A 143,084-nucleotide genomic window follows, 5' to 3' on the forward strand; every position below is an offset into this window, starting at 1 on the left:
TAATAAGACTCGAGGGGGTGTGGAATATGGCTAATATACCACAGCTAAGGGCTGTTCTTAGGCAAGACGCAACCCTGGATACAGCCCTTAGCCATTGTATATTGGCCATAAACCAACGTAATTAGAAGAGTAAAAATAAATGTTAAACCCTTGGTATAAGGTTTGTTATAACCTGGGTGGTTCGAGCCCTGAATGCTGATTGGCTGACAGCCGTGGTATATCAGACCGTATACCACCGGTATGACAAAACAAATATTTGAACTGCTCTAACTATGTTGGTAACCAGTTTATAATTGCAATAAGACACATCTGGGGTTTGTAGTATATGGCCAATATACCACGGCTAAGGGCTGTATCCAGGCCCACCGTGTTGCATTGTGCAAAAGAACATGTCTTAGCAGTTAAGCCTTATTGCTTAAATATACCACGGATTTCAGCCAATCAGCATTCAGGGATCGAACCACCCCAGTTTATAATATATATTTAATAATATTTATGTTTCATAATGTTTACTTAGGTTTCTTTCTTGTTAAATGTTAATAAAGTATAATAAATGTCATGAAAAATTATGTAATTGAAACATACCCAAACCACATGAGTCGTGACAATGTCGGGGGACTAGTTTGGTATTTATGCATTTTCAATTAATGAAATAATCCATTCCGTTTTCAACTAAATGTAATTATGTTTCTCGAGTCAAATTTCAACATTTGCATGATTGGAACTAAATTCACCTGGTGGAAAATATGTGGCCACTGTGGAGCGCGTGCATAATTATTAATCTCACCTGCCCAGTTGTTGACACCACTGAGGTATAATAACTGTTGACACGATGGATATATGCCATATTTTCACCTGATACACGGCCATGTAAACGTTTATTTGAAAAGGAATGTAGGCCTATTGTTTATACGTAAAAACCAGTTGAGACAACGCTGCAGAGTGCCGAGGTGAGTTCGGGCTACTGCATTTTCTTTCATAGGCCTATATTTTCTTCATGGGCATTTTCCGTCTGAAATTGTTCATGAAGAGTATGCAATGAGTCAGTGTATTCATTCTGCCAGTTGCTAAACTAGTTTCTATTGGACAAATTCAGTTATGTCCCGTTTCGTTTCGTTTGCTTCCGTTCAAGAAACGTTTTGAAACAGAATCGGCGGAATTAATACGCCCCTACACGAAGGGTTTAAATTATATAGCCGATTGACTGAATAAAAATAGTTAGGTTGGCTGTTAGCCTAATTTATACAGATACGACTGATTTAAATTCGATTAGGCCTACACGGGTGGCTGTTCCTAGGTGTCACTAAAAAACAGGTTTTTACCTTTAACTAACTAGATCAGTTAAAATCAAATTATTATGTCCATTAGGCCTACCCCGGCCAACGCTGGTCCAATTGCGCACCGCCCTATGGGACTCCCAATTACAGCTGGATGTGATACAGCCTGGATTTGAACCAGGGATTGTAGTGACGCCTCTTGTACTGAGATGCAGTGCCTTAGACTGCTGTGCCACTTGTACAATAGTCCTAAACAGTGCCAGTGTTGGTTAGAGGGGCCCATATTGAAGTATTATGTTACTGCAGTAGGCCTAAAAAGGAAGCATTTTTATTTGTCATTCAAGCTCCATGGACTGAAGAGCTGGAGAGCTGGAGGGTTTGGAAAATGTTCAGCAACCAGTCCAGAGAGGGTCATATGCCTCTCCTCTCAGGAATGCCTCCTGGGCCCAGTTTTTTTTAAATTATTTTGTTTGTAAGATAGGATTAAATGAATAAAAAAATAATGGATTAATCATTGTCTTGAATGGAGACCCGCCTTCTATTCATTCTATTTTTTTGCATTTAATCCTTTCTGATAGCCGAACTCCGGATAGATAACCTTTAAAAAAGTTTGCCCTGAAGTCAGAGAGACATTTGATCAGAGCATGGGGAGTTCCATCACCATAAGGAGGAAGAAGTGAGTCTATTTATAGTCGACTTTCCATCCTACCCTCAACGTTTAAAATGGGCCATTCTCCTCTGGGAACAGAATTATGCGGTAATGAGCATCACTGTAATAGCAGTCTCTTGGCTGAGTGGGATCCTTTGCCTGGTCTGTGTGATTGTCATCTCTCCTTTTGTGTGAGGTTAATAATTTGATGTAATCATTGACTAGAGTATGTCTACATACTATTGGTCTGCATGTGTACATGCCTGGGAGCATGTCATGTGTATGTGTTGGTGTTAGTTTCATCATGTGTTTATGGGTAGAATGGAAAGAGCTGTTATGCCCTTGTGTGACCAGCAAGGGTCAGTGTAGTTCCACTGTGGGGCGCTGTTTACCCCTGGTTGTTCCTATCAGCTCTCAAGGGTGACCTCATGGCTAAATCTCCCCTGTGATGCCAACTCCTGCCCAGACCAAGCAATTCCAAATGGTTTTGTGTTCTCTTTGTAGCAGACCCACATGATACTGCCCTAAGCCTTGCATTTACCACTGGAGCCCACACTGAGTTATAAATGGGGTACAGAGCCTGTGTGTGTCTGTTACCAAGAAAGGCCACATACTTGTTAGGTGAAGGCAGTCACCTAACACTAGGCCTAAGTAAGGACACATTTTTTTCTTCATGAAATCTGTCTGGTGTGAATCATTCAAGTCTTTCACGTTATTAGAAGACAATGTGCGTAGTAGGTGTGCAGGACATATGTAGAGATTCAACTAAATTAGTTGCAGGGTTTCTTTATGAAGGGCTTTACTGTCCCAGTTCAATAGGATAGCCTGAAAGGCTGCAGACAGAGATGTTGTTTCAGATACAATAAACAGTCATCTGTGGTCTTTTGTGTTCAATGGACAGGGGCAGCACTGCGCTGATATTGGCCACATCTGGGTATGTTGTTGATACAGTGAATGATAACAAACAAATTAAGTGTTGGGGAAATGGGATCCTGGTGTTGACTGGTTATGTTAAGTCTCAGCAGGAGCCTGGGACTGCCCACAATAAGAAGCCCTCATTGTGTGTTTTATAAAAGCTCAAAGATGACCTCTCCTTTTAAGTCCCAACAGCTTTAAGCCTTGTTGACCGAATCGTCACAGCCTCTCTAGAGACCACTGCCTGATTTATCACTCACCCGACGTGCTAAAAGGTTAATTAGCCTCCTAGCAACCGCACCAATCTCAAAATTCTCTATCAAACCCTCTTTCCATGTCGGATATGTCAAGGTTCATGACAGCTTTCTATCTATAGGCCATATAACCACCGCCCAGGCAGCTCTCCAGTATTTATTGGCCCTGCAGGCAGGCCTACTAACTTGGACAGCATCCCTCGAGGATTACACAGATCTGACACTTGGCATAAAGTCTATATAAGCTTGTCTTCTCAATCTTTTTATGTGCAGCGAACCCACAAAGTCACTCAAATAGCTCTTGGTATAGGCCTAACGAATGTGACTGAATCATCAGGAACTATCAGATTAAACTCACGCCCGAAATGTCTCACTGGCTTTTATGCCCTATTTACCACGGTTCCTAACTGACCAGTCTCCTCCCTCATTGCCTTATTTTGTTCCCTACTGTTTGCATTCCGGAACCCTGACTGATGCGTAGGGTTGCAAAATTCCTAGAACGTTCAATAAATTCCCCGGTTTTCCAGAAATCCTGGTTGGAGGGTTCCAGATTACGGTCTGTCTCTTGGAATCCTCCAACCTGGATTCTGGGAAAACCAGGGAATGTATTGAAACTTCCAGAATTTTGGCAAACCTACAGTTTTTTTGCCACACACACACAATGTCCACCTCATTCAGGGTTGATAGCCTGGGCAATGGTGGCACAATATGTTGTATTCCCAATGTGCTGTTTATTTTGATACTGTATAGGCAACGGATGGTCCAAGAGCCTCTGTCTGCCTTCTATATATTACAATAATGAATTAAGCCACAGTTGAAATGTTCTGTCCCAATTCTGTTTTTTGAACGTGCATACATGTATTACTCCTAAAAGTGTATCTATTTCGCAAACAGTGTGTTGTCTGTACAGGTTTTGACATGGTATTTTAGAGTTCCAGGATAGTAGCGTATGTACCCCTATCAGATTACATCACACCTGTACAGCAAGACATTTGTTGCCAGCCCTGAGGGGCCAGTGTGAAATTCAAAGTATACTGGCGGCTGGCCAGTTATGTATGTCATAGTGATAACCTCAGCATCCTTTCATCTGACAACCTTCAGGAAATCATTAGAAACCAATCATTTGGATCCACCACTGTTTGGATGAGGAATTAGAGCCTTTAGAATAAGAACCACACCTCTGCCAGAGTCTCCCCACCCAGCACCACACCGAATCCCTGGGAGAGTAGCCTATAGAGCTGGCATAGAGGCCAGTGAGGACAGCGATGCTGGGGGCAGGATGGAGCTGTACTGTCAGCTAGAGAGAGGAGGGGCCTGCTGCCCTGCTATATAAAGACAGGAAGCCCGACTCTTCTAGATGTGTCACTGTGCCGCCTCTCCCCAATTGAGATTCCCATACTGTCCCACACTGTGCCCTCCTCATCTCTTCCCATCACTCTGGTCTGAGGGTCCCAGAGAGTTTCCCTGGTGGTTGCCCATCTTTATCTCTCCCTCTGGACTGAGGGCTCCCACGTCCCACCTGGCCTCCCGTACAATCACGCTGGTCTGAAGGCACCTACCTACCTGCAGCTTTTCATTCGTTGATGCTTTTCTTGGGACCCGGCTCAAGATGCCAGAGCCCACAAAGAAAGGTAGGAGTGCCCCTGTTCTTGTCACTAAGTGTAAAGAAAGGATTTCAGCAAACTGTACTGTACAAGCTGTCCTGAAGCAACGCTGCATCTAGGATCCTGCTTGTTTAACGTATTAACAACAACTGATAACTGGGACTGATAATTGTAATGCACATGTTCTTTTACATTCATGTTGTAGTTACTGGTTGATTTTTCTCTACTGGCATATACTATGAGGAAAAGTTCCATTAACCCTTAATTCCCTTTTCTTGTGTAAATAAGGGCAAAATATAGATTTTTCATGGTTTATTTTGGTGTTTGTTTTATTCGTTTGTTGGCCTTATTGACTAGCTATTTAGCACTAGACAAAATAAGTTCTCCAGACTCTACTTTGAGAGTTCCCAGGAGTTTGCTCACGGTAATTTAGAAAGTGTCTTTGGCGACAACAGTATTGTATTTATGCTCGGATGTTTCAACCTCATTTGTAGAGATGGAGATTCAGGAGGTTTATTAAAAAAACTGTTGTTGCTGCTGTTGGCATGATGGACAGTGGTCTCATGGTGATTAGGAGCCCACTGGAGGGAGATGTGATGAGCCCTGTTGGGAGAATGTTGATGATCCCTGATGCTTGACGCTGTGCCGAGCTGGACACCAGTAAAAAAGACCCCTGAAGGGTGACGCAGTCTGGATGGACTCTTGGGATCGTATTGGGATGAAGATGCCTTCCGGATGATGGATACATTCTGTCCTCGATCTTGCTGATGACTGATGAATAGATGGCAGGGTGGATGACATGTTATTGTGCAGCAGAAGCCAAACAAGATTCCACAAACCCATCCCCCATATTCAACTCCATATTCATCTCACTCCTCCTTTCTATGGCAGAGCCCTCAATAGCATATTGCTGCTTGTCTGCATAGAGCTAATTACTCTGTGTTCATCTTTTCTGTAATGCTGCTATGCTAGTACTTCTTCTCCATTAGTTCAGGTCTTTGGGAACTTTAGTAAGATATGCCCATGTACAGGAACAGAACAGCATATTCATCGCTTGGACACCACCACAACGGAGGGAATAAAACGTTTTATTATAAACCGTTTACCTTCTGGTGGACTGTAGCTTTATCTGCAGCAGTATTTGCGCATCAGACTCTCTCAGACTCTCTTCTCTCCACACATACATCCAAGCCACTCTACCTGTGTATTCTCTCTCCTGCAGGACAATGGGGCTTATAGGCTGGAATGAGAGGGCTTTGCAAGATTGCGTTCATGGAAGTTATTCAATAAATATGGTGGCAATACATTTGAGGACTAGACCAGTTATGCAGCAACCGGTCCAATCCACCTTTTGGCATCTTTACAGTCAGCTGTGAGCACAAAAACATACCATTCACTTTACTGGCCTCAATCAGATTTCAGTACCAGTTTATTGTTTGCCCGTGTTGCTTTGATAGGGCTCTCGATAAATGTCAACATCTCAATGTGGTGTAGCAGAGGCTGGGTGAGCTAGGAGAAGTTTAACATCTACAACGTCGCTTTGGGGTGAGGTAGCATGAGACTGTTGGACAGCTTAGCTTCCTGTTGTACACGTATAACACACACTTTACTATAAAGTGGGTTTTATTAGTACAGGAGAGATGCCTGCAGAACGTTTATCCACTATAATAAACATTCATCATCCCGTCTGAGACAAACACACAGGGGAAGGGGAGGCAGTTGCATGCCAGTCCACCGCAACCGCCTTCCATAAATAGCTGCTCTGTTGCAGAAGACTAGATAAACGACTGTGAAAAAAAGTATTGTTGTTATAAATGTCTCTGAACAGCTGAATAGGAAGAGGCTGCTGGATGTGGTGTTGGTTTAGACTGCAGACCCAAGTCTTTAAAAAGCAGGATGAGAGATGACGGACTGACTGGCTGGCTGGCTTGCTGAGTGACCCTTGGAGCTCCTGGGACCTGGATTCCTTGGTCCCTGAAATAGTTCATAATGAGCGGACTTTTAATCCTCTCTCGCTCGCTGTCTCTCGCTCTCTCTCTATTGCGCTAACATTCCCCACTCAACACCCGCCATTGTCACACCATCATTTTAGATGATGATTCACTCAGGCCACTCCCACTCTCACCCAAAGTCAAAAGACCAGCATCATCCACTACACTGCCTGCTCTCAGCAACAGTCTTGGGTTTCAGTGGGAAGAAAGCCCACATCCTCACCTCGATATATTTACAACCGCTCAGCCCCCATCATTCTCCCTGCTCCGTTACCTCAGACAGCATGGTCTTCGTTTTCCGAATTCCACTCCACATAAATCAAGCCTTTAGGTAAACAACACAGGGAGACCCTGTCGGCTGTTAATCTTCAAACCACAGCCCCACATCCACACTGAGGTCGTCAGCAGTTCCTTTCTGTGGCCTCTTCACTTCTAGCAGCACTCATTCTCAGCGTTCCTAGGAATCAAGAGTGTCATTCTACAACGAACAGACACTTTCCCTTATGTAGGACCACCGGTCCGACTGACACACAATAGTCACAAAGAAGGGGTGTTGATAAAAGGTGTGCATTCAAAAGTTCTGGGGGTCTATATTAAGAAGAGACGGCAGCTTGGCTCTCGTTGGGGTCACCATGAGCCCATCTGTCTGCACAGCAACAGGGGTGACAGCTGAAGATACCTGCAGCGTGGTCAGCTGCACTGGGGAGTTCACTGAGGTGAAACAAAACCTTTCTCTGCGGTCATGATCTCCGCGAGGAGACCAAGAATGCCTCCCTGTAGTGCACATTGATGCGTGTGTTTGTGAGACCCTATAGGATTCTGATGTGATGAACCAACATCACGTTTTTGGTGAGGTGTGACAATGTCTAAATTTGAACTGGAGTGTCTGATGGGAATCACAAAAGATTGGCTGGACATTATGGTTCTAATAGGGATTTAGGAATGAGATATGGATGGGAGTTACTGTATATTATAAAGAGGAAATTGGCAAAGGCAATAGAGGGGAGAGGACAGAGAAGTCACAATGGGGCATGGCAGACTGTCTTAGAGAGAGAGAGAGATGCTTCAATGGTCCTAGGACTTTGGACAGGAATGGCACAGTAATGCACAGTATTCCTCCGGATCATTAACAAAGGACCCGTCGTGCCTGCCACAGGGAAGGGTGGCAAGGCTGGCATCCCTATGGAATTCACAGGCTGTTGTGCCAGGCCCAGTGCTCATCAATGAGTGCCACTCTCTGTGGAAATGGACAGGCGAGCAACAGAGCTGTGCAAGTACACTGTCATCACCTTCCAAAAATCCCCCTACACCCGCTCTTTTTCCTCTCCTTCCCTTAGTCACTCAGTGGCCATGTCCGATATCTGGCTTGCCTACTACTTGTTTAAACTGCATACTGTGTACTAATTGTACCACACCCTCTTTAGCACGCACTGTTTGGTAAACAGTATGCAGTATGCCATGGCCGAAATGTACTATTTTTCGTCCGTTCAAGACAACTGGGAATGCGGAAACTAAATAAGCTCTGACTGGGAAAAATCGTAACATCGGTGATCTTCAGATCAAAGAAGTCGGAGCTCAAAGTTGATGCCAGAATTTCTGACTTGTAATTCCGAGTTGCACGACTGTTCAAAAATGTTTTTCCCAATCGTAGCAGGTTTTTTTCAAATAAAATAAAATCAAATTGATTTATATAGCCCTTCGTACATCAGCTGATATCTCAAAGTGCTGTACAGAAACCCAGCCTAAAACCCCAAACAGCAAGCAATGCAGGTGTAGAAGGAACCAGGCTATGTGGGGTGGCCAGTCCTCTTCTGGCTGTGCCGGGTGGAGATTATAACAGAACATGGCCAAGATGTTCAAATGTTCATAAATGACCAGCATGGTCGAATAATAATAAGGCAGAACAGTTGAAACTGGAGCAGCAGCACGGTCAGGTGGACTGGGGACAGCAAGGAGTCATCATGTCAGGTAGTCCTGGGGCATGGTCCTAGGGCTCAGGTCCTCCGAGAGAGAGAAAGAAAGAGAGAAGGAGAGAATTAGAGAACGCACACTTAGATTCACACAGGACACCGAATAGGACAGGAGAAGTACTCCAGATATAACAAACTGACCCTAGCCCCCCGACACATAAACTACTGCAGCATAAATACTGGAGGCTGAGACAGGAGGGGTCAGGAGACACTGTGGCCCCATCCGAGGACACCCCCGGACAGGGCCAAACAGGAAGGATATAACCCCACCCACTTTGCCAAAGCACAGCCCCCACACCACCAGAGGGATATCTTCAACCACCAACCTACCATCCTGAGACAAGGCTGAGTATAGCCCACAAAGATCTCCGCCATGGCACAACCCAAGGGGGGCGCCAACCCAGACAGGATGACCACATCAGTGAATCAACCCACTCAGGTGACGCACCCCTTCCAGGGACGGCATGAGAGAGGCCCAGTAAGCCAGTGACTCAGCCCCTGTAATAGGGTTAGAGGCAGAGAATCCAAGTGGAAAGAGGGGAACCGGCCAGGCAGAGACAGCAAGGGCGGTTCGTTGCTCCAGAGCCTTTCAGTTCACCTTCCCACTCCTGGGCCAGACTACACTCAATCATATGACCCACTGAAGAGATGAGTCTTCAGTAAATACTTAAAGGTTGAGACCGAGTTTGCGTCTCTGACATGGGTAGGCAGACCGTTCCATAAAAATGGAGCTCTATAGGAGAAAGCCCTGCCTCCAGCTGTTTGCTTAGAAATTCTAGGGACAATTAGGAGGCCTGCGTCTTGTGACCGTAGCGTACGTGTAGGTATGTACGGCAGGACCAAATCAGAGAGATAGGTAGGAGCAAGGCCATGTAATGCTTTGTCGGTTAGCAGTAAAACCTTAATCAGCCCTTGCTTTGACAGGAAGCCAGTGTAGAGAGGCTAGCACTGGAGTAATATGATCAAAGTTTTTGGTTCTAGTCAGGATTCTAGCAGCCGTATTTAGCACTAACTGAAGTTTATTTAGTGCTTTATCCGGGTAGCCGGAAAGTAGAGCATTGCAGTAGTCTAACCTAGAAGTGACAAAAGCATGGATTAATTTTTCTGCATCATTTTTGGACAGAAAGTTTCTGATTTTTGCAATGTTACGTAGATGGAAAAAAGCTGTCCTTGAAATGGTCTTGATATGTTCTTCAAAAGAGAGATCAGGGTCCAGAGTAACGCCGAGGTCCTTCACAGTTTTATTTGAGACGACTGTACAACCATTAAGATTAATTGTCAGATTCAACAGAAGATCTCTTTGTTTCTTGGGACCTAGAACAAGCATCTCTGTTTTGTCCGAGTTTAAAAGTAGAACGTTTGCAGCCATCCACTTCCTTATGTCTGAAACACATGCTTCTAGCAAGGGCAATTTTGGGGCTTCACCATGTTTCATTGAAATGTACAGCTGTGTGTCATCCGCATAGCAGTGAAAGTTAACATTATGTTTTCGAATAACATCCCCAAGAGGTAAAATATATAGTGAAAACAATAGTGGTCCTAAAACGGAGCCTTGAGGAACACCGAAATTTACAGTTGATTTGTCAGAGGACAAACCATTCACAGAGACAAACTGATATCTTTCCGACAGATAAGATCTAAACCAGGCCAGAACTTGTCCGTGTAGACCAATTTGGGTTTCCAATCTCTCCAAAAGAATGTGGTGATCGATGGTATCAAAAGCAGCACTAAGGTCAAGGAGCACGAGGACAGATGCCATTAAAATGTAATTTACCACCTTCACAAGTGCCGTCTCAGTGCTATGATGGGGTCTAAAACCAGACTGAAGCATTTCGTATACATTGTTTGTCTTCAGGAAGGCGCAACAGCCTTTTCTAAAATTTTTGAGAGGAATGGAAGATTCGATATAGGCCGATAGTTTTTAAAAATATTTTCTGGGTCAAGGTTTGGCTTTTTCAAGAGAGGCTTTATTACTGCCACTTTTAGTGAGTTTGGTACACATCCAGTGGATAGAGAGCCGTTTATTATGTTCAACATAGGAGGGCCAAGCACAGGAAGCAGCTCTTTCAGTAGTTTAGTTGGAATAGGGTCCAGTATGCAGCTTGAAGGTTTAGAGGCCATGATTATTTTCATCATTGTGTCAAGAGATATAGTACTAAAACACTTGAGTGTCTCTCTTGATCCTCGGTCCTGGCAGAGTTGTGCAGACTCAGGACAACTGAGCTTTGAAGGAATACGCAGATTTAAAGAGGAGTCTGTAATTTGCTTTCTAATAATCATAATCTTTTCCTCAAAGAAGTTCATGAATTTATCACTGCTAAAGTGAAAGTCATCCTCTCTTGGGGAATGCTGCTTTTTAGTTAGCTTTGCGACAGTATCAAAAAGGAATTTCGGATTGTTCTTATTTTCCTCAATTAAATTAGAAAAATAGGATGATCGAGCAGTAGTGAGGGCTCTTCGGTACTGCACAGTACTGTCTTTCCAAGCTAGTCAGAAGACTGACAGTTTGGTGTGGCGCCATTTCCGCTCCAATTTTCTGGAAGCTTGCTTCAGAGCTCAGGTATTTTCTGTGTACCAGGGAGCTAGTTTCTTATGAGAAATGTTTTTAGTTTTTAGGGGTGCAACTGCATCTAGGGTATTGTGCAAGGTTAAATTGAGTTCCTCAGTTAGGTGGTTAACTGATTTTTGTCCTCTGGTGTCCTTGGGTAGACAGAGGGAATCTGGAAGGACATCAAGGAATCTTTTTGTTGTCTGTGAATTTATAGCACGACTTTTGATGTTCGTTGGTTGGGGTCTGAGCAGATTATTTGTTGCAATTGCAAACGTAATAAAATGGTGGTCCGATTAGTCCAGGATTATGAGGAAAAACATTAAGATCCACTACATTTATTCCATGGGACAAAACTAGGTCCAGCGTATGACTGTGACAGTGAGTGGGTCCAGAGACATGTTGGACAAAACCCACTGAGTCGATGATGGCTCCGAAAGCCCTTTGGAGTGGGTCTGTGGACTTTTCCACGTGAATATTAAAGTCACCAAAGATTAGAATATTATCTGCTATGACTACAAGGTCCGATAGGAATTGAGGGAACTCAGTGAGGAACACTGTATATGGCCCAGGAGGCCTGTAAACAGTAGCTATAAAAAGTGATTGAGTCGGCTGCATAGATTTCATGACTAGAAGCTCAAAAGACGAAAACGTCTTTTTTTTTTTTTTGTAAATTGAAATTTGCTATCGTAAATGTTAGCAACACCTCCGCCTTTGCGGGATGCACGGGGGATATGGTCACTAGTGTAGCCAGGAGGTGAGGCCTCATTTAGCACAGTAAATTCATCAGGCTTAAGCCATGTTTCAGTCAGGCCAGTCACATCAAGATTATGATCAGTGATTAGTTCATTGACTATAATTACCTTTGAAGTAAGGGATCTAACATTAATTTGCCCTATTTTGAGATGTGAGGCATCATGATCTCTTTCAATAGTGACAGGAATGGAGGTGGTCTTTATCCTAGTGAGATGGCTAAAGCGAACACCGCCATGTTTAGTTTTGCCCAACCTAGGTCGAGGCACAGACACGGTCTCAAAGGTGATAGCTGAGCTGACTACACTGACTGTGCTAGTGGCAGACTCCACTATGCTGGCAGGCTGGCTAACAGCCTGCTGCCTGCTGCCTGGCCTGCACCCTATGTCATTGTGGAGCTAGAGGAGTTAGAGTCCTGTCTATGTTGGTAGATAAGATGAGAGCACCCCTCCAGCTAGGATGGAGTCCGTCACTCCTCGGCAGGTCAGGCTTGGTCCTGTTTGTGGGTGAGTCCCAGAAAGAGGGCCAATTATCTACAAATTCTATCTTTTGGGAGGGGCATAAAACAGTTTTCAACCAGCGATTGAGTTGTGAGACTCTGCTGTAGAGCTCATCACTCCCCCTAACTGGGAGGGGGCCAGAGACAATTACTCGATGCCAACACATCTTTCTAGCTGATTTACACGCAGAAGCTATGTTGCGCTTGGTGATCTCTGACTGTTTCATCCTAACATCGTTGGTGCCGACGTGGATAACAATATCTCTATACTCTCTACATTCGCCAGTTTTAGCTTTAGCCAGCACCATCTTCAGATTACCCTTAACATCGGTAGTCCTGCCCCCTGGTAAACAGTGTATGATCGCTGGATGATTCGGTTTAAGTCTAATACTGCGGGTAATGGAGTCGCCAATGACTAGAGTTTTCAATTTGTCAGAGCTAATGGTGGGAAGCTTCGGTGTCTCAGACCCCGTAACGGGAGGAGTAGAGACCAGAGAAGACTCGGCCTCTGACTCCGACTCGCTGCTTAACCTGTTGCGACGAGCAATCCCGTATCCTGGATCCTATTTATAGCCTCAAGCTCATTACCATAACGCAACGTTAACTATTCATGAAAATCGCAAATGAAATAAATATATTTGCTCTCAAGCTTAGCCTTTTGTTAACAACACTGTCATCTCAGATTTTCAAAATATGCTTTTGAACCTTAGCTAAACAAGCATTTGTGTAAGAGTATTGATAGCCTAGCATAGCATTAAGCCTAGCATTCAGCATGCAACATTTTCACAAAAACAAGAAAAGCATTCAAATAAAATAATTTACCTTTGAAGAACTTGAGATGTTTTCAATGAGGAGACTCTCAGTTAGATAGCAAATGTTCAGTTTTTCCAAAAAGATTATTTGTGTAGGAGAATTCGCTCCGTTTTGTTCATCACGTTTGTGTAAGAAAAAAACAGAAAATTAAGTCATTACAACGCAAACTTTTTTCCAAATTAACTCCATAATATCGACAGAAACATGGCAAACATTGTTTAGAATCAATCCTCAAGGTGTTTTTCACATATCTATCGACGATAAATCATTCGTGGCAGTTTGGTTTCTCTTCTGAAGAAAATGGAATGCGCATGGACCTGGAGATTACGCAATAATTTTGACGGAGGACACAGGGCGGACACCTGGTAAATGTAGTCTCTTATGGTCAATCTTCCAATGATATGCCTACAAATACGTCACAATGCTGCAGACACATTGGGGAAACGACAGAAAGTGCAGGCTCATTCCTGCCGCATTCACAGCCATATAAGGAGACATTGGAACACAGGGCATTCAAAATCTGGACCATTTCCTGTATGAAGTTTCATCTTGGTTTCGCCTGTAGCATTAGTTCTGGGGCACTCACAGATAATATCTTTGCCGTTTTGGAAACGTTAGACTTTTTTCTTTCCAAAGCTGTCAATTACATGCATAGTCGAGCATCTTTTCGTGACAAAATATCTTGTTTAAAACGGGAACGTTTTTTTATCCTAAAATTAAAAGAGCGCCCCCAACCTCGAAGAAGTTAATGGGGAAAACCGGTTGAAAGTTTCTGTCTGCTGAATGAGCGACACCGGTTGAGCGTTCCTACAGCATTTCCTTCCAGAAACCCGCTGTCTTGAATGCATCGTCAGATACGTCTCCACATGAACTAGAAAGGATTGTCTGTAGACCCACCCAGTGATTTTTCTGTGTTGTTGTTTTGGGCTTACGTTAGCTAAAAAGTTAGCATTTGGAACAATGTATTTGGAGTAAACTTTTAGTGTACCGTAGGCCTATGCATGTATTAATGGGAGTGTCACCTGAAGCTTGAAAGTAATGAGAGATGCAGTAGAGGAATGCAGTGCTGAGGCAGATGGCTCCTAATAAGGACGACTGGCTACTACTCGGGAACTGTGTGTGATGAGATTTCTGGCACACAGAGCGACTGAGGCATCACCCAAGTGGGTGCTATACATTGTGAAGGAGAATTCCAGTAGCTACCCGACTCCCAGAGCAGCCCACAACAAGATCGTTACAGACTATCTTCATCAACCATGTCCCTGACCTCCTTCCTCTGATCAAGTCATGAACTTTCCCTCCATCGTTGAAGGATACATGCACTTGGCCTCTATTGGTTGACCTAGCCAACTATAGCTAGGCTACTCATGATGATGTATGTATTAGTTGACCTAGCCAACTATAGCTAGGCTAATCATGAGGATGTATTGGTTGACCAGCCAACTATAGCTAGGCCACTCATGATGATGTATTGGTTGACCTAGCCAACTATAGCTAGGCTACTCATGATGATGTATTGGTTGACCTAGCCAACTGTAGCTAGGCAACTCATGATGTATTGCTTCTTTGTGTTTTACTTTGTAAGCACTTTGAGATTATGAAAAGCGCTATTGAAATGTAATCAATTATTATACTAAAGATGGTTTATTTAGTTTAATAGAGCAAAAACCTCTGACGAAGGCAGAGAGGCCGACACGTAAGCTTCAATTAAAAAAAAGTGCTATTAGCGAGAGCAGTGTGCGGGTTTCTTTTTTCATCATAAACAACAGTGAAACTAGTGAGAGCATTGTGCCGGTTTCTTTTTTCATCATAAACAGCCGTGATACTAGTGAGAGCAGTGTGCGGGTTTCTCTTTTCTTTCAACTTATTGAATTGTTACCATGCACCTGGAACTTTTAACTCCTGAAAAATATGGAAAAAGATAGCTTCGGGCATTTAACATATTACATGTAAAAGCCTGTAAAATGTATTATGCCAATTGCAGTATATTTCTCTGGAATACTTGCACTTAATATGTATATCTTCACATTTACAGTACATGAATGTGCCAGTGACGCATAGGAAATAGATGGGAACATGTTGTTGCGGACACGACATTCGGGTATTCAGATACAGCCACTCTCATAGTTCCTTTTGTCAATTACTAAGACTCCACCATTTGAACCATCCTATCTACTTTGTGTGACGCAAGTACCCCCCCCCACACACACACACACACACACAAAAAGTCTGTGTTTTCTTGTACTGTATGCAAATGTGAGTGGTATAAGCGTGGTTATCAGGCTCAAAGTAGAAATCTGTTATTTTTGATGCCAAAGTCCCTGTGGGCTTGATATCACTCTTGGTGAAAGTGTTCTTCTTGTAGCCTCTATCTGTCACTGTCTGCTGGAGTCTCCATGTCTGTGTTTGCCTGTTACTATGTAATCCATCCTCAGTCTACCAGGCTAATGTGACGATTGGGTGGAATTCCCTTTCCTCCAGTTTGCATATTGACACACAACATCAGAATGGGACTTTGAAACTTGCATTAACTTTCAATAGGAAGAGGAAAGAGGAAGAACCACTGTGTTGTGCAAGAGTGGATATTTTCTGGTAATAATATAATAATAATATATGCCATTTAGCAGACGCTTTTATCCAAAGCGACTTACAGTCATGTGTGCATACATTCTACGTATGGGTGGTCCCGGGAATCGAACCCACTACCCTGGCGTTACAAGCGCCATGCTCTACCAACTGAGCTACAGAAGAACTAGACGGGAACACACGTGACTCTGTTTCACTAGCCCATTAATAACATACAAGGAAAATGTTTAAACCCGATAGGCTAGGGCGTACCAAGGGATGTATAGAGACGTTGATCCACTGAGGCCTAGCTTTAGGTCCATTAATAGGTTAAGATTGTAGTGTCCAAATAGGTCCAGATCAGTCCAGACAGTGCAGAGTTCAAACAACGTGTGTCAATTGGTACCTTTTATAATCAGTTACTACTATATAGTGTCCAGACACAAGGTGCTGTGCACCACAGGGATGATGTGGCTCACTGGGGACAATAGACATAGGCTTATAGCAGTAGCATCCTAGTCATGATACTATACATTAAACTGTGTAGCAGGTGTTGTGTCTTTACTCTCATTAACTGAAGACTTTTAGTTTTTATCAAAGATTCTCTGTAATTAGTTATTAGGCAATCAACTGATTAATCACATAACTAATTAACTAGGAAGTCAGGGCACCAAGGAAAAATATTCAGATTACAAAGTTATAATTTCCTAAAAATAACTTTTCAGATATTTTATCTGATCAATTAGTCTTCGAATTAATTCACTATTTACTTTACCTCACGTTTGTCTCATTCCAAACGCCGTAAATTGTTGGTTATCTGCACAAACCCAGTCTTCACTATGAGTCACCCATACATCAATTGTCTTAAATCATTTATTTATTACAAACTAAGTAATTCACAGAAATGCATAAACAGACAAACAAACAAGGTAAATGTAATGATCGGAAAATGTGGGCTAAACCGGCATGGCGGCTCGTCAGACAAAAAGGGGAAGTGGGGGTCGACTAAGAAGTCACGACAGAGTGATAATTATAACAATTGAAATGCTAATCCTTTACACATGAACGCTCACTCATTTGGGAACAATTGCAATCGATATGTATATTTACGCTCAGTGTGTTGTCTTGATCGCTGGTGAAAAGTTAATTTCTTTTGTAGAATTGTCCGTCTCTCCCTCTCTCTCTCGGTTGTGGTTAGAGGGGATTGTTCAGAGTGACATTCGTTATAGAAAGGTTGTTTCTGTGGTTGTCGTTCTTCGCGTTCAATGATGCCAAATTCCTAGCTGCAGCCTAGTAATCAATATCAAAGACTTGTTCTTATTCTGGCGGTATTGATAGTCTGAGTTTAACCACGTGGTATGGTTAAAAGATTCAGCAATGGTCTACAACCTTTGTTCCCCTCCTAATGGAGAAAAACATGGTCTGCAACCTTTAGCCATCTCGTAATTGAGGTAAGCTCGGTCTGCTGATCATTTCTCAAAGTTGGGTTTTATTCGGAATGGCAGAAAAGGGGCTGTCCCAGGAGGCCTGACCCTAACTGGGCTCAGGGGCGGTCCTCTGATTTAGTTCAAATCAAAAGGGAATTGTATTTTTCTTCATTAAACAGTCCACAATCATATTACACAATTTATACAAACAGTATCATACTCACTCATTCATCTGATACAACAATTAGATGTAAACCTCATATCTGAGGCTATTATATAAACAGCATTATTGTAATGTGGCCACACCGTCTGGATTCTTCACCGATCTTTTATACTTTCTCCGGAACATGAAATGTGTTCATACCTCAAGTTCTGTGAGGTGGAAGGATTTCATTTGTCCTCTAAGAAAGTTTACCCTCTCTCTACTATGTGGCCATGTGGCAGGGTCTTCTCAGGAATTTACGACCTCTGACCACAACAGCCTAGTTGAAGGAGGCAGGGAGAGGGGGATGGGCTTGCTCTTCCCAAAGAGGCCAACGTCATGACACAGGTATATATCGGACCTTCTCAATACTTTCAGAAAAACGGTCACATGCTACTCTGATTTGTCCACTTACAGTATCAACATTTTGATAGTCGCTTTGGCTCGCAACAAATTAACTAGATCAAAAATGCCCCCTTTTGAATTGTTCTCTTTTGTCTCTGTTTTGCAGATGAGATGTCCAATGGTGAGAAAGGTCAGTAAAGGGTGATGCCCAACAATGTTCTTTCACCTCACACAGCACTGGCTTTGATCAGAGAAGTTTGTATGAGAGAATTATTATGGGATACTTTGGTTATGTCAGGCAGGAGAGAATGTATCCCATATTACGTTGGCAGTTTTGCTCTATTGGATGGTGGAAACCATGTTTGTGCAACATGTGAAGGCACATTAAGGTACTACTGAGGCTGCATGTAATGTGACCATTCCACCTTCGACTTCAGTGTGAATGTGGAAACACGGTCGCTGGTAAAAGTGTAAATGTGAAGGGTCTACATGTCCTTGGCAATATAACTGTTGTACTACTGTGGCTCAGTGGTGACGACCGAGTGGTCAGAATCTACACATTCCCCCTAGCGGACCGGCTGATCCAGGCCTGTTGATTCAGCTGATGCTCCTGCCCCCCCATGTGACCAGGTCGCTGGCATGTTATTGGCTGCCTGCCGACACCAGGCTTTGACCTTGGGAGCAGTGTCTTGGGCCTGTGGCTTCGTACAGTGGAGGGAATAACTCTGCTCACACACAGGTTTAGACCAAATGTATTCCTGGCCGGGCACTGATTTCATTTTATGTACTTCTATGAAAGTATTCAATTGTGATTGTGCCATAAATATTGCAATTTACATAAAGATGAATTCTGAATAAACCTGTCTTACGGTAAGTGAAGGACACATTTGAACCCTGTAATATATTTCATGCATCAACTTTGGGGTGGCAGGTAGCCTAGTGGTTAGAGTGTTGGGCCAATAACCCATGGGTTGCTGGATTGAATCCCCAAGCTGACAAATATTTTGTTCTGCCCATGAACAAGGCAGTTAACCCACTGTTTCCCGGTAGGCCTTCATTGTAAATAAGAATTTGTTCTTAACTGACTTACCTAGTTAAATAAAGGTTACATTTCAAATAAAATGTCAATAAATTCCCTCATGGTCAAGCACCAAAACAATGAATCTGATTCCAGGCAAATGGCTGTAAAAATAAATCTACGTTCAGAAAATATCCCACTTGATATTGTGCATGCGTATACACAAACGAATACAGTGGATTTACTGTACGTGTCCCATTCTGTGTGTGACTGAATGGAAAATGGCAAGTGAGGTTGAGCATACAGTGAGTAAGTCTGCCCATTGGTGTGAGAGTGAGTATGTTAAAGGATAGATGTGGAGGCTTTGCGCTATTAAATGCAGCTCTTCCATCCCTGCTATATTTGTCACATACTCAGAGAGTGTTGCCCCAGACAGTAGTGAGGTGCCAATGCCCACACCTGAGATATCCCTCGAGGTCTCACCTCCACCCCCAGGTGGGTAACCATGCACTGGTGTCATGCCCCTCTTTTCTCTCCTTCCAACACGCGTGTTTGTTGTTGTGTGTCCACCGTTCTTGTTTTTCTTCTTTCAATGGGATTTCTCAACTGTTCCCTCGACGACACACACAAACAACGCATTTAAGTCAAAATAGTCTACATGCGATCCAAATAAGTCAACTTCCTGATAAACAGCCCATATGATGCACATCATTCCGTAGTTGCACTGTTGTACTGCTGCTACTGTAACACAGTCCCGTGCTCTGCGTTGCTGTGATGCTCTGTCCCCATTACTGGCTTGTGCTTTCTCTACCAAGTACGTCACCGTTGTGTGTGTGTGTCTGTATGAGGTACTGAAGTATTGTTTTGGAATATGGAGTCATCCACAGGAAGTACATTCAGTGTGAATGAGGAAGTATAGCTTTAATTTTTACATTCAGCAGTTAGCCGTCATTAGACTTCTAATAGATTCCGCTGACATTGTCACGTTCAAATTTCTGGAAACTGTTATGATTGGCTATATGAAAATAGTTTTTTTTTAGCTTGTGGTACATTGTAACAAAGTCTTGTTCAAACTTGCTGAATAAGTAAAACTATACTTCCTTGAAGCCTCCAGGACTAGCTATAGATATGCAATGACCAGATTGGTAACATCCCTCAATTTTACTAGGTAGTTGGCAAAGATAACATTTTATCATTTCTATCAATTTTGATTGCCTGTCAAGCATTCAGACGTGACTGTCAATGGAACGACCCATTCTGGTTGCTGGCTATCTATGCTCATCCATGTCCAGCCAGCACCTCATATGTGTTTAGAGAGGCTGCTAGTGCTTTTGCTCAAGGCTTGCTGCTCCAGCCTGGCACTGTTATCTGCTGTACAGAACAACCGGTAGAGACTGAGGGGAAGGATCCACAGCCCATAGAGGTGATTAAGCCTGTACAGCCAGAACCAGTAGAGAATGGGTCTAAAGAACCAGAACCAGAGGCGGTTGTGGTCGGGGCTAAAGAGCAAGTCGAGTCTGTGAACTCTGAAGTAAAGGAGGCCCCGTCCCCTTGCTCACCCCCACCGCCTGGTAAGTCAAATTCACTCAGTCTCAAGCCATTCACAGTAAAAGTGCATGCTGTTTACTATAACTAAAGCTATAACTGAAGTCCCAGAGTTTTTCCTGATCAGGTCATGTGGTTAGGAAAAACTCCATGCCCTACTCATAAATAGCAACAAGAGCTTCCGTTCAATCGTCCCACTCAAACCATTGATTGAAGCAGTTTGACTCCAGTCTGTAATAGAGTCAGATCCATAGTTCTGGTCTTTACTAAAGCCTTTTATTTTCTCCCAATAGATCATCATATGGGCCAAAGTTCCATTCAAATCAGGCAATGGACTGATAGAGTCTGTATGAATCAGGGTTTTATTTGGATTGAAGAGCTGTTTGTAATGACAGACAGAGACACCTTTTGCCTCTTTGACCCAATGCTGCTATGACCCAATGTGATGAATTTCATTGGCATTTACACTACAACAAACATACATTGGTTCATGCTTTGCTTTCTGCAGATTGTCGACTAGTGCATTTTTTTCCCATAATTCTTCTAAGGCGAAAGTGCCCCCAAAGTCGTGTCTGATAGCTTTGTCATGGTCAAACAGCACATATAGGCTACATGTAAATGCAGCGTGTCTGCTGTGTGCATGGTTCAGTACAACAACTTTACGGCACATACAGCTGGAGTTAGCAGTTTGTTTGTATTAGAAATTGATGACTGAAAGAAACTTAGTGCTGTGTGAGTGGAGGAGATGGACGGTAACTTTAATCTATGAGAGCCTTGTCCCAATTTAGCAACCGTGAAGGAGGAAGCAGAGCCAGTTGTTACGGAGGTTACACAACCGCCAGAGCCTTTTGTTACAGTGGTTACCCCACCACCACCCCCACCTCAAGATCCTGTTGTTACAGTGGTTACCCCACCACCACCCCCACCTCCCCCGCAAGAGCCTGTTGTTACAGTGGTTACCCCACCACCACCCCCACCTCCAGAACCAGTTGTTACGGTGCAGGTTACCCCACCCCCACCTCCAGCAGGTCTGGAAGAGTGTGTGTCTGTGCAAATGCACGAACATGTGTATGTGCATATGCAAGAACGTGTGTGTATATACAGTGGGGCAAAAAAGTATTTAGTCAGCCACCAATTGTGCAAGTTATCCCACTTAAAAAGATGAGAGGCCTGTAATTTTCATCATAGGTACACTTCAACTATGACAGACAAAATGAGAAAAAAAAATCCAGAAAATCACATTGTAGGATTTTTAATGAATTTATTTGCAAATTATGGTGGAAAATAAGTATTTGGTCACCTACAAACAAGCAAGATTTCTGGCTCTCACAGACCTGTAACTTCTTCTTTAAGAGGCTCCTCTGTCCTCCACTCGTTACCTGTATTAATGGCACCTGTTTGAACTTGTTATCAGTATAAAAGACACCTGTCCACAACCTCAAACAGTCACACTCCAAACTCCACTATAGCCAAGACCAAAGAGCTGTCAAAGGACACCAGAAACAAAATTGTAGACCTGCACCAGGCTGGGAAGACTGAATCTGCAATAGGTAAGCAGCTTGGTTTGAAGAAATCAACTGTGGGAGCAATTATTAGGAAATGGAAGACATACAAGACCACTAATAATCTCCCTCGATCTGGGGCTACACGCAAGATCTCACCCCGTGGGGTCAAATGATCACAAGAACGGTGAGCAAAAATCACAGAACTACACGGGGGGACCTAGTGAATGACCTGCAGAGAGCTGGGACCAAAGTAACAAAGCCTACCATCAGTAACACACTACGCCGCCAGGGATTCAAATCCTGCAGTACCAGATGTGTCCCCCTGCTTAAGCCAGTACATGTCCAGGCCCGTCTGAAGTTTGCTAGAGAGCATTTGGATGATCCAGAAGAAGATTGGGAGAATGTCATATGGTCAGATGAAACCAAAATATAACTTTTTGGTAAAAACTCAACTCGTCGTGTTTGGAGGACAAAGAATGCTGAGTTGCATCCAAAGAACACCATACCTACTGTGAAGCATGGGGGTGGAAACATCATGCTTTGGGGCTGTTTTTCTGCAAAGGGACCAAGACGACTGATCCGTGTAAAGGAAAGAATGAATGGGGCCATGTATCGTGAGATTTTGAGTGACAACCTCCTTTCATCAGCAGGGGCATTGAAAATGAAAAGTGGCTGGGTCTTTCAGCATGACAATGATCCCAAACACACCGCCGGGGCAATGAAGGAGTGGCTTCGTGAGAAGCATTTCAAGGTCCTGGAGTGGCCTAGCCAGTCTCCAGATCTCAACCCCATAGAAAATCTTTTGAGGGAGTTGAAAGTCCGTGTTGCCCAGCAACAGCCCCAAAACATCACTGCTCTAGAGGAGATCTGCATGGAGGAATGGGCCAAAATGCCAGCAACAGTGTGTGAAAAACTTGTGAAGACTTACAGAAAACGTTGACCTCTGTCATTGCCAACAAAGGGTATATAACAAAGTATTGAGAAACTTTTGTCATTGACCAAGTACTTATTTTCCACCATAATTTGTAAATAAATTCATTAAAAGTCCTACAATTGATTTCCTGGATTTTTTTCTCATTTTGTCTGTCATAGTTGAAGTGTACCTATGATGAAAATTACAGGCCTCTCATCTTTTTAAGTGGGAGAACTTGCACAATTGGTGGCTGACTAAATACTTGTTTGCCCCACTGTAGGTAGACTATGTTTATGTGCGCATGCACAAACGTGTTGGTGTGTGTGTGTTTTATTGTGTGTGTGTGTGTGTTTTCTGTGTCTATTCTTCTCAGTACAGTTTACAGACAGTTTATAGCTGAGGGTCTAGGATTCATAGTGAGGCTATACTGTAGCAACAAGCACAGTGCTGTTGACGGTCACAGCAGAAGCAGCTGATTTAGATGTATGGAAGGTTATAGCTCTCCGATAGTTGTCACTCATCACTCAGCATTGCTCCAGAGCCTTTTTACCACAACAAAGGTCCAGTTTCATATGTCGCTTCTGTTTTACTCAAACCTCACCCCCACTTGAACGCTCTCTCTATGACACCCTTATTTTTGAGAAATAGCACCCCTTGTGTGGACATCCAGTATTATCGTTTACACTGGTATTCTACAAAACCGGTATGAAAATCTGGATACTGCCCAACGCTACTCTCTATAATGTCTCTGGAGGGGAAGCTGAGCTCAGTTACTCTTGATCGACAACAAGCAGAGGGTTTCTCAAGTAACAGGGCTTTTCTTGGATAGTTAGGTCTTTAATCTTTCATAACCCTTGTGGACATTCTTGTGTTCTTCTGGCCGCTGCTTGTCAACTTCAATCTCTCTCTTCTTCTCACAGTGCTTCTCACTTGCGCTTCCAGCTTTCCTAAACCAAGCTTGTGGTGTTACGCATAATTCCTTTATCTTACGTACACGTGTGATCTCTCACATCACCGTCCACTCCCATCTCATAGACACTGGTGTGATCTCTCACAGGACACGCTTCGATCTCACGATCAACACGTTTATGGTCTCGTACACTTCATCTATCCATTTCAAAGACATGCATATGTGGTGGTGTTGTGTCGTGTCGGTCCCATGTTTTGTCTTGTCTTGCATGCTTTGTCTTGTGGCTTGTCTTGTTGGCCTGCCTTGCCGGTGATGAACTTGGAGCTTTTAATAGGTGGGTCTGTGTCAATCACACCTTTATTGCAGATAAAGATGACGCTACAACCAACACCCCATCACCACCGCCCCCACCAGGTTGGTAACCATGACAAACCATCCTCATTTCTCCCCCCTTTCCCATTTTGTCAAGTCGGTTACCATGGAGACTCCACTATAGGACAGTGCTCCCATCAACACCCCAAAAGTACATTTTGCAGGAGTCAGTTACTGTGGGGAAGAGTCTAACCATAGAGAACACTATGGCTAGATGGTGGATGGGTCTCTTACCTGTCTTTTAAAGACCTGGTTTTTCTCAGACCTTTGGAATATATTCCTGATATGCATTTAATACTTGCTCATGCCAAATGGTTAGCATATTGCTGGTTAGAATATTCAGGATCATCTCCTAAACTATTGCAATATATGTTTGTGCATATCACATACGTATGTTGTTTACATGCATGCCAATTCAAAAATGGCAAAGCATAATTCCTACAAGCACACAAACCTTTATTTATTATAATTTTTAAAGAAAGGTATGGATGTGAAGATCACATCTGATATGCACACCTTGACTTTTTCTACATTTGTTGTCTTACCCCCTGAATGTAAAATGGTATACATGGTATGGTATGTATGGTATAAATGGTATACACACAATGATGTCAAAGTGGAGATGTTTTTTGGAATGTTTACAAAAAAAGGGAAAGCTGAAACGTCTTGAGTCAATAAGTATTCAACGCTTTGTTATGGCCCAAATAAGTTCAGGAGTAAAAATGTGCTGAATAAGTTACATAATAAGTTGCAGTGAGTCACTCTGTGTGTAATGATAGTGTTTTGCAAGATTTTTGAATGACTACTCCATCTCTGTACTCCACATACAATTATCTACAAGGTCCCTCAGTCGAGCAGTGAATTTCAAACACAGATTCAAGCACAAAGACCAGGGACGTTTTCCAATGCCTCGCAAAGAAGGACACCTATTGATAGATGGGTAAAAAAAGAAAAGACATTGAATATCCTTTTGAGCATGGGAAGTTACTAATTACACTTTGGATGTGTATCAATAGTACAACCCGTCAGTACAAAGATCCAGGCGTCCTTCCTAACTCAGTTGCCAGAGAGGAAGGATTCTGCTCAACGATTTCACCATGAGGCCAATGGTGACTTTAAAGCAGTTACAGAGTTGAATGGCTGTGATAGGAAAAAACAGAGGATGGATTGACAACATTGTACCGTAACTGCTGGACTATTAAGCGCACCTGAATATAAACCGCACCCACTGAATTATTTAAAAGTATGTATTTTGTACATAAATAAGCCGCACATGTCTATAAGCCGCAGGTGACTACCGGTACATTGAAACAAATGAACTTTACACAGCCTTTAAACGATACACGGCTTGTAACAAAAATAAATAGGCTTTAACGAAACAAGGCTTGTAACAAATATAAATAGGCTTTAACGAAACAAGGCTTGTAACAAATATAAATAGGCTTTAACGAAACACGGCTTGTAACAAAAATAAATAGGCTTTAACGAAACACGGCTTGTAACAAAAATAAATGGGCTTTAACGAAACATGGCTTGTAACAAAAATAAATAGGCTTTAACGAAACACGGCTTGTAACAAAAATAAATAGGCTTTAACGAAACACGGATTGTAACAAACATTAAACAGTAGCCTACCGAGAAAGTCAATGGTCACTATCTTCCTCCTCCTGTGCACTGAAACCACTGAAGTCATCTCCTTCGGTGTCGGAGTTGAATAGCCTCAGAATTGCTTCATCCGATGTTGGATCGCTGCCCTCTTCAACACGCAGCAGTCCAGCCTTTCGAAACCCGTTGATGATAGTGGATGTTTTTGACAATGCTCCATGCTGTCAGCAGCTCTATTTCCTTTTCCAACAGCCAGATCGATCGCCTTCAACTTGAAAGCTGCATCATATGCATTTCTCCGTGCCTTTGCCATGAGGGTGACAAAATGACTACCGTAATCAGAATGATGGGAAGTTTGAGCACGCTCGATTTACATCACATTATGTGACGGTGCTCAGTTTTTTGGCGGCATGAATCTTGTGAAAGCGGGAAAAATCCATAAATTAGCCGCGTCATTGTATAAACCGCGAGGTTCAACGCGTGGGAAAAAAGTATGGGCTTATAGTCCGGAAATTACGGTAGTTACTCCACAATACTAACATAAATTACAGAGTGAAAAGAAGGAAGCCTGTACATAATAAAACAATTAAGTAAAACTGCAAACAATGTGGCAAATAAATTAACTTAATGTTCTGAATACAAAGTATTATATTTTGGGAAAATCCAACAGAACACATCACTGAAAACCACTCTTCATATTTTCAAGCATGGTTGTGGCTGCATCATGTTATGTGTATGTTTGTCATCGACAAGGACTAGGGAGTTATTTTAGGATAAAAAGAAACGGAGTAGAGCTAAGCACAGGCAAAATCCTAGATGGAAAACCTGGTTCAGTCGGCTTTCCAACAGATACTGGGATACAAATGCACCTTTCAGCAGGATAATAACCTAAAACACAAGGACAAACACACTGGAGTTGCTTACCAAGATGACATTGAATGTTTTCACTTTATCATTATGAGGTATTGTGTGTAAATGGGTGAAAAAATAATTTAATCCATTTTGAATTCAGGCTGTAAACCAACTAAATGTGCAATAAGTCAAGGGGTGTGAATACTTTCTGGAGGCTTGGAATATACACACATAAGATCCATTCATGCCACTCATGCTCATCATGTATACTGTATGTATATTATATGTTATGTATATATGATGATATTATACATGTTTTGGTTTGTTCAAGACCTCAACTATGTTGATACCATACCGGTTCTCTTGTCTTGAATTGTCTTATGTATTCATATTTAATTAATTGGAGATTGTTGGTAAGAGTAATTGGAAGTTTCATTTCATACTTTTTTCCAATTACAAGGCCATTAAGGACAATTTGTCATACTTTATTTTGTCAATCATCACAACGGGTCAATAGCAATATTCTTCACCAGAGTCAAATAAATTGACTAGATAAAAACACAAATTAATTTCAGTAATACTATGCTTTCTTTCACAGAGGATGCCAATACAGTCAAGAAACTCTCTATTGAGCTGCCTAGTAAGATCTCTCTGTTAATCCTACAACTATAGCTCTGACCAAACTAGTCGTTTTGATCAGAATGTTACAACTGTCTGGATGTAGGAAACATGTTCGGAAACATGTATATTTCTAGAAGGTGTTTTGTGTGATTTTTGAAGTTAATTATTTTTCCAACTTTAAGAGGTCAGATTGTCAACGGTGAAACATGTTGCAAAAACATCAATTGATTTTTATGAAAAAGGAATGATAAGAATTTAAGGATTTTAAGAGTCTCCTTTTTTGATATTTTCTGTCTGGCACAGGAATGTTATACATATTTTATGTGAACACATTTGGAATTCTGATCGTAATACAATGATACAGTTTGTATAAAACTTTATTTTACAAAATACAAAGGCATGAAAGAAGATTCAAAACTGATTCTCCTCACTGGTGAAACCTAACAATATACAACAATGTACATAGTTACAGCTTTTGATTGGCAGCTTGCATCATTATGTCAGAATTCGTCAGGGCTCAGCTTGCTTACTGTTAGATGTCTTGTATTGCTTGCTGGTCCTGAATGTTTGTGTGTGCTTGCTTCTGTGGACTTTACAGTACTATTTCTTATAATATGCTGTAAATTTCTCTCTGTCTTTGTTCAGATGATAGCGTCCATGTGTCAGCCATGGGGAGAAAAGACTCAGGTAATACTATGTAACAAAAGCCGTAATAACCATCCTATTAGAAGTGACGTTTTCAATAGCAGAGCTCCAGAATAGCAGTATTCTCTCTGGAGCAAGCCCACTCACGAACAGTGTTAGTCTATTAGCTGGCTCTTTTCATTTTCCCCGCATAGCTGGTCCAATGGAACCTGGCTTGGCATACTTTTCAAAGCTCAGGTTCATTTGGACTCATTTGGATGTTCTGCTCCATGAAAAATACTGGTTTCCTAAAATGTCATAGTTCAACTCCCATGTTCCCCTCCAAGGCTTGTAGGAAGCTATGGGGCTTTTGGACGTCAACATCTTTTTCAAACATGGGAAAATTAATGACATTTCACGTAAGTAAGAAGTCAATTCAATGAATTAAGTGACCTAGTTGAGTTTTAGTCTTTGAGTCAGGGATGAAGTAAAGTGGGAGAGGGTAGCTGGGTCTTTACAGTAGGTAGCGAGGGGTGGGGCTGAAGGGACTCCCTATGTAGGTCTGTCTATAGCAGTTTCATCACATGTTGAGCATGGCGACTGCTGGCATGAGTCCTATTCCACTTAGTCCTCTGAGATCTCAAAGAAGACCGGAGCATCTAGAAATTGAAGAATGTATCAATCGATACACTTTTGCACACGGTAAAGGAGTCTCTTCCGATATGGTAATCATTCAAAACCCGTAACGCTTTTCCCAGTACAGCTATTTGTTCTATGTTCCATGTTCTTATGCTTTCCATGTTGCAAAATGTTATGCTTTCCATGTTGCAGCTGCCATGAACAGCTGAGGAACAGTATGAATGTATTTCTGTCTATCTACCTTGGGAAGTATATAACTTTCAGATGAATACAGAGAAGTGTGGTGACGGATTGTTGAAGCCATTGAGTACGAGGAGTGTGTTGGTCTGTTGGTGTTGAGTCTTTGTGTGATGGTGTGTGTCTGTCTCTCCTGATCGACCAGTGTGGTCTCTGGGAGAGGGACAGGCTCCAGAGGACCTTGACAAGCCCGTAGACACCCCACCGCTGTCCAGCCTGCTCATAGAAAGACCCCAGGGCGGATCCATCACTGTGGGTGAGTGCCTGCAGAGTGAGCTCTCCTCTCACAGCTGCTGTAGACCAGAGATGATATACTCGTAGAGATCTTTTAAAACCCTTACATGTATTATATTTGTACTGGCCAAGGTCTTTTAGATTTGGCTGTCTCCCTTGTTAAATTAGCCTCTTCTCTCTGCCTATCTCTCACTGCCTTTCTCTATGCTTCTGTCTCCCTCTATCTCTCTCTCTGCCTCCATCTCTTTCTCACTCTCTTTCTCGCTCTTGCAATTGTATTTATTCTCTCCAAGAGAAGGGACCTCTGGTAACCATGTGTAGGACATCTTTTCACCTCAAAGGCTATTCCCACCATGGACATGCTGTGTTTTACATGTTCACAAGGTGGAGACATCTCCTTTGTTGCCAAGGTGGAGGCCCAAGACCTGCTCCGTAAACCCACCATCAAGTGGTTCAAAGGGAAATGGATGGACCTGGCCAGCAAGACCGGAAAGCACTTGCAACTGAAAGAAACCTTTGACCGACGCACCAAGGTAGACAACCTCCCATGTATCGCTCTATGTACTGTATGTTAACACACACACACATTGGTCCCCTAGCTGTCCTTCCAATACCTATGTATCTCCCCGCAGATTCACACATTTGAGATGCATATCATCAAGGCCAAAGACAACTATGCTGGAAACTACAGGTGTGAGGTCACCTACAAGGACAAATTTGACAGCTGTTCCTTTGACCTGGAAGTGAAAGGTTTGTTGCACTGTTTGAGTCTCCGTCGTACAGCAAAGAACACACACTGAAACACGAGCAGTAATATACTGTGTTATTGTTTTGCATTATTGTCTTTCAGAACTGGAACAGTCACAGAGTGTTGATATTCGATCAGCCTTCAAAAGAAGGTAATGAGAGCAACACAATCTGACCACGTTATTTCGGTTTTCAGAGTCAACAACAGAGTGGTATTTTTACAGTTAGTGGTTAGATTGAGCATTTGAATAATGAGTATCCTTTTTTTCTCATAATGATAAATATGACAAAAGTAACATTAAACACAAACTTCACTGGTTTCGAGCAAGATTCATTACACATGGCAAATAAACCTGAAAATGTACATCTGAGCATCAGATACGTGGGTGGGACATTGTGGCTCAGTAGGAAAACCATGGCTCTTATCACAAACCAACATGAGAGCATAATGTCTGAAACATAATGACCATGAAATCGGATGTGATTAACCTTTATTAAGGTAATTACCAATCAACGTGTTGAACAGCACAAAGGCCAATGCTTGCATTTGAAACTCCCTCCCAACAATGTGTCTGAAAGCAACGCAAAACATCCCAGCCCCATAGCATTATCCCAACGTAGCTGCTCAGTGATGCCCCTGCAACACAGCAGAAACATTGTGGAAATGTTGTCATATGCTGGCTGGGATTGCTCTCAATACTCCTTACACAAACCAGTTCGTTAGAAGCATTTAATTGGAAATGAATCGAAGGGTTTTTGTGTAAGCCACCAATCATGTGTTAGTCTGAACCTAATGCATTTGATTGAAGTCAGTAGCCACTGCTTTGCGTTGTTCTTTTAGCATTGTTTATCTAGTTGCCTGTTACTGTTTCTACTCTGATTAAATCTCCATTAATCTCTTCTTGTTAACAACAGCAGTGAAGGACACGAGGATGCAGGGGATCTTGACTTTAGTGGTCTTCTTAAACATAGGTGAGAGTCACTGTCCGTCCTCAAGGGGACAGTCTTATTTTTTTATTTTTTTTACTATACCCTTGTTTTGGGTGTTGACCTCTTTTCTTTTGCCCCAGCAACCACCATTGAATCTTTTACTCTTCCAAATTGCTTTCTTATTTTGTTACATGATCATATGTGCATTACAATATAGCATAATATATTAAAGTGTATTAAATATAAAATATGAAATATAATATAGTACAGTATATTAGTTAGTACATAGGTGAAGTAACATTGACTGTAAGAGTACATCCTTTCATTAATATTAGGTTTTACAGTGAATCACATACAAAGTTACTATCTAGCACACTATCTACTCTCACATATTGATAACTGTATTTTTGAGTTTCTTTTTTCATTTGTAAATACAAATCTACATTTTTTTCTTGGTTCAAACATCAAGACAACAGCATGTTTTTTCAATGTACTGCCAGTACAATAGACCTAGACAGACCGTGACACATCACTGAGGTCAAATTACACATTTATTTGGGCTTGTCTCTTCTTCTTCCCTACACATTCAGAAACCAAAGGTTAGTAGAGAGAATAACCTAGGTAATTAAACGATTAGACCTTACTGCGGGGTAAGTACTATAATCCTGTAGCGTCCCCAGCATGGAATGTAGTTCTAGGATCTGGAACAAGCAAGAGTGTTGGCCTACTGTAGTACGGTAACACTTCATTTACAGCCAACATTCTCAAATGCTCCATTAACAATCAGTAAGGATGGAAATGGACTTTGCGTCATAACGTCTCTCTGCTGTTTGGGATGACAACTTTTTTGATCAACAGTAGGGGTCAGTAATACTGTGTTTATGAGGCAAAGGGACTCCCATTTTGGATCATTAATGATCTGCTAGTGGACCATTTATAAATGATGCTGTGAAATAGTGTTATCACTACATTGTCATTTTATTTCAACTTAGAAATACAAGACACATATTACAATGTTTATTTCAGTCTACAAAGTAATTGCCTGAAAATAAACAAGAAGAGAGATGCATAAGAATGAAATAATAATTCCATGCTTTTTTACCTCCAAAGCTTTCCGACATTTGGGAAAATGTCCATGAAAGAACGGCCTGATTGAATGATCTTTATTTCGCTGCCTAATGGATCTACTCACGCCCAGGGCAACATGCTTATTAACCTGGATCTCACAGATCTAACATCCCCTATGGACGCCTAGCCTTCCATCTCTAACACGGTCAGAGCGTCTCTGAAGTGGTGATGAGTGAACATACTGAGACACAAGGCAAAGGGATGGGCAATGTGAATAGAAAGAGAAGGAATGTAGACTTTATCAGCAGTACATCTTGGAGTAAGAGCTCCCTATATTCCTGCATGCAGCACCTAGATCAGTAATTGTTTCATTCTGTTTACCCCCCTTCCCCAAGGAACAAAAGTAGCCTAATAGCATTTATCCGTTTATGACCTTTTTTGTTATTCATTAATACAGCACTGGTTAAAATGTATTTTCTCTTGCAAAATCTCACCCTAAAGGCAAGTAACAATGTCCAGACTAAAAGAACTCGACACTGGTCAAAACCCCTTCCTGAAACATATTCAACTCCCTTGTAATAATCTGATCCCTCTACTTTCCTCAGCAGTAAAACCCTTCCTATAGGATATAATACATATAATAGACTAGCCACCCCCTCTCCCCCGTAACACCTCATCCTCTCCTCCGTAACACCTCATCCTCTCCCCCTGTAACGCCTCATCCTCTCCCCCTGTAACGCCTCATCCTCTCCCCCGTAACACCTCATCCTCTCCCCCGTAACACCTCATCCTCTCCCCCTGTAACGCCTCATCCTCTCCCCCGTAACACCTCATCCTCTCCTCCGTAACACCTCATCCTCTCCTCCGTAACACCTCATCCTCTCCCCCTGTAACGCCTCATCCTCTCCCCCTGTAACGCCTCATCCTCTCCCCCCCCGTACACCTCATCCTCTCCTCCGTAACACCTCATCCTCTCCCCCTGTAACGCCTCATCCTCTCCCCTGTAACGCCTCATCCTCTCCCCCGTAACACCTCATCCTCTCCCCCTGTAACGCCTCATCCTCTCCCCCTGTAACGCCTCATCCTCTCCCCCTGTAACGCCTCATCCTCTCCCCCTGTAACACCTCATCCTCTCCCCCTGTAACACCTCATCCTCTCCCCGTAACACCTCATCCTCTCCCCCTGTAACGCCTCATCCTCTCCCCCTGTAACACCTCATCCTCTCCCCCTGTAACGCCTCATCCTCTCCCCCTGTAACACCTCATCCTCTCCCCCTGTAACACCTCATCCTCTCCCCGTAACACCTCATCCTCTCCCCCTGTAACGCCTCATCCTCTCCCCCTGTAACACCTCATCCTCTCCCCCTGTAACACCTCATCCTCTCCCCCTGTAACACCTCATCCTCTCCCCCTGTAACACCTCATCCTCTCCCCCGTAACGCCTCATCCTCTCCCCCTGTAACGCCTCATCCTCTCCCCCGTAACGCCTCATCCTCTCCCCCCGTAACGCCTCATCCTCTCCCCCTGTAACGCCTCATCCTCTCCCCCTGTAACGCCTCATCCTCTCCCCCTGTAACGCCTCATCCTCTCCCCCTGTAACGCCTCATCCTCTCCCCCTGTAACACCTCATCCTCTCCCCCTGTAACGCCTCATCCTCTCCCCCGTAACGCCTCATCCTCTCCCCCGTAACGCCTCATCCTCTCCCCCGTAACGCCTCATCCTCTCCCCTGTAACGCCTCATCCTCTCCCCTGTAACGCCTCATCCTCTCCCCTGTAACACCTCATCCTCTCCCCTGTAACACCTCATCCTCTCCCCTGTAACACCTCATCCTCTCCCCTGTAACGCCTCATCCTCTCCCCCGTAACGCCTCATCCTCTCCCCCTGTAACGCCTCATCCTCTCCCCCTGTAACACCTCATCCTCTCCCCCTGTAACACCTCATCCTCTCCCCCTGTAACACCTCATCCTCTCCCCCCGTAACGCCTCATCCTCTCCCCCCGTAACACCTCATCCTCTCCCCCCGTAACACCTCATCCTCTCCCCCTGTAACACCTCATCCTCTCCCCCTGTAACACCTCATCCTCTCCCCCTGTAACGCCTCATCCAGAGAGGATGTCAGAGGACAGGTACAGGGCTTCAAACCACGCCCATCCCTTTGTGTGACATGTCCTGAGGAACTCTGTAGGGAGGGAGAGAACGTGTGCCTGATATAAGGAGAGAGAGAGGGAGAGAGAGAGAAGAAGAGATTACTTTTAGAAACACAGCAGATCAGTAGGACAGCGGAGGGAAAACACTCTTCAAAAGTAATTCAGTAGATACAACTGAGAGTAGTCTTCCTTCAGCGCAGTCACGGCCCCTTTTCTAGTACCCTCTCCAGAACCTCCTTCCCCACCCAATACCCCCCATAGGGAGCAGTTCCTCAGGACACGTCGCGATAGCCCAGAGCGTGGCCCCAGCCCTCATACCCTCCCCTCGTGTCCTGCCCCAGGGAGCCCAAGCAGGATGAGACGCCTGAAGTGGACGTGTGGGAGATCCTGAAGTCGGCCAGGCCAGACCAGTACGAGAAGATCGCCTTTGAGTACGGCATAACAGACCTGCGGGGTCTGCTCAAGAGGCTGAAGAAGACCAAGAAAGAGGAGAAGAAGAGTGAAGGTGCTGAATTGAGTGTTTGTCCATGCGACTGTGTTTTACTGTTGGGATTATGCTGCACTATGGATTTATATTGTTTAGCTCAAAATCAGCTAATCTGTGATTATTCAGGGGAAAGGCTCACGTTTCACTGGTTTTCTATAGGATGCATAACCATTGTCATGGGATATTATCTTTTTTGTAAAGCTTTTGCCAAGAAGTTGGATCCAGCATACCAGGTGGACAAAGGAGGGAAGATCCGCTTAGTGGTGGATCTTGCAGACCCCACAGTAGAGCTGAAATGGTACAAGAACGGCCAGGAGATCCGTCCAACTCCAAAGTACGTAAAGCTTTTTCTTCTTTCTCCATGTGTTAATCTTCTATATCTTTTCCTCTCTTTCATCTTCTCACAAATGAAAGGCATTTTTGGGAGTTCCTCATAAAATGTGTTTCATTCGTGGTTGGGTCCTCATTGCCGGTCCTCTGGTACTTGTAGTTTTTATCTGTTCCTTGTCACATCTCTCAGCATTGAAAAGCAATGGTTCACATGCTAGTGTTTCTGATGGTCTCGTGGTGCAAGTAAGGACGCATACACCCACACGTGCGCATCAAAACACACATTGTTTTACACCAATAATTGCTTTCACATAATGACACACACATACAGCCCTGTGTGACCCCTGTTATGAACAGGGGTTTTCCTCTACTGCCTCAGCTCTTGTCAACCAGGGACAAGTCTGACCCTACATGCCCTTTACACCTATACAGAGCTCCCATTGTGTCCAGACGCAAACAGCTACAGGACCAGCCCAGATCTCTGCACTGTAAACCATTGCCAGCTGATGCCCAGTGAACAAATAACGTTCTCTCAACACTAATGTGGTGTTGATAAGATGCCACATGCATCTCACCAATGCATCAAGAACGTTATTTGTTTTTGGGGAATGCTTTGCGCTGAGCTACATTTGAGTGGAAATGCACTGTTTGATGATTTAAATAATGGTCCTTTGCTATTAACTACAGGTCCTTTTCTGTACAGGGAAATGGCGGTACCTTCTCCACAGGTCTTTAACACTTGGCTTTGTAACAATCAATGGATGATCTATTGTTTTGAAAGCTGTGTACTCCACTAATGTTAGTGTACCATAAATATAATTTGGTGTAGTTTAAGTGTATTGATCTTACCACATTGTGTTGTTTTCTTAGCTCTCTCTGGAAATCATTTGTATAATTAAGTGATAATGCCCGAGAAGCCAGTGTTTCGGGGATATATTGGCACGAGTGTTGTGCAAACTGGCTTCGAGGGCATTATCATTTTTATACAACGGATTACCAACATATTCAAATAATGAATGACATATTTTCATTTTCAATATTATTTTGATGAATGTATTCATACTATTTCATCCTTCCACTAGATATAGTCCCGACACAAATCTAGGGTTGCTACCCAAGCCGGCTGGTCCTTTGTTCTATTGGTTTGGTTGCCAGAGACTCGACCCAGTCGTTCAGTCTTTTTGTTCTGTATCTATGGACGTGACCCAGTTGTTCGTTCTAAATGTTCCATTGCCATACTGGCTGGCAATGTTCTTACCCCTTGCTTGCTAGCTAGCCAACTACGGCTAACTTACAGTCACATCAAACAGTGCAGCCAGAATAACAACAGTAGCTGCATTTGCATTTGTTTAAGCTGTTTTCTAGTGACATTTATTCAGACACAACCATAACAATGAGCTAATGAGGCGCGATTCGCCTGGCATAGAAAATGTGCTCTCTCGTCAGGACACTGTTGTTCAGAGGACCTAGCCAACAACCGACTGCAAACTAGCTGCACTTCGTTGACATTTTTTTGTATAAATCCATAAAAATGATGCCAGCTGATTCATGATTTCGACTGGCTAAGAAACACTGGCTGCCTGTCTGTCTCGTGCCGACTCCCGACACGTTCATTACTATGTAACAGCTGGAGATTGTTTCAATATTGAAATTCAATGTTGCAAATGTCAGAGAGACAGACAGCAAGGTTTATACAAATCTCTGCTGTTAAAAACTAAGTGTTAGTATAAAATAAATGTGAGATAATGTCTAGATGCTTTTTATAGTGGAGATCAAGTTCATAAAGTGCCTGGTGGGCTGATGAGACAGTGGATTGTGCTGTCAGATGGAACAGAGTAAATAGGCATTTTAACATCATAGATTTAGCCATTGGTGATTTGTGGAACAGACACAGGATGGAATTAGACCCACCCATTGTATAACTACTGTTAATACACATACTTTTGAAAGTTAATCTCCTCACTCAATCTAACATCTGTATTACTCGATGTTATAAGACCTCTATGTACCCTCAAAATGGCAAGTGTGTACTTAGATTGTAAAAAGTGAAGGGTCAATCTCAGGCTACTCTCAGTTGAGGTTGTTCAAAGCCAAGCCGAGTTAAAGCCATCTGGGAGGTTATTGCAGTTTTCTGTTCCCTGGTCTCCAGTGGTGTATTTCCCAGGATTCCCTGTTATGAAGATCTCTCGCTCTCTCTCATTTTGTTGTAACACTATTGGCTGTTACAGTCCCCTCCTCTATCCTTCTGTCCTATTTGTCTGTCTGTCATGCCGTGGTGCTCATCCCTTTCCTCTGCCATAACCACTTCCTCCTCTGGCTCCATTCCGGCTCCACTGCTGACCTTAAGTCAAAGGAAGTAAGTTCACCCGTCCTACATCCCTGACCTCTGGTGTGACCCCAACCCTCTATCTACTCTATTCCTCTGGGTGTGCACTGACAACCCACGCTGATGCATGTTGGGATGTGTTTGTTTGTGAATGGGGGCGGGTCTCTGTATATGAATTTGTCTGTATATCTTCACATTACTATGATTTCAATGACAGGTTTTTGATTAATAAACTAGCACAACATTTTATTCTTAAAATAATCTAATATAAAATAATAAAATAATACATCTATTTCTGCCTTTGGAAGACACAAGTAAGCAAAGGCAACTGTCTGTAGCTCTGGATGATATGAAGTCTTGAAATAATTGCCATTCACAAGCATATATGGTATAATATAACTTTCTCTCCAAGCACATATAGTCAGTCACAGTATGTTGATATCCAGTGATTTGATTGATTGATGCACTTGCTGCATAGGTTTATCTTTGAGCAAAAAGGTACACAGCGGATTATGGTCATCAACAACTGCGGCCTGAATGATGACGCTGCCTATTCCGTAGCCGCGGGAGAAGAGAAGTGTACCACAGAGCTGTTTGTCAAAGGTACCCCTCTCCATTCCATCATCCTTCTCTCTTAATTAATTTTAATGTCTCTTTGAGGAATTAGTGGGACCAGAATGTGGTCTCTCCACAATTTCACACTTCACTGTTTCTAATTATATTGATGCCTTTTATGATTTGTATCTTACCTTGCTGCAGAGTTACCAGTGAAGATTACTAAAGAGATTGAGGCGGTGAAAACGACAGTGAACGAGAGGATTGAGTTGGCGTGTGAAGTGTCTGAAGAAGGAGCTCAAGTAAAATGGTAGGGCTATGTCAACTTATTGTGTGTGTATGTGTTTTTCCCCCCGTGTGTGTGTGTGTGTGTGTGTGTGTGTGTGCGCCTCTAACCTTTCATCTTCCCCCTCAGGTGTAAGAACGGCGTGGAGGTCCCGACCGGACCCCGGTCACGCTACCGTGTCAAGTCTGAGGGGCTGAAACACTGGCTAATCATTGACGATGCCTCAAAGGAGGACACTGGAACCTTCTCCCTCATGGCCTCTGGGGGAACCTCTGAAGCCAAAGTCCAGGTTGAATGTGTGTATTTCACTTCCCTCTCCTTTCCTCACACATTCTCTCTTACTGAGAAACTGTAGATCAACTAAATTGATGACTATTTTTCATTTTTTCTATCCTCTTATTTCTTTCCATTCTTCCCTTCATCAGTGAAGCCACTGAAGATTATTCAGGATTTGCAGGACATGACAGTGCTTTTGGGCCAGCCACTGAAGATGCACTGTGAGATCTTCCCTGGGAATGTTCCAGGTCGTTGGTACAGGAACGGACAGTTGATCCAGTCCAACGACCGCATCAACATCCTGCAAAGAGCCAAGTATGTCACTTCCCTCCCACTCGCCCATCTCCTCAGCCCCATACCTGTGTTCATGGGGGTTTCATACCTGGTCAAGTAACAGAGGAAAAGATTCTGGGCCCAAATCAGGATTCACCATTAGGCCCATGTAACCTGAGCAAGAAAAACTCTGGGCCTTAGCCCTTCCCTCTGTCCTGCTGTCTTTTTCATATTGTTTAAGCTGTCTTCTCACTTGTTTTCTTGTTTTGACAGGAACCACCGATTAGAAATTGTGAACAGCACCATTCACGATGCCGGGGATTATACCTTTGTGCCAGAGGGATACTCTCAGAGCCTCTGTGCCAAAGTTCATATCGTTGGTACAGTCATTTTAATGATACAAAACCGTCTGTGGGTTGAAAGGAATATTATAGAGCACTTACTTGTTTTCTTCCTTGTCCCGTTCTTACAGATCCTCCCAGGGTGCACCTGGAGAGCTTGAACTTCCCTGACAACACGGTGACCATTGTGGCAGGAAATAAACTCCGTGTGGAGATCCCCATCAGTGGAGAACCAGCACCCAGAGTGGTGTGGATGAAGGGAGAGAGGGTGAGTGCTGACCTGGGTCAAAATAGGCTTCATTGGGCCTCCCGGGTGGCGCAGTGGTTAAGGGTGCTGTACTGTAGCCCCAGCTGTGCCATCAGAGACTCTGTCGTAACCGGCCAAGACCGGGAGGTCCGTGGGGCGACGCACAATTGGCCTAGTGTCGTCCGGGCTGGTGAGGGCTTGGCCGGTAGGGATGTCCTTGTCTCATCGTGCACCAGCGACTCCTGTGGCGGGCCGAGCGCAGTGCGCGCTAACCAAGGTTGCTAGGTGCATGGTGTTTCCTCCGACACATTGGTGCGGCTGGCTTCCGAGTTGGATGCGCGCTGTGTTAAGAAGCAGTGCGGCTTGGTTGGGTTGTGTATCAGAGGACGCATGACTTTCAACCTTCGTCTCTCCCGAGCCCGTACGGGAGTTGTAGCGATGAGACAAGATAGTAGCTACTACAACAATTGGGGAGAAAAAGGGGTCATTTTTTAAAATTTTTAAATAGGCTTCATTGTGCTCAATTGTTGTCATAAGTACAGTATACATACTGTACTGTATGGGTACAGTATATACACTGTACTGTATGGGTACAGTACAATCTGCTATTTGCCATCGTAGGTAATCCTTGACTCGGGCCACCGTGTGCGAGCTGAAACCTTCTCTGACCACACCAGCCTCACCATCGACATCGCAGAGAAGGAGGACACAGGAAACTACAAGATAGTCCTGCAGAACGAGGCTGGGGAAGCAGGGGCTAGCATCAAAGTCAAGGTGGTGGATATCCCAGACCCTCCTGAAGTTCCCCTGGTCACGGAGGTGGGAGGAGACTGGTGCTCTATGACATGGGAACCCCCGATCTATGACGGAGGCTCACCCATCTTAGGTAGGTGTGTGTGGGTGGTTTTATGCTAACAAGTTGGATATTCTGGTGTGTGTGTGTGTATGTGATATAGAACTATGCTTTTCCCCAAAGGCTACTTCATCGAAAGGAAGAAGAAGCAGAGTTCCAGATGGATGAGGCTGAACTTTGACCTGAACAAAGAGACCACATTTGAGCCTAAAAAGATGATTGAGGGTGTCCCGTACGAGGTGCGCGTCTTTGCTGTGAATGCCATCGGCGTGTCCAAACCCAGCGAGCCATCCAAAGCCTTTGTGCCGCTGGGTGAGTTCTGAGTAGGCGATGTTCGCTTGGCAATGTAATCTTTGTGACAAAGCCAGTGAGGTGACACTTACAGTACAAAGGCGTTATCCTCTTACGTAAGCCAATACGGTTTCTCCTGTGGTTATATCATATCACGATAGTGGGAGAAAAATGAAAGAGCCGGTGCTGTGATACTGTGTGATAGTGCAGGCCATTGTGTGGGCTGCCCTTCCCCTTTGCAGCTGTTCCTCTGATACCCAACTATTCCAAGCATTCCGCATTCTGACTGTGACCTCTACTGGACGTGGCAGGGGCTTTAGGAGATATTAAATATGTCTTTATAATGGCTGCCAAATCATCTAGGGCTTATAGGTTTAGGAGATCAGCCTCCCACAGGGTTCAATATGAGTTAAACGTGATGCAGAATATAAGAATAGACGTTAAGAGCCGCCCCTAATCAGATCTGGTGAACAGATTGATGACATACCAGCGCCAGCTAGAGGGGTGTCCCACACACATGGGCATGGAGGTGTTTCTTACATTGTATGCATTATACTGTTATTATGGCAGTTGAAGATCAACTTTTGACAAGGCATACTATACATGCAAGGAAATGTTTGTGTGAAGTCCAACCGTTGTAACACTCTCACACTGATTGCTCTCAGCTGTGACCAGCGAGCCCACCATGCTGGTGGTGGATGATGTCACAGACACCACGGTGACCATGAAGTGGCGTCCCCCAGACACCATCGGAGCTGCAGGCTTAGACGGCTACCTGGTGGAGTATTGCATCGAAGGAAGTAAGAAGCATTCGATTGACATGCCTCCATTGACGAATAGACTTTGTCTTTTATAACTAGAACCCATTTGACTTTTCATGATCAGGAGAAACTCCTGGCCTGTTAATAAGTATTACCTGCTGTGTTAAGTCTATGGACATGTTCTCCACAGCTGATGACTGGAGAGTAACCAATAAGGAGCTGACAGAGAAGACTAAGTACACCATCACTGGCCTCCCTCCAGAGGCTAAGATCCTGGTTAGGGTAAGGGCCATCAATGCTGCCGGCGCCAGCACTCCCAGAACACTTCAGCACTCTATCCTGGTCAAAGAGGTCATCGGTGAGTCCTAGCCACTTTCCACTTCTCTTGTTGATGTCTGTATGTATTATTTATTAGCAAGGCTTAAGCAACAGGGCTAGGAATATGACATTTGATACACAAGTCCAAAAGACAACAGTTCATCAAATATTTACAGTGCCTTCGGAAAGTATACAGACCCCTTGATGTTTTCCAACTTTTGTTACGTTACAGCCTTATTCTAAAATGGATTCAAATTAAAAAAAATAAATCAGCAATCTATACAGAATACCCCATAATGACAAAGCGAAAACAGGTTTTTAGAAAAATGTGTGAATGTATTAATATAAAAAATAAAATAACGTACATTTACGTATTTGCATAAGTATTCAGACCCTTTGCTATGAGACTCGAATTGAGCTCAGGTGCATCCTGTTTCCATTGATCATCCTTGAGTTGTTTCTACAACTTGAATGGAGTCCACCTGTGGTAAATTCAATTGATTGGACATGATTTGGAAAGGCACACACCTGGCTATATAAGGTCCCAAAGTTGACACTGCATGTCAGATCAAAAACCAAGCCATGAGGTCAAATGAATTGTCCATAGAGCTCCGAGACAGGATTGTGTCAAGGCACAGATCTGGGGAAGGGTACCAAAACATTTCTGCAGCATTGAAGGTTCCCAAGAACACAGTGGCCTCCATCATTCTTAAATGGAAGGTTTTCTTAGAGCTTTTCCTAGAGCTGGCCGACCGGCCAAACTGAGCAATCGGGGGAGAAGGGCCTTGGTCAGGGAGGTTACCAAGAACCCGATGGTCACTCTGACAGAGCTCTAGAGTTCCTCTGTGGAGATGGGAGAACCTTCCAGAAGGACGACCATCTCTGCAGCACTCCACAAATCAGGACTTTATGGTAAAGTGTCCAGACGGAAGCCACTACTCAGCAAAAAGCACATAACAGCCCGCTCTGAGTTTGCCAAAAGGCACCTAAAGACTCTCAGACCATGAGAAACAAGATTCTCTGGTCTGATGAAATCAAGATTGAACTCTTTGGCCTGAATGCCAAGCTTCACGTCTCGAGGAAACCTGGCACCATCCCTACGGTGAAGCATGGTGGCGGCAGCATCATGCTGTGGGGATGTTTTTCAGCAGCAGGGACTGGGGGACTAGTCAGGATCAAGGGAAAGATGAACGGAGCAAAGTACAGAGAGATCCTTGATGAAAACCTGCTCCAGAGAACTCAGGACCTCAGACTGGGGCGGAATTTCACCTTCCAACAGGACAACAACCTGAAAATAGCTGTGCAGCAAAGTTTCCCATCCAAACTGACAGAGCTTGAGAGGATTTGCAGAGAAGAATGGGCGAAACTCCCCAAATACAGATGTTCCAAGCTTGTAGTGTCATTCCCAAGAAGACTCAATGCTGTAATCGCTGCAAAAGATGCTTCAACAAAGTACTGAGTAAAGGGTCTGAATACTTATGTAAGTTTTTTTTTTTTTGTATAAATTATCCAAAAATTTTAAAACCTGTTTTTTCTTTGTCATTATGGGGTATTGTGTGTAGATTAATGAGGATTATTTGTATATTTTTTTAATCAATTTTAGAATAAGGCTGCAACGTAACAAAATATGGAAAGTCGATGGGTCTGAATACCTTCCGAAGGCACTGTAGATAAAAAATAATTACAAAATGTAAGTAATCACATTCCATCCACTTATCTGACCTGTCCTCTTCTCAGAACCACCTAAGATCCGCATCCCCCGTCACTTGAGGCAGACGTACACTCGTAAAGTCGGAGAAGCAGTCAATCTCGTTATTCCATTCATGGTAAGGCAATAACAGAAAATGACTGAACCCCCTCCAGTAAAAGCCCTTTAGTAAATCATATGTAGTTAGATTCATGCTCCTATGCAATATGTGACATGTAGGGCAAGCCCAGGCCAAAGGTGAGCTGGCTGAAGGAGGGCCAGACGGTGGACCCCACGCAGGTCACTATCCGCAACACAGACTGTGACAGCATCATCTTCATCCGCAAAGCAGAGAGGAAACACTCTGGGATGTACGATATGAAGGTGGAGGTGGAGAACCACGTGGACACGGCCATCGTAGACATCCAGATAGTAGGTGGGTCAAAGGACACTGACAGGAAGGATATCCTGATCTCACAGTTAAAGTTGTTTACACAGATCAATTAAGCACTTGTATCGGTCATTTTTACAGATTGAATCAAACAGAAAGTAGAAGGAAAAAATACTATAAGAGGGAAAGATCTCATTGTAAAGAGTTGATCGAGTTGAATGTTTTAGTGTTGTTCTGCCCTTTATTCCCTATCAAATTTTTCACAGCAGCTAATGTCTAGAACATGCCAATAAGACCCATACTGATGTTAATGATGTTAACGGATTCATCTCTCCACTCAGACCTCCCAGGGCCTCCACAGTGTGTGAAGATAGATGAGGTCTGGGGGGGAAACGTGGCTCTGGACTGGACCCCTCCAAAGGACAATGGCAACGCCGCCATTACAGGCTACACCATCCAGAAAGCAGACAAGAAGACCATGGTATGAGTCTGCTGAATGCATCACTTGGTACTGTACTATATGGAATCAGTATGAGGGAGAGATTTTTACAGGAAAAGTACCTCTGTATGTATTATGCATATGGAATTCAAGTGTATGTGCTACTCAATGTGATCCCCTGCATGTTTAAACAAATCTGCTCCCTATGGGACAGGAGTGGTACACGTGTATTGAGCACTACCACCGCACCTGCATCACCATCACCGAGCTGGTGGTGGGGAACGAGTACTACTTCAGAATCTACTCTGAGAACATGGTGGGTCTGAGCGAGGGTGCCACCCAGACCAAGGACAGCGCCCTCATCGTTAAAGAAGGTATGTGTGTGCTCCTCTGTGTGTGTGTGTGTGTGTGGGGGATACCATATGGAGAGCAATGAAAAATATGACCAGTATGTCATCCCCTCTACTTTCTAATATTATGGACCAACTCATTCAAAAAGCAGATGGACATAAACATCAGTCACTTCTTTTTTCGTTTTCTTCTTTGTTTTTTTGTCACAAGGTAACAATACATAGTGATAAAATATTCATTTTTACAGAATTGGACCAGTTGCTTTCATTCGAAGATGGCTTATACACTACATATCATGTTTCATTGTACTGTTAATGCCGATGTTGCTGTCTCTGACCGCAGATGATGAATTAAAATACTGTCTCTCCTTCAATCATGATCACAAGGGAAATTCCCCCATGATACAGCTCAGCACCTGTATCATGTACAACCCCATTCTTCCTCCCTTCCTTCTTCTGCAGGCATGCAACTGAAGAACCCCGAGTACATCGACCACGACTTCAAAGAGCCTCCCAAGTTCACCCAGCCCCTCATCAACACCTTCGCCATCGCTGGCTACAACGCCACCCTCAACTGCAGTGTCCGTGCCAACCCACGAGTAGGTGTAGCCCGGGTCCCAGATCTGTTTGTGCTGTCTTGCCAACTCCATTTCAGCAATTGGAGTTGGCAAGACGACACAAACAGATCTGGGACTCAGGCTAGGTGTATAGGACCGTACTTAGACAGTGCCTACACCAATTCTCTGGGAATGTTCTGTCCAACTAAACTCCTGGACATGGTTGTGGTATCATGTTCCCCATACCCCTCCAGCCTGTTCCCCATACCCCTCCAGCCTGTTCCCCATACCCCTCCAGTCTGTTCCCCATACCCCTCCAGTCTGTTCCCCATACCCCTCCAGCCTGTTCCCCATACCCCTCCAGCCTGTTCCCCATACCCCTCCAGGATGGACCAGGTCCAAATGGTCCAGGCCCCCAGCTGTATGCTGAAAGCTTTACACCTGCAGCCTGCTCTTTCTGACCGCCTCTCAATCACAGCAGCCTTTACGCCTGACAGCTATCCTCTCTCTAACAACACATCTCTAGTCAGCTGCCTGAAGTTTTTTGTTGAGAGGTTGAAAAACTGCTTAAATTAACAGACCATGGGCACCATGTAAATATAAGGGTTTATCTGATTAATGCACTCTTGGTTATAAGATATGACTGTTCATAACAGTGTATCTCTAACTTGAACAGTGTATTGGCCCTCTCACTGAGAAAATAGTACAAATCTACAGACCAGTAAAACATTGCAATGTATTGAATGCTTCTGAAATAATGTACTACAACATATTGAGTTGACAAATGTTTTAATGATACAGTGGCGAGGACTTTTATACTACTTGATAAACATTATGGGGAGTAACTTGCGACACATCCCTGACTTAATTAAGTATTGATATTTTAGAGGCTTCTCTGGGAAACGGGCTAACCTTCTCTGTTTTTGACTTCAGCCCAAAGTGATTTGGATGAAGAATAAGATAGCCATCATTGACGACCCGCGCTACCGCATGTTTAGCAACCAAGGGGTCTGCACCCTGGAGATCCGGAAACCCAGTCCCTACGACGGGGGCATGTACTCCTGCAAGGCCATTAATAACCTGGGTGATGCACTAGTGGAGTGTAAGCTGGAGGTTAAAGGTCAGTTTGGGCTGTAGGGGTACCTGGTAACCTGCGGTGTATGTTATCCACATGTGTACAGTATTAGGTGTCTAGACTCTTTGGTGATGTAGATCAGTACATAGTTTGTTTCAGTGACTACACCACCAAAGGCCCGTCCGTAACAGCTGTGGTCCTGTAAGTATCCGTCGTACATATATCGTATATGATATATGCTTATATTGTTATATACAATATCCAGGGGGTTTGTCATTACATCTCCCCTGCTACTCCAATGAGGAACAATGTTTTACATCACATGGCTGAACTCAATCTATGCATTTCCTTCTCATTTTAAACATGTTCATCTAATTACAGGTGTTCATACAAGACTTCAGTAATGTCACTTGTGTTCAGCCAAATCATGTTCATCTGACTACCACTGTTGAATTTCCTACCACAACTTCAAAGTCGCATCGTCAAATGTAGCATGCTTCACCAATACAGCATGGTCCAAATCTTCCTAAGGCGTCATCACGCATCAACACCTCATAACTCAAACGCGCATCAATACGTATTGTTCTAGATGTAGTTCCCTTGTTAGATGAATAGTATCTTGTGGCTCCATGTTTTAGTGTCTCCCCTCAACAGATGGTGATGTTCCTTCAATTGCGTGTTTAACTCCTCATATAAAATGAGTTCAATAACTGACCAGTATTCCCTGGAGAACACATAACTCCCCCATGTAAACATTTGGATAACCCCTCTTCTCTTCTCTCCTCCCCAGTCCCCACTCAGGATTAGTGAATGTATGTTCTCATCCAAGGTAAGCTTTCATATGGTTTTGGCATATGAAGCTTATGTCATTCATTCTGCATCTGTCAAATGCCAATAATACAGCTTTTCTCAGCAGTACTAGGTGGTCTATTTAAGTTCACACACACCCGTCTGAAAGAGTACCAAGAGAAGGAATGCAAGAGTTCAGGGCTTGCCTGCTTTAGTCCAAATGGATGTGTGATATGTACAGTAACATAATAGATTGTGTATGTTGCTCTAGACACTGTATGGACAGTGTTCATTGGAGCCAGTTACTTTCCAATAACACTCTAGGGTGGCTGTCTAAAGTCAAGCGTACCCCTAACATTTCAGAAGTCTATTTTAACGGTTGGTGTGACGTGCCTGCTTGTATGACCTGTGTTTCCCTGGTAACCGTGTTTGTTCCTCATCTAACATATGCCACACACAAAAGGTGAGTAACCTTCAAAGTAGTGCAAATGGCCTGATTGTGACAGAGTAAATACCAACATTTGCAGAGCATCGCTCTTTATTGAAGATTAAAGGTTGACATTATGCTTACATTATTTTCCAGAAGTCGTTACTCCAGGATGGTGTCCTGTATATACGTGTTATATTTACTGGGGTGATAATATATAATTCATCCATAGATCACTTTCTGCTGATTAATACATACAGTGGGGCAAAACAGTATTTAGTCAGCCACCAATTGTGCAAGTTCTCCCACTTAAAAAGATGAGAGAGGTCTGCAATTTTCATCACAGGTACACTTCAACTATGACAGACAAAATTAGGGGGGAAAATCCTGAAAATCACATTGTAGGATTTTTTATGAATTTATTTGCAAATTATGGTGGAAAATAAGTATTTGGTCACCAAGCAAGCAAGATTTCTGGCTCTCACAGACCTGCAACTTCTGTAACTTCAAAACATCACTGCTCTAGAGGAGATCTGCATGGAGGAATGGGCCAAAATACCAGCAACAGTGTGTGAAAACCTTGTGAAGACTTGTGAAAACATTTCACCTCTGTCATTGCCAACAAAGGGTATATAACAAAGTATTGAGAAACTTTTGTTATTGACCAAATACTTATTTTCCACCATAATTTGCAAATAAATTAATTAACAATCCTACAGTGTGATTTTCTGGATTTTTGTCTGTCATAGTTGAAGTGTACCTATGATGAAAATTACAGGCCTCTCTCATCTTTTTAAGTGGGAGAACTTGCACAATTGGTGGCTGACTAAATACTTTTTTTACCCCACTGTAGATGATATATCTATAGTAGGCCTATATTTGACACAATAGGGTTATTATCATTTGTGTCAATGCACAATCTATTATGTACTAGAGAAGGCTTTAATCCAGTTAATGTTCCTGAGCTTCTTGGCGCATTTTGGGCCTACTTAGTGAATGGCCATGTCATGGCTCCTATAGCTCTGCCACTGTTAGCCTAGGCAGATATAGATTTGCTCACAGACTCAAAAGTGACGTATTTCACCTGTCCTTTACTGACACTGTCTCTATTTTCTCTCCTCACTGCTGTCCACTTTGGTATCTCTTCCTTTTTGTACTGTATGGTGTCTCTCTTCTGTTTCTTTGTTGCAGACTCACCCTCTTTTCGCTGTTTCAGTGTCTGTTTCGATGTTGCACACTGACCCTCTGCTATTTTCCTGTTGGACTCTTACGATCTTCTCTCTGTTAAAGATTGATCGTCTTCGCTCTCTCTTTCACTTTCTCTCTATAGCTCCTAACAACAAATTGAGTGTCTCTCCTTTCTCCCCCAGGGGGCTTTACCTTCTCTGAGCTCATGCAGCGTGGAGTGCCTTTACACCTGATCGATAAGTACATGAGCGAGACCAAGGCCGTGGAGCAGCCAGAGAAGTAGTCGGACTGAGCAACCACTGATACCCCTAGGCTGCCCGGAACCTGTCGTCACACCACTAGTGATCTGCCTCTCACCAGCAGTCGAGGGAGGGGCTGGAGGGGGAGGGAGGGTTGTACTGGACTTTGGCATGGCATGCTGTGTGCGGGTATGGAGCTAGTTATCATAGAACAAGCCAATTCATCACCAGCTTTGTGTCATCTCCTAGTATTCAAAAGGCTCTGTTTAAGCTCAGTTGCATGTTGGCAGTGTTTTGGCTGTAGCTTTTTATTTTAGATGAGTAGTGCAGGAAATGTGCAGTAGGACAAACTGTAATTTCCACCTATCTGGGCATGTTTTTGTCTCTGTTGGGATTGGGAACTGTGTTTGGGGGAGGGAGCTAAATGTTGAAATGTATAAACAATATGGCTTGATGTCTGTAATGCAATGACTTGTGATTAAAGATTGAACTTCAAAAGATACAAATATTAAAACATTTCTGATCAGATGATTTACCATGTGTATGTATGTTACCAATAAAATTTGATTTGGGCTTTGAAAAACAGACAGTTATCCACCTTTTGTTTAAGCCTTACACTGCATGACGCTGTGCTTTCTCTGCCCATACTGTACTTCAGGCTTGAGTATATTCTTAGCTGTCAGGCCATCTGCGCATGCTTTCATCTTCAATTTTTTGTTTATGACTCCTGGAATAAAAGAAAAACATGTAACATAGCATCCTTTATGTGTAAATATATATTTTAAATGGTTTTTCAGTACATAATAGGAACAAATTACAGTATTAAGATGCTTAAAGAACACGCCATATTAACTTCAGAGTGCAATCGAAACTTAAACGTTGGACTCTTACGATCTTCTTCTGTTAAAGATTGATAGTCTTCGCTCTCTTTTACTTTCTCTCTTTACCTCCTAACAACAAATTGAGTGTCTCTTCTTTCTCCCCCGGGAGGCTTTATCTTCTCTGAGCTCATGCAGCGTGAAATTACAGTATTAAGATGCTTAAAGAACAAGCCATATTAACTTCAGAGTGCACTCAAATGTTGCAACTACATAATAAAATGTTACAATGTTACGTTCAATGGAGCTATGAAGCTGCAGTAACCTACTGCAGTTGTAATTCACTGCTCCTAGTGGTCAAATGACTACATTTCATTTGAAATTCCCGGCCTCATTCCCTTCCGGAGACTTGCTTCCTGCTGAAACGCAATTCTCAATCACAAACGGAAAAAATATCGACATTCATGGTTCCGCTCTAGAAAAATTACTATTCACACGTAACTGCCAAGTGAGCAAGTATTTACTGGGCGATCGCGAGAAGATATCAGAGCCTGAAACCCACAGGAACGTCAAGAGTATCGCTGGGTGATTGGCTACTTTTCGTAGCGCCGAAGCTGAAAACAATGCCACATTTCTTGTGGCCGGAGCCGCTGTCAGCCGCACAACTCAAGCGGCTAGAGGAGCACAAATATAGCGCTTCGGGTCGATCCCTTTTCGAACCTCCTTGTCAGATATATTGGAATTGGCTGGTCCAACAAATTCCAACTTGGGTAGCGCCTAATACTCTGACTATAATTGGACTGGTAATAAATATAGTCACAACTGTAGTGTTGGTGTTTTACTGCCCAACGGCAACAGAGGAGGTAAGTGCTTTGCGACCTTGGGGGGGGAGAAACTTTCGAGTAGCCATGTAGCAACACCCCATGACAGCATTGTAACGCTCTGAGATCATGTGTAACATTGTTGCAACTCTAATCCATTTACAGCACTTTTGTTATTTTACAACTGCTCAAAGCATCAGAATAGTTGGTGGACAATGTGCACAGTCCACTATCTAATGTTTTGTTCCTCGAAAGTTTGTCTAATAGCCTATGGTTGTTGACTTAATGCTTGATTAAAATGCCAAATAAGAGTTAGTGTCAAAGTTGCCACCATGTTTGCTCATCCACTCACAAATCAAGTGAATAGTAATTTTAAGGTAACTGGGAGAAAGTCTGGCTGAATGTTTGTTCAAGGAAAAGTAAAGTAATATTAACTTTACCTATTGCAAGTTTGAACTTTGATTGGATCATGTAAAATAAGCAAATCGATAACAATAGGTATGCAACTTCAACCATAGTCAGCAAACCAATAACAGGGTGAATAGTAGGTTTTAACAATGCCACGTGTTCATTCTATGACCTGTCATCCAATTAGAGAGAGAGAGACCCTTTGCCTGTTTGGCTTCTTTTCTGTCCTTTGTATAGTGTGCGTTCAGGCGCGTGTCTCGGGTATTCAGAGACTAGTTACAATATGTTTATGAGTACTATACCTTTGTCCACCCATTCCACAGTACAGATTGGAATCTCACCACGGACACAAAGTCCAGATTCCATCAAGCTCCATGCAGGTTTGTGCAGCAGACAATTCAACAAGGGCATTGTATATGCAGCACAAGCTGTGGTGTCAATGCAGCCATGGACTCACATGTAACCTGTCGCCATCTGCATTCTGTACATTCAGTACAGCTTTGAATAACTAGGTAAAAGGGCTACCTGGCCTTGACATAAGCTGCAGCATACACCACTGTCACTGACCAACGAAAAATATGTCAAGGGTCATCCTGTACGCCTATACTCAATACCGAACTTGCCTGAGAGCCATGCGACTAAGATGACTACCTGTGTACAGAAATGGCTTTTTTGGGGAGGCAGGGGTTACTGAAGAGCAGTTTGTTGTTGGTAGAGGAAGGGACTGGAAAACAGCAGGATATCTAGAATGAGAGCCATGCGACTAAGATGACTACCTGTGTACAGAAATGGCTTTTTTGGGGGGGCAGGGGTTACTGAAGAGCAGTTTGTTGTTGGTAGAGGAAGGGACTGGAAAACAGCAGGATATCTAGAAAGAGAAACTACTGTCAAAATAGTTGTGGTGGACAAACACAGGCCAATACAGTAGTGTTGTGTTGGGAGAACACAGGCAAGTACAGTAGTGTTGTGTTGGGAGAACACAGGCCAATACAGTAGTGTTGTGTTGGGAGAACACAGGCAAGTACAGTGCAGAGAGAAGTTAGACCAGTACAGCACAGTACATTGCAACCGCGTGGGTCCGGGCCCACCTCCTGGAAAGCCAGGCCCATCAAATCAGATTGGGCAATAAAAAATGCCAATTTCTCTTTGCCCCATGGTAACATTTTGTAGAATTTCAGAAAGCCATTTTCCTAAATATATATATATATATATATACAAAATTGTTTTTATTTAATGAAAAACAAATGTCCCACCCACATTTCTTGAGGCCCACCCACCAACACATTTCTGGCTACACTACTTGTACATTGTTGTATAGAGATGATAAACACTGATTGTTGGCTCACCCCTAATGTCCAGATGGCTGGGAATACTTCAAGTCCCAGTGGTAGGAACTCACACAGTTAGGTCATCTACTTTCCTTTACCATACTTTCACTTTGTTTCTTACACACTCACACATGTGTTTGGGGGGGTGTGGGTCATTCAAATGAATAAGTTATTGAAATGTCTTTATTGAGGTATCAGGGAATGATGTGTGCAAAGAGAGCATCGCTGTCTTGAAAGACTACAACTTGTCCCGACACTTCCAGACGAAGCATGCAGAGAAATATAGGAATATGTCTTCTTGCCAGCATACTTGGGGTCCAACATGCATGAAGTCTTCACACTTTTTGATGTATTTCAGAACGCCAGTTTCCTCTGCTTGGAGCAACAGTGAAGTGGGTAGGGCATTATGGATTTCTTATTTTACATCTGCAAGTAGTCTGAACTCGAGGTCGACCGATTATGATTTTTCAACGCCGATACCGATTTTTGGGGGACAAAAAAAGCCGATACCAATTAATCGGCCGTTTTTTTTTTAAGTGTATGTGTGTGTGTATGTATATATATATTTTTTATATTGACAATTGCAGTAATACTGAATGAACAATTAACACTTATTTTAACTTAATATAATACATATGGGCTTTTGGATGGGTGTTTTTAAGGTGATTCCACAGGTTGGTGGTATTTTTTGATTTAGCTGTTGCTGACACCATGCTTACATCTTTATCACAAATAAGACACTTTGCTTTCCCTGGTGCCAATTCCATGTCATTGTCCTACACTGCTTTTCTCTGCCATCTGTAAAACACACAAACAGCTCTTAAGTGACAATGATACTGAAGAGTCTGCTTAGGAGACAAATATTCTCAACTGTTTGAATAAAAATAGAGTTTAAGTTACCTGTGATGAATGTTGAAAACAAAAACTGTAATTTCTATATGCAGGAAATCCTATTTTAATAATGGACATGATAAGAATTGACTACCAAAGTGTGAGTCATAATTCCCGTGACACCAAAATCTGAACAGCGGTTCCTTCATTCATTTATTGCATAGGATATTTTTTGATTCACTTAAAATAAGGTCTGTTTCGTGTAGGCTTGCCTTTTTTATAACTGGGTAGATATCCATAGGACAAGGTAACTCTGATCAATATTGGCTAAATATAAGCGAAGATCATTTTATTTTTTAAAATTAAAATATTTTGACAAACGTTACCTTATTCTAGTGAGATTTACACGGGTATCAAAACGCAGAGGCGGTTTAAGCCTGAACGAAACACAGACCTTATTTGAAGTAGATCAAGACATTCTCTATGGAAGACATGAACGGTAAAATAACGAAGGAACCCCTTTCAAGTTCAGCAAGTTATTAAAGGAATTATAACGCGTCGACTATTTCTCTAAACCATATACCTTTAACTATTACGAGCCTGCTGCTGTCTACCACCCCTCAGTCAGACTGCTCTATCAAATATCAAATCATAGACTTAACTATAATAAACACACAGAAATACGAGCCTTAGGTCAAATCTGGAAACTATCACCTCGAAAACAAAACATTTATTCCGTTCTGTACTTTATCTAACGGGTGGCATCCATGAGTCTAAATATTCCTGTTACATTGCACAACCTTCAATGTTGTCATAATTACGTAAATATTGCCTGCTAACCTGGATTTATTTTAGCTAAATATGCAGGTTAAAAATATATATACTTGTGTATTGATTTTAAGAAAGGCATTGATGTTTATGGTTAAGTACACATTGGAGCAACGACAGTCGTTGAAGTTTAATGCTAGCTAGCAACTTACCTTGGCTTACTGCATTCGTGTAACAGGCAGGCTCCTCGTGAGGCAGGTGGTTAGAGCGTTTGACTAGTTAACTGTAAGGTTGCAAGATTGGATCCCCCGAGATGACAAGGTAAAAATCTGTCGTTCAGCCTCGTTCCTAGGCCGTCATTGAAAATAAGAATGTGTTCTTAACTGACTTGCCTCGTTAAATAAAGATTAAATAAAGGTGTAAAAAAATAAATACATTTAAAAAATCGGCAAAATCGGCACCCAAAAATACCGATTTCCGATTGTTATGAAAACTTGAATTCGGCCCTAATTAATCGGTCGACCTCTAGTCTGAACATCAGACAGAATGGCATTGTCTCCCTCAATCCGTGCAATGGCTACTGCTATAGGTTTCAGGCTGCTTGCCACTCTCTCCCGAAATACATAATCCAGGAGGATCCTCTTGATGGGGCTGTCCATATCGTCAGACTGTGATATGGCCATTTCTTGGAGACTCCTTCCCCTCTAGGAGACTGTCAAACATGATTACAACATCACCCCAACAGGTGTTGCTAGGCAGCTTCAATGTGGTGCTCTTATTCTTCTCACTTTGCTTGGTGAGGTAGATTGCTGCTAGAACTTGATGACCCTTCACATAGAGGATAGGACTCCTCCACTTTAGACCAAGCAGCCTTATGTTCACAGCATTGTCTGTCACCAGTGCAAATACCTTCTGTGGTCCAAGGTCATTGATGACTGCCTTCAGCTCATCTGCAATGTAGAGACCGGTGTGTCTGTTGTCCCTTGTCTCTGTGATCTTCTAGAATACTGGTTGAGGGGTGGAGATTATGTAGTTAATTATTCCTTGCCCACAAACATTTTGACCACCAATCAGAGATGATTGCAATACAATCTGCTTTCTCTATGATTTGCTTGACCTTCACTTGAACTCTGTTGAACTCTGCATCCAGAAAATGAGTAGATAAAGCATGTCTGGTAGAAGGAGTGTATGCTGGGCAAAGAACATTCAGAAATCTCTTCCAATACACATTGCCTGTGAGCATCAGAGGTGAACCAGTTGCATACACAGCTCGAGCAAGACATTCATCAGCATTTCTCTTACTACGTTCCTTCATTGAGTCAAAAAAAAATGTTCTGATTCCAGGAGGACCATTAGCTGTTGCTATCGATAAGATTCATCATCATTTTCACCTCGAATAGAAGTAGAGGGACTTTTGTCAGAGGTTGCTTGTGAGCGCTGAGGGAACTTTATGCACTTGGCCAGATGCTTCTGCATCTTTGTTGCATTCTTCACGTATGATTTGGCACAGTATTTGTAAATGTACACAGCTTTTCCTTCTATATTAGCTGCAATGAAAGATAGTGCCCGTGGAATTTTCCAGTAAAGATTAGGAAGAAATTAGTTTAAAAAATCAAAATACAATTCCATGTACAGATAAATAGTTAAGCAGTTAGATTAAACAACTCCTTTGTAAGATGAATGTTTTAAAATTAAAGATGTATGGAAACAGGTGAATTAACACCCCTCAGTTAGCAGGCTCAAGCAAGCTAAAACCCACATGGTAGCAAAAACTAACTAGCAGAAATGGTTAGCAATGATTTAAACACACTTTGATGTAGGCTACTATTTACAAGTTAACAGAAAATCATGTATGTCATATTAAATATATTCATACCACCCAGTATTGTAATCAAAACTTACCAGAAAGCATGTAGTCCTTGGCTAAGACAGTGTAGTAGTGTGGGCTCAATAGTATCTCATTAGTGTGCAAGATCTTGAGAATCAGCTGTACATGTGATGGAAGAGTGCACTGCACATGTGATGGAAGAATGCACTGTGCATGTAGAGGGTTGCAATTCCATTGAATTGGGGATAGTTTAACCAAAATATGCCACAATACCTAGAATTGCCTTATGTGTATCCCACAAAAAAGGTTCACTGTTATAAACAAACTTTTTTTAAGCAAAATACCCCAAATTCAAACCCTTTGCAACCCTAGACATGGACACCGCAGAGAATATGGAACAACAGTTGAAAGACAAGGTAAAGGATTTCACCTATTTCTCCTTGGCCCTGGATAAGAGCAGTGATGAACGCGACACAGGGCGCAGTTGTTGATGTTCTTACCAGGCATAACCCCAGACATTGAAATTACAGAGGAGTTTGCTTCAGCGCAGTCAATGAAGACGACAACCACAGGGAAATATTTATTGAAGGAGGTTAATAAGTGTGTGGCAAAGCTGGGACTGAGTTTTGAAATGTTATCCAGCGTGACCACTGATGGGTGCCCAAACTTGACAGGAAAAAACATTGGCCCTGGGGCGGCAGGGTAGCCTAGTGGTTAGAGCGTTGGACTAGTAACCGGAAAGTTGCAAGTTCAAACCCCCGAGCTGACAAGGTACAAATCTGTCGTTCTGCCCCTGAACAGGCAGTTAACCCACTGTTCCTAGGCCGTCATTGAAAATAAGAATTTGTTCTTAACTGACTTGCCTAGTTAAATAAAGGTAAAATACATTTAAAAAAGTAGCTGAGCTGAACCCAGATCAGAAAATAATTTTCTTGAATTGCATTATTCATCAGGAGGTGCTCTGTCAATGTGTTTTGAAAATGAGCCATGTTGTGGATGCATTCACTAAAGTGGTAAACTTCATAAGAGCAAAATATTTAAACTACATGCAGTTTATCTCCCTGTTGGAAGCGACAGAGTCAGGTCATGCAGATCTCCACTACCACACAAACGTGAGATGGCTGAGTTAGGGAAGGTGCTTAACTTCTTATGGCTGCAGGGGCAGTATTGAGTAGCTTGGATGAAAGGTGCCCAGAGTAAATGACCTGCGTCTCAGTTGCTAATATGCATATTAGTATTGGATAGAAACCCCTCTGAAGTTTCTAAAACGGTTTGAATGATGTCTGTGAGTATGGCAGGCAAAAACCTGAGAAGAAATCCAAACAGGAAGTGAGAAATCTGAGGTTGGTATATTTTCAACCCAGGCCCTATTGAATTCACATTGGGATATGAATGAGGTTGCACTTCCGAGGGCTTCCACTAGATGTCAACCGTCTTTAGAAACTTAAATGAGACTTCTGCAGTGTTGTGGGACTTCCTAAGAGCTGAATGAGTCAGCTTACTGGCAGAGAGCCATTTCCTGGTCACGTGCATTCCACGTGATATCGACTTGCTTCTGTAGACACAAAGGAATTCTCCGGTTGGAATTTTATTGAAGATTTATGATAAAAACATCATAATGATTGATTCTATACTTAGTTTGAAATGTTTCTTCGAATCAAGCATTTATTGTGGAACTGCGATTCCCGGGAGTGCATTCTGATGAAGATCATCAAAGGTAAGGGAATATTTGTAATGTAATTTCTGGTCTTTGTTGACTCCAACATGGCGGCTAATTTGATTCATTCTCTGAGCTCCGTCTCAGATTATTGCATGGTTTGCTTTTTCCGTAAAGTTGTTTTGAATTCTGACATAACGGTTGCATTAAGGAGAGGTATATCTATAATTCTATGTGTATAACTTGCATTTATGATGAGTATTTCTGTTGAATCGATGTGGTTATGCAAAATCACTGGATGTTTTTGGAACTAGTGAACGTAACATGCCAATGTAAACTCAGATTTCTTTTTTTATATAAATAGGAACTTTATCAAACAACATACATATATTGTGTAACATGAAGTCCTATGAGTGTCATCTGATGAAGATCATCAAAGGTTAGTGATTCATTTTAGCTCTGTGTTTTTTGGGACTCCTCTCTTTGGCTGGAAAAATGGCTGTGTTTTTCTGTGGCTTGGTGGTGACCTAACATAATTGTTTGTGGTGCTTTCGCCGTAAAGCCTATTTGAAATCGGACACTGGTGGGATTAACAACAGGATTACCTTTAAAACGGTATAAGATATATGTATGTTTGAGGAATTTTAATTATGAGATTTCTGTTTTGAATTTGGTGCCCTGCACTTTCACTGGCTGTTGTCATATCATCCCGTTAACGGGATTTCAGCCCTAAGAAGTGTTAAAAGGGTGTGGGACCTGAAGTAGAGATTGCTGAGTTTTTGCAAATGAAAGGAAAATATTATGTGAATTTCCCTCAACTGCAAGATAAAGAATGGTTGGCTGACTTTGCCTTCACCGTGGACATAATGGCCTTCCATGAATGAGCTGAATTCCAAACTACAAGGGAAGGGCCTTTTTGCACATCGATGTACAGCCTTGTCAAAGCCTTCAAGGGAAATGACTCCTCCTGACCCACCAAGTAGAAGCCAACAATCTCACCCACCTTCCGACACTACTAGTCTGTTCCCTATCAGATGACCAGCGGGGGAAGTATACATCGCTGCTGCGTGCTTTGAACAGTGAGTTTTCTCGTCATTTTGAGGAGTACAAAGTGTTGGAAAATGACATGGTGTTGGTTTCCTCTCCTTTCACCTTCAATGTGGATAACACTCCCACTGACCTGCAACTTGAGCTTATCGATCTTCAGTCTGATGCAGTGATTGGAGAAATATTGAAAACGATGTCACTGATGAGGTTCTATGCATCTTTCGATGAACAACACTTTCCAAAGGTTAGGAGTCATGCTGAGAATATGTTTGTACTGTTTGGGTCAACCTATGAATGTAAACAGACATTTTCAGTGATGAAATATAAGGCACAGATCATCTCTTAGTGACTCACCTCTCAGCAATCCTGCACATAGCAACGTCAGAAACTATACCTGACTTCACTGCTCTCGTCAATGCCCATCAGACTTCACTCCTCACACTGAGTAGTTTTTAAATGTCATTTTGAGCTCTCGTGTTTTTGTGCATACCTGTTAACAAGAGTTCTGTCCGTGGTGCTGAATGCACAGTATTTCTCCCTCCGTGTAGTTCATTACATGTTTAATAATGAAAATATCTACCAAAATGAGAACATTGATGTGGTTTATTTCTGTGCATGTTAAAAAAAAGTAAAATAAGTGGCATATCTGGATGTGATTTACAGTAGATATATCTGTCAAAATAATTACCCAGGCCTGCAATATGCTGTTTTGCCTTTCAAATCATTTTGTAGAAAACAGCTGTAGTAAGCATACGTTTTAGGAAATGTTAGAACGTGTCTGTTAGAGAAAGCAAACCTGTGTTCAAGGAAACTTGTCCAACACAAGCAACTCTCAGGTTTGCAAGAAGTGACTCAAAATAAGATAAACAACTTTCCCCGATGTGTGTCATGGCTTTCTTCATGGCTTTCTTCAATCTTCACCGATTTGGTAATACACCCTGCATCTCATGTAAACAAGTCTGTTTGTCTTCTGACTTGGAGTTAACAAAGACCGAGACCTTTCTCTTCAACGGGGGATGGTGGAGGAAAAGTTTGTCCTATTTGAAATTGAAACCAGGTCATTCCATCGTCTTGTTTAATCAAATTTCTCTCTCCCTCCTTCCCCCCTCTCGCACTCCCTCCTTCCCCCCTCTCGCTCTCCCTCCTTTCTCCCTCCGTCCCCCCTCTCGCTCTCCCTCCGTCCCCCCTCTCGCTCTCCCTCCGTCCCCTCTCTCGCTCTCCCTCCGTCCCCTCTCTCGCTCTCCCTCCTTCCCCCCTCTCGCTCTCCCTCCTTCCCCCTCTCGCTCTCCCTCCGTCCCCCCTCTTGCTCTCCCTCCTTCCCTCCCTCTGTCTTCCTACTCTTTCCAGGCTCCAGCATGGGCCTTCATTCTGAGCGCGTTGGGCCTGTTCATCTATCAGTCGCTGGATGCCATTGATGGGAAGCAGGCCCGGAGGACAAACAGCAGCTCTGCGCTGGGGGAGCTCTTTGACCACGGCTGTGATGCTGTCTCCACAGGTGCGGGCCAAATCATTTTTATTGTTGCCTGTTTTAATTTGTGGTGCTTTACAGTACCTGACCAAGTGTGTTTCAAGCAGTGGGTCTCCCCTGTACTTTTGTCTAGAGACTGGACTGAATTTAGTGTTTAGCTTCAAAGCAACCAGTGTATCATATTGAATGAGAACATACATTGTTCTATGCGTCAGAAGTACAGTGCCTTGCAAAGGTATTCATCCCCCTTGGTGTTTTTCCTATTTTGTTGCATTACAACCTGTAATTTAAATGGATATTTATTTGTATTTCAGGTAATGGATATACACAAAATATTCCAAATTGATGAAGTGAAATGTAAAAAATAAAAAACTGAAAAGTGGTGCGTGCATATACAGTGGGGCAAAAAAGTATTTTGTCAGCCACCAATTGCAAGTTCTGCCACTTAAAAAGATGAGAGAGGCCTGTACACTTCAACTAATGACAGACAAAATGAGGGAAAAAAATCCAGAAAATCTCATTGTAGGATTTTTTATTAATTTTATTTGCAAATTATGGTGGAAATAAAGTATTTGGTCACCTACCCGAAACATTTGACCCAAGTTAAACAATTTAAAGGCAATGCTACCAAATACTAATTGAGTGTATGTAAACTTCTGACCCACTGGGAATGTGATGACAGAAATAAAATATGAAATAAATCATTCTCTCTACTATTATTCTGATATTTCACTTTCTTAAAATAAAGTAGGGATCCTAACTGACCTAAAACAGGGAATTTTTACTAGGATTAAATGTCAGGAATTGTTGAAATGTATTCAGCAAAGGTGTATGTAAACTTCTGACTTCAACTGTATACACCTGTTCTGAAAGACCCCAGAGTCTGCAACACCACTAAGCAAGGGGCACCATGAAGACCAAGGAGCTCTCCAAACAGGTCAGGGACAAAGTTGTGGAGAAGTACAGATCAGGCTTGAGTAATTTTGTTTTATATCTGGAACTTTGAACATCCCACAGAGCACCATTAAATCCATTATTTAAAAAAAATTGAAAGAATATGGCACCACAACAAACCTGCCAAGAGAGGGCTGTCCACCAAAACTCAGACCAGGCAAGGAGGGCATTAATCAGAGAGGCAACAAAGAGACCAAGGATAACCCTGAAGGAGCTGCAAAGCTCCACAGCGGAGATTGGAGTGTCTGTCCAAAGGACCACTTTAAGCGGTAGACTCCACAGAGATGAGCTTTACAGAAGAGTGGCCAGAAAAAAAGCCATTGCTTAAAGAAACAAATAAGCAAACACGTTTCGTGTTCACCAAAAGGCATGTGGGAGAGTCCTCAAATGTATGAAAGAAGGTACTCTGTTCAGAAATTGAGCTTTTTGGCCATCAAGGAAAACGCTGTTTGGCACAAACCAAACATCTCATCACCCCGAGGACACCATCCCCACAGTGAAGTATGGTGGTGGCAGCATCATGCTGTGGAGATGTTTTTCATCGGCATGGACTGGGAAACTGGTCAGGATTGAAGCTAAATACAGGGAAATTCTTGAAGGAAACCTGTTTCAGTCTTCCAGAGATTTGAGACTGGGACGGAGGTTCCCCTTCCAGGAGGAAAGCAACACTTGAGGGGTTTAAGGGGAAACATTTAAATGTCTTGGAGTGGCCTAGTCAAAGCCCAGACCTCAACCCAATTGAGATTCTGTGGTATGACTTAAAGATTGCTGTACACCTGTAGAACCCATTCAACTTGAAGGTGCTGGAGCAGTTTTGCCTTGAATATTGGGCAAACATCCCAGTGACTAGATGTGCCATACTGCAAGAGACTTGCAGCTGTAATTGCTGCAAAAGGGGGCTCTACATCTTCAAAGTAGGCATGTTGTATCAATCAAATGATTACAAACCCCTCAAATTCCAGGTTGTAAGGCAACAAAATAGGAAAAATGCCAAGGGGGTGAATACTTTCTCAAGCCACTGTATGACACATTGTTGCTCATTTAGTTCTCTCTCTCTCTTCTCTCTCTCCAGTTTTTGTTTCTGTGGGAACATGTATGTCCTGTGGGATAGGAAGCTACCCTGATTGGATGTTCTTCTGTGGCTTTGTGGGGATGTTCATGTTCTTCTGTGCACACTGGCAAACCTATGTTTCCGGAACGCTGCGCTTTGGCCTGTAAGTAGAAATGATGCCCAATTATATTATTTGTTTACATGTTGCTGGACAGATAACAACTTTTTTGTTTTTGACATAGTACTTAAGTCTAGTCCATTGTGCTTCATAAAATATACAGTCTTATTCTTATGAGTTCTATAAATTCTCTCCACCCAGGGTTGATGTGACAGAGGTCCAGATTGCCATCGTTGTCATGTATGTGATGTCAGCTTTTGGTGGCGTGGCCCTTTGGGACTACAGGGTATGGCTTCAATACATTTATCTATCCATGCACACAAACTTAACACACACTCCCATACCCACTCATACACTTTCTTTCCTTTTCTGTCAACTAAGCCATAGGATTTGGAGACTTGGACATTTTACACCAACATTTGGCACGATATGACGACACAAATTTTACCCCAACATTTGGCACTTTAAGGCAACATAACCAATCCTTAACATGCACTGTATAACCACTCAACCAACCCCACAACAACAATCTACTAGTTATTAAATAGTCCCTTTTGTTTCACTTTCACTCTGTGCAGCCTGTGGAGGCTTAACGACTAAACGTCACAATCAGAAGTAAGAAGGTAATTATGGGTAGCTAATCCATCGTGGCGTAGACATGATCACATGATCTGGCTAGCAAACAGCTGTCACTACGCAATATTATTGGCTTCTCCTCCCATCTTGGCCTCAGCAGCATGCCCCGCCCACCCACAGCTTACTGGTGTAAACAACGCTAGCTGCTGTGACAGAAGTTAAGTTCTAGTAATTGAAACTCTTGGTTGTTTTATCCTCTTGTAGTTGCCCGTCCTTGGGGTGAAGCTGTACGCCTTCCCCATCATGGGCATCATTGGGGGAGCCGTGTACTCCTGCTATAACTACTTCCACGTCATCCTCAACGGGGGCGTCGGCAAGAACGGCTCCACCGTGGCTGTAAGTATTATTATGTAATGACGTGTTTTAGCTAAATATTTGGGTTGATTAGTGTTTTTCTATTACGCTTAAGCCTTAACATCCGACCTGGTAGTAAAACGTTGCATATACAGTGCCTTCAGAAAGTATTCATACCCCTTGACCTATTCCACATTTTGTGTTTTTAAAATGTTTTCACGTTTTTTTTTGCTAATGTATTGAAAATGAAATGCAGAAATATCTCATTTACATAAGTATTCACGCCCCTGAGTCAAGTACTTTGTAGAAGCACCTTTTAAAAGAGCTTTCCAAACCTGGATTGTGCAACATTCCATTTGTATTATTTTCTAAATTCTTCAAGCTCTACCAAATTGGTTGTTTTTCATTACTAGACAACCATTTTCAGGTGTTTCATGTAGATATAAGTCAAAACTGTAACTCGGCCACTCGCGAACATTCACGGTCTTCTTGGTAAGCAAGTCCAGTGTATTATGTTCTTCCTGAATGGACTACATTTTCTTCATATCATGTTTCTTTAGACCTGTCTAAAATAAATAATGGATTTATTGTGAATGTGTAGGCGATATTACATGGATTTATTGTGAATGTGTAGGCGATATTACATGGATTTATTGTGAATGTGTAGGCGATATTACATGGATTTATTAGAATATTTCAAATGTAGATGTTCCAAAGGTCTGCATCAGTGGCTTGTTTGGAAGCCAGGAGATGCTAAATGTGTTTGTTAATTAACAGTCAATTTCCGTGAGGCCTGCAGTTATTTGCATGACAATCACCGGCTGATGAAATTTCGTAGCGACTAAATGTGGAAAAATTCAAGCGGTGTCAATTTCTTCTGAGTGCTTTTAAGTTATGTACCCAGTAGGTCCCTCAGGTCCTCTGGTACTGGCCTTTCAACTATCCTAACGCCTAGGACCAAGAGGCATGGCGAGGCAGACTTTAGGTATTATGCCCCCAGCCTCTGGAATAGCCTGCCAGAGAACCTGAGGGAGGCTGAAACTGTGGACATGTTTAAGAGGTCTTAAAACATTTATATTTTTAGCTTTGCTTTTCCTTATGGTGCGTTTTAGTTCAGTTTCTGTTTGTTATGTAGTAAATATTTCAGCATTTTATTTTCATTTGTTTTTTTCTGTAAATGCGTTGCGTTGCATTCCATGTCTGAAATGTGCTGTATAAATAAAACTGGATTTCATGTGAAGGCACTGTACATTTTAGGACAATAAACACTTTTTTTGGCTTATATTCTAGGTTAACAATTCAGTTATTCACTATTTTGCCATGTGTTCCTTAGGACACCAGTGTGCTGGCACCAGGTATGCACATCGGCCTCATCCTCACACTGGCCTTCATCATCTTTAAGAAGTCATCCAACCAGCTTTTTGAGCTGCACCCCTGCCTCTACATCCTGACTTTCGGCATGGTCGTCGCCAAGATCGCCAACAAGCTAGTTGTGAGCTCTCCATTTAATATAATAGTCTTCACTTTCTTATTTTGAGAGTTGACAGCAATCTATTAATATCTCTAGTCTACTGTCTGATGGGAAATTCATATTTATTTTTATTTTTCTGTCTTTCTGGAGTGTCCAAGCAAGCAATTAGTACTTTTCCTCCCATAAATGGGACCTCCATATGTAACAGTGAAAGCCGTACCAGTATTTACCTTAGCTCATTCATTAGCTCTGCTCCTCCTCTAATATCTCTATGTTCCTTTTTGTGTTCCTCTGTCCTTGTCAGGTGGCCCACATGACCAAGAGTGAGCTTTATCTCCCAGACACGGCTTTCATCGGGCCTGGCCTCCTCTTCCTCAACCAGTACTTCAACAGCTTCATCGACGAGCACATAGTCCTCTGGATCGCAATGGTGAGTTCTCACGTCTTCACTATTCCATAGTTCTGTCATCAAACTGTTTTCGTACAGGTCTGGTGTCATTTTCAACCCACTTCAGTTGATATTTCCACATAGATAGGACCAGAAGTTTCCCCCAACCACAAACTGCCCGGGAACACCTGCCCTATGTGCATCAAGTCCATTTATCATGCCGGTCCTTGTATTTCCTCCCCAGGTCCTGTCGTTGATTGACTTGACACGCTACTGCACAGGCGTGTGCATCCAGATCGCCTCTCACCTGCGCATTCACGTGTTCAGCATCACGGCGCAAGCTGCCCTCAAACGCAACTGACGTTTTGCCCGGCGGAAGGAGGCAGAGGACGCAGCCCCGCTCTTGAAAGCAGACAATGATGAAAAGGTCTCCTCCACCCCAAACCTCAGCAGCCTTGACACAGTGACCACCTCTGACTAAAGGTTGCCTGTAATAACACTAGAGTAATGACAGGAACGACGTAACCACCCCTGATTAGATCTATCGTCAAGGGTAACACACTCTCGTCTGTATCTCACTGGATGAGTGCAGAGTACCTGGCATGGAAATAAGTTGGTTTTTCTTTGTCTCTGTATAGGAAGTAATCTGAGATGCAGATTTGATAAATATCATCAGACCGGTTTTAACATCCTCCATTATTTTCAGCTCATTTAAATTAGACTACATCATTACACTATGGGTTAAAGGTACAATACATTTTTTTTGGCAAAGATCAAATGTTTCTCAGTGATCAGATAAAGGAGTTGCTTTGTGTTTTTCCCCCCATTATTGTTTTAACTTACAATTGATACATATTCCTATCTAATTGACCTATATTCAATGCTGTAAAGTTAGAGGCTACAGTACTAGACACATTTATCTTTACTTAACAGCCTCTTGTTAAACAATGTGATATCATTGTTCAAATTGATATTGTAGCTCTTAATCATTCACTAGTCATGTTTATTTAATGAATGAGACCCAATCTGACATGAAATGAACTCGATCAGGGCTAGGAAATACAAAATAAATCAACCTTTCAACCTCTGAATACTTCCAAAAGTAGAATGAGACATTCCTAATGAGGTATGGTACGTTAATTGTCAAGGACTGCAGGTGAAGGGGCAAGGGTCAACGCTGAGAACAGTGACATTTCTTCTACAAGGGCTTCCATCTGACTGTGAATCCCCAGTGTATCCAGCACCACTTACCCTCTGTAACCTCAACTCTACTCCAGTTGAAGTCCTTGTAGTCATGTTGTGTTAACACCAGAGTCCCATCTGCTTTCAACGTTCTTCTCCGTAAAGGGCTAATTCTTTGATTGTACAGAATTCTGTTTGGCGCCTTAAATGTTTTTGAATCCTTTGTTTTAATTAAAAAAATTTGAAGCAGTTTAGGAACAAGTACTAAAATGTTTTTCTTTTCTGCATCACTATGAAACCAGTATTTATGGTTGAAGTATCAGACAATATATGTAACACTGAGAACGTTGTACTGGAACTTATTTTACTGTTTACTATAATTCTGTACTGGAAGCCATCTTTTTTTCCCCATCACATTTAGGAAATGCATTTGGTACATTGTGATTTATCGTTGAACGGTATGATTCTGAACTGTTTCGGGCCATAGCTGAATGCATTGTTTGACAACTTTAGGATAGACAGACAAAGGGATGCAACGGTGCAGATGTATTATTTCGGGGGTGTTTTGCCTCTGCGGTCATGTAACTATTGGAACAAAGATAAGTAAATCAAGAACCCCAACTCTAGGAATATGCCCACCGTACCGTAGAGAAAATGCCCCTAAAAAGGACATTTTGACTCGCAGATATTTCTGGGTAGAATTCCAATGAGAGCCTTCAGATTACGTAACATTTCAATAACTTTGTCTGGAAATAACAGCCAACCTTAAGTTAGCCACCTGTTTTAGTTCAATCAGGGTGTGAACTTAAACTATGCATTGAAAATGCCACATGCTCAATTTTAACATGGTATTGCACTATTCAATACAAGTAAAACATCTTTATACTAAAGTTCAAAATGATTGTAATAAAGAAATATTTTCCATTCAAGAAATTCCATTTCATGATTTAAAGCATAACCAAATGATTCAGGTTTATTTGATTTTGGGATGAGCCAAAGTGTTGACTAAACTAAAATTGTGAATTTGACACTCACGAGACTCAATTCAAATGTACATTAACTCCATGTCCATGCATACCACCCATTGTTGTAATTCAACCTGGTCTCATAGCAGTTTGTTATTCTGTACATAAATCCATGGCACGCCATATGTTACAAATTCAAATTTGCCAAGTATTTAAAAATGAGTTAGTTGCCAAAGAGCCAAACACGCAACCTTTGGGTTACTAATGTTCGCATTATACGCCCACCCCAATTTTCTTCCTTAAGTAACCTTGCTACATATCCTAATTTGAGTGTCCCAGATTTACGCTTGCTGTGTAAATCTGGCACACTGCATACCACAGTTCAGCAATACTAAGGCAGCAAAACATCATGGTTCTACTGCTGCTGGCAATCATTCACATCAATGCACCGCTTGTAAACGGAGAGGAGAGCTACCAAATGCAGGCAACGAAGGCTCAGAGAGACCATAGAATTGAGGGTCAGTAGTAGAACACTTGTGGAGCTAAATGAACAGTCCGTGGCATTCATTAGGAACGCATTCACTGAACAAAACAATCAGATGCTGCAGAGATGTGAATTTCAGACACTAGCAGAGCTATATGTACACTATCCCACAGAGACACATTCTGTGTGGTCTACTGTGTGAAACATTCATGATTTAAAAAAAAAACTGGTGTGCCATTTTTCACCCACAACCCCATGCCTTTGAAATAAATCACTTATGACATGTACATACCAAATCCAACCAAGACATTTAAAAAGGCAAGCAGGGACAATGGGTAAACAAGGTCATACAGTCTGATACTTCAGGTAACACTCTTTAAAATAAGGCACTTGTGTTGAATGTAGACAGTGACATGGTGACAGGTCAAATGGCATAATTCCTGTTATTCCGATCAACCCCTTCCCGATCCCTTTTTTCCTTCTGTGGAATATAGGTTCAATTAGAAAAATAGTGTCCAACCTAACCTCGAACGCTTCGGAAGGTTACAGCTCTCATGGTTAAAGGTGCTGTAAACCCACCAATCGCTTCCAGATCATGCTTTTAACAGTACATCAATCACACTGCCCACACTGACTGGACTGGAGCAGTTTAGCACATAGTTGGCTCAGTCAGTGTCCTTCTCCACAGCCTGGCGTGTGGGCGATAAGTCCCTCTGGCACCCCTGGTGAAAGGGAAGAGAAGTTTCTGGCTTTACAGGCTTTGTCCGCTGGAACAGCATCTCCCAGCCAGGTGATGCCTGTCAATCATCTTACCCACCACACATGATTTACGTTGTTTACCAGAGTTCCCCTCTCCTTGACCCATGCTGACGCAATCCCAGGTGAGGACGTTTCGAGATTTAGGGATAGCCCACCTACCCCTGCATGGCCCTCACTTTGAACTCAGCGAGAGGTGGAGGGAGAGGACAGGTAGCAGGGTGGAGAGAGGGAGGATGCAGAGGGGTGGATAAGGACGTTTTCCCTCGTTCTTCACACACGCTCTGGGTTGACATCGTTGCTGACCCTGCGTCTGGGAAACAGCTTGCGCTTCAGTAGAATCAGCTGAGGGAAGAAGAAAATACCGCAAAAGAACGGTCACAAAAACACAAACGAGTGAAAAAGGAGGAAGCGACATTACTCTGTCAGCATGTGGCTCTGAGCGGAAGCTTTTAGCTGTATTTTTCTTGACTTTGAACAGATCAGGGCAACAGCATTTCGGGAGAATCAACTTAAGTCCTGTAAAGTCACCAAAAGTTGGTTCATTGGTCCAAGCTTGAGCCAATAAACCAGAGATGTAAACAGCTCTCCAACTTCAAGAGGCAGTTTACAAACAAAGCACCTGATGCCTATGAAAACAAAGGACGAGCGTAGCCTTAGGCCTGAGGAGAGGGATGATTCTTTTGGACAAAGACAAGACAGCGCCATCAGATTCCTCCATGGCCCAGTGTGGATTGCCCGTTCCGCCACGGTCGCTCTGGCGATTAACCTTTATTAGGACCGCTGAAGGAGAAACTTTACCCTGACCCCCTCGGATCTAATGGGTGTCATGATCAACAAAGAAACCATGCAACCACAATCCACTACTCACGGTCCAAAGAGGGACAGGTTTCAGTCTCATTTCAGTCATTCCAAAGCTCAACCGATAGTGAGGGATACGTGGCCCTGTAGAGCCCTGGGGCTAACTAAGTGCTAAATAGCACATCATCAAGCTACAAGTGTGCCGTTTATATTAGCGAGGCGGAAATATACATGACAGTGTAAAGTCCTACTGACCTGCTCGGCAAAGAAGGAGACGACAGTAAAGATCACCAGAGTCACCAACACACAGTGGGTCCAGAACTTCAGCTTGTCCCGATATACTCGCCTGTAAGACAGAGACAGTAAGAAAGCAAAAATAAACAAACTATTTTTGGGCCATCAATGAATTCATGACAAAGCAGATAGCTCGCTAAAAGTCATCACTCTCATATTCTGATCCCAGTCTCCAATATGACATTTGATTGGGTGATGGACAGGGTGAAATGTTTTTGGGGAGTATCAATGAATACAAAAAACAGTCACCACTATCATATTCAGAGTCCAGTCTCAATTATGAAATATTTTAGGCTTGGATAACAGGGTTAAAGGTCATGATGAAATGCATGTGGTTCTAGGGGAATGGACGACAGGGTAAAGGGGTGACAATGTGACCAGACACCAGGGGACCTCTGCTACCACCCACCTGTCACTTCACTAACACCCTTGTGACTTGGAGTGTTGTGTGTGTGTGGATCATATGAGTCTAATTTTAAAGTATCGGTATCTGGGAAGATTCCTCCAGCTCAGGCCTGGCGCTATAAGAGCAGGATCCCACTCTAACCCCCTGGGATTCCCAGCGATCATTCATGGCAGTGCTGAACACTCGGAGGTGCTGACAGATAGGATCCTTCATTCTTCTCTTGGAGAAACGGGGAGAGACCTCTGTCTCACATGGCCCTGATACAGTAGGATAATGTATCTGTCTATCTATCATTTAGGACAGATACTACAATTGACAAAGCATCTGTACAGGGATCTTGTATTGTGTGCACATTGTGCTTCTGCACTGCCACCAATTAATGGTATGATGAATAAAGTATGTACTAAATCCAGATCACATATTTAACTGATATATTCCAATATATAATACCATTCCCCTCTCAAGTATAAACCACCCCGGTCCTACCACTCCCCTCTCTCTAGTATAAACCACCCCGGTTCTACCATTCCCCCTCTTAAGTATAAACCACCCCGGACCTACCATTCCCCTCTCTAGTATAAACCACCCCGGTCCTACCATTCCCCTCTCTAGTAAAAACTACCCCGGTCCAACCATTTCCCTCTCTAGTATAAACCACCCCGGTCCTAACATTCCCCTTTCTAGTAAAAACTACCCCGGTCCAACCATTTCCCTCTCTAGTATAAACCACCCCGGTCCTACCATTCCCCTCTCTAGTAAAAACTACCCCGGTCCAACCATTTCCCTCTCTAGTATAAACCACCCCGGTCCTAACATTCCCCTCTCTAGTAAAAACTACCCCGGTCCTACCATTCCCCTCTCTAGTAAAAACTACCCCGGTCCTACCATTCCCCTCTCTAGTAAAAACTACCCCGGTCCTACCATTCCCCTCTCTAGTAAAAACTACCCCGGTCCTACCATTCCCCTCTCTAGTAAAAACTACCCCGGTCCTACCATTCCCCTCTCAAGTAAAAACTACCCCGGTCCAACCATTTCCCTCTCTAGTATAAACCACCCCGGTCCTAACATTCCCCTCTCTAGTAAAAACTACCCCGGTCCTACCATTCCCCTCTCTAGTAAAAACTACCCCGGTCCTACCATTCCCCTCTCTAGTAAAAACTACCCCGGTCCTACCATTCCCCTCTCTAGTAAAAACTACCCCGGTCCAACCATTTCCCTCTCTAGTATAAACCACCCCGGTCCTAACATTCCCCTCTCTAGTAAAAACTACCCCGGTCCTACCATTCCCCTCTCTAGTAAAAACTACCCCGGTCCTACCATTTCCCTCTCTAGTATAAACCACCCCGGTCCTACCATTTCCCTCTCTAGTATAAACCACCCCGGTCCTAACATTCCCCACTCTAGTAAAAACTACCCCGGTCCTACCATTTCCCTCTCTAGTATAAACCACCCCGGTCCTAACATTCCCCTCTCTAGTAAAAACTACCCCGGTCCTACCATTTCCCTCTCTAGTATAAACCACCCCGGTCCTACCATTTCCCTCTCTAGTATAAACCACCCCGGTCCTAACATTCCCCTCTCTAGTAAAAACTACCCCGGTCCAACCATTTCCCTCTCTCTAGTATAAACCACCCCGGTCCTACCACTCCCCTCTCTCTAGTATAAACCACCCCGGTCCTACCATTCCCCTCTCTAGTAAAAACTACCCCGGTCCAACCATTTCCCTCTCTCTAGTATAAACCACCCCGGTCCTAACATTCCCCTCTCTAGTAAAAACTACCCCGGTCCAACCATTTCCCTCTCTCTAGTATAAACCACCCCGGTCCTACCATTCCCCTTTCTAGTATAAACCACCCCGGTCCTACCATTCCCCTCTCTAGTATAAACTACCCAGGTCCTACCATTCCCCTCTCTCTAGTATAAACCACCCCGGTCCTACCATTCCCCTCTCTCCAGTATAAACCACCCCGGTCCTACCATTCCCCTCTCTCTAGTATAAATCACCCCAGTCCTACCATTCCCCTCTAGTATAAACCACCCCGGTCCTACCATTCCCCTCTCTAGTACAAACCTCCCCGGTCCTACCATTCCCCTCTCTAGTATAAACCAACCCGGTCCTACCATTCCCCCCTCTCTAGTATAAACCTCCCCGGTCCTACCATTCCCCTCCCGAGTATAAACCACCCCGGTCCTACCATTCCCCTCTCTCGAGTATAAACCACCCCAGTCCTACCATTCCCCTCTAGTATAAACCACCCCAGTCCTACCATTCCCCTCTCTCTAGTATAAACCACCCCAGTCCTACCATTCCCCTCTAGTATAAACAACCCCGGTCCTACCATTCCCCTCCCGAGTATAAACCACCCCGGTCCTACCATTCCCCTCTCTCTAGTATAAACCACCCCGGTCCTACCATTCCCCTCTCTCTAGTATAAACTACCCCGGTCCTACCATTCCCCTCTCTCTAGTATAAACCACCCCAGTCCTACCATTCCCCTCTCTCTAGTATATATCACCCCAGTCCTACCATTCCCCTCTAGTATAAATCACCCCAGTCCTACCATTCCCCTCTAGTATAAACCACCCCGGTCCTACCATTCCCCTCTCTCTAGTATAAACTATCCCGGTCCTACCATTCCCCTCTCTCTAGTATAAACCACCCCGGTCCTACCATTCCCATCTCCAGTATAAACCACCCCGGTCCTACCATTCCCCTCTCTCTAGTATAAACCACCCCGGTCCTACCATTCCACTCTCTCTAGTATAAACCACCCCGGTCCTACCATTCCCCTCTCTCTAGTATAAACCACCCCGGTCCTACCATTCCACTCTCTCTAGTATAAACCACCCCGGTCCTACCATTCCCCTCTCTCTAGTATAAACCACCCCGGTCCTACCATTCCCCTCTCTCTAGTATAAACCACCCCGGTCCTACCATTCCCCTCTCTCTAGTATAAACAACCCCGGTCCTACCATTCCCCTCCCGAGTATAAACCACCCCGGTCCTACCATTCCCCTCTCTCTAGTATAAACCACCACGGCCCTACCATTTCCCTCTCTCTAGTATAAACCACCCTGGTCCTACCATTCCCCTCTCCAGTATAAACCACCCCGGTCCTACCATTCCCCTCTCTCTAGTATAAACCACCCCGGTCCTACCACTCCCCTCTATCTAGTATAAACCACCCCGGTTCTACCATTCCCCTCTTAAGTATAAACCACCCCGGGCCTACCATTCCCCTCTCTCTAGTAAAAACTACCCCGGTCCAACCATTTCCCTCTCTCTAGTATAAACCACCCCGGTCCAACCATTTCCCTCTCTCTAGTATAAACCACCCCGGACCTACCATTCCCCTCTCTAGTAAAAACTACCCCGGTCCAACCATTTCCCTCTCTCTAGTATAAACCACCCCGGTCCTACCATTCCCCTTTCTAGTATGAACCACCCCGGTCCTACCATTCCCCTCTCTAGTATAAACTACCCCGGTCCTACCATTCCCCTCTCTCTAGTATAAACCACCCCGGTCCTACCATTCCCCTCTCTCTAGTATAAACCACTCCGGTCCTACCATTCCCCTCTCTCTAGTATAAACCTCCCCGGTCCTACCATTCCCCTCTCTCTAGTATAAACCTCCCCGGTCCTACCATTCCCCTCTCTCTAGTATAAACCTCCCCGGTCCTACCATTTCCCTCTCTCTAGTATAAACCACCCTGGTCCTACCATTCCCCTCTCCAGTATAAACCACCCCGGTCCTACCATTCCCCTCTCTCTAGTATAAACCACCCCGGTCCTACCACTCCCCTCTATCTAGTATAAACCACCCCGGACCTACCATTCCCCTCTCTAGTAAAAACTACCCCGGTCCAACCATTTCCCTCTCTCTAGTATAAACCACCCCGGTCCTACCATTCCCCTTTCTAGTATGAACCACCCCGGTCCTACCATTCCCCTCTCTAGTATAAACTACCCCGGTCCTACCATTCCCCTCTCTCTAGTATAAACCACCCCGGTCCTACCATTCCCCTCTCTCTAGTATAAACCACTCCGGTCCTACCATTCCCCTCTCTCTAGTATAAACCTCCCCGGTCCTACCATTCCCCTCTCTCTAGTATAAACCTCCCCAGTCCTACCATTCCCCTCTCTCTAGTATAAACCACCCCGGTCCTACCATTCCCCTCTCTCTAGTATAAACCACTCCGGTCCTACCATTCCCCTCTCTCTAGTATAAACCACCCCAGTCCTACCATTCCCCTCTCTCTAGTATAAACCACCCCAGTCCTACCATTCCTGGAGCTCTCCCATGTGGAGGAAGCGGTTGCGGTATTCTCTGGGCAGCTCAAACTGGGAGGTAAGGGGGAACATGGACTCATAGAAGTCCCTCAGCACCGCCTTGACAGTCCCTGCGTCCTTATGGCTGTGGTCAATGTTGTCGTTTAGACATATGAACTTCCTGTGAGGAAACACAGTGATGTGGTCAAATCATAAATCCACATCATGGTCATATGGCAAGGTAGTATGACAATAAAACAGGAAGAAGTAGTACATATTAATTAGTCAGGCACTAGGCTAGACACCTACAGAAAGCACAGGGACAATGATAATTATTTGGGGGGTGCTTATCTTTGTCCTGTTACACACAGGTATGTAATGGAAATGTGTCTTTCATATCCCAACTCCCCGAGACACCGGCAGGGAGTGGGGTCACAGCTAGGGTCACTAAGTACCTTGCTCAAGGTCACAACGACAGATATTTCACCTTGTCCGCTCCAGTATTTGAACCAGTGACCTTTCGGTTACTGGACCAATGCTCTAACCTCACCTGGGGTTCTTTCTGATGTCATCCAGCTGGCCCACCACATGGGACACGTTGGTCCGCACCATCTTAAAGGTTACTGGCCCACCACATGGGACACGTTGGTCCGCACCATCTTAAAGGTTACTGGCCCACCACATGGGACACGTTGGTCCGCACCATCTTAAAGGTTACTGGCCCACCACATGGGACACGTTGGTCCGCACCATCTTAAAGGTTACTGGCCCAACTCTCTAACCTCACCTGGGGTTCTTCCTGATGTCATCCAGCTGGCCCACCACATGGGACACGTTGGTCCGCACCATCTTAAAGGCTATCTCCTCCTCGCCCATTATCTCAAACCTGTCAAAGGAGAGGTTTCCATGTTTACTGTGATCTTAAATAGGGTCAGGATATTCAGAGAAAATGTATGATGGGTGATATATATCGATTAAGGACAGTGGCTAATGGTAGAGAACAGGACTTTTATTTATTTATTGTATTTTCATAGACCCAACCACCCCCTCTTCAGGAGGACAAAAATAAACGTTTTTACAGCATTTTCTTCTGTTGTTACACACATTTGACATACATTTTTGTTTTTGAGAACAGGACTTACTTGTACTTGTTCTGGTCTTTGAAGGCCTTGTGGATGCGCTCTGTGACGGCTTTACAGTGGACCACCAGACCCTTAGTGACGGGAGGCTGTGGATTCAAATACATTAATCAGTCTCTGCACCTCAAGTCTACCACAGCTTATAAATGTTGTTGGGACACAGGACAGAGGCCGTGTAGAGTAGTCACCATGCTGGCTTCGTAGTATGCCTCCTGTGTAGGGCTAACGATATGCAGCTGAGTCAGGTTGGTGGGCAGAGTCTTAGAACAGTTGATCAGCAGCTGCTCCAGACCTGTCAGATCCTGCAACACGCCACACGCTAACACATTAACCTCACTGTACCACTGGTTTGAGATCAGCTTTTAAAACAGGAGTAAAACCAGGGTCGGTATTCATAAAGTGTCTCAGAGTAGACGTGCCGACCTATGATCACTTTGGCCTTCGATGATAGACAACATGGACACGCGGGGACCTGATCTTCTACACCCAGACTTCTCTACTGACCTGTAGGTTGAGGGGGAGCTCATGGATGCGAGTGGCCAGCGTTCGGATCTCGCGGTCAGACAGAACACCGGAGTGGTCCGTGTCGATCTCGTCGAACACCTGCGAGACGTTGAGCGGCTGCAGGGCCGACATCAGGAAGTAGAAGTAGGAGAATGAAAACTGCATGTCCTCCGGGTGACGCACGCGGTGGGACGACGTCAGGTCAAACGCCTGCGGGAATCTGAAAGGTGGAGACATTCACATATCAGTTTGTTTAGCAACTAATTCACTTTAACGAGGTAAACAAATGAGTGCTCCGGTTGTTAGACAAGCACTCACAACAGCTACTTCGGTCTTCTAAATTACTAACCCAGTATTTTCCGTATGACGACATTTCCTGCTACTCACATGTCCTGGAGCTCCTGCATGATGAGTCTGTCGATCATGTGGGGCATGTGGGCGGGGACCTTGCGGGAGGTGAAGCCAAACTGGCCGTTGAGCAGCCTGTTGACGTAGCGAAGAGAGTCGGCGAAGGTGTCCTGCAGCCTCCGGCCAGCGGCGGCGCTGTCTGCCTGGTACGCCAGCTCTCCCTCCAGACGCTCCTCCTCCTATAGGAGCCATAGAAAGAGCCAGAAAGCAGCAAGACAATACACAATTAACATTCTGATCAAATTCAGATTCCCATTTACATTTGGAACACTAAAAGTTTAACATACAGTTTCTGAGTAAAGGGTTTGCAATTCAATCCAATGCACGGTTGTTCTTCATCTCAAGAGCCAGGATTCTTCCCTACTGACCTTGTAACATTATTACAACCCAACCCCAGCTCACCTCCAGCAGGTCCTGGAAGTACTTCCGTCTCTCCCAGGGCAGGAAGCCTCTATCTGAGGAGATGTAGTGCTGCAGCTTCCTGCCCAAAGGAACCCCCCGGGCTCCCTCTGCTCCTTCCTCTGGTCCCTTCTCGGCCCCTGCCCGCTGCTGCTGTGATTGGTCCTCTGATCCCCTGGCTTTGGACATGCTGCCCACCAGGGTGCTCAGCAGCTTGGAGGACGGTGGAGGTTTCTCTGTGGGGGTGGTGTCCTGGGCTTTAGCGGCTTTCGGAAACTCCCCATCCACTAGAACTGGGATGGGGGTTGCAGGAGTCTTTTGTGCTTTCTGTTTCTCTTTCTCACCAACGATGCTCGACTTGGGCACCTCCTCTGGTGCCTCTGTTCCCTCTGGCTCTTTGGTCTTCTCTGCTCCGTTTCTTTCTGGAGTGTGTTGTTCTTCTGGGTTAGCCTCCACTAGCTGTGGTGCGTCTACCTCTCTCCTCACCACATGTCCTACTAGGTCTTTAAAAGGCTTTTCCTGGGGTTTGATCTGGTCAGCTGGTATTAACCAGGGGCCCTGATTGGCCAGAGCTTTGTACGGCCCCAGCAGTATAGCCTTGGTGAGGTTATAACCCTTCATAGTGATGTCACCCACCAGGAGCTTTCCTTGCAGCCTCTGAAGCTCACTCTGCAAGGCCACCGGTAGCAGGGACACGTTCAGCGCAGGCACCTCCACGATCACCTCATTTTCCCCAGGTGACCTCTTCAGGACTCGGGGACCTTGTTTCTCCAGAGGGACATCCTCGAAAGGGACCTCAGGCTCTGCGGTGGCGGTGGTGGGCTTGGCCTCTTTGGATCCATCTTTGTGGAGTGGGTCGGACACGGACACGTTGGGCTGGGGGAGCTGGCGGGTGTCCACAGCCACGCTGAAGGTCAGAGAGAACTCCTTGTCGTCATCCCCTTGGACAGTGAGGTTGTAGTGGACCAGCGAGGCATTGTGGCCCGAGTGGAGGAGCAGGTGGACCGTCTTCCACTTGTTAGCCACCGAGGTATGGCGCACGGCTGGGTTGTCGCTGACCTGGGCCTCGGTCACCCGGCGAGCCACGCCTGCAAAGCTGAAGTATGGCCTGGTCTCACCCACCGGTAGGGTGTACAGGGTCCTGTTCTTCAGCAGGGTGACACTGTAGAGCTGGTTAAAGTGATCTACAACACACACACACACGATTATCACTGCTCTTCCACCTCACTGGATGTGACCAGACCAGGAAACACACTTGGCCGACATTCTGCTCATTTTCTCATCAATGAAACATTCTCAGTCTTCTCTTCACAAAAGTAGAATCTGTTACGAACAAATTGCAGTAAGATTTGGAGATTTGAACCTGTGCCAAAGTTTCAAAAAGAATTACGTTGTTTAAAAGGAGCTCAAGGGCGAATTGAGTTATTGTACATGTGCACTTCACAGAGTAGGCGTTCCCTCACGTAAAATATTGAAATACATGTTAAAAGGCGCAAATTGGATCTGGTTAGCTCGTGCTTGGCACTGCCCACCTCTTTGCTTGTTCTGCCCACTGTGGTCATTTGCTCCCATTGTAAACGGCACATCACATATCTTGGGTTAGTTATCAATATTTTAGCTATAAATAAAGCTTTTCCAGGTCAGGTGATTAAGAAAAACTCCTGGCCCTACTTCAGATCACACTCACCTTGTCCACAGTCGCCCACGTCGAAGCCACAGGAGAGCACGTTGCAGGCCTGGTCGCAAAACTTGTCTGCCAGCCAGGAGTTGGCACAGCCTTGGTTACAGCTGGACACGCCCCCGATGCCACCTAGACCTCCTGCAAACTGCCAGGGCTGATTACCCACTCCGCCCACACCGGTCCCAAACCGGCTGCCCCCAGATCCTGTGTGGTGGGATGGAGAAGAGGAAGAATAGAAAGCTCAGTGAACGACGAGTTGTGACAGAGGAGAGAAGGGAAGAAGGAGAAGAGGCAGACTGGTACAGGGAGGGATAAAGGAGAGATTGTCACCCAGGCAGTCGCCACCATCCCAGTCACAGGCGGAGTTGTTACAGGCCTTGTCACAGTAGCCATCTTTGATCCAGGAGCCTGGACAACCTTCAGCACAGTTAGGGACCGGCCACGTGAGGTACACCTGTAGGGAGAGAGGACAGGCGAGGTACAGTAGGGATGTAAAGACAATATTACAATATACAAAATAACAGAACTTTTCCTCAAAACATAACCGAATCTCATGCTAGCGAGATACAGTTGAAGTCGGAAGTTTACATACACTTAGCTTGGAGTCATTAAAACTTGTTTTTCAACCACTCCACACATTTCTTGTTAATAAACTATAGTTTTGGGAAGTCTGTTAGGATATCTACTTTGTGCATGACACGAGTCATTTTTCCAACAATTGTTTACAGACAGATTATTTCACTTATAATTCACTGTATCACAATTCCAGTGGGTCAGAAGTTTACATACACTAAGTTGACTGAGCCTTTAAACAGCTTGGACAATTCCAGAAAATGATGTCATGGCTTTAGAAGCTTCTGATAGGCTAATTAACATCATTTGAATCAATTGGAGGTGTATCTGTGGAGATGTCTTCTGTCTCCTAGAGATGAACGTACTTTGGTGCGAAAAGTGAAAATCAATCCCAGAACAACAGCAAAGGACCTTGTGAAGATGCTGGAGGAAACAGGTACAAAAGTATCTATATCCACAGTAAAACGAGTCCTATATCGACATTACCTGAAAGGCCGCTTAGCAAGGAAGAAGCCACTGCTCCAAAACCGGCATAAAAAAAGCCAGACTACAGTTTGCAACTGATCGTACTATTTGGAGAAATATCCTCTGGTCTGATGAAACAAAAATGAAACTGTTTGGCCATAATGACCATCATTATGTTTGGAGGAAAAAGGGGGAGGCTTACAAGCCGAAGAACACCATCCCAACCGTAAAGCACGGGGGTGGCAGCATTGTGGGGTGCTTTGCTATAGGAGGGACTGGTGCACTTCACAAAATAGATGGTATCATGAGGTAGGGAAATTATGTGAATATATTGAAGCAACATCTCAAGACATCAGTCAGGAAGGTAAAGCTATGTCGCAAATGGGTCTTCGAAATGGACAATGAACCCAAGCATACTTCCAAAGTTGTGGCAAAATGGCTTAAGGACAACAAAGTCAAGGTATTGGAGTGGCCATCACAAAGCCCTGACCTCAATCCTATAGAAAATTTGTGGGCAGAACTGACAAAGCATGTGCGAGCAAGGAGGCCTACAAACCTGACTCGGTTACACCAGCTCTGTCAGGAGGAATGGGCCAAAATTCACCCAACCTATTGTGGGAAGCTTGTGGAAGGCTACCCAAAACGTTTGACCCAAGTTCAACAATTTAAAGGCAAGGCTACCAAATACTAATTGAGTGTATGTAAACTTCTGACCCACTGGGAATGTGCTGAAAGAAATAAAAGCTGAAATAAATAATTCTCTCTACTATTATTCTGACATTTCACATTCTTAGAATAAAGTGGTGATTCTAACTGACCTAAGACAGGGATTTTTTACTAGGATTGAATGTCAGGAATTGTGAAAAACTGAGTTTAAATGTATTTGGCTAAGGTGTAAACGTCCGGCTTCAACTGCATGTTATATTTATATGAAATGATAAAGAGTCTACATTAGCACAAACTTGAGCTAGTGAGCTAAATTCAAGACCATGGATCTAGTAACACTTGAAGTCTAGACCCGGACCTTCTGTCCTTTGGAGTGACTGAAGAAGTCGTCAGGCCACACGTCCTTCCCGAACATGACGTCGTCGTTGAGGTAGATGAACTTCTGAGACAGGCCTGGGATTCGGTGGATGTGGGTCTCAATGGCAGGGGAACTGAAGGTGGGCAGGTGGGTGTGGTTCTGGAAGACATCCTACACAGGAGAGACAATCATATGGCAACTTGGATTATTTTTCTTAACTAAAGGCCCAGAATTCTTCCTGCTCCGGTCACAACATCCCTTATTTTCTGTTATTGTCAACAATCATGTGAGAGTAGTACTGTAGGTCTCAGGTGTACCTGGTGTGTTACCACAGTGACGCGGGGGTTGTCCAGGTTCAGCCAGGAGGGGATCTGCCCATTGGTCACGATGAAGATGTGCCGCACCCAGGGGGCATGTCTCTCCACCGAACGCAGCGAATAACGCAGCTCCTCGTTGTCCTCGAATCGACTGGCCGAGACGTCTTCGTCCTGCTTGGACTAGTGGGGGCAGAGAGCAGAGCAGAGGGGCCTGAGACATGCTTTCACCGTGCTCTGAAAAGAGACCAATCCAAAATGTTTGCACTACATGTCATTGTATTTTATCCTCACGGTCATATAGGTAGAGAACAATGGAAGTTCTCAGTCCAGGATATTTAGTTTCACTCAGTAATACTTACTACAACATGAATGGACAGAGGAACTGCATTAGGAGCGCTAACTCTCGTCTTTTTTATCCTGAACATACACCGTTGATCTTCCCTGATAGATAGTGGGCGACGGGACAGAAGCAGAGTGAGGTCCTACCTGTGTGATGGCAGTCAGGTCCCAGAAAAGATAAGCAGCGCTGATGGTCAGCTCTTTCCCGTCCAGGGTCAGGTTCTTTTTGGCCTGCTGGGTCAGGTCAGTAAAGTCCTGAGGGCTGTTCAGATGGAGCAGGGCGATACTGGCCTCCGTATACAGCTGGAACTATGGGAAAGAGCGAGACAGAAACACAAACATGTCAGTGTGGCACCAGAGACAGCAGATGCTACTCAGCATAGCCATGAGAAAACAACTTAAATATCACAGCCTTTATTTGGAGCCAAGGACACAACAAAACAGAGATATTTTTATGAACCACTTTAGACGTAGTGGCCATGTCAAAGGTTATATGGCGCTGGGCCTAAAATCCATTATTGTGACTTTGGTTACCGCTCCTGTCCCAGGGAAGAATTCCGTGTGACAGAGATGACAGAGCCACCACATGACGGGTGCATACACAGGCTACTAGGCTAAACGTGAGCTGGGTTCATCAAGATCAAATTGCTTTGTTGACCTATAACCTCTGACCCGTGGCCAGTTTAAAGGATGGACCACATCAAAGCAGAGGAATCGTCACCACCAACCACAACTACTGTACCCTTCAAGAAACAATACCCCACATTCATGCCACTGGGGATATGGGAACGAGTGAGTGAGTGAGTGAGTGAGTGAGTGAGTGAGTGAGTGAGTGAGTGAGTGAGTGAGTGAGTGAGTGAGTGAGGCAGGGTTCAAAGGAAGGAAAGAGTGGGGCGGGCTCTTGGAAAATTCTGTGATGTAATTTCTGTGTGGGGGAGCTGGTATTGATCTCATGGTTGGAATGGAAGGCATGGCTCGGTATCCTTGCATGGGTCATCTCAGTCGTTGTGTGCATGGGTCATCTATGTCGTTGTGTGCATGGGTCATCTATGTCGTTGTGTGCATGGGTCATCTCAGTCGTTGTGTGCATGGGTCATCTATGTCGTTGTGTGCATGGGTCATCTCAGTCGTTGTGTGCATGGGTCATCTATGTCGTTGTGTGCATGGGTCATCTATGTCGTTGTGTGCATGGGTCATCTCAGTCGTTGTGTGCATGGGTCATCTATGTCGTTGTGTGCATGGGTCATCTATGTCGTTGTGTGCATGGGTCATCTATGTCGTTGTGTGCATGGGTCATCTATGTCGTTGTGTGCATGGGTCATCTATGTCGTTGTGTGCATGGGTCATCTATGTCGTTGTGTGCATGGGTCATCTATGTCGTTGTGTGCATGGGTCATCTCAGTCGTTGTGTGCATGGGTCATCTATGTCGTTGTGTGCATGGGTCATCTATGTCGTTGTGTGCATGGGTCATCTATGTCGTTGTGTGCATGGGTCATCTCAGTCGTTGTGTGCATGGGTCATCTATGTCGTTGTGTGCATGGGTCATCTCAGTCGTTGTGTGCATGGGTCATCTCAGTCGTTGTGTGCATGGGTCATCTATGTCGTTGTGTGCATGGGTCATCTATGTTGTTGTGTGCATGGGTCATCTCAGTCGTTGTGTGCATGGGTCATCTATGTCGTTGTGTGCATGGGTCATCTATGTCGTTGTGTGCATGGGTCATCTCAGTCGTTGTGTGCATGGGTCATCTATGTCGTTGTGTGCATGGGTCATCTATGTCGTTGTGTGCATGGGTCATCTATGTCGTTGTGTGCATGGGTCATCTATGTCGTTGTGTGCATGGGTCATCTCAGTCGTTGTGTGCGTGGGTCATCTATGTCGTTGTGTGCATGGGTCATCTATGTCGTTGTGTGCATGGGTCATCTCAGTCGTTGTGTGCATGGGTCATCTATGTCGTTGTGTGCATGGGTCATCTCAGTCGTTGTGTGCATGGGTCATCTCAGTCGTTGTGTGCATGGGTCATCTCAGTCGTTGTGTGCATGGGTCATCTCAGTCGTTGTGTGCATGGGTCATCTCAGTCGTTGTGTGCATGGGTCATCTCAGTCGTTGTGTGCATGGGTCATCTCAGTTGTTGTGTGCATGGGTCATCTCAGTCGTTGTGTGCATGGATCATCTCAGTCGTTGTGTGCGCGGGTCATCTCAGTCGTTGTGTGCGTGGGTCATTTCAGTCGTTGTGTGCATGGGTCATCTCAGTCGTTGTGTGCATGGGTCATCTCAGTCGTTGTGTGCATGGGTCATCTCAGTCATTGTGTGCATGGGTCATCTCAGTCGTTGTGTGCATGGGTCATCTCAGTCGTTGTGTGCATGTCTCATCTCAGTCATTGGCTCTCAACACCATCTGTCCCGACTCCCTCATCTCTTTAGTCCCTAGCCTTCCAGACAACCCACAAACCACTAAGCCAGAACCCAAACACCTTACTGCTGCTGATCTCCCTCTCAGCCTTCGCAGTCTTTTCTCTGCTCCTGTTGTTATATAAATCCTGAAGATGAGGCAAGGACAGTCAACTGGAGATCTCACTTCCATTTTTATTAGCCCCTTTTATAGGATCTGTTAACACACAGCTCCATGTGTCTGTACAAGTGCACAAACACACACACCTCCATGTCACGGTAACACAAAGACAATAGTAAACATGGCTTTATATAGCTTTACTAGGAAAGGCATTGGCAGTATCAACATTCTCGTCCACATCTGCCTGTCAGCAGCCCGTCAAAAGATGCAGGCGTTTAGTTGAAGTATTTAAGGTCTCGTCGTACCCGTTATCATGAGCCAATGTCAATAGTGACCAGAGGATCCAAACACCAGCTGCTGTTCCTACTCCTGACATTTAAACGACTTCATTACTTTTAAAAACGTCATTAGTCAGTTGAGACAAAGATGTGTATACATACAAACCACAAATACAGTAAAACCTTGAACCACATGCTCCGGAAGGAAAAGGCTGAAGCCTAAATATACCTGGGTAGCCCAAACCAAATCTTGCGTGTATCACGAGAGTCTAACACACACCAGAGTCCAGTAAATATTTTAGCACAACTAAAATGAGTCAGGCTTTGATAACGTCATACGATCGTCGTTCCATCATCCCTCCACGTCTCAAACTCAGCAGGGATCATCAACTAGATTCAGCTGATTTTGTTCGAGAGGATGGCTGGCGGCCCAGAACAGAGTGACAAATCATTTGTAGACTGCAAGTTGATCGCAAGAAGCCCAAACAGATGTAATATTTGACTAAAACATTATTATAAACCTTGCCTACGTTTGTATACGATCACGTGTCTCTATTAAGAGTGGGACTGCTTGGGAACAGGTTTCCCCAAATTAAAATCACAAGGAGTTCATTTCCTGCTGTTTTAACAGTATTTTCTGTCCAACAATAAATAAATCAAAATATATATAATATTTTGCGGGCCGCCAGTTGGGAAACGCTGGTCTACAATATAACCAGGGGTCATTCCAGTCATATGATGAAGGCCAGTGAGGTGAACGGGGAAATGATGTGTCTTGGTGGAATCTATGAATTCCCCGTGGGGTGGCTTGTCCAGCGATAATGTGTCAGCTTCTGGGGCACGTCTTCAATATCAGCAGCCTACTTCCCTTTGATACAATCTCTCTCCATCTTTCCCCACGGTCATTATCTCGTACTGACTGTTCAATACAAATCTGAAATACCTCAAAATGATACACATAAAACAACAAAATAGTACGACTGTGTGACTATCATGGCTTTTAATGTCGTTATACTTTACTGCTTCTATTGATTTACTATTTTAGTATATTCTCTACATACACACTAGCTGCACATTCTAACCTCGAGTACATAAACAATAGGCTATCCTATACAAGTTAGCTATACATTAATAACAACATGTCAGTTAGAGGAACACACAAACAGAGGGCAGTATTTTCTTGGCGACAGTGTGAGCAGATGGGGTTTGTGGGGCATCTCCCCCCTCCGTGTCTCTCTGCATTCTATCCCTCACCCGCCGTGTCTCTCGCTCTGTCTAAATTCACCCCCACCCCGTCTCTTCATTCTCCCTTCCTCCTCCGTGTCTCTGCATTCCCCCTCCCTCCATAGTCTCCCTCCCCCCGCAGTCTCCCTCCCTCCGTGTCTCCGCATTCTCCCTCCCTCCGTGTCTCCACATTCTCCCTCCCTCCGTGTCTCCGCATTCTCCCTCCCTCCGTGTCTCCACAGTCTCCCTCCCTCCGTGTCTCCACAGTCTCCCTCCCTCCGTGTCTCCGCATTCTCCCTCCCTCCGTGTCTCCACAGTCTCCCTCCCTCCGTGTCTCCGCATTCTCCCTCCCTCAGTGTCTCCGCATTCTCCCTCCCTCAGTGTCTCCGCATTCTCCCTCCCGCCTCAGTCTCCCTCCCTCCATGTCTCCGCATTCTCCCTCCCTCCGTGTCTCCGCATTCTCCCTCCCTCAGTGTCTCCGCATTCTCCCTCCCTCAGTGTCTCCGCATTCTCCCTCCCGCCTCAGTCTCCCTCCCTCAGTGTCTCCGCATTCTCCCTCCCTCAGTGTCTCCGCATTCTCCCTCCCGCCTCAGTCTCCCTCCCTCCATGTCTCCACAGTCTCCCTCCCTCCGTGTCTCCGCATTCTCCCTCCCTCAGTGTCTCCGCATTCTCCCTCCCTCAGTGTCTCCGCATTCTCCCTCCCTCAGTGTCTCCGCATTCTCCCTCCCGCCTCAGTCTCCCTCCCTCAGTGTCTCCGCATTCTCCCTCCCGCCTCAGTCTCCCTCCCTCAGTGTCTCCGCATTCTCCCTCCCTCCGTGTCTCCGCATTCTCCCTCCCTCCGTGTCTCCGCAGTCTCCCTCCCTCCGTCTCTCCGCATTCTCCCTCCCTCCGTGTCTCTGCATTCTCCCTCCCTCCAGTCTCCCTCCCTCCGCAGTCTCCCTCCCTCCGTGTCTCCGCAGTCTCCCTCCCTCAGTGTCTCCGCAGTCTCCCTCCCTCCGTGTCTCCGCATTCTCCTCCCCTCAGTGTCTCCGCAGTCTCCCTCCCTCAGTGTCTCCGCATTCTCCCTCCCTCAGGGTCTCCGCATTCTCCCTCCCTCCATAGTCTCCCTCCCTCCGCAGTCTCCCTCCCTCCGTGTCTCCGCAGTCTCCCTCCCTCCGTGTCTCTCCATTCTCCCTCCGTGTCTCCGCATTCTCCTCCCCTCAGTGTCTCCGCATTCTCCTCCCCTCCGTGTCTCCGCAGTCTCCGCAGTCTCCCTCCCTCCGTGTCTCCGCAGTCTCCCTCCCTCAGTGTCTCAGCATTCTCCCTCCCTCCGTGTCTCTGCATTCTCCCTCCCTCCATAGTCTCCCTCCCTCCGCAGTCTCCCTCCCGTGTCTCCGCATTCTCCCTCCCTCCGTGTCTCCGCAGTCTCCCTCCCTCCGTGTCTCCGCAGTCTCCCTCCCTCAGTGTCTCCGCATTCTCCCTCCATCGGTGTCTCTGCATTCTCCCTCCGTGTCTCCGCATTCTCCTCCCCTCCATGTCTCCGCATTCTCCCTCCCTCCGCAGTCTCCCTCCCTCCGTGTTTCCGCATTCTCCCTCCCTCCGTGTCTCCGCATTCTCCCTCCCTCCGCAGTCTCCCTCCCTCCGTGTTTCCGCATTCTCCCTCCCTCCGTGTTTCCGCATTCTCCCTCCCTCAGGGTCTCCGCATTCTCTCTCCCTCAGTGTCTCCGCATTCTCCCTCCCTCCGTGTCTCTCCATTCTCCCTCCGTGTCTCCGCATTCTCCTCCCCTCAGTGTCTCCGCATTCTCCTCCCCTCAGTGTCTCCGCATTCTCCTCCCCTCCGTGTCTCCGCATTCTCCTCCCCTCCGTGTCTCCGCATTCTCCCCCCCTCCGTGTCTCCACATTCTCCCTTCCTCTGTAGTCTCCGCATTCTCCCCGTCCGTGTCTCCGCATTCTCCTCCCCTCAGTGTCTCCGCATTCTCCTCCCCTTCGTGTCTCCGCATTCTCCCCCCCTCCGTGTCTCCACATTCTCCTCCCCTTCGTGTCTCCGCATTCTCCCCCCCTCCGTGTCTCCACATTCTCCTCCCCTCCGTGTCTCCGCATTCTCCTCCCCTTCGTGTCTCCGCATTCTCCCCCCCTCCGTGTCTCCGCATTCTCCTCCCCTCCGTGTCTCCGCATTCTCCCTCCCTCCGTGTCTCCGCATTCTCCCCCGTCCGTGTCTCCGCATTCTCCTCCCCTCAGTGTCTCCGCATTCTCCCTCCCTCCGTGTCTCCACATTCTCCCTCCCTCCGTGTCTCCGCATTCTCCTCCCCTCCGTGTCTCCGCATTCTCCCTCCCTCCGTGTCTCCGCATTCTCCCCCCGTCCGTGTCTCCGCATTCTCCTCCCCTCAGTGTCTCCGCATTCTCCTCCCCTCAGTGTCTCCGCATTCTCCCTCCCTCCGTGTCTCCGCATTCTCCTCCCCTCCGTGTCTCCGCATTCTCCCTCCCTCCGTGTCTCCGCATTCTCCCCCCCTCCGTGTCTCCACATTCTCCCTTCCTCTGTAGTCTCCCCCTCCGTGTCTCTGCATTCTCCCCCCCCTCCGTGTCTCCGCATTCTCCCCCCCTCCGTGTCTCCGCATTCTCGCCCCCTCCGTGTCTCCGCATTCTCCCCCCCTCCGTGTCTCCGCATTTCTCCCCCCCTCCGTGTCTCCGCATTCTCGCCCCCTCCGTGTCGCCGCATTCTCGCCCCCTCCGTGTCGCCGCATTCTCGCCCCCTCCGTGTCGCCGCATTCTCGCCCCCTCCGTGTTTCGCCGCATTCTCGCCCCTCCGTGTTTCGCCGCATTCTCGCCCCCTCCGTGTCGCCGCATTCTCGCCCCCTCCGTGTCGCCGCATTCTCGCCCCCTCCGTGTTTCGCCGCATTCTCGCCCCCTCCGTGTTTCGCCGCATTCTCGCCCCCTCCGTGTTTCGCCGCATTCTCTCGCCCTCCGTGTCGCCGCATTCTCCCCCTCCGTGTCGCCGCATTCTCCCCCTCCGTGTCGCCGCATTCTCCCCCCTCCGTGTCGCCGCATTCCCCCCTCCGTGTCGCCGCATTCTCGCCCAATCCGTGTCGCCGCATTCTCCCCCGTCCGTGTCTCCGCATTCTCCCCGTCCGTGTCTCCGCATTCTCCCCCTCCGTGTCTCCGCATTCTCCCCCTCCGTGTCTCCGCATTCTCCCCCTCCGTGTCTCCGCATTCTCCGCCCCATCCATGTCTCCGCCCCATCCGTGTCTCCGCATTCTCCGCCCCATCCGTGTCTCCGCATTCTCCCCCCTCCGTATCGCCGCATTCTCCCCCCTCCGTATCGCGCATTCTCCCCCTCCGTGTCGCCACATTCTCCCCCCTCCGTGTCTCCGCAATCTCCCCCTCCGTGTCTCCGCAATCTCCCCCTCCGTGTCTCCGCATTCTCCCCCCTCCGTGTCTCCGCATTCTCCGCCCCATCCGTGTCTCCGCCCCATCCGTGTCTCCGCATTCTCCGCCCCATCCGTGTCTCCGCATTCTCCGCCCCCTCCGTGTCGCCGCATTCTCCTCCCCTCCGTGTCGCCGCATTCTCCTCCCCTCCGTGTCGCCGCAATCTCCCCCCTCAGTGTCTCCGCATTCTCCCCCCCTCCGTGTCTCCGCATTTTCCCCCCTCCGTGTCTCCGCATTCTCCCCCCCTCCATGTCTCCGCATTCTCCCCCTCCGTGTCTCCGCATTCTCCCCCTCCGTGTCTCCGCATTCTCCCCCCATGTCTCCGCATTCTCCCCCCTCCGTGTCTCCGCATTCTCCGCCCCATCCGTGTCTCCGCCCCATCCGTGTCTCCGCATTCTCCGCCCCATCCGTGTCGCCGCATTCTCCCCCTCCGTGTCGCCGCATTCTCCCCCTCCGTGTCTCCGCATTCTCCGCCCTCCGTGTCTCCGCATTCTCCGCCCCATCCGTGTCTCCGCATTCTCCGCCCCATCCGTGTCGCCGCATTCTCCCCCCTCCGTGTCGCCGCATTCTCCCCCCTCCGTGTCGCCGCATTCTCCCCCCTCCGTGTCGCCGCATTCTCCCCCCTCCGTGTCTCCGCATTCTCCGCCCTCCGTGTCTCCGCATTCTCCGCCCCATCCGTGTCGCCGCATTCTCCCCCCTCCGTGTCGCCGCATTCTCCTCCCCTCCGTGTCTCCGCATTCTCCTCCCCTCCGTGTCTCCGCATTCTCCTCCCCTCCGTGTCTCCGCATTCTCCTCCCCTCCGTGTCTCCGCATTCTCCTCCCCTCCGTGTCTCCGCATTCTCCTCCCCTCCGTGTCTCCGCATTCTCCCCCCCTCCGTGTCTCCGCATTCTCCTCCCCTCCGTGTCTCCGCATTCTCCCCCTCCGTGTCTCCGCATTCTCCCCCCTCCGTGTCTCCGCATTCTCCTCCCCTCCGTGTCTCCGCATTCTCCTCCCCTCCGTGTCTCCGCATTCTCGCCCCGTCCGTGTCTCCGCATTCTCGCCCCGTCCGTGTCTCCGCATTCTACGCCCCATCCGTGTCTCCGCATTCTCCCCCTCCGTGTCTCCGCATTCTCCCCCCTCCGTGTCTCCGCATTCTCCCCCTCCGTGTCTCCGCATTCTCCCCCCATCCGTGTCTCCGCATTCTACGCCCCATCCGTGTCTCCGCATTCTCCCCCCTCCGTGTCTCCGCATTCTCCTCCCCCTCCGAGTCTCCGCATTCTCCCCCCCTCCGTGTCGCCGCATTCTCCCCCCTCTCCGTGTCTCCAAATTCTCCCCGTGTCGCGCATTCTCCCCCTCTCCGTGTCTCCAAATTCTCCCCCGTGTCGCCGCATTCTCCCCCTCTCCGTGTCTCTGCATTCACCCCCTCCGTGTCGCTGCATTCTCCCCCCTCTCCGTGTCTCCAAATTCTCCCCCATGTCGCCGCATTCTCCCCCCCTCCGTGTCTCTGCATTCACCCCCCCTCAGTGTCTCCGCATTCTCCTCCCCTCAGTGTCTCTGCATTCTCCCCCCCTCCGTGTCTCTGCATTCTCCCCCCCTCCGTGTCTCTGCATTCTCCCCCCCCGTGTCTCTGCTCCCCTTCCCCGCAGTCTCCCTCCCTCTCCCCCCTTTTGGTTATCACTCCGGCAACAGCTTCCAGGAACGACACAATATTGACATCTTACAGTTATTCAGAAAATAAGCAAAAGGAATAAAACAACAATATGTACCCTCTCCACCCCCTCTGGCCGTCTCTCTGCTCTCCACCCCCTCTGGCCGTCTCCCTGCTCTCCACCCCCTCTGGCCGTCTCCCTGCTCTCCACCCCCTCTGGCCGTCTCTCTGCTCTCCACCCCCTCTGGCCGTCTCCCTGCTCTCCACCCCCTCTGGCCGTCTCTCTGCTCTCCACCCCCTCTGGCCGTCTCTCTGCTCTCCACCCCCTCTGGCCGTCTCTCTGCTCTCCACCCCCTCTGGCCGTCTCTCTGCTCTCCACCCCCTCTGGCCGTCTCTCTGCTCTCCACCCCCTCTGGCCGTCTCCCTGCTCTCCACCCCCTCTGGCCGTCTCTCTGCTCTCCACCCCCTCTGGCCGTCTCTCTGCTCTCCACCCCCTCTGGCCGTCTCTCTCTGCATTCTCTCCCCGTCCCACCATGTCTCTCCCCCATCGCAGTCTCTCTGCTCTCCACCCCCTCTCTCTGTATTCTCTCCCTCTTTCCCTGTGTCTCTCCACCCCCTCGCCGCCTCTCTCCCCCCTCGCGCCTCTCTCCCCCTCGCCGCCTCTGCATTCTCTCCCCTTCCCCCGTGTCTCCCCCCCTCGCCGCCTCTCTCCCCCCTCTGCATTCTCTCCCCCTTCCCCCGTGTCTCCCCCGTCGCCGCCTCTCTCCCCCTCTGCATTCTCTCCCCGTGTCTCCCCCATCGCCGCCTCTCTCCCCCTCTGCATTCTCTCCCCCTTCCCTCATGTCGCCCCCTCGCCATCTCTCTCTACATTCTCTCTCCCCCCTCCCACCGTGTCTCTGCATTCTTTCTCCCCCGTCTCTCTGCATTCTCTCTCCCCCTCTCCGCATTCTCTGCGCCTCTCTCTCTGCCCCTCTCTGAAACTGGATCCCTGCATTGTGCTACTGACAGATGGATGGACCCCCCCCCACTGCTCCTGCCTTCCTGAACCTCCTGTCACCATACACTCTGCTTATAAAGGCTACCTCACCTGTGGGGCTGTAGAAAGGTCTATGTGAGACAGAGGGGGTGAGTGGGTAGAATAGAAAGATAAAACAGGGGGAGGGGGGAAATAGAGAAGGGAAGGTCAGTAAAATCCTGGTGACCTTTCAGTGTGCTGTCTGGAACCACCCCATGGCCGCTCTCCAAGATGGGGTGAAACCCTAATACCCTTCTGTTATCACATGACCCCCGACGAGAGAGACAGAGAGAGAGACAGAGACAGAGAAGGAGAGCCAGTAGGATGATAAGGAGGGCTCACTGTAGTCAGGAGTCTGCAGATCACAGACACTTTCTATTGTAGTGTAGATGAACGGGAGAAGACAGTTTAAAGAAGGATTTTTAAGCCTTGAGACAATTGAGATATTGAATAGGCAAGACAAAATATTTAAGTGCCTATGAACAGGGTATGGTAGCAGGTACCGGGCACACCGGTTTGAGTGTGTCAAGTAATGCAACGCTGCTGCGTGTTTCACACTAAAACAGTTTCCCGTTTATATCAACAATAGTCCACCACCCAAAGGACATCCATCCAACTTGAGTCCATGTGGAGTCCATGCCCTGACTAATAGGCTGTTCTGAGGGCAACACAATATTTGGAAGGTGTTCCTAATGTTTTGTACACTCTGTGTAGCTTTGTAATAGCCTGTATCAATGCCTGCGGTGAGACAGAACTACAGTACAGTTATTTATTGTAAACTATGACTGGATTTTTTTCTTTGATTATCTCAAGAGTATTCTGGCTTGTTACTGGCATTCGCCCTCCCGAAACATTTCAGTTCTGATTAGAGAAAATAATTAGATAGACAACCCGTGGCCAAACTAAACCTGGGCTCTTTACTACCATAATAACTTAAAATAGATGGAGACCTCGTCTGCTGAAGTGTTATTACTTATTTAATCCGGTATAATTATATTGTTTAAGGTCTGTGGTTATGGCAGACAGACAGTGTCCGTGTTCAGTTTGAACACAATAGATTCTGTCTTGATCCTGTCTGATATACCAACGGTTGGAGCACGGCAATGACTAGCCCATCTTTCACGTCATGATTCTGAGGTACAGCAAGGGTGACATCTTGTGGCTATATGAATATAGTTACATATTATATTAATTTGTCCTGGAATTGTATATTTTTTCCTAAAAATCTGCATTTCTCATTAAATGTACATAAAATACATTGTAGCATATCTGTGCCTGGTTAAGAAAACAACAAACGTGTTCATATGATAAAATGGCATACTATCATGTCAAACACTGCCCTCTAGTGAAATAACAGATACCTTCTCCCTGTCTAAAATAAATACAGTATTTGACTTAGCACTGTGTTTTCCTGCTAGATTATGCCATTTGTTTTCCTTTTTCCATCCAGGTTAGTCTTACCTGCTTGATCTTGCCAGTGACAACAGATGGCAGTTTGACTCGGAGCTGCTCGGTCTCCTTGAAGGATGCTGGGAAGCCACTGAGGTAGGCCAGGCTCTGCATGCGGACCAGACCCGGTGCTTCCTTGTCTGTGGTCTACAGGAGGAACAACAGCACAGTACCTTATCGTTACCACATGACCGTGTGTCCATTTGCTTATTCATCCTTAAGGACCAGTGTATTCAATTGGGGTAAATGCTCAATCATATAATTGTGCTGGAATCAGAAAGGTCTCGGAAGTGTTGATTGCGCCTGGTGCAACAGTACTTCTAATAGCATACAGAGTCAGGTAACTCACCAGGTAACATCTAGAGACCGAGCGCTTCAGAGCCTCACGGGGAGCGTCTGAGTAGGCCTTGTCCGCTATGGGAGGGAGGGGGGAGAAGAGACAGAGAGAGACTTTGCTGTGGTGACATGATTGGTGCTCTCGTACTGAGTGGGTAGCAGAACTGTGAACTGAAATAGCATGTGTGTCGAGTGCCAGTTAGGAGTGTTAGTTTCAATGACTCTTTTACCATCAGCCTGGGAGTGAAAGACGACCACAGACACCGTGTTGGAGGGGTGGAGGGGCTTGGCCACCTGCAGCAGCAGCTTGGCGGTGGAGAAGGAGGGCGAGAGCGACGGCAGCTCCTTCAGAGTGACGTTGCCTGGCAGAGCCGGGTCAAGGGCGAGCATGGGCGCTATGATACAATGGGACAGCAGACATTCTAGCTTCACGCTGCAAACAGAAACAGACGTATAAGGAGAAAGAGGGAGATAAAACAGTCACAAAAAGGTCACAAAACACCAAGATGGTGTCAACAACGCCAATCCAACATCTCTACTTCTACCAAACCACTATGGCTTGTGAAAAACCCCACTCAGTCTTGCTGCAATTTGCACCCCTTGCACAAGGCTTCCTTTGTGCTGTGGTTGCATCTCACGCCTTAATGTCTGTGGTCAGAAGCCAACTGTTGTTGCAGATTGGTCGACTACACTGAGACCCTCTCTCCCAAACACTTAGTTGAGCGAGAAACAGGAAATGTCAAAACCATTGATCTAAGACGACCGCAGTTTGTGTCTCAATAAGATGGTGCTTCATCAGCTCCCTGCCCTTAGAGTTTGGAAGCATCCATATTGAGCTAGATATGTAAAGAATGTGTGAAAACCACAGTAAATCTACAGTAAAGTACAGGTGTTTCTATCTTGTCACTCACCTGTCCTTTGGCAATTCAGTCGGATCACTTGCATTCTTCCCCAGCCGTTCCCTATGGTGAGAAACAGTCCAGAAAGTCAACTGATCCGTTAACGCATGGAATGTGCTGTTGGGGAATGTTCTAGTATTGTGATTGACAATCGACCTTTGAGCGAACAGAATCTCCCTCTGGCAATATTAAGTAACTACTTATTTGGTGTCCCCTAGTCTTCACAACAGGATGAATGGGAATGATTAAATCACAGTAATCATGTAATGTGAAGAAGTACTCGCTTCCTCAACGGGCTAATGACCGCCTCTCAGAACACTCAGTGAACCCTCTCGCTATCCAAAACAAATATGTTCAGCGTGCATTCACGTAATACTATTTGTGTAGCCTAATGTGTGTGAAGTGTCACTGAAGTCTCTGTGACCATGTGAAGTACCGCAATGTTCTCTGCTCTTCCTCCAGCTGCTCTCTCACACCACGTAGCTGCTTCATCAGGTCGGTGTCCGTGCCATTCACCCAGGTGTACACCACATCTATGGGCATGGGCTGGCACAGCCTACAGCGGCACAACACCATAGAGAAGATACACATCCATTTCAAATCAGTAGACAGACAAAAGCATCATTTGGAATAGTGAATTGATACAGTTTAACACTGGTTATCCCTGTAGTGTATCCCTGATAGCACTTGGGCAGGGAGGGTTTCTCACCGAGTCTGGAATGATTTCCCAGCTACATTGTCTCTATACGAGTCAAACAGTACATGGTACTGATCCCTACTCCACTCTACCACCACCTACACACAAAGAGAGAGAGAGAGAGAGGGATAAGTTAACTGCTGCATCATTGCGTTTGACAAGGGTTAGCTTGTTAGCTAACTAGGCTACTTACTTCTCCAAACTGGAAGGCAGAGATGATCATGAGGACTATCCCTCCAAAGCAGAGGTACAGTCCATAGCGATGGGACAGACAGGTGTAGGTCTGTCTCTGCAAGAGTTTCAGTACTGAATTGATTATCACCATGGTTCTCCTTTGCAATCCATATCTCTTCAGTCATTCACCGAAGACGCAGGAGCATATCGGATGTTAATATAAAATAAACACTACAAAACGAACGACGTCTTCTTTGTCACATGACAACTAGCAAAAACTGTCAAAACATATGACCAACCATTGCACTTCCTTTATGGTGATGTGTGATGTGCGCCTTGTCTCAAATGTTCCGGGTGCTGCTTTAAGAAAACAACTCACTACCGCCCTCTATCGACTAGGAGGAGTTGTGCTCTACATTTAGCGTGGTGTGTCCTATACAGGGGAGAGGAGGGGGGATGAATGAGCCAATTGAAATTGATTAGGTGGCCATGGTGGTATGAGGGCTAGAGAGGAGAATTTAGAGCCAGGACACCTAGCATTGGAATATTTTTTTAGACAAAGGAAAGAGTGCATCCTACTGGCCCTCCAACACCACTTCAAGCAGCATCTGGTCTCCCATTCAGGACCAACCCTGCTTCGCTTCAGAGGCAAGCCAGCTGTGGGATGCAGGATGGTATGCTGCTGATTCTGTCAACAACACAAAGGTCAAGAAGATCATTAAGGACCTCAGCCACCCAAGCCATGGCCTGTTCACCCAGCTATCATCCAGCGAGTTCAGTACAGGTGCATCAAAGCTGGGACTGAGAGAATGAAACATAGCTTCTATCTCAAGGCCATCAGACTGTTAAATAACCATCACAAGCTGGCCTCCACCCACTACCCTGGCCTGAACTTAGTCACGGTTACTAGCTGGCTACCACCCAGTTACTCAACTCTGCACCTTAGAGGTTGCGGCCCTATGTACATAGACATGGAACACTGGTCACTTTAATAATGGAATACTGTTCACTTTAATAATGGAATACTGGTCACTTTAATAATGGAATACTGGTCACTTTAATAATGGAATACTGGTCACTTTAATAATGGAATACTGGTCACTTTAATAATGGAACACTGTTCACTTTAATAATGTTTACACACTGTTCTACCCATTTCATATGTACTGTATATACTGCATTATAGTCAATGCAATCCTATTCAACTAGTGCTGTACAGATACTATTCTATCCACATATTGTTCAGATATATTTCAGTGTAGGAACGGATGAAACAGCGTCTGTGCCACCAGTAAGTACAGATAGTAGTATAAATCCCCTGGCACAGTCCCCGCAGCCGGACAACTTTCTCACGGTTTCTGGAAGGAAATGCTGTAGGAACGCTCAACCGGTGTCGCTCAATCAGCCGACAGAAACTTTCAACCGGTTTTCCCCATTAAGCAGCGGGTCGGTGTCAGAGGCCGAGTCTTCTCTGGTCTCTACTCCTCCCGTTACGGGGTCTGAGACGCCGAAGCTTCCCACCATTAGCTCTGACAAATTGAAAACTCTAGTCATTGGCGACTCCATTACCCGCAGTATTAGACTTAAAGCGAATCATCCAGCGATCATACACTGTTTACCAGGGGGCAGGGCTACCGACGTTAAGGCTAATCTGAAGATGGTGCTGGCTAAAGCTAAAACTGGCGAGTGTAGAGAGTATAGAGATATTGTTATCCACGTCGGCACCAACGATGTTAGGATGAAACAGTCAGAGATCACCAAGCGCAACATAGCTTCTGCGTGCATATCAGCTAGAAAGATGTGTCGGCATCGAGTAATTTTCTCTGCCCCCCTCCCAGTTAGGGGGAGTGATGAGCTCTACAGCAGAGTCTCACAACTCAATCGCTGGTTGAAAACTGTTTTCTGCCCCTCCCGAAAGATAGAATTTGTAGATAATTGGCCCTCTTTCTGGGACTCACCCACAAACAGGACCAAGCCTGACCTGCTGAGGAGTGACGGACTCCATCCTAGCTGGAGGGGTGCTCTCATCTTATCTGCCAACATAGACAGGGCTCTAACTCCTCTAGCTCCACAATAAAATAGGGTGCAGGCCAGGCAGCAGGCTATTAGCCAGCCTGCCAGCATAGTGGAGTCTGCCACTAGTGTAACAGGGTTATATTGGTGATTCCCCTTGCCACTTTATTGTTAAGCCAATGGGTTTTTGGTTTGAGTTTGTCTTGCCTTCGCCTACTCAACATGGCATCTTATTGGCTGGTTTGCGTAGCTTGCTTACGAGGGGGGATGTTCCAGTTAGAATCGTCCCAGTGAACAAGCACCAAACCAGCGGTAGGTTGTTGGTTGCAAAGCACCGTACGTCAAAAGTGATTTTATGCTCTCAAGTGATTATTTAAATGTACAATTTATATCAAATAGTTTGTAAATGTTATTCAAACATCACACATAAGATGCAGGGGTTTTTGGAGAATATTTGTTGTGCATTTTGTTGTAGAGAATTCACGCCAGTATTAGCTAGCAACTTACTGTGTCTGGTGGGGGGGGTTCATATATTTTGTACAGTGCGTGAGTGCAGAGTTGGATGGTGAGACGGGCATTGCATGACGTGCAATCTTGTGTCGTTCTTATCAGAATAAAGCTACATGATTGGTGCTACATATTGGAGTTCCGTGTCGATGACTGATGTACACAACGCCAGAAGAGTACTGTTACAGTGGTGCCGTGACTGTTCTTCTGGATCGGATCATCCGTCGTTGGATTTCCATCCCAGAACTTCGCCGTGGTTGCTGTTGAAGAATCAGATAAGACGTTGCTGGTGCAGTTTGGCGATATCGCATTTCGCCACAAGATGGCGCCACTAGAACGTTTTATTATTGCAATTGATAATTTCTCTCTGAGGGTCTTCACAGACAAAGGATAACTTTTGTGTTACTTGTTTATTTGCAATTCTGATGTATATCTGATATAAGTAGGGTGAGTTTTACCAGTGTACTAGATATAGGTGAGATTTAGGTGATATATTTATACATGTTTTGCTGTTTACATTTTCATTAGGGTGTTGATTTCCCATTGTTAAAATGGAAGGTGTTGGGAGAGGTAGGGGTTTCCTGTCATTTAATCTGTCACCATCTGTGGGTAGGGGTTCAGCCAAAATTCCAGTTGCTTCTACACCTATGCCCAAACTGGAGGGTTTTGATGATAGTTTATCCATGGACACGCCCAAGGATGTGTATGAAAGAGGTTTGCCAAATACAGGGAGTGGGGAGGTCTCCATGGATTTCATAGCAGACATAGTACAGCAGATTGGTCATTCCATTGGGGAGAACATTGCCTCCTGTTTGGAGTCAAAGGCAATTGCTGGACATGTTGGGGACAATGTTATGGGGAGTGTATGCAGCTCGAGGGGTATTGATGTGTCAGGCCTGAACCTGGTATTGAAGTCTGGTATCAGGGAACCGGTGTATTTTCGGGGGGATGGCTCTGAAAACTGCACAGTGCATGAGTGGGAGGATATGGTCATGGTTTACATGCGTAAGAGGGGCGTGTCTGTGATGGACCAAGCAGTTGAGGTTATGGGCAGGCTTATGGGAAGGGCCCGCGATGTTGTTAAAGTTGGCATACGCAGCAATCCCTCCATTGATTTATCTAAAGGCCCGAGTCCCATCTTTGACATACTGAAACAACATTTTAGTGACGCTGTTTTTTCAAGCATGCCCCTTGCTGACTTTTATGCCACATTACCTCTGACTGATGAACAACCATTTGAATATTGGCTCAGACTGAACAGGGCTATGGAGTTTGCAGAAGATTGTCTAAAGAGACAGAAAAAAAGTGTTGAAGACCCATCTCGTGAGCTCACAGTCATGTTCATCAGACATTGCCCTAACGCTGAACTGTCCCTTATCTTTAAGTGCAAGCCATTACAGCAATGGACCGCTGCAGATGTTCATGAGAGGCTGGATGAATACAGGAGGGAGCGGAGGTACTCTCACTTATCTACGGTGACCCCAGCCATCGCAACAATGAAGCAGGAAGTTGGTGCTGTCATGCCGATTACCATGCCTGCTGTGAGGTCCCACATGGAAGTACCCAATACGTTGCCTTACCCAGCCCAGCCTATTCAGGGCTCAGCTGAGCCCATGGAACGTATCCTTGCCATGCTGGAGCGTGTGCTGGAGCAGAGGCCACAACAGTCTGACCATAAGTTCCAAAAAAGGGAATAGGAGCAAAGTGAAGTCTAATGGGCCATGTAACGTGTGCGGGGATGCTGGACATGATACTTACTTTCACTGCAGGACCAATCACCTCTGCTTTCTTTGTCATGTAGCTGGCCACGCACGCTCTCAGTGCCCCAAGGCCGCAGCTCTGAGCACAGCTAGTGGAGTCCCTACAGTAATCACTGCTCAGCTTCCGGAAAACTAGTAGGCCTGCATGTAGAAGGGGAGAGTGTTGGGCCTTTTGTAGAGTCCCCATCAGTGAGAGCTGTTGATTTGGAGTCTGTATATAAAAGTGTTTGTGACGAAATGGAGACTGAGAAGAGTATCATAATGCAGAACACACAGAGACTTTCCCCATATGATGATTTATTCTATGCCAAGGTGTTAATAGGAGGAGAAGTGGAAGTGAGAGCTATGCTTGACAGTGGGTCCATGGCTTGTACCTTGAGCTCTAGGGTCTTACCTGAACTGTTGCATGCAGGAGTGTTGAAAAGTCCATCATTGAGTCCTACAGAGGTAGTCTTGGTTGGTTGTGGTGGGTTGAAGACGAGGCCTTTGGGAGTATGTGAGCTGGAGATGGAGGTGTACGGATGTAGAGTCGCTGTGCCTACACTGGTGGTTGAAGGCCAGAGTGATGACCTCATCTTGGGCAGCAATCTCCTAAAGCACTTGATTCGCCACCTGAAGACGGATGGAGATCTCTGGAAGAGGGTTTACACTCCTGTGTGTGACGGGGTGAGGAGAGCAAGCTAATCGAGATGATGGCTAATGTGGAGAGATGGAGAGACAGTGAAGTACCTGACAAAGTTGGAACTGTGAGACTAAAAGGGGCTGTGACTCTAGAGCCTATGCAGGAGCACTTAGTCTGGGGCAGACTACGAAACACTCAGAATCTATCAGCTGGCAGTGCTGTTGTCATTGAGCCCAGCAGTTCAAGGTCAACACCAAGGTCAATACTGGTAGGGAGGACAGTAGCTCTATTGCGGGGGATGGGTGGCTCCCTGTTAGAGTGATAAACCCTTCTCAGAAGACAGTGACATTGAGACGAAACGCCACTCTAGCCGATGTCTTTCCTTGCATGGCTCTAGAGGACTTTGACTGTTCGGGTGTGAATGATGGTTCATCAGCAGCTTTACAGCAGCAAGTGCAGAGAACGGCTGATATACTCACTGACTGCCAAGATGACTTGACACTGACTGACGGTTCCAGCCAACTTCACGATACTGACGGACCTGACAGTTCAAGCGAGCCTGAGGTCTTACGTGACTTAGGTTTGACTGATATTGATGTCTCCTCCTGTCAAGCGTCTCCTGCTGGTAAGAAGAAACTCACCCAGCTCATAGCTGAGTACCAGTCTATTTTTTCCAGGCACAAGTTGGATTGTGGAAAAGCTTCCGGATGTCTTCACCGCATTCAACTGAGTGATGAGAAACCCTTTCGGATGCCCTACCGACGCCTTTCACCAAATAATTATGAGAAGCTCAAACAAGCATTGAATGAGATGGAAGAACGTGATATCATAAGGAAGTCTAGTAGTGAGTTCGCCTCTCCCCTTGTCCTTGTATGGAAGAAGTCTGGAGACCTGAGACTCTGTACTGATTTTCGTTTGCTCAATGCTCGCACCATCAAAGACGCCCACCCACTCCCTCACCAGGCTGACGCGCTGGCTGCGTTAGGTGGAAATGCCTTTTTCTCGACAATGGACCTTACCTCTGGCTACTACAATGTGGAAGTGCATGAGGATGACCGGAGATTCACAGCTTTTACGTCCCCATTTGGATTGTACGAATACAATCGATTGCCACAGGGGTTATGTAATAGTCCGGCAACCTTCATGAGGATGATGCTAAACATCTTTGGGGATCAGAACTTTCTTAGCCTGCTGTGTTACCTTGACGATGTCTTGGTCTATGCGCCCACTGAAGATCTGGCTATACAGCGCCTGGAAATGGTTTTTGAGCGTCTCAAGGCTCACAACCTGAAGTTGGCGCCAAAAAGTGTAACTTTCTGCAGAGGTCTGTGAAGTTTCTGGTGCATATCATTAGTGCGGATGGTGTAGCTACAGACCCTGAGAAGGTGAGGGCCATTACAGGAGTAACAGAAGCTGATCTGATGAAAGATGGCACTGACATTCCATCTCAGAAGAAATTGAGGTCATTCCTTGGGATGGTGGTGTATTATCAACAGTTCATTGAGGGTTGCTCGACCATTGCAAAGCCTCTCTTTGGATTGACTACTGGACACAAGGCTCCACGCTGGAAAAAGAAGCGAAGCTCACCTGTCAGGAAGTTGACGGCTGCCGACTGGACAACAGAATGCAGACAGGCCTTATTCCAGCTAAAGCAAGCCTTGCTGGATCAGGTTTTGTTGGCCCACCCCAACTTTGAAAACCCTTTCTACTCTCGGTGGATGCATCCAGCAATGGCTTAGGTGCTGTGCTATCTCAGGTGCAAGAACCGGGAGCTACAGCGAGACCTATAGCCTTCGCGAGCAAGTCCCTCAGTTATGCACAGTCAAGGTATCCTGCGCACAGGCTCGAGTTCTTTGCCATGAAATGGGCTATCTGTGACAAGTTCCACCACTGGCTACGGGGACAGCAGTTCACGGTATGGACGGATAATAATCCCTTGACATACATTCTGACCAAAGCAAAACTTGATGCTTGTGAACAGAGATGGGTCGCCAAGCTGGCACCGTACGAGTTTGACATTAAATACATCCCTGGAAAAATGAATGTTGTTGCAGATGCTTTGAGCAGAGAGCCCTTCGTACGACCCAGTGCACTCCATCGCCTGACAAGGGTCCCGTACGAGACCTTACTAGCTGAAGCCGACGCTGTGCGCACAGACAGAGTGCAAGATGTGTTTCGCTGGTCCAGCCACCCCTTTGACAAAGCCTCTGACTCCAACGAAGTGGTCATTAGCTGTCAGGCTACTGTTGACCCCCATCTGGTGCTTTATCAAGACATGAAGTTGCAGCTGTTCTTCATTCACATAGGTGCTGGGTGGGTGAAGTGGGCTCACATGCACTGCTGTTGCCACAGCTCCCACAGGCTGTTATGCCATCAGAGCAGACCAATGTCGATGTTCTGCCACACGACCTACTGATGAGTAAGCAGCGTGATGACAACGTGATCAGCAAAGTCATCTTCTTTGTTGAGAGGGGAGAAGACCATCCCGGAGAGAGCGTGCCCATGAGAGTGTTGAGGTTTTGGGTCTTCTCAGAAGTTGGGACAAGTTGACCATGAAGATGGGTGTACTGTATCGTGTTTCAAAGAATGTGGTTACAAAGAGGAAAATGTATCTGTATGTGGTTCCAGCCTCCATGAAAGCAATGGTGTTGAAGGGTGTCCATGATGAAGCTGGCCACCAGGGCCAACAGAGAACAGTCTACCTGACAAGACAGAGGTTCTTCTGGCATGGCCTGGAGAGGGAGGTAAAAGCCTATGTGAAGTGCTGCAGGAGATGCGTGGTGAGCAAGACTCCTGATCCGGAAGCAAGAGCTCCTCTTGAGAGCATAATAACAACTGAGCCTCTTGAACTAGTGTGCATAGACTTCTGGTCTGCAGAAGATTCTTCAAACAAATCCTTGGATGTGCTCGTTGTTACTGACCACTTTACCAAATTAGCTCATGCCTTCTTGTGTCCGAACCAGTCTGCTAAGTCAGTAGCTCATCAGTTGTGGAACAACTATTTCTGTGTCTACGGGATGCCATGCCGTATACACTCAGACCAGGGAGCCAACTTTGAGAGCGCTTTAATAGCCGAACTGTTGAGTGTTGCAGGCGTTCAGAAGTCTCACACCACGCCGTACCATCCGATGGGGAACGGGTCCTGCGAAAGGATGAATAGGACTTTGGGAAACATGATCCGGGCCCTGCCAATGAGAGCTAAGCACAGATGGCCTCAGGCGCTGAAGTCCCTTACGTTTGCATACAATTGTACAATCCACGAGACCACAGGCTTTGCCCCTTTCCTGCTAATGTTTGGGAGGACGCCAAGACTGCCTGTTGACATAGTCTTTGGCTCGGTCATAGAGAACCCAGAAGTTGTCGACTATGACCAGTTTGTTCAGTCTTTGAGGAGAGATCTGAAAGAAGCCATGAATGCAGCACAGGCATCTGCAGCGAAGCAGTTGAAGAGGCATGCTGACCTTTATGACAGAAGAGTCAGAGGAGCACCAGTGGAGATTGGGGATCGAGTATTGCTGGCTAACAAGGGGGAGCGGGGAAAGCGGAAGCTCGCTGACCGTTGGGAGGATACTGTCTACCTTGTCACTGGATTGAATGCTGACAGTCACACTTTTAAGATTCAGAACAGCTCCACTGGACGGGAGAAGACGGTACATCGCAATCTGATAATGCCAGTCAACTTTCTTCCTCTTCCCCATGCTGCTGTTGAGGAGGGAACAGACATGTCTGGATTAACAGAGTCTGAGGACATGAATGACAGCCTAGTGGTCTCAGCTGCCATGGACACTGCAGTGGATGATGGTGCTGAGTACAGAACCAGAGTGTGGGTGTCAGAGTTGTCTTCTGAAGGAACAGGTGACACAAGCCTGGAGGGTGATGTGCGATCCTTGGATGCTCAGGATATTCCACCTTTGGTTTCCGTGGATGATATACTGCAGCTGGGAGGTCTGCCTCGATCAGAGAGTCTTCAAGAATCTGACTGAGACTGTAACAGTGTAGTGAGTGAGCTAATTGACCAGTCTGCTTACGATATCCGTACTGACCTACCAAACGCGGACCATTCCTTACCTGATCAGTTAAGTACTGACTGTGTTGATGGACACACTATTGCAACAGTGCACAACACTGTTACCCCTTATGCAGTTGAAGGTAGTCAGGGTCATATTAGGTCAAGGGCAGGAAGGCTATTTAAACCAGTGTCAAGACTGATTGAGATTATGAATCAGCAGAAAGTTAGCTCTTGAAGGTAAAATATGTGAATAGAGGGTCAATGGTATTGACATCTTTTATTTGTTTTGCTTTTACATCATTGTGACCATAATTAGAGGTTGCAGGATGGTAATGTGACATGATAAAGTCTCTTATGGTGGTTTATTTTATTACTTGGATGTTTGAAAGTCACCGAGTGTACTTAACATGTGACAGGGCATGTTTACCTATGAGGGCTAAGGGGTTTGATCAACCGCTTTTCACTCTAATTCTCAAGGAGAATAGTCTAAGGACTGGAATATTTAGTGACTGATTTAAAGCAGGGTCTGCATCCTTGATATACACAGCGTTACCTTTTAGTTCTCTATTAGGTAGTAAAAAAATTTTCTCTGGATTATTCTGTACATATGTTGAGTGTCTCTGTATCTGGTATGTTTGCACAGTGCCGTTTTGTATTTTGTTATTTTTCTTTGCAAGTGGAATTCAGTAGGGGGGAGTGTAACAGGGTTATATTGGTGATTCCCCTTGCCACTTTATTGTTAAGCCAATGGGTTTTTGGTTTGAGTTTGTCTTGCCTTCACCTACTCAACATGGCATCTTATTGGCTGGTTTGCGTAGCTTGCTTACGAGGGGGGATGTTCCAGTTAGAATCGTCCCAGTGAACAAGCACCAAACCAGCGGTAAGTTGTTGGTTGCAAAGCACCGTACGTCAAAAGTGATTTTATGCTCTCAAGTGATTATTTAAATGTACAATTTATATCAAATAGTTTGTAAATGTTATTCAAACATCACACATAAGATGCAGGGGTTTTTGGAGAATATTTGTTGTGCATTTTGTTGTAGAGAATTCACGCCAGTATTAGCTAGCAACTTACTGTGTCTGGTGGGGGGGGTTCATATATTTTGTACAGTGCGTGAGTGCAGAGTTGGATGGTGAGACGGGCATTGCATGACGTGCAATCTTGTGTCGTTCTTATCAGGTACATTGTTAAAGATATTATATTGTAATTGTATTATTTTGGTAACTGCCCAGTGAACAAGCACCAAACCAGCGTGCGTGAGTGCAGAGTTGGATGGTGAGACGGGCATTGCATGACGTGCAATCTTGTGTCGTTCTTATCAGAATAAAGCTACATGATTGGTGCTACATATTGGAGTTCCGTGTCGATGACTGATGTACACAACGCCAGAAGAGTACTGTTACACTAGCATAGTCAGTGTAGTCAGCTCAGCTATCACCATTGAGACCGTGTCTGTGCCTCGACCTAGGTTGGGCAAAACTAAACATGGCGGTGTTTGCCTTCGCAATCTCACTAGGATAAAGACCACCTCCATTCCTGTCATTACTGAAAGAGATCATGATACCTCACATCTCAAAATAGGGCTACTTAATGTTAGATCCCTTACTTCAAAGGCAATTATAGTCAATGAACTAATAATCACTGATCATAATCTTGATGTGATTGGCCTGACTGAAACATGGCTTAAGCCTGATGAATTTACTGTGTTAAATGAGGCCTCACCTCCTGGCTACACTAGTGACCATATCCCCCGTGCATCCCGCAAAGGCGGAGGTGTTGCTAACATTTACGATAGCAAATTTCAATTTACAAAAAAAAAAATGACGTTTTCGTCTTTTGAGCTTCTAGTCATGAAATCTATGCAGCCTACTCAATCACTTTTTATTGCTACTGTTTACAGGCCTCCTGGGCCATATACAGCGTTTCTCACTGAGTTCCCTGAATTCCTATCAGACCTTGTAGTCATTGCAGATAATATTCTAATCTTTGGTGACTTTAATATTCACATGGAAAAGTCCACAGACCCACTCCAAAAGGCTTTTGGAGCCATCATCGACTCAGTGGGTTTTGTCCAACTTGTCTCTGGACCCACTCACTGTCACAGTCATACGCTGGACCTAGTTTTGTCCCATGGAATAAATGTTGTGGATCTTAATGTTTTTCCTCATAATCCTGGACTATCGGACCACCATTTTATTACGTTTGCAATTGCAACAAATAATCTGCTCAGACCCCAACCAAGGAACATCAAAAGTCGTGCTATAAATTCACAGACAACACAAAGATTCCTTGATGCCCTTCCAGACTCCCTCTGCCTACCCAAGGACGCCAGAGGACAAAAATCCGTTAACCACCTAACTGAGGATCTCAATTTAACCTTGCGCAATACCCTAGATGCAGTTGCACCCCTAAAAACTAAAAAAATGTCTCATAAGAAACTAGCTCCCTGGTACACAGAAAATACCCGAGCTCTGAAGCAAGCTTCAGAAAATTGGAACGGAAATGGCGCCACACCAAACTGGAAGTCTTCCGACTAGCTTGGAAGGACGGTACCGTGCAGTACCGAAGAGCCCTTACTGCTGCTCGATCGTCCTATTTTTCTAACTTAATTGAGGAAAATAAGAACAATCCGAAATTCCTTTTTGATACTGTGGCAAAGCTAACTAAAAAGCAGCATTCCCCAAGAGAGGATGACTTTCACTTTAGCAGTGATAAATTCATGAACTTCTTTGAGGAAAAGATTATGATTATTAGAAAGCAAATTACGGACTCCTCTTTAAACCTGCGTATTCCTCCAAACCTCAGTTGTCCTGAGTCTGCACAACTCTGCCAGGACCTAGGATCAAGAGAGACGCTCAAGTGTTTTAGTACTATATCTCTTGACACAATGATGAAAATAATCATGGCCTCTAAACCTTCAAGCTGTATACTGGACCCTATTCCAACTAAACTACTGAAAGAGCTGCTTCCTGTGCTTGGCCCTCCTATGTTGAACATAATAAACGGCTCTCTATCCACTGGATGTGTACCAAACTCACTAAAAGTGGCAGTAATAAAGCCTCTCTTGAAAAAGCCAAACCTTTACCCAGAAAATATAAAAAACTATCGGCCTATATCGAATCTTCCATTCCTCTCAAAGATTTTAGAGAAGGCTGTTGCGCAGCAACTCACTGCCTTCCTGAAGACAAACAATGTATACGAAATGCTTCAGTCTGGTTTTAGACCCCATCATAGCACTGAGACGGCACTTGTGAAGGTGGTAAATGACATTTTAATGGCATCGGACCGAGGCTCTGCATCTGTCCTCGTGCTCCTAGACCTTAGTGCTGCTTTTGATACCATCGATCACCACATTCTTTTGGAGAGATTGGAAACCCAAATTGGTCTACACGGACATGTTCTGGCCTGGTTTAGGTCTTATCTGTCGGAAAGATATCAGTTTGTCTCTGTGAATGGTTTGCCCTCTGACAAATCAACTGTAAATTTCGGTGTTCCTCAAGGTTCTGTTTTAGGACCACTATTGTTTTCACTATATATTTTACCTCTTGGGGATGTTATTCGAAAACATAATGTAAACTTTCACTGCTATGCGGATGACACACAGCTGTACATTTCAATGAAACATGGTGAAGCCCCAAAATTGCCCTCGCTAGAAGCATGTGTTTCAGACATAAGGAAGTGGATGGCTGCAAACTTTCGACTATTAAACTCGGACAAAACAGAGATGCTTGTTCTAGGTCCCAAGAAACAAAGAGATCTTCTGTTGAATCTGACAATTAATCTTAATGGTTGTACAGTCGTCTCAAATAAAACTGTGAGGGACCTCGGCGTTACTCTGGACCCTGATCTCTCTTTTGAAGAACATATCAAGACCATTTCGAGGACAGCTTTTTTCCATCTACGTAACATTGCAAAAATCAGAAACTTTCTGTCCAAAAATGATGCAGAAAAATTAATCCATGCTTTTGTCACTTCTAGGTTAGACTACTGCAATGCTCTATTTTCCGGCTACCCGGATAAAGCACTAAATAAACTTTAGTTAGTGCTAAATACGGCTGCTAGAATCCTGACTAGAACCAAAAAATTTGATCATATTACTCCAGTGCTAGCCTCTCTACACTGGCTTCCTGTCAAAGCAAGGGCTGATTTCAAGGTTTTACTGCTAACCTACAAAGCATTACATGGGCTTGCTCCTACCTACCTCTCTGATTTGGTCCTGCCGTACATACCTACACGTACGCTACGGTCACAAGACGCAGGCCTCCTAATTGTCCCTAGAATTTCTAAGCAAACAGCTGGAGGCAGGGCTTTCTCCTATAGAGCTCCATTTTTATGGAACGGTCTGCCTACCCATGTCAGAGACGCAAACTCGGTCTCAACCTTTAAGTCTTTACTGAAGACTCATCTCTTCAGTGGGTCATATGATTGAGTGTAGTCTGGCCCAGGAGTGGGAAGGTGAACGGAAAGGCTCTGGAGCAACGAACCGCCCTTGCTGTCTCTGCCTGGCCGGTTCCCCTCTTTCCACTGGGATTCTCTGCCTCTAACCCTGTTACTGGGGCTGAGTCACTGGCTTGCTGGGGCTCTCTCGTGCCGTCCCTGGGGGGTGCGTCACCTGGGTGGGTTGATCCACTGTTGTGGTCGGCCTGTCTGGGTTGGCGCCCCCCTTGGGTTGTACTGTGGCGAAGATCTTTGTGGGCTATACTCGGCCTTGTCTCAGGATGGTAAGTTGGTGGTTGAAGATATCCCTCTAGTGGTGTGGGGGCTGTGCTTTGGCAAAGTGGGTGGGGTTATATCCTTCCTGTTTGGCCCTGTCCGGGGTGTCCTCGGATGGGGCCACAGTGTCTCCTGACCCCTCCTGTCTCAGCCTCCAGTATTTATGCTGCAGTAGTTTATGTGTCGGGGGCTAGGGTCAGTTTGTTATATCTGGAGTACTTCTCCTGTCCTATTCGGTGTCCTGTGTGAATCTAAGTGTGCGTTCTCTAATTCTCTCCTTCTCTCTTTCTTTCTCTCTCTCGGAGGACCTGAGCCCTAGGACCATGCCCCAGGACTACCTGACATGATGACTCCTTGCTGTCCCCAGTCCACCTGGCCATGCTGCTGCTCCAGTTTCAACTGTTCTGCCTAACTATTATTCAACCATGCTGGTCATTTATGAACATTTGAACATCTTGGCCACGTTCTGTTATAATCTCCACCCGGCACAGCCAGAAGAGGACTGGCCACCACATATGCTCTCTCTAATTCTCTCTTTCTTTCTCTCTCTCGGAGGACCTGAGCCCTAGGACCGTGCCCCAGGACTACCTGACATGATGGCTCCTTGCTGTCCCCAGTCCACCTGACTGTGCTGCTGGTTTTAGGCTGGGTTTCTGTACAGCACTTTGAGATATCAGCTGATGTACGAAGGGCTATATAAATAAATTTGATTTGATTTTGATATACTACATATTCTCTCCACATACTGTCCATAATGTCTATACTCGGGACTCCGACATTGCTCGTCCTTATATTTCAAAATGTCTTAATTCCATTATTTTATTTGTAGATGTGTCTGTATTGTTGTGTATAGTTAGATATTACTGCACTGTTGGAGCAAGGAACACAAGCATTTTATTACACCCATAATAACATCTGCTAAATATGTATATGTGACCAATACAATTTGATTTGATTTGACAAGGTGATGAAAGCGTTCCACAGGGATGTTGGCCCATTTTGACTCGATTGCTTCCCACAGTTGTGTCAAGCCGGCTGGATGTCCTTTGGGTGGTGGACCATTCTTGACACACACGGAAAACTGTTGAGCGTGAAACACCCAGCAGCGTTGCAGTTCTTGACTCAAACTGGTGTGCCTGGCACCTACTACCATATCCAGATCAAAGACACAATCTTTTGTCTTGCCCATTCACCCTCTGAATGGCACCCAAACACAATTGATGCCTCAATCGTCTAAATGCTAAAACATCCATCTTTAACATGTGTCCTCCGCATCATATACACTTATTGAAGTGGATTTTTATTTTATTTTTTTACCTTCATTTTACTAGGCAAGTCAGTTAAGAACAAATTCTTATTTTCAATGATGGCCTAGGAACAGTGGGTTAACTGCCTGTTCAGGGGCAGAACGACAGATGTGTACCTTGTCAGCTCAGGGATTTGAACTTGCAACCTTTCAGTTACTTGTCCAACGCTCTAACCACTAGGCTACCCTGCCGCCCCAAGTTAACAAGTGACACCAATAGGGGATCATAGCTTTCACCTGGATTCACCTGGTCAGTCAATGTCATGGAAACAGCAGGTGTCCTTAATGTTTTGTATACTCAGTGTTGAATGGTTGTATCCCTCTGCAGGCCTACAACACAGATTAGAATGAATATAATAAACAATGAAGTTAGAAATAAAGAAATACATTTAGGTTCAGAAGAGGATGTGTAGCCATTTTATGTAAAGCTTTGCGTCTTAGTTTCTGTTACATACGGAAATGATGGGACGAGGTACCGAAGTCAGCCCACACTCAACATGACTGAAATACAATACTGTCTGTACCACGTGACTGCCAAATACAGATTTACGGTATAGTTTTCAGTGAGGGATGTCACTTTTTAGGTGGCCGATTAGCCAAATTATAATCCTACTTCAAATCTCAACTCTATTATATATTGACAGAGGGATTTTACCTGACAGTATTCTGCAACTTATTTATTCTTTATTAATTGCACTTAGGTCGGTCTGTCTGCGTGGTAACCTTTCCTTATTGCTGACAAAATGCTTTGGTTCATGGAGGGAATATGCTTTTTACCAATTTCTTTGGTAATCATGTCATCTAGCACGTTTATTGTTTCCTACCTAATTGCATTGTTCGAGCATGATGTGGATGTTATCTTCCCGTATATAAGGTAAGATTATAATTATTTATCAGCAGCCTGAGCATTTTTATTTTCCACGAACTTGCCGTTCTTCATTAAACCGTGATAATAATATTTACTTCTTATTATTTAAATCCGTGTGGGTAATGGAAATAATGTTTATTTACTTCTACTCATCAAAACCGGCGATATTAACGTAAATCATATCGCGTTCTTGCAACAAAAATAAATCAGTTTCGTTTTCCCCACCACAGTTGAACGCTGTACTTGGCTGGTTCCCAGTTCCCAGTTGTGTAGTCTACAGCGTAGGGGCCTGTGAACTACTTAATGTCCGGTGTGTGACCTCACTTGACATTTAAACAGCTTATTTATTGAGCAGATAGATATTTAACACATATGCAAACTCAACATTAATAGGCATAGATAAGTAATAAGGGTTTAACTAATTAGCGCTCTATTCAAACAATTAAAGCCCTCTATTCAGTAATATGTTCCGTAGATTATTTATTTGTCATCAAATGGTATGATTTTACATTTGAAATGCAATTATCTTTTTGGTTAATAGATTATGCCAATGGTATGATTTTGCTTTGATTACATTTTTTGATTTCATTAAATAACAAATTGTATCACTTTCTGTTCTGTTATACTTTAATGTGTATAATAATTTTTAATATAATGTATTGTTTAAATTAAATCCAGATGATTTAAAATTACTTCCAGACATGGCATTAATACACACATTAACCCTGAACTATTCTTTCTTTAGTGACACTGGGGCTGAACCCCCAGAGAGCTGTGTCTTTGGCTTGATGACGGTCATCACTGCATTTGCAGGTGAGCACAGAAAGACACTAAAACCATGAAAGAGCTTTTTGTCTTAGTGTAAAGGGATAGTTCACCCAAATTATATATTTGGTTTCCTTACCCTTTAAGCAGTCTATGAACCATATATGACAGCAATCCATGCTTTGGTTTAGTTTCCCTGGCAATGTTTCTACATGCTAATGTCATGGGATGATGTTAGCATTTTTTCATGCATCATGTTCAAATCATCTAATTGACTTTGTTGAGCTTCACACTTAATTTGAGATACTTTTGGATGATTTGGACAAAAAAAAATGTTGATATTGGTCTCATGATTTAAAGGGGATTTGTGCCTCAAATGCTAAAATGTTAGCATGTGGAAACCGTGCTAGGGAAACTAAACCAAAGCATAATTTGCTGTCATAGCTTGTCCATAGACTGCTTACAGGGTTATTTTGTTATTTTGTAATTTGGGTGAACTATTCCTGTAAGAAACTCCATGGGTTTTTCCAGGTCAGAGACAGTGCCAAGAGCTTTATTCACACTTCCCATTTTTTAGAAAATGAAAGCTAAAATGCATGGTTAGACAGGGCTGCGATAAATGATATGATATTGCATTTGACTGAGTATTACATTTCACTTCACTATATTTGTCTTTCTATGTTACCTCTGTTTTATGGTGCAAATAAATAAATATTGCAGCAGGTTTCACATAGGCCTACAATAGCCTACTGTGAGCGTATACTGTCTAAATGTGAAAACTGCTAATGAAAACGTCCACTCCATATGCCATACCAAATCCTCTACAGGTATGGCCACCATGTATGCCAGATACAAGTTTGTGGAGAAGCTCAATGAGAAGGCTGGTGGTGTGCCCCCAGTACTGAACCAGGCTGCTTTCTGGATTGGGATGCTTTCTTGTTTGGGGATGTGTTTTGTCGCTACTTTCCAGGTAGGTTGCCATGAAGGCACAAACATCAGCTCAACAACTAATTTTGATTCACATTTGGCTGAGTTGTCAATTAATGTCAATTCAACAAAAAATATCACGGCACAGACGTCAATTCAATTAGCCTATTAAACTTTGATTCAACCAGTGTGTGCCCAGTAGGATGTAATTGGATTTAAGATAAAACTTGGGTGAAATCCAATCAGTTTTCCATGTTTATTCAAAATCATCACATTGAATTTCTTTGTTAAAATTATATGTAAACAACATTGATTCAACCAGTTTTTGCCCAGTGGGTTGTCACCCCTTTAGTGAGAAGATGGAGGGGTTTTGTACCATTAAGTGACAGTGTGATATTCCATACATGATCTCTCTGGCGTGTTCTTTTTCCCCAGGAGACAACGATTACGGCAGTTCATGATGCAGGTGCATTACTGTTCTTCGTTTCTGGTGTTCTGTACACCATCCTCCAGTCCATTATATCCTATAAGGCCTTCCCCTATGGATGTTCATTGGCCTTGTGTCGTGTGCGCACAGGAATGGCAACCATAGCCTTCCTGGCAGTTTTCCCCAGTATCCTTGAAAACAATAGTAACCCTGAATGATTTTAATCATGAATGGTCATTGTTTTATAAAAGAAAATATCTCCTTCATTTTACCATCCAGCTGTTGTCTGTGCTGTCTTTGTGACACAAACCACACTGCATAGAAAAACAGAAGACGAGGTACAGTATGAGCACATCTTTACCAAGAAGACCACTTACTTAAACAACAAAGATGGACGACATTCTGGAACCATATAGGCTTCATAGGCCAGAGAATCTATACGTGACAATATCAGTCTCTATCTGACTCTCCCTGTCATTACAGGACAATGTGTTCCATCTGGTGAGTGCTGTGAGTGAGTGGATCGTGGCCTTCAGCTTCATCTTCTTCTTCTTCACCTACATCCACGACTTTAAAGTGAGTTTTCAGTCACCGCTCTGTCATTGTGGTGGGAATGATTCTCCTTTTCTTCTCCTTTATTTGAGTTCTTTCTCTTTGTCTTGTTTCTTACAGAAGTTTACTCTGAAGCTGAGAACACAGTTTGTGGACTATTCCTGATGAAGCATTGATTTGAACCTTTTAATCGGAATATTTACAAAATAAAGTGTTGTTTTTTTCTACTTTTATCAAGCAAATGTATATGAGATTTTCTGAATGGTATGATGTAATTCTTTATACTGTATCCATTGCAACATAACCCCAGTCTTAACGGTTAACCACAAAACACATCCTGTGACCAGTTGTTGGGTTAATGAAAGAGTTAACCCATTGTTCATCATCTGGTGGGACAAAGGTCAGTATTGCGCAAGAAAATCACAAGATCAAGTTAATATAGAAAATACATTTCACGCATCACCAGTAAATGGATAAGAGGCTGTACGCACACTTACCTACTCCAAGGTTAATCGTTTGATATTACTATGTAAATATTGTTCTAGTTAGGTATTTTACTCAAGAAGAACTCTCGTTTCTTGGGGTATTGAGGCATATCTATGGTATACCATTGTAATAAATTAACTCAGAATACATACAGGGCTATGACGTATTTCTGTTCCAAACACAAAACCCAAACAGTGTTTAAATAAAATGACGACCACATATCTTTAGGCAAAATGTGTTATTTATTTTTCAGGCTAAACTGCATAAACACTACAGGCCATACTTGTGAACATTAGAAAAAGTTGAAGTTCAAGGTTAAGTTGAAGCATCAGCCAATTCAAATCTCTGACATAGTGGCAAGTGATCAAAGGCTACATATTAACTGTTCCCATTACATGCAGTAACTTTGCACATTTTGCACTATGCTAACCTCACCAGGTCTTCGTGATAATTACCTGTAGGACATTCCCTATCAGCTAATTCAAATCGTTGATGTAGTTGGACGTGTTCCAACACTTGTTCATGGAAGCGCACTTGACAGAAGTACAACAGCGCTTACTGATAATCAAAGAAACTACATCACAAGTGTTTGACTGACTGGTCAAATTGCTCTCTGTGTAGATTTGTGGCAAGGGTTCAAATCTCACTCTAGTTTTTGTCCGCTGTTGAAATGTAGCTATGCATTTACTGTGTTAGTGTGTTGAGAACAGATGTAGCCTACAGCTTGAAAAGGAAGATTGTTAATTAATTTAATAAGGAGATACCTCTTTCTTCAGCCTTGCAGACAAACATACTGCTATGGCCTAATAATCATAATACATAAGCTATATTACATGGACTATATTACATGGACTATATTACGTGGACTATATTAGGACCATATTACATGGACGTGTACACATATTACTATATTTTATATGTATTTTTATAATCATCTACTTTGTCACATATGTGTTATTTGATTGGAGGAAGAAGAACATAAAGTGTACAGTAGGATTGTATTAACAGTCTTAAATTAACGTAGGAAGACACTTGACTGTATCAGTGTCAGATTGTGATTTATTTATATTTGAAAAAGTCATCTAACTCTCTGGTTAGCATTTTATGTACTGTAGGAACTCAATAATATAGCTATAGCCTACATTCATTCACATCAGATAGTGTTCTCCTTATGCTATATAACCTATTAATGCATATGTAACCTTGTATGGTATACTTCAATCTGACAATGTTTGCGGTAGGCTATTTGTGAAAACTATGTATTCAATGTAAAAATGCAGACCGCCACATAGGCTACTGGCACTGCTACATACATAATCATCACTCATTTAGTATAGGCCAGTGGCGCAACTTTCACTGGGGACGGGGACAGGAGACATGTCTCCCCCACATTGTGAAATTGCATTTTTGTCCCCCCCAGTTTTGTAATTGGAATGTGATACAAAACGAGGCAACGGTGTGCTTTAGGACCATGCGGACGCCTCCGTGCGGGCGGCTAAGGTGTTTGGAGTGTTTATCCTAGTGGATAAGAAACTACTTATAATTATGTCCCCCTCCACTTCTAAAACCAAAGTTGCGCCCCTGGTATAGGCTATATTAGATACATATGTAGCAGTGGAGGCTCCTCAGAGAAGGACCATTTAAAAAGTTATAATTTTTAGATTAAACTATACTAGATATACAGTGCCTTGCGAAAGTATTCGGCCCCCTTGAACTTTGCGACCTTTTGACACATTTCAGGCTTCAAACATAAAGATATAAAACTGTATTTTTTTGTGAAGAATCAACAACAAGTGGGACACAATCATGAAGTGGAACGACATTTATTTGATATTTCAAACTTTTTTAACAATTCAAAAACTGAAAAATTGGGCGTGCAAAATTATTCAGCCCCTTTACTTTCAGTGCAGCAAACTCTCTCCAGAAGTTCAGTGAGGATCTCTGAATGATCCAATGTTGACCTAAATGACTAATGATGATAAATACAATCCACCTGTGTGTAATCAAGTCTCCGTATAAATGCACCTGCACTGTGATAGTCTCAGAGGTCCGTTAAAGGCGCAGAGAGCATCATGAAGAACAAGGAACACACCAGGCAGGTCCGAGATACTGTTGTGAAGAAGTTTAAAGCCGGATTTGGATACAAAAAGATTTCCCAAGCTTTAAACATCCCAAGGAGCACTGTGCAAGTGATAATATTGAAATGGAAGGAGTATCAGACCACTGCAAATCTACCAAGACCTGGCCGTCCCTCTAAACTTTCAGCTCATACAAGGAGAAGACTGATCAGAGATGCAGCCAAGAGGCCCATGATCACTCTGGATGAACTGCAGAGATCTACAGCTGAGGTGGGAGACTCTGTCCATAGGACAACAATCAGTCGTATATTGCACAAATCTGGCCTTTATGGAAGAGTGGCAAGAAGAAAGCCATTTCTTAAAGATATCCATAAAAAGTGTTGTTTAAAGTTTGCCACAAGCCACCTGGGAGACACACCAAACATGTGGAAGAAGGTGCTCTGGTCAGATGAAACCAAAATTGAACTTTTTGGCAACAATGCAAAACGTTATGTTTGGCGTAAAAGCAACACCCTGAACACAAACATGGTGGTGGCAGCATCATGGTTTGGGCCTGCTTTTCTTCAGCAGGATGGAGCCAAATACAGGACCATTCTGGAAGAAAACCTGATGGAGTCTGCAAAAGACCTGAGACTGGGACGGAGATTTGTCTTCCAACAAGACAATGATCCAAAACATAAAGCAAAATCTACAATGGAATGGTTCAAAAATAAACATATCCAGGTGTTAGAATGGCCAAGTCAAAGTCCAGACCTGAATCCAATCGAGAATCTGTGGAAAGAACTGAAAACTGCTGTTCACAAATGCTCTCCATCCAACCTCACTGAGCTGTTTTGCAAGGAGGAATGGGAAAAAAATTCAGTCTCTCGATGTGCAAAACTGATAGAGACATACCCCAAGCGACTTACAGCTGTAATCGCAGCAAAAGGTGGCGCTACAAAGTATTAACTTAAGGGGGCTGAATAATTTTGCACGCCCAATTTTTCAGTTTTTGATTTGTTAAAAAAGTTTGAAATATCCAATAAATGTCATTCCACTTCATGATTGTGTCCCACTTGTTGTTGATTCTTCACAAAAAAGACAGTTTTTTATCTTTATGTTTGAAGCCTGAAATGTGGCAAAAGGTCGCAAAGTTCAAGGGGGCCGAATACTTTCGCAAGGCACTGTAATCACGTCACCAAATAATTTATTAAAACACTCTATTTTGCCAAGGTCTACAGTATCCTCAACAGCACTCTGTAGGGTAGCACCATGGTGTAACCGGAGGACAGCTAGCTTCCGTCCTCCTCTGGGTATATTGACTTCAATACAAAACCTAGGGGGTTCATGGTTCTCCCTCCCTTCCATAGACTTACACATGAATTATGACAACTTCCGGAGGACGTCCTCCAACCTATCAGAGTTCTTGCAGCATGAACTGACATGTTGTCCACCCAATCGAAGGATCACATAATGAATCTAGTACTGAAAGCATAAGCTACAGCTAGCATTGCAATGCATAAAATGTGGTGCGTACTTGACTCAAAGAGAGAGAAAGACAATATTTGAACAGATTTTAACAAATGTATTTCTTCCAAAATGAAGGAGAAGCCAGAGAGAAATAGAGAAAGTGATTTCATTTTAAAAAAATGTTTAAGTTTCACTTACTTAGCTAGCAAATGCAGCTAGATAGTTTAACCTACTGAAACACCCCGCTCAAACAGCTAGCTGGCTATAACACTGGAACTTTTCCAAGGCAAGGTAAGCTTTTGATTTTCACAAATGTATTGCCACCAGGGCGCGCCTGGTGTAATTGCTTACTGACTGTACAATGTAACGTTACTGCATGATTGTAGCGGGTTTACTAAGGCATTAGTTATGCTTACTATGATGTTACTTAAACTAATATGGTGACAATCATTCCACCGATTTTGTTGAAAAATTATTCTTAAACGTAAGCAAATGGAACAAAACGGAGCAGTAATTTACCAACTAGCCTACTGCTAGCCTGGAGAGGTTGCAGTGATCCACTAAAGTGGTCTACCCCACGGTGTTAGAGGTCGGCTGGATTCGAATCTCATTCAGGGCTAGATCCTTTTTTATCTTTGATCTACTCCACTGATGGTCCTCAAGTGAAATATTGTACAATTAAGTACATTGAACAAAAATATAAACGCAACATGGAACATGGAACAATTTCAACAGTTCATATAAGGAAATCATTCAATTGAAATAAATTCATTAGGCCCTAATCTATGGATTTGACATAACTGGGCAGGGGCAAAGCCATGGGTGGACCTGGGAGGGCATAGGCCCACCCACTGGGGAGTCAGGCCCAGCCAATCAGAATAGTTTTTCCCCACATAAGGGCTTTATTAGAGACAGAAATACTCCTCAGTTTCATCAGATGTCCGGGTGGCTGGTCTCAGATGATCCCACAGGTGAAGAAGCCGGATGTGGAGGGCTGGTGTGGTTACTCGTGGTCTGTGGTTGTGAGGCCAAATTCTCTAAAACTATGTTAGAGGCTGATTATGGTAGAGAAATAAACATTCAATTATCTGGCAACAGATCTGGTGGACATTCCTGCAGTCAGCATGCCAACTGCACGCTCCCTCAAAACTTGAGACATCTGTGGCATTGTGTTGTGTGACAAAACTGCTCATTTTAGAGTGACCTTTTATTGTCCCCAGCACAAGGTGCACCTGTGAAATGATCATGCTGTTTAATCAGCTTCTTGATATGCCACACCTGTCAGGTGGATGAATTATCTTGGCAAAGGACAAAGTGCTCACTAACAGGGATGTAAACAAATTTGTGCCAAACATTTTAGAGAAATAAGCTTTTCGTGTGTATGGAAAATTACAGGGATCTTTTATTTCATCCCATGAAACATGGGACCGACACTTTACATGTTTGCCTTTATATTTTTGTTCAGTATAAGTTTGCCTATATTCATTGTAGTGACTAATATTTCTGTATAGAGTTCGCCAGTTTGTAGTCCTAAAAACCGCAAATTAATTACCTCTGTTTCGTTCAGTCATTCCTATGGGGAAAATTAATGGGGAAAGAATATGGTTGTGGGATAAACGCCCCAAAATAATAAAATAAATGTTCTATGAGATAATATCAGTCAGTTAACATGACCTTTATGATATATGAAGCCTTTCATGTTTTTTTTTTAGATAAATGCCTAGCGATTCACAAAAGGGGTGTTTGTTGAATCTCATAGAATAAAATCTCTCCTTTTACCACAGACCTTGTTTCCTATGTTTATCCAAAAACCCTAGAAAACCATGATTCCTTTTCACATAGACTTTGTCCAAAGAACCATGGTGGAGTTAGTGCCTACAAAAAGACGCCGTTACTATTGCTCTCTATTAGGCCTCTCCTAATAGTCTGTGTTTAGGTCTGACTAACTCCAAGAAGCTCCTTTCATATTATTAGTTTACTACATGTTGCCTTTTCTTCGATTCACAACAAAACTACAATTAGAGTAGGCCTAATAAATATTTGAAGTGTATGCTACACTAAAGTTCCATAAGGATAGGGTTAAGTTTAGGAGTTAGGTTAAATAGTTAAGGTTAGGGTAAGGGTTAGCTAAACGTGTTAAGATTAGGGTTAGGGCATGGTTAGCTAACATGCTAAGTGGTTGAAAAGTAGCTAAAGTTGTCCGTGATGAGATTTGAACTCGCAACCTTTGGGTTGCTAGACTGTTGCGTTATACACCTGACCAACCACCCTACTTTCAGTATTGCCTTAAGTAACCATATTATGCAACCATACGAAACATATAATACTAAATGGAGTGTCTCGGAGTCTAGGAAATGCTCTGAGACCAGGTTGAAAATGGTGTTGATATAAGCTAGCCCATGACAATGAAAATATCTCTATTGTTGACCTGAATGTATCTATAGGCTAGGCCTAGCATGTGTTACAGCATTGACAGGAAAGGAAGATAGCATGTGTTACAGAATTGACAGGAAATGAAGATCAGATTAAGGGCTCTAGTCAATCGCGTCCGCTTTAGCCGACATCCACATTTAGGCTGTTTTGGTGGTGTCTGAGGTAGAACTGCATTAGAGCTGTCAAATCCACAAGTGGCTCCCAGCATTATACCTACAGTGGACATCGCCATTGGTTGCACAGAGTCACGTTAACAGAAATCCCATGCAGCCTTGTTTAGGCTACAAATTCAAACACTGGAATGTGAGATGTAATTTACACCTCGATTAAGATAATGGAAATCCTCATTATTTAGTTGAATGTTTATACAATTTCAGCCTAATTATTTCTATATAGCCTACACTTTCTCGCTCTAACCTGTTAATGCCAGTTTACATCGCAACATATTTTATTAAGCAATAGGTCATCTTCACAGTCTGCAACAAAATGTCAAATGTCAAACCGCCATTGTCGCAACCCTTATTACCAGCCTGTTCAACCTCTCTTTCATATCGTCTGAGATCCCCAAGGATTGGAAAGCTGCCGCAGTCATCCCCCTCTTCAAAGGGGGAGACACCTTGGACCCAAACTGCTATAGACCTATATCCATCCTGCCCTGCCTATCTAAGGTCTTCGAAAGCCAAGTCAACAAACAGGTCACTGACCATCTCGAATCCCACCGTACCTTCTCCGCTGTGCAATCTGGTTTCCGAGCCGGTCACGGGTGCACCTCAGCCACACTCAAGGTACTAAATGATATCATAACCGCCATCGATAAAAGACAGTACTGTGCAGCCGTCTTCATCGACCTCGCCAAGGCTTTCGACTCTGTCAATCACCAAATTCTTATCGGCAGACTCAACAGCCTCGGTTTTTCGGATGACTGCCTTGCCTGGTTCACCAATTACTTTGCAGACAGAGTTCATTGTGTCAAATCAGAGGGCATGCTGTCCGGTCCTCTGGCAGTCTCTATGGGGGTGCCACAGGGTTCAATTCTCGGGCCGACTCTTTTCTCTGTATATATCAATGATGTTGCTCTTGCTGCGGGCGATTCCCTGATCCACCTCTACGCAGACGACACCATTCTATATACTTTCGGCCCGTCATTGGACACTGTGCTATCAAACCTCCAAACGAGCTTCAATGCCATACAGCACTCCTTCCGTGGCCTCCAACTGCTCTTAAACGCGAGTAAAACCAAATGCATGCTTTTCAACCGATCGCTGCCTGCACCCGCATGCCCGACTAGCATCACCACCCTGGATGGTTCCAACCTTGAATATGTGGACATCTATAAGTACCTAGGTGTCTGGCTAGACTGCAAACTCTCCTTCCAGACTCACATCAAACATCTCCAATCAAAAATCAAATCCAGAGTCGGCTTTCTATTCCGCAACAAAGCCTCCTTCACTCACGCTGCCAAGCTTACCCTAGTAAAACTGACTATCCTACCGATCCTCGATTCGACTGGAACGAATTGCAAAAATCGCTGAAGTTGGAGACTTTTATCTCCCTCACCAACTTCAAACATCAGCTATCCGAGCAGCTAACCGATCGCTGCAGTTGTACATAGTCTATAGGTAAATAGCTCACCCTTTTTCACCTACCTCATTCCCATACTGTTTTTATACTGTTTTTATTTATTTACTTTTCTGCTCTTTTGCACACCAATATCTCTACCTGTACATGCCCATCTGATCATTTATCACTCCAGTGTTAATCTGCAAAATTGTATTATTCGCCTACCTCCTCATGCCTTTTGCACACATTGTATATAGACTGCCCATTTTTTTCTACTGTGTTATTGACTTGCTAATTGTTTACTCCATGTGTAACTCTGTGTTGTCTGTTCACACTGCTATGCTTTATCTTGGCCAGGTCGCAGTTGCAAATGAGAACTTGTTCTCAACTAGCCTACCTGATTAAATAAAGGTGAAATAAATTAAATAAAAAAATCCACCTCAGTGGATTCCTGGAATAGCGGCGCCCTCTACTGGACACTTGGTGAACCTAGCCAGACTAGTCAATTACACCTGTTACAATGTAGGCTAGACAATGATTATAAAAAAACGCATATAAAACGTTCCAGTGATTACCTATACTACCAGTCAAAAGTTTGGACACACCTACTCATTCAAGGGATTTAATTTATTTTTACTATTTTCTACATTGTAGAATAATAGTGAAGACATCAGAACTATGAAATAACACATATGGAATCATGTAGTAACCAAAAAAGTATTAAACAAATCAAAATATATATTTTATATTTGAGATTCTTCAAAGTAGCCACCCTTTGCCTTGATGACAGCTTTGCACACTCTTGGCATTCCCTCAACCAGCTTCATGAGGTATTACCTTGAATGCATTTCAATTAACATGTGTGCCTTGTTAAAAGTTCATTTGTGGAATTTCTTTCCTTCTTAATGTGTTTGAGCCAATGAATTGTATTGTGACAAGGTAGGGTGGTATACAAAAGATGACCCTATTTGGTAAAAGACCAAGTCCATATTATGCTCAAATAAGCAAAGAGAAATGACAGTCCATCACTACTTTAAGAGATGAAGGTCAGTCTATCCGGATAATTTCAAGAACTTTGAAAGTTTCTTCAAGTGCAGTCGCAAAAAACATCAAGCGCCATAATGAAACTGGCTCTCATGAGGACTGCCACAGGAAGGAAGACCCACAGTTACCTCTGCTGCAGAGGATAAGTTCATTAGAGTTAACTGCACCTCGGGATTGCAGCCCAAATAATTGCTTCACAGAGTTCAAGTAACAGACATCTCAACATCAACTGTTCAGAGGAGACTGCATGAATCTGGTCTTCATGGTCAAATTGCTGCAAAGAAATCACTACTAAAGGACACCAATAAGAAGAAGAGACTTGCTTGGGCCAAAAAACACGAGCAATGGACATTAGACCGGTGGAAATCTGTCCTTTCGTCTAATGAGTCCAAATTTTAGATTTTTGGTTCCAACCGCCATGTCTTTGTGAGACACTGTCTGTGTTTTATTTAGAATTCTGGGCACACTTAACCAGCATGACTACCACAGCATTCTGCAGCGATACGCCATCCAATCTGGTTTGTGCTTAGTGGGACTATCATTTACTTCCAAGATGGCGTAACAGTCGGAAGTGTGTTTTGCCTTGTCCCATCCCGTGTAACTTTCGTTTTTTCCCCTCGTTTTTTTTATATATATATTTTAATCTCACTTTCCATCTACGGACTGAATATACTCTCCTGCAACCCGCCTCACCCAATGTGGTACGGATCGGTAGGAATCTCCGGATTCCTACCGCAAGCTCTGAACCTTTACACCAGATCATCGCAGCTAGCTAGCTGCGATTCGAGTGGCTACTCCTGACTAACGTCTCTGTCCTGAAGCAAGAACCAGTTAGCCTTGAGCTAGCCTCAAACTAGACCCATCTCCCGGCTAGCCGAAGAGGTCCACCAGCCAATTCTTGGGATACAATACCTCTTTTGCCAATTGGCCTGGACCATTTACTGCTGACACGGAGCCCCGCGGATCCATCACGACTGGTCTGCCGACGTAATCGTCCGAGGTAGTTTCAACAGGCTCTTCCATTGCGACGTCGCCGGAGGCCCATCTGCTAGCCCTGGCCCACTAGCTGTCTGAATCGCAGTGTCTCCAGCTCGCCTAGCGTAGTAGTGACTACTGAATCGGCTCCCTGACTCATCTATTGCTACTCATTGGACCCATTGTAGAATAATAGTGAAGACACTCGGCTACACATGCCTCTCCCTAATGTAAATATTCCTTGTCTATTGCTGTTTTGGTTAGTGATTATTGTCTTATTTCACTGTATAGCCTGCAGCCCTGCCCAATAGCCCTTTTGTTCCACCAACCACACATGCGGTGACCTCAGCTAGGTAAATGGTGCCCTAGAGACAAAACCTCTCTCATTGTCACTCAATGCCTAGGTTTACCTCCACTGTACTCTCATCCTACCATACCCTTGTCTGTACATTATGCCTTGAATCTATTCTTCCATGCCCAGAAATCTGCTCCTTTTGCTCTCTGTTCCAAATGCACTAGATGACCAGTTCTTATAGCCTTTAGCCGTACCCGTATCCTACTTCTCCTCTATTCCTCTGGTAATGTAGAAGTTAACCCAGGCCCTGCAGCCGCCAGCACCACTCTCATTCTCCGTAAAAGCCTTGGATTCCATCCCCAACTTTCCATCCCCAACTACAACATTTTCCGACAAGATAGAACTGCCAAAGGGGGCGGAGTTGCAATCTACTGCAGAGATAGCCTGCAGAGTTCTGTCATACTATCCAGGTCTGTGCCCAAACAATTCGAGCTTTTACTTTTAAAAACCCACCTTTCCAGAAACAAGTCTCTCACCGTTGCCACTTGCTATAAACCCCCCTCAGCCCCCAGCTGTGCCCTGGACACCATAGGTGAATTGATTGTCCCCCATCTATCTTCAGAGTTTGTACTGTTAGGTGACCTAAACTGGGATATGCTTAACACCCCGGCCTTCCTACAATCTAAACTAGATGCCCTCAATCTCATACAAATGATCAAGGATCCTACCAGGTACAACCCTAAATCCATAACCATGGGCACCCTCTTAGATATCATCCTGACCAACTTGCCCTTTAAATACACCTCTGCTGTCTTCAATCAGGATCTCAGTGATCACTGCCTCATTGCTTGCGTCCGTAATGGGTCCGCGGTCAAATGACCACCCCTCATCACTGTCAAACGCTCCCTAAAACACTTCTGCAAGCAGGCCTTTCTAATCGACCTGGCCACGGTTTCCTGGAAGGATATTGACCTTATCCCGTCAGTAGAGGATGCCTGGTTGCTCTTTAAAAGTGCTTTAAAAAAACATCCTGTGGCGTCCTGCATTAGCATCGAATAGCCCACGCAATTTGCAACTTTTAAGGGAAGTCAGGAACCAATATACAGTCAGGAAAGCTAAGGCTAGCTTTTTCAAAAATAAATGTGCATCCTGTAGCACTAATTCAAAAATGTTTTGGGACACTGTAAAGTCCATGGAGAATAAGAGCACCTCCTCCCAGCTGCCCACTGCACTGAGGCTAGGAAACACTGTCACCACCGATAAATCTACGATAATCGATAATTTCAATAAATATTTTTCTATGGCTGGCCATGCTTTTCACCTGGCTACCCCTACCCTGGCCAACAGCTCTGCACCCCCTGCAGCAACTTGCCTTATTTATTAAATAAGTAACTAAGTATAATATACAATGGTGTGTGTAATCAGTAGTGTAAGTGAGTGTTTTGCATGCATGAATGTGATAATGCAGGGTGTTGAAAGATGCCAAAGCAAACAACCAAAAAACCACCAAGAAACACAACAAAATCCATAAAGGTGTCTGCATGGAGAGAGTCTCCCCCATGAATGGGGAAGTGGTGTATTTATCCTGGGAGACACCGGGCCCAGGTGTTTCCAATGTAGCTGACGACCCTCCCAACTCCGCCCACCAGCATCCTAATAAGGAAACAAGAACAAAGAGAGAATACGGCAGACAGAGTGGGTGGGTCGTCACACTTAACTCACTTCACTTCTCTCTGAATTTGCCATTCAGTTTCAGTATGAATTGATTTTCTAAGTTAATGTCACGGATCCCTCCGGAACTTTCATCACGCACACCTGTTCCCTATTCCCACTGATAAGTATTTGTATATATGTGCCCTTTGATATCCATGGTCTTGTTGACCATACTGTTCCCATGTCCGATGGTGGTGTGAGTACCTATGCGTTAATGCAGCTGTTATGCTGCGTGCTCTATATATTGTGCATTACAGGTATCGTCCCGTGTTGGTCAACAAGGTTTACCCTCGGTCTTTTTGTTTGGGTCCAGCCCAGTGTTTTGTATACGTGTTTGTTTTGGGTGTATTAAAAAACCCTATTGTGTATTCCTGCACCTGTCTCCAAAATGCTTTATACCAGCGTGACAGTTAATTGAGTCTATCCTGGCTCGCTTTGTAGTGAAGAATAGTCCAGCACAACTAAAAAGACGCTCACAGGCGGCAGATGCAGGCAGGCTTGTGTTGAGTTTTTTGGGACAACTTCTTTATGTACAGAAACAAATGAAGTAAATCCATTTTGCCCGACGGACTAGTAAGATACCCATCCAGCTCCCCTGAACTTTCTGACCATTTCCCCTGTACCTTCTAATCCTCTTCATCAGATGAATGCTGCCTTAGATCCTCAGTCTCATCCTGTATGATTGTGTCAAGATGATTCTTCAGGCCAAACCTTTACATTGGAAACAACACAACGTTCACATATTCAGTGTTTCAGCAACACAATCATATTATTGACATTGCAATAGCTCTAACACAGACTTACACACTTGTTATTCTCAGATACTGAGATTGATTTGAGTCGTTCAAATACATTCAGACCTAACTAATTCTCTTATGTTGAGGTGAGTCAATGTCTGGCTGTACCCAAACATAGTTAAATAGTTATATGCAAAGGTTGTTGTCCAGCACCTGTTGTCTAGCACCTAATGCAACTTAAATAATGAAGGAAAAGAAAAACAATTAAAGAAAAGACTCAAAGACCAAAAGATATCATCATATGGACAATGGGGTTAAAACCTTTAGGAGTAAAGAAATCATACCGGCTATGATGACATCAGCTTGGTCAATCCAAAACATCTTGAAATTTGGCAGAAGCATTAAGCTGTGGCTACTCCATTTCTCCAGAGTGCTTTTGGAGACCGCTCTGAATGGCTCTGATAAGTGGGAGGCACATTTGGAAAGATGCTAACAGCCTTTGAAGTTTTGTTTTTAGTAAGAAGATCACTGGCAGCAGCCACCCCATATGCGTGTTGGTCTCAGACTGTAGACGAATGTAGATGAAAATGGACAAACTAAAGGGTGTGCAATATAGAAGGGTAGTCAGGGGACATTCTGAACCTTCTTTGAGTCCAGTAAGTGACATGACAAAGGAGCTATTGAAATGTGAAAGTTTACCATTTTAATGCAAAAACGTGTGAGATGAAAATGGACAATCTAAAGGGTATGAAATGTGTAAGCCCACGGAGTGGACATTCTGAACCTTGTTTGAAGTCAGTAGGTAATATGACCAAATTCAAAAATGTAAATAAATTATTTAAAATAGTGCGAGATGTAAATCGACCAAAAAAAAGTGTGTGCAATGTATGTCTATGCCATCAGGTTAGCTACAACCAGTTTTGAAAGTTTTAGGAGTAATGGTTAAAGAGCTATTGAAATTTGAAAAATGTGATTTATCACTGTTGATGGTCCATAACTGCTATTGGTGGACGTAAGGAAACTACAGGCGAATATCCAACCTGAAACTGTCTTTACCTCGGTTCAGCATCGTGGCTAACTTGGCCAGGTTGGCTTATGAGAAAAGCTTGTAGCTAGCCATTTTAGACCAATATTTTTAAAACCATGGTCTCTAAGCAAAAATTCACAAGTACGGCCCCCATGGGTTTTACAAGGTTTGAGACTGTGCCTTAAGCTTTAGTCACACTTCCCATGTTGAGAAAATGAAAGCAGAAATGCACGGTTAGACAGGCTGGGAGGTCACATCCTGTGACCAGCAATTAGAGAAGTTGTTGGGTTAATGAAAGCGTTAGCACATTTTTCATCATCCAGTTGGTACAAAGGTCAGTATCGTGCAAGAAAATCACAAAATCAAGTGGATATAGAAAATGGATTTGAATGAAAATGAATCACCAGTTTATAAGTCTACACACAAATTCTACAAATGTTAACAAATTAATAAAATGTAATATCTAAAATATAGTTGTGACAAAAGTATTCACCCCTTTTGTTTAGCCAATACTAAATTAGTTTAGGAGTAAAATGCTTCATAATAAATTACATAAATTACATGGACTCCTCTATGTGAAATAATATGGGTTGACATGATTTTTGAATGACTACTCCTTCCTCTGTCCCACATACATACATATGTAATGTCCCTCAATCAAGTATTGCATTTTAAGCACAGATTTAACTACAAAGACCAGGGAGCTTTTCATAAAGCCTTATAGGGAAACAAAGATTGGTGAATTGGGAAACAATAACAAATCAGACATTGAATATCTCTTTAAGCATAGTCATGTTAATAATAATAATAATAATGCTGTGGATGATGTAGCATACTAAACCACCCAGACACAACAAAGATATAGTTATCTTTTCTGAACCGAGCTGCAGGACAGAAATGAAGCTTGCTTAGGGATGTCACCATAAGGCCATTGGGGATTTTAAAACAGCTACAGAGTTCATTGGCTCTGAAGGGAGAAAACGGGATGGATCAACAACATTGTAGTGACTCAATAAATACCTAAACGACAGAGGGAAAATAAGAATATAAATATACAGAATATGCATCCTGTATGCAACAAGGCACTAAAGTAATACTGCAAAAAAAATATATACACTTTTAGGCCTTAATAAATCTTCTTATGGCTGAGATCCCGCTAACGGGATCGATATGACAACAGCCAGTGAAAGTGCAGGGCGCCAAAATCAAAACAATAGAAATCCCATAATTAAAATTCCTCAAACATATAGGTATTTCACACCATTTTAAATATACACTTCCACCACAGTGTCCAATTTCAAATAGGCTTTACGGCGAAAGCACCACAAACGATTATGTTAGGTCAGCACCTATTCACAGAAAAACACAGTAAGTTTTCCAGCCAAATGGAGGAGTCACAAAAATCAGAAATAGAGAGAATGAATCACTAACCTTTGATCTTCATCAGATGACACTCATCATGTTACACAATACATGTATGTTTTGTTCGATAAAGTTCCTATTTATATCAAAAAAATCTCAGTATACATTGGCGTGTTATGTTCAGTAGTTCCAAAACATCCGGTGATTTTGCAGAGCCACATTAATTTACAGAAATACTCATCATAAATGTTGATGAAAATACAAGTGTTATACATGGAACTTCAGATACACTTCTCCTTAATGTAACCGCTGTGTCAGATTTCAAAAAAGCTTTATGGAAAAAGCAAACCATGTAATAATCTGAGTATGGTGCTCAGAGACCAAAACAGCCAAACAGATATCCGCCATATTGTGCAGTCAACAGAAGTCAGAAATAACATTATAAATATTCACTTACCTTTGATGATCTTCATCAGAATGTATTCCCAGGAATCCCAGTTCTACAATAAATGTTTGTTTTGCTCCAAATAGCTCCTTTTTTTAGCGCGTTCAGTTCACAAATCAAAATTCATGAAGCGCGTTCACTAGGAGCAGACGAAAAGTCAAGAAGTTCCGTTACAGTCCGTAGAAACATGTGAAACGATGTATAGAATCAATCTTTAGGATGTTTTTAACATACATCTTCAATAATGTTCCAACCATAGAATTCCTTTGTCTGTAGAATTTCAATGAAACAGAGCTCGCTCTCACGTGAACGAGCGTCACGAGCTCATGGCGTTCTGGCAGACCTCTGACTCATTCGGCCAACCTTCACAGTAGAAGCATCAAACAAGGTTCTAAAGACTGTTGACATCTAGTGGAAGTCTTAGGAAGTGCAACATGACCAATATCCCACTGTATCTTCAATAGGGAAGGAGTTGAAAAACGACCAACCTCAGATTTCCCACTTCTTGATTGGATTTTTTCTCAGGTTTTTGCCTGCCATATGAGTTATGTTATACTCACAGACATCATTCAAACAGTTTTAGAAACTTCAGATTGTTTTCTATCCAAATATACTAATAATATGCATATATTAGCAACTGGGACTGAGTAGCAGGCAGTTTACTCTGGGCTCCTCTGGGCACCTTATTCATCCAAGCTACTCAATACTGCCCCCAGCCATAAGACGTTAATGCAAAGCTTTATCAGAAATGTCCAACACATCGAAATTGCACAGTTGCTAGTTCCGACTAGGAGGTGAACATGGCATAAACACAGGCAGAAATCCTAGATAACAAAAAAACTGCTTCAGTCTGCTTTACACTGGCAAGGAATTCACCTTTCAGCAGGACAAATCTATACTGGAGTTGCTTACCAGGAAGACAGTGAATGTTCGCGAGTGGCCAAATGACAGTTTTGACTTTAATCTGCTTGAAAATCTATGGCAAGATTTAAACTGCTGTTTAGTCACGATTCCCAACACCTTGACAGAGATTGAAGAATTTTGATAACAAGGGGCAAAAATGTCACAATGCAGGTTTGCAAAGCTCTTTAGAGACTTACTCAATAAGACACAGCTGTAATCGCTGCCAAATGTATTTCTAACATGTATTGACTCAGGGGGTGAATAGTTATCGAATATATATAATATAATAGATATAATAGAAATATAATATGAGTGTTTTAATTTTCATTAATTACGTTTATTTTTTGAAAAATGTCTCCCAATTTAACATTACAGAGTATGTTGTGTAGATCATTGAGAGAGAGAAAAAACGAACAATTCAATGAATTTCAATCCCACTGTGTAACGCAACAAAATGCGGAAAAAAAATACAAGCGGGTGAATATTTATGATACCCACTCTGGTATGCACGGCTGAGTGTTGTTTTCTGTCACATGCGGAAATGATCGGAAGAGTTTCTATGTCTTTATAAATTGCACTCAAGGTCGGTCTGTCTGTGTTGTAACTTTTCCTTATTGTTGACAATATGTTTTGGTTGATGGACATGAAGGGAATGTGCTTTTTACCAGTTTTCTTGGTCATCTGGTCATCCAGCACGTTTATTGTCTCCTACATAATTGCATTGTTCGAGCATGATTTGGGTTTCATCTTACCCTATATAAGGTAAGTAAGAATTTAGAACAAGAAAATTATAGGCTATTATTTATCAGTTGCCTAATAGTTTTATTTTCCACGAACTGCCTTTCTTTATCAAACCGTTAATAAGATTACACATGTAGTGGAGGGATAGGCCTGCGCCTTATCAATTACGTAGTACAATATACAAATCGTGCACAAAGTAGCCTATACAAACGCAAAGCAAGTGAAATATATTCACAGCCTAGTTTCAACAGAATCTCATTTGTCAGGCATCAAGAGCGCTCAGCTCTCAACTGGGTACCAGTACATGCTAATCAATGCAACAATGGGTATGCAACCCAAGTAGGCTGGTCGACTTCGATGTCTTGGTTGAATATTGACGATACGCAATTCAATCATCATGCTTTGTTTGAATAAACATGTCTAAAGGCTTCCCAAAACACCTTCCCAGTTAAACATTGACCGCAAGGATTGCATCACAATGATTTGTCTCAATCGGCTGGACATTTGTTAAGCAAACTCTGCCATCACATGTCGGTCATTGTACAGCAGCCTACTGCTAGTTTATAAAGTTTCTTGCTAGGTGCGCAATGAATTGGGGGAACTCAGACCTCAAAAAGTTTCCTGATGTGGATTAACATTGTTGTGGACTTAGAACATCCCATTTGTTCTGTTTTTCTGTTAAATAGTGTGCTTTTGAGAGTGAAAACCTGAAAATCTGTAGGAAAATATATAGAAAACAGAATTGTTCCTTTCCTTCGCTGTGAGGGCCGTTTGGGAAATTTGGGGAAACATTACAGTATACCCACTTTTCCAGGCACCATAACACCACTGGTTACATACAATGTGATACAATTTCCCTTAATAATTACAGCTTTTGATGAGTGCTAATAAAAACATATTTCCATTACACACACTGATTTAAATAATAAAGAAATCAAATCAAATGTCATTTGTCACATGCTTCGTAAACAACAGATGGAGATTAACTGTATAAGTGAAACATGTATCACATTGTAGCCAGTGATGTAATGATGCCTAGAGAAATTGGTATACGGTGTATAGCCTCCACTACACCACCGACTGTAGCGACAAAAAATAAATCAGTTTGGTTTTCCCCAGTTCAGACCAATACTTGGCTGCCACCCACAGTCATTGGCTGCTACCCAGGTCCTAGCGCCTCGAACCCTAGAGGGCGTAGTTCTTCCTGATGTCGTATAACAAACAACTTCAAAGGAATAATAACACAATCTTGTGCCTGTTGGGCTACCCAGGTCCCAGCTGTGTAGCCAACTGCTAGAGGCCTGTGAACGACTTACTAGCCAGTGTGGTTCCTTACTTGACTTTTAAAGGGGACAAGCTCTTACACTAAAAAGGCATTGTCAACATGTTCACAATTTCACAGTATTATTCCAACCTCATAGTGTGGAAATATAAAGCACAGAAAAAAATCAAGTTTTGAACTGCACTGGGCCTTAAACATATCAACAGTTTTAAAATGCCCTCTAGACACTGCAGAATTACATCCATTAAACCTGAACTCTTCTTTTCTTTAGTGAAATTGGGGCTGAACCCCCAGAGAGTTGTATCTTTGGCTTGATGACGGTCATCACTGCATTTGCAGGTGAGCACAGAAAGACACTAAAACCATGAAAGGCCTTTTGTTTTTGTCTGAGCTTAAGCAACCTCATGGGTTTTTCCAGTTCAGCAACTATACCAAACGCTTTAGTAACACTTCACATTTTTTTGAAAATGAAAGTAGAAATGCATGGTAACAAAAGGCTGGGATCAATGGTATAATATCATTTTACTGAGTATGACATATAAGTTCCCTATGTTTTAAAGTGCAAATTAAATAAATACATAAATATTGCAGGTTTTACATTGCCCTACAGTAACCTGTGAGCGAATACTGTCTAAATGTGACATTTTAAAATAAAAACATTCACTCCATGTGACATACCAAATCCTCTACAGGTATGGCCACCATGTATACCAGATACAAGTTTGTGGAGAAGCTCAATGAGAAGGCGGGTGGTGTGCCCCCAGTACTGAACCAGGCTGCTTTCTGGATTGGAATGCTTTCTTGTTTGGGGATGTGTTTTGTCGCTACTTTCCAGGTAGGTTGTCGCCTCCTAAGTGAGAAGATGGAGTGTCATATTCAATACATGATCTCTCTGGTGTGTTCTTTTACCCCAGGAAAGAACAATTATTCAAGTTCATGATGCAGGTGCAATACTCTTCTTCGTTTCTGGTGTGTTGTACATCATCCTCCAGTCCATTATATCCTATAAGACCTTCCCCTATGGATGTTCCTTGGCCTTGTGTCGTGTGCGCACAGGAATGGCAACCATGGCCTTCCTGGCAGTCCCCCCCAGTATCCTTGAAAACAATAGTAATCCATTGTGTCTAAATTATTTTAATCATGAATGATCATTTGTTTTATCAAATAAAAGATCTCCTTCATTTTTCAACCAGCTATTATCTGTGCCTTACTGCATAGAACTGAAGACAAGGTACAGTATGAGCACATCTTTACCAAGAACACAACTCACACAAACAACAAAGATGGACAACATTCTGGATCCATATACAGTTGAAGTCGGAAGTTTACATACAATTAGGTTGGAGTCATTTAAACTCATTTTTCAACCACTCCAACCACACAACTAATTTGTCCAACAATTGTTTCCAGACAGATTATTTCACTTAACTGTATCACAATTCCAGTTTGTCAGACGTTTACATAGACTAAGTAGACTGCATTTAAACAGCTTGGAAAATTCCAGAAAATGATGGCATGGCTTTAGAAGCTTCTGATAGGCTAATTGACATCATTTGAGTCAATTGGAGGTGTACCTGTGGATTTATTTCAAGGCCGACCTTCAAACTCAGTGCCTCTTTCCTAGATGGGAAAATCAAAAGACCACAGAAGAAAAATGGTAGACCTCCACAAGTCTGGTTCATCCTTGGGTGCAATTTCCAAATGCCTGAAGGTACCACGTCCATCTGTACAAACAATAGTACGCAAGTATAAACACCATGGGACCACGCAGCCGTCATACCGCTCAGGAAGGAGATGCGTTCTGTCTCCTAGAGATGAACGTGCTTTGGTGCGAAAACTGCAAATCAATCCCAGAACAACAGCAAATGACCTTGTGTAGATGCTGGAGGAATTGGGTACAAAAGTATCTATATCCACAGTAAAACGAGTCCTATACGACATAACCTGAAAGGCCGGTCGCAAGGAAGAAGGCACTGCTCCAAAACCGCCATAAATAGCCAGACTACGGTTTGCAACTGCACATGGGGACAAAGATCATACTTTTTGAGGACAAAGATTTTACTTTTTGGAGAAATATCCTCTGGTCTGATGAAACAAAAATAGAACTGTTTGGCCATATTGACCATCATTATGTTTGGAGGAAAAAGGGGGAGAAGCACGGGGTGGCAGCATCATGTTGTGGGGGTGCTTTGCTGCAGGAGGGACTGGTGCACTTCACAAAAGAGATGGCATCATGAGGAGGACAATTATGTGGATATATTGAAGCAACATCTCAAGACATCAGTCAGGAAGCAACATCTTGGTCGCAGATGGGTCTTCCAAATGGACAATGTCCCCAAGCATACTTCCAAAGTTGTGGCAAAATGGCTTAAGGACAACAAAGTCAAGGTATTGAAGTGGCCATCACAAAGCCCTGACCTCAATCCCATAGAACATTTGTGGGCATAACTGAAAAAGTGTGTTCGAGCAAGGAGGCCTACAAACCTGACTCAAGTTACACCAGCTCTGTCAGGAGGAATGGGACAAAATTCACCCAAATTATTGTGGGAAGCTTGTGGAAGGCTACCCGAAATACTAATTGAGCGTATGTAAACGTCTGACCCACTGGGAATGTGCTGAAAGAAATAAAAGCTGAAATAAATAATTCTCTCTACTATTATTCTGACATTTCACATTCTTAAAATAAAGTGGTGATCCTAACTGACCTTAGACAGGGAATTTTTTACTAGGATTAAATGTCAGGAATTGTGAAAAACGGAGTTGAAATGTATTTGGCTAAGGCGTATGTAAACTTCTGACTTCAACTGTAGGCTTCATAGGCCAGATAAGCTATACGTGACAATATCAGTCTCTATCCGACCCTTCCTGTCATTACAGGACAATGTTTTCCATCTGGTGAGTGCTGTGAGTGAGTGGATCATGGTCTTCAGCTTCATCTTCTTCTTCTTCACCTACATCCATGACTTTAAAGTGAGTTTTCTGTCATTGTGGTGTGAATGATTGTCCTTTTCTTCTCCTTTATGAGTTATTCCTCTGTCTTGTATTTTTACAGAAGTTTACTCTGAAGCTGAGAACAGAGTTTGTTTCCTGACAAAGCAGAGATGTTCCATCGGGTTTAAGTCCGGGCTCTGGCTGGGCCACTCAAGGACATTGAGGCTTGTCCCGAAGCCACTCCTGCGTTGTCTTGTCTGTGTGCTTAGGGTCATTGTCCTGTTCGAAGGTGAACCTTCACCCCAGTCTGAGGTCCTGAGTGCTCTGGAGCAGGTTTTCATCTATGTATCTTTCCCTAGATCCTGACTAGTCTCCCAGTCCCTGCCACTGAAAAACATCCCCACAGCATGATGCTGCTACCACCATGCTTCATTGTATTTCTCAAAACGAGATTCTTGGCATTCAGCCCAAATAGTTCAATGTTTGTTTCTTCTGACCAGAGAATCTTGTTTCTCATTATCTGAGAGTCCTTTAGCTGCCTTTGGGCAAACTCCAAGCAGGCTGCATTTTTCTGAGGAGTGGCTTCTATCTGGCCACTCTACCATAAAGGCCTGATTTGTGGAGTGTTGCAGAAATGGTTGTCATTCTGGAAGGTTCTCCCATCTCCAAAGAGGAACTCTGGAGCACTGACAGAGTAACCATCAAGTTTTTGGTTACCTTCCTGACCAAGGCCCTTCTCCCCCGATTGCTCAGTTTGGCCAGCTCTTGGAAGAGTCTTGGTGGTTCCAAACGTCTTCCATTTAAGAATGATGGTGGCCACTGTTTTCTTGGGGACCTTCAATGCTGCAGAAATGTTTTGGTACCCTTCCCCAGGTCTGTGCTTCAACACAAACCTGTCTCAGAGCTCTACAGACAATTGCTTTGACCTCATGACTTGGTTTTTGCTCTGACATTCACTGTCAATTGTAGGACCTTATATAGACAGGTGTGTGCCTTTCCAAATCATATCCAATCAATTGAATTTACCAAAGGTGGACTCCAATCCAGTTCTAAAAACATCTCAAAGACGATCAATGGAAACAGGATCCACCTGAGCTCAACTTCAACTCTCATAACAAAGGATCTGACTACTTATTTAAGTAAGGTATTATTATTTTTTTAAGTGTTTTTGCTTTGTCATTATGGGGTATTATGTGTAGATTGATGAGGAAAAATATAAATTTTGGAATAAGGCTGTAACGTAACAAAATGTTGAAAAAAGGAAAGGATACTTTCCAAATGAACTGTATGAGATTATCTGAATGATTACTTGATTAATACTGTATCCATTGCAACATAACCTAAGTCTTAACAGTTAACCACAAAACACATCCTGTGAACAGCAATTCTAGAATTTGTTGGGTTAATGAAAGACTCATCCAGGTGGTAAAGGTCAGTAATTGAACAAGAAAATCACAAGATCAAGTTAAGAAAATGAATTTCACGCATCACTCGTTTATGGAGAGGCTGTATGTACATTTACCTACTCCAAGGTCAATTGTTTTATATTAGAATGTAAATATTTTTATAGTTAGGTATTTTCCTCAAGAAAAACTATTGTTTCTCAGGGTATTGAGGCATATCTATGGTATACCATTGTAATAAAGTAACTCAATACATATAGGGCTACTGTATGTGTGAAGTATTTCTATGTTCCCAACAACAACAAAAAAACTGTTTAAATAAAATTATGTCCACATATCTTTAGGTAAAATGTGGTCTTTATTTTTACAGCTAAACTGCATAAACACTCAGATCTCAATGCTGCTTGCCTTGCGCTTGTGAACAACGGGCTTTCCAATCTTCTAACACCTCTCCATCTACCCACTTTCTTAATCAATTGAAAAAAATCCATCATTGCAGTGTTCTACCCAGAGACAACTACAAACAATGTGAAGATGAATATCAATTGGATCTCTGAGCATTTGTTTGGATAAGAGATGTTGTATAAAACTCTTGACTTAAAGGCATAATGCAGAGGGAATCAAGGGCCTGAAAGCCTTGCTATAACATGGTTAGTCACACATGGTTAAATCTGGGATTAAGATGCACCATTTTAGAAGATTGAGGTGAATTCACATTAGGTACTACTGTTAATTTGGCCTTACACAGTACCATTTGTCCTTCACATTGTTCACTCCAGGAACATTTACATTTCAACAGCTTAATGTCTCAATTAAAAACGAATAATCGGCCAGAGAACAGTCCTCAACATTTCTGCTTGACATCCTTCATACAGCAGTTGCAGTATAAAATAGTACCCATCAAATGTTATCACAAACATTATTATGGACATGAGATACAACTTATCACCCTCACAAGTGTAACATGCAGACATCACTGTCAAAATAACAAAACAAATGTGACTAAAGCACAATTACATTTTTTTCATTTAGCAGACACTCTTATCCAGAGCGACTTACAGGAGCAATAAGTGCTTTGCTCCAAGGGCACAGACATATGTTTCACCTAGTTGGCTCTGGGATTCCAACCAGCAACATTCCGGTTACTGACCCAACGCCATTAACCGCTAGACTACCTGCCGCCCCACAATCTCTTTCAAAGGCATTGGAATGTTCACATGATACTGACATGGGGCAGAGGCATGTTTGCCCAGTGCAATCTTAAGAAAATAATGGTCAATTACTAATCGACTATCTGGTTAGTACTTTCCATGGTTGTCATGCCATCGGTTTTACTGCTAAACTATGTAAATAAAGACACACCATGTCCAATCAAATGTTTCAGGAGAAGAAATGGAAACAAAAATATAACATTCATAAGATCAGTGGCTGACCTGGACATAGACATTATCAGCTCTTTCTCGTTGACATTCACTCAATCTACAATGCGATTTCAGCTACTTAACAATCTGCCTGTTTTTGTAAGTCCCATGCATCCCTGCAGATCCCTTCCACAGAAGTGGGACTTTCTGTCTGGTAGCACTGTAGTTCTGCCTGTCAAGCACACACTGGCATCTCGCCCTTCTGTGCCCCTGCAGCAGCACAGTGGAAAAGGCCCGGAGCACAGATGACAGGGAAGGAAGTTCCCTATAGGCAGCAGATCAATCGCTGAAAGATGACTCACTGCCATCGTCACTGTCATCATCGTGATCCAGTGTTTTCTTTTTGACGGCATCAGGCACAGGTGCATCTGGTGTGCTGCAAACAGAAACATGTAGCAATCACCATTGTTACTTAAAATAAATGTAGAACCACCATTTTATGAAATTCAGATGTGGGTATGAAACTAAACGTATTGGATTACGAGGTATGAGAATACAGATATTACAAAGATGTAATGTAAGCACACTCACTCAAGCAGGTTGGGATCCAAACCTTCCTGGACCATTTTATTCTTTATCGCCATAACTGGAACACCCTGTTTTTGAATAGTTTTCTACATTACTGATTTCATTGAACAGATTTCACATTTCTACAGAATATGACAATGTATAGAGAGACCTACCACTTGCACCATCTTGAGATATCTGGCATAGCGTGGGTCCTTGGCCACAGTCATCCAACTGTCTCCTGCTGCCTCTGCTGCTCTTGGTTCTGTTATGTTTGGAGAAGCCTACAATAGAGTCAATACTGCAATTCAGTATTTCCATAGTGCACAAATACACCAAGTCTTTAAGTTATTGTTGCATCAAAATGGATATGTTGAAATCCCAGGAGGTTGGTGGCACCTTAATTGGGGAGGACGAGCTCGTGGTAATAGCTGGAGCGGAATCAGTGGAATGGTATCAAATACATCAAACATGGTTTCTAAGTGAATTGATGCCGTTAAATTTAATGGCATCTAAGTCTGGTCTATGGCTGGGCCACTCAAGCACTTTGACTGTATGCTTTGGGTCATTGCCCTATTGGAACGTAAATCGTTGCCCCAGTCTAAGGTAGTTTGCAGGTTCTCATCAAGGATTTGCCTGTATTTGGCTCCATTCATTGTTCCCTCTACCCTAACCAGTCTCCCTGCCACTGAAAAGCATCCCCATAGCATGATGCTGCCACCACCATGCTTCACAGTAGGGATGGTGTTAGACGGGTGATGAGCTGTGCCAGGTTCTCTCCCGGCATAGCGCTTTGCATTCAGGCCAAAGAGTTATATTTTTGTCTCAGATCACATCATCTTTTGTCTTATGAGCTCAGTCTTTCATGTGCCTTTTTGCAAACTCCAGGCGTGCAGTCATGTGCCTTTTTCTCAGGAGTGGCTTCCGTCTGGTCCCTCTCCCAAAAAGCCCAGATTGGTGAAGTGCTTTAGAGACTGTTGTCCTTCTGACAAGTTCTCCCATCTCAGCCAAGGAACTATGTAGTTCTGTCAGAGTGGTCATTTGGGTCTTGTGACCTCCCTGGCAGAGTCTGGGTAGTTCCATATTTTTTCAATTTCCCAATTTTGGAGACCACTGTACTCTTGAAAACTTTCAACACTAGTTTATACCCTTCCCCAGATATATGCCTCATCACAATTATATCTTGGAGATATATGGACTTCATGGTATAGTTCCTGCTCTGACATGCACTGTCAAATGTTGGACCTTATATAGACAGGCGTTTCTTTATAAATCATGTCCAAACAATTGAATTGGCCACAGTTGTAGTGACATCTCAAGGATTGGATGCACCTGAGCTCAATTTGGAGTGTCATAGCAAAAGGGTGAGAATACTTATGTAAATGAGACATTTCTATATTTAATTTCCAATAAATTAGCAAACATTTCTAAAAACATGTTTTCACTTTGTCATTATGGGGTATTGTGTATAGATGCAGAATAAAAAAATATTTAATCAATTTTAAAATCAAGGGAATGAGTACTTTCTGAAGGCACTGTGTGTGTGTGTGTGTGTGTGTGTGTGTGGGGGAAGGGGGGCATTACCTCAGGAGGTGGCAATGGCACAGCCACAGCTGTAGGGGTCTCTGGTTGACTTGGGACCACAACTGCGACTGGACCATTAACCTCTGTAGCTTGCCGCTGACCAACACCCTCCACCCTGACATCCTCCAAACCAGGAATAGAGGAGAGCTACATAGAACAAAATCAGGACGCACTGACATTATCATATTGGTATGCCCAGAGCAGCAAAGCACATAACAGTAGAACAACATCAAAGACAATAGTAAAGTCTTAGTATTGTATACAAAACACATACAGAAGCTGGGTTACCTACCTTTGCCTCCAAAATGCTGAGGGTAGTTTCAATCTGCTGTATCCGAAGAGATATGCATGCAAGTTTCTCTTCGCAAACTGTCGAAAAACGATTGAGAAAGCGGACAGTGTGCACTATGAACTGGTTGAGATAGGCAACGACTCTCCTCTGTTGTATGGCTGGGACCTGTGACCATATAATTCAGTATCATGGGAAAAATACAATGTTTATTTACTTACAGAGTTGGGGAGTTCAAAAACATTAACTACACATACTCGTTAGATACAACATTTACTTGATTACATTATTTGGCTGAGAGTCATTCAGCTTGTTTACATAACAAGCTGACGCTATCATGGCTAATTTAGCTACAGTAGCCACCAAGATAACTTCGGCTACGGAAAACACTCACCTTGGTCAGATCTATTCCTGATCCCACAATCGGTAAACCGTCCTCGTCCATGTTTTTATCGTTCTGGCAAACTATCGATTAACTCGCTATTACCTTGTTTAATAGTAATATCTTACTGAAAATCTGCAAAAGCGAGATCGACATTTTATTACGCCTCATGTGACTTCACTGTGACCCAAGTCTGACGTCACTATTCTTCTGCTCTTCCGGGTATATCAGCCAATGAGGTGCTTAGTTTTCTACTTCTTTATTGGAAATCCAAATGAACCCAAGTCTGAAGGTGCATACCTCCATCTCCTGAACTGGAGGGTTAACAGTTCATTGCCACAAATGTAGTGTGTTCAATGCACCACAAGGAGGGAGTACAGTATAATGGTTAATACATGTGCAGTGTCTCAAAACAAGCCACAATTCTGTTGATCCAGGCAAGGAGGACTTAGTTACTGTGTAATATGGTTTGCAGAGATGATGAGTTAATGGATAAAGCCATCAACACAAATTATTTGGCAACTTAATTTTGATGATGCCTCAGATGCTATCGTCTTTTAGAGACAACCCATAATGTAAGTGCACGCACGTGTGTTGCATTGGATCATGCCTGATTAGTTGTGAACTATTACTACATAGGAGCGCAGCAGAACCAATGGAAAACAAAACACAGGAAACCAAACATGCTGTTGACCTCAATCTGAACTCTACAAGGATTCCGTTTGATTTGAAATGGAACCCTTTAACCTGACCCAAGAGCAAACTGAAGCCATAGTCCATGCCCAGCATTGCCCACCTGATCATAAAACAAATCTGAAAGCCCAGTCCATGCCAATTAAACCTAGTTCAACAGGCAGGAACAGTCTCTACCCAGTTTTTAAAAAATTGTTATGAAGAACTCAACAAAAAAATCTAAACTGACCTCCTGAGTCAGAACCTATCCAGAGAGTGTTGGGAGCAGATCACTTTTTAAACCAGCAGCATATTGATTTATACGGGACTGTAATTGCTTCAGTGTGTCCTGGATGACTCCCCCATAATTGAGGCCTGGCAGAGCCTCTTCCCTGGACATACTCTGAGCCAGGCAGCGGGCAGAGGAGTACCGCAACCCCCCACACACACACACACCCTCCGCCATGCAGTGAGCAGTGGATGGTTACCCCCTTACCCCCAAGCCACTCTATCATACCGTGAGGAGTGAACTGCTTCCTGTGCTTGGCCCTCCTATGTTGAACATAATAAACAGCTCCCTATCCACCAGATGTGTACCAAACTCACTAAAAGTGGCAGTAATAAAGCCTCTGGTGAAAAAGACAAACCAGAAAATATAAAAAAACTATCGGCCTATATTGAATCTCCCATTCCACTCAAAAATGGTAGAAAAATCTGTAGCTCAGCAACTCACTGCCTTCCTGAAGACAATGTATAAAACGCTTCAGTCTGGTTTTAGACCCCATCATAGCACTGAGACTGCACTCGTGAAGGTGGTAAATAACCTTTTAATGGCGTCAGACCAAGGCTCTGCATCTGTCCTTGTGCTCCTAGACCTTAGTGCTGCTTTTGACACCATTGATCATGACATTCTTTTGTAGAGATTGGAAACCCAAATTGGTCTACACAGACAAGTTCTGGCCTGGTTTAGTGGTCCTTCTGTAGCTCAGTTGGTAGAGCATGGCGCTTGTAACGCCAGAGTAGTGGGTTCGATTCCCGGGACCACCCATACGTAGAATGTATGCACACATGATTGTAAGTCGCTTTGGATAAAAGCGTCTGCTAAATGGCATATATTATTATTATTATTATCTTATCTGTCGGAAAGATATCAGTTTGTCTCTGTGGATGGCTTGTCCTCTGACAAAGTAACTGTAAGTTTCGGTGTTCCTAAAGGTTCTGTTTTAGGACCACTATAGTTTACACTATATATTTTACCTCTTGGTGATGTTATTCGGAAACATAATGTTAACTTTCACTGCTATGCGGACGATACACAGCTGTACATTTTGATGAAACATGGTTAAGCACCAAAATTGCCATCTCTGGAAGCCTGTGTTTCAGACATAAGGAAGTGGATGGAGGCAAATGTTTTACTTTTAAACTCAGACAAAACAGAGATGCTAGTTCTAGGTCCCAAGAAACAAAGAGGTCTTCTGTTGGATCTGACAATTTATTTTGATGGTTGTACAGTCGTCTCAAATAAAACTGTGAAGGACCTCGGTGTTACTCTGGACCCTGATCTCTCTTTTGATGAACACATCAAGGCAATTTCAAGGACAGCTTTTTTCCATCTTCGTGACATTGCAAAAATCTGAAAACGTTCTGTCCAAAAATGATGCAGACAAGTTAATCCATGCTTTTGTCACTTCTAGATTAGACTACTGCAATGCTCTACTTTCCAGCTACCCGGATAAAGCACTAAATAAACTTCAGTTAGTGCTAAACATGACTGCTAGAATCTTGACTAGAACCAAAAAATGATCATATTATTCCAGTGCTAGCCTCTCCACACTGGCTTCCTGTATAGGCTAGGGCTGATTTCAAGGTTTAACTACTAACCTACAAAGCCTTACACGGGCTTGCTCCTACCTATCTCTCAGACGTACGCTACGGTCAGAAGACGCAGGCCTCCTTATTGTCCCTAGAATTTCTAAGCAAACAGCTGGAGACAGGGCTTTCTCCTATAGAGCTCCATTTGTATGGAATGGTCTGCCTATCCATGTGAGCGACACAGACTCGGTCTCAACCTTTAAGTCTTTACTGAAGACTCATCTCTTCAGTAGGTCCTATGATTGAGTGTAGTCCGGCCCAGGGGTGTGAAGGTGAACGGAAAAGCATTGGAGCAACGAACCACCCTTGCTGTCGCTGCCTAGCTGGTTCCCCTCTCTCCACCAGGATTCTCTGCCTCTAACCCTATTATGGGGACTGAGTCACTGGCTTACTGGTACTGTTCCATCCCGTCCCTAGGATGGGTGCATCACTTGAGTGGGTTGAGTCACTGACGTGATCTTCCTGTCTGGTGGTTCGTGCCACGGGGGAGATCTTTGTGGGCTATACTCAGCCTTGTCTCAGGGTAGTAAGTTGGTGGTTTGAAGATATCCCTCTCGTGGTGTGGGGGCTGTGCTTTGGCAAAGTGGGTGGGGTTATATCCTGCCTGGTTGGCCCTGTCCGGGGGTATTGTCGGACGGGGCCACAGTGTCTCCCGACCCCTCCTGTCTCAGCCTCCAGTATTTATGCTATCCGGTGTCCTGTGGGATTGGGGCTAGGGTCAGTCTGTTATTTCTGGAGTATTTCTCCTGTCTTATCTGGTGTCCTGTGGGAATGTAAGTGTGCTTCCTCTAATTCTCTCTCCCTCTGGGACCATGCCTCAGGACTACCTGGCCTGATGACTCCTTGCTGTCCCCAGTCCACCTGGTTGTGCTGCTGCTCCAGCTTCAACTGTTCTGCCTGCGGCTATGGAACCCTGAACTGTTCACCGGGCGTGCTACCTTGTCCCGGACCTGCTGTTTTCGACTCTCTCTCTCTACCGCACCTGCTGTCTATAACTCTGAATGCTCGGCTATGAAAAGCCAACTGACATTTACTCCTGAGGTGCTGACCTGTTCCATCCTCTACAACCACTGTGATTGTTATTGTTATTTGACCCTGCTGGTCATTTATGAACGTTTGAACATCTTGGCCATGTACTGTTATATTCTCAACCCAGCACAGCCAGAAGAGGACTGGCCACCCCTCAGAGCCTGGTTCCTCTCTAGGTTTCTTCCTAGGTTCCTGCCTTTCTAGGGAGTTTTTCCTAGCCACCG

General features: G+C 44.2%; 6 protein-coding genes and 1 long non-coding RNA gene across 34 annotated transcripts; 4 read left to right on the plus strand and 3 right to left on the minus strand.

Moving 5' to 3' along the window:
- The first annotated feature begins 4,442 nt into the window (after window positions 1-4,442).
- On the plus strand, window positions 4,443-49,019 carry LOC118378488 (myosin-binding protein C, slow-type-like). 22 transcript variants are annotated; one of them, XM_052492327.1, is made up of 34 exons: window positions 4,443-4,726; window positions 17,979-18,002; window positions 19,248-19,325; window positions 20,210-20,401; window positions 21,164-21,403; window positions 24,070-24,117; window positions 27,131-27,172; window positions 27,799-27,840; window positions 28,799-28,909; window positions 29,272-29,420; window positions 29,520-29,637; window positions 29,738-29,786; window positions 30,550-30,606; window positions 34,120-34,283; window positions 34,467-34,599; window positions 36,943-36,951; window positions 37,400-37,524; window positions 37,681-37,786; window positions 37,892-38,058; window positions 38,188-38,353; window positions 38,585-38,691; window positions 38,784-38,920; window positions 39,521-39,785; window positions 39,876-40,064; window positions 40,709-40,843; window positions 40,995-41,162; window positions 42,860-42,948; window positions 43,050-43,245; window positions 43,542-43,681; window positions 43,854-44,013; window positions 44,452-44,588; window positions 45,480-45,666; window positions 46,412-46,450; window positions 48,208-49,019. In XM_052492327.1, the coding sequence occupies exons 1-33, from the start codon at window positions 4,705-4,707 to the stop codon at window positions 46,426-46,428; spliced, it is 3,969 nt and encodes a 1,322-aa protein (XP_052348287.1). In that variant the 5' UTR covers window positions 4,443-4,704; the 3' UTR covers window positions 46,429-46,450; window positions 48,208-49,019. The 22 variants fall into 22 exon arrangements, with proteins under 22 accessions (XP_052348287.1, XP_052348282.1, XP_052348283.1 ...); XM_052492322.1 differs by lacking the exon at window positions 46,412-46,450; XM_052492323.1 differs by lacking the exons at window positions 36,943-36,951; window positions 46,412-46,450.
- Window positions 31,183-34,113, minus strand: LOC127914631 (uncharacterized). Of its 6 annotated transcripts, XR_008089126.1 has the most exons (4): window positions 33,684-34,113; window positions 33,546-33,637; window positions 32,598-33,345; window positions 31,183-32,551 (listed from the first exon to the last, which is right to left on the minus strand). It is a non-coding gene; the product is annotated as an uncharacterized LOC127914631 (long non-coding RNA). The 6 variants fall into 6 exon arrangements; XR_008089125.1 differs by having other exon boundaries at window positions 32,598-33,210; window positions 33,546-34,113; XR_008089123.1 differs by having other exon boundaries at window positions 32,598-33,233; window positions 33,546-34,113.
- Window positions 49,020-49,471: 452 nt separating the features above from the next.
- Window positions 49,472-66,265, plus strand: LOC118378486 (cholinephosphotransferase 1-like). Its single transcript, XM_035765475.2, has 8 exons — window positions 49,472-49,945; window positions 59,118-59,265; window positions 61,265-61,406; window positions 61,563-61,647; window positions 62,202-62,333; window positions 63,625-63,783; window positions 64,067-64,192; window positions 64,395-66,265. The coding sequence occupies exons 1-8, from the start codon at window positions 49,706-49,708 to the stop codon at window positions 64,509-64,511; spliced, it is 1,149 nt and encodes a 382-aa protein (XP_035621368.1). The 5' UTR covers window positions 49,472-49,705; the 3' UTR covers window positions 64,512-66,265.
- A 13-nt stretch (window positions 66,266-66,278) lies between these two features.
- LOC118378485 (N-acetylglucosamine-1-phosphotransferase subunits alpha/beta-like) lies at window positions 66,279-95,854 on the minus strand. Its single transcript, XM_052492346.1, has 22 exons — window positions 95,729-95,854; window positions 93,790-94,458; window positions 93,609-93,694; window positions 93,336-93,455; window positions 92,912-92,962; window positions 92,231-92,433; window positions 92,014-92,078; window positions 91,677-91,811; window positions 80,305-80,466; window positions 79,819-79,998; window positions 79,502-79,672; window positions 77,770-77,893; window positions 77,446-77,643; window positions 75,762-76,942; window positions 75,339-75,538; window positions 74,952-75,171; window positions 74,636-74,749; window positions 74,451-74,536; window positions 74,096-74,194; window positions 73,322-73,489; window positions 68,594-68,684; window positions 66,279-67,882 (listed from the first exon to the last, which is right to left on the minus strand). Exons 2-22 carry the CDS (start codon window positions 93,919-93,921, stop codon window positions 67,811-67,813), a joined length of 3,858 nt encoding a protein of 1,285 aa, XP_052348306.1. The 5' UTR covers window positions 93,922-94,458; window positions 95,729-95,854; the 3' UTR covers window positions 66,279-67,810.
- A 13,352-nt stretch (window positions 95,855-109,206) lies between these two features.
- On the plus strand, window positions 109,207-112,473 carry LOC118366325 (DNA damage-regulated autophagy modulator protein 1-like). The gene is made up of 7 exons (XM_035748905.2): window positions 109,207-109,575; window positions 110,315-110,382; window positions 111,162-111,304; window positions 111,697-111,874; window positions 111,968-112,026; window positions 112,172-112,264; window positions 112,361-112,473. The coding sequence occupies exons 1-7, from the start codon at window positions 109,445-109,447 to the stop codon at window positions 112,403-112,405; spliced, it is 717 nt and encodes a 238-aa protein (XP_035604798.1). The 5' UTR covers window positions 109,207-109,444; the 3' UTR covers window positions 112,406-112,473.
- A 16,207-nt stretch (window positions 112,474-128,680) lies between these two features.
- LOC118366326 (DNA damage-regulated autophagy modulator protein 1-like) lies at window positions 128,681-135,441 on the plus strand. Of its 2 annotated transcripts, none has more exons than XM_035748907.2 (7): window positions 128,681-128,918; window positions 131,042-131,109; window positions 131,463-131,605; window positions 131,685-131,862; window positions 131,964-132,001; window positions 133,648-133,740; window positions 133,823-135,441. In XM_035748907.2, exons 1-7 carry the CDS (start codon window positions 128,905-128,907, stop codon window positions 133,859-133,861), a joined length of 573 nt encoding a protein of 190 aa, XP_035604800.1. In that variant the 5' UTR covers window positions 128,681-128,904; the 3' UTR covers window positions 133,862-135,441. The 2 variants fall into 2 exon arrangements, with proteins under 2 accessions (XP_035604800.1, XP_035604799.1); XM_035748906.2 differs by lacking the exon at window positions 128,681-128,918 and adding an exon at window positions 129,215-129,509.
- A 2-nt stretch (window positions 135,442-135,443) lies between these two features.
- LOC118366327 (WASH complex subunit 3-like) lies at window positions 135,444-139,492 on the minus strand. Its single transcript, XM_035748908.2, has 6 exons — window positions 139,300-139,492; window positions 138,909-139,073; window positions 138,617-138,763; window positions 137,209-137,316; window positions 137,057-137,121; window positions 135,444-136,901 (listed from the first exon to the last, which is right to left on the minus strand). The coding sequence occupies exons 1-6, from the start codon at window positions 139,348-139,350 to the stop codon at window positions 136,805-136,807; spliced, it is 633 nt and encodes a 210-aa protein (XP_035604801.1). The 5' UTR covers window positions 139,351-139,492; the 3' UTR covers window positions 135,444-136,804.
- Window positions 139,493-143,084: the final 3,592 nt, after the last annotated feature.

The sequence above is a fragment of the Oncorhynchus keta genome, chromosome 33 (genome assembly GCF_023373465.1).
Source record: "Oncorhynchus keta strain PuntledgeMale-10-30-2019 chromosome 33, Oket_V2, whole genome shotgun sequence".
Taxonomy (NCBI): Eukaryota; Metazoa; Chordata; class Actinopteri; order Salmoniformes; family Salmonidae; genus Oncorhynchus; species Oncorhynchus keta.

What these genes read in the sequence shown, in the direction of transcription:
- LOC118366326 (XM_035748906.2), top strand. Translation starts at nt 129,373, where the DNA reads ATGTTTTGGTTGATGGACATGAAGGGAATGTGCTTTTTACCAGTTTTC. An exon ending in GGTCATCACTGCATTTGCAG is followed by an intron (nt 131,110 to 131,462) that starts GTGAGCACAGAA and finishes AATCCTCTACAG; the next exon opens with GTATGGCCACCATGTATACC. An exon ending in CCTACATCCATGACTTTAAA is followed by an intron (nt 133,741 to 133,822) that starts GTGAGTTTTCTG and finishes GTATTTTTACAG; the next exon opens with AAGTTTACTCTGAAGCTGAG.
- LOC118378485 (XM_052492346.1), bottom strand. Translation starts at nt 93,921, where the DNA reads ATGGTGATAATCAATTCAGTACTGAAACTCTTGCAGAGACAGACCTAC. An exon ending in CTGCCTTCCAGTTTGGAGAA is followed by an intron (nt 93,695 to 93,789) that starts GTAAGTAGCCTA and finishes CTTTGTGTGTAG; the next exon opens with GTGGTGGTAGAGTGGAGTAG. An exon ending in ATGGGAGAGCTCCAGGAATG is followed by an intron (nt 68,685 to 73,321) that starts GTAGGACTGGGG and finishes TCTGTCTTACAG; the next exon opens with GCGAGTATATCGGGACAAGC.
- LOC118366327 (XM_035748908.2), bottom strand. Translation starts at nt 139,350, where the DNA reads ATGGACGAGGACGGTTTACCGATTGTGGGATCAGGAATAGATCTGACC. An exon ending in ATCTCAAGATGGTGCAAGTG is followed by an intron (nt 137,122 to 137,208) that starts GTAGGTCTCTCT and finishes ATTCAAAAACAG; the next exon opens with GGTGTTCCAGTTATGGCGAT. An exon ending in TTGGATCCCAACCTGCTTGA is followed by an intron (nt 136,902 to 137,056) that starts GTGAGTGTGCTT and finishes TTCTGTTTGCAG; the next exon opens with CACACCAGATGCACCTGTGC.
- LOC118378488 (XM_052492322.1), top strand. Translation starts at nt 4,705, where the DNA reads ATGCCAGAGCCCACAAAGAAAG. An exon ending in TGCCAAAGTTCATATCGTTG is followed by an intron (nt 38,692 to 38,783) that starts GTACAGTCATTT and finishes CCGTTCTTACAG; the next exon opens with ATCCTCCCAGGGTGCACCTG. An exon ending in ATCTCGTTATTCCATTCATG is followed by an intron (nt 42,949 to 43,049) that starts GTAAGGCAATAA and finishes TGTGACATGTAG; the next exon opens with GGCAAGCCCAGGCCAAAGGT.
- LOC118378486 (XM_035765475.2), top strand. Translation starts at nt 49,706, where the DNA reads ATGCCACATTTCTTGTGGCCGGAGCCGCTGTCAGCCGCACAACTCAAG. An exon ending in CTGTGATGCTGTCTCCACAG is followed by an intron (nt 59,266 to 61,264) that starts GTGCGGGCCAAA and finishes CTCTCTCTCCAG; the next exon opens with TTTTTGTTTCTGTGGGAACA. An exon ending in TAGTCCTCTGGATCGCAATG is followed by an intron (nt 64,193 to 64,394) that starts GTGAGTTCTCAC and finishes TTTCCTCCCCAG; the next exon opens with GTCCTGTCGTTGATTGACTT.
- LOC118366325 (XM_035748905.2), top strand. Translation starts at nt 109,445, where the DNA reads ATGCTTTGGTTCATGGAGGGAATATGCTTTTTACCAATTTCTTTGGTA. An exon ending in GTTTTGTCGCTACTTTCCAG is followed by an intron (nt 111,305 to 111,696) that starts GTAGGTTGCCAT and finishes CTTTTTCCCCAG; the next exon opens with GAGACAACGATTACGGCAGT. An exon ending in ATAGAAAAACAGAAGACGAG is followed by an intron (nt 112,027 to 112,171) that starts GTACAGTATGAG and finishes CTGTCATTACAG; the next exon opens with GACAATGTGTTCCATCTGGT.